This window comes from Fringilla coelebs (genome assembly GCF_963513975.1).
Source record: "Fringilla coelebs genome assembly, chromosome: 3".
Taxonomy (NCBI): Eukaryota; Metazoa; Chordata; class Aves; order Passeriformes; family Fringillidae; genus Fringilla; species Fringilla coelebs.
The window spans coordinates 62,221,120-62,343,015 of NC_140030.1; the positions used below are offsets into that span (position 1 = coordinate 62,221,120).

General features: G+C 42.3%; 4 protein-coding genes across 5 annotated transcripts; 3 read left to right on the plus strand and 1 right to left on the minus strand.

Annotated features, from left to right (window-relative positions):
* The first annotated feature begins 24,225 nt into the window (after nucleotides 1-24,225).
* TAGAP (T cell activation RhoGTPase activating protein) lies at nucleotides 24,226-32,637 on the plus strand. Its single transcript, XM_084201601.1, has 10 exons — nucleotides 24,226-24,267; nucleotides 24,694-24,778; nucleotides 24,886-24,939; nucleotides 25,505-25,571; nucleotides 27,028-27,200; nucleotides 28,229-28,390; nucleotides 28,817-28,926; nucleotides 29,613-29,808; nucleotides 30,260-30,377; nucleotides 30,567-32,637. The coding sequence occupies exons 2-10, from the start codon at nucleotides 24,752-24,754 to the stop codon at nucleotides 31,742-31,744; spliced, it is 2,085 nt and encodes a 694-aa protein (XP_084057727.1). The 5' UTR covers nucleotides 24,226-24,267; nucleotides 24,694-24,751; the 3' UTR covers nucleotides 31,745-32,637.
* An 11,058-nt stretch (nucleotides 32,638-43,695) lies between these two features.
* Nucleotides 43,696-50,795, plus strand: RSPH3 (radial spoke head 3; the record flags this gene model as incomplete). The annotated part of the gene is made up of 8 exons (XM_084202589.1): nucleotides 43,696-43,814; nucleotides 43,990-44,092; nucleotides 45,356-45,491; nucleotides 46,026-46,171; nucleotides 46,731-46,934; nucleotides 47,937-48,099; nucleotides 49,159-49,245; nucleotides 50,629-50,795. 8 exons carry the CDS (start codon nucleotides 43,696-43,698, stop codon nucleotides 50,793-50,795), a joined length of 1,125 nt encoding a protein of 374 aa, XP_084058715.1.
* Nucleotides 50,796-52,674: 1,879 nt separating this feature from the next.
* Nucleotides 52,675-96,912, plus strand: PLAGL1 (PLAG1 like zinc finger 1). Of its 2 annotated transcripts, none has more exons than XM_084202008.1 (8): nucleotides 52,675-52,797; nucleotides 70,022-70,064; nucleotides 85,037-85,192; nucleotides 86,259-86,371; nucleotides 88,643-88,792; nucleotides 92,238-92,357; nucleotides 93,861-94,357; nucleotides 94,723-96,912. In XM_084202008.1, the coding sequence occupies exons 2-8, from the start codon at nucleotides 70,046-70,048 to the stop codon at nucleotides 95,996-95,998; spliced, it is 2,331 nt and encodes a 776-aa protein (XP_084058134.1). In that variant the 5' UTR covers nucleotides 52,675-52,797; nucleotides 70,022-70,045; the 3' UTR covers nucleotides 95,999-96,912. The 2 variants fall into 2 exon arrangements, with proteins under 2 accessions (XP_084058134.1, XP_084058135.1); XM_084202009.1 differs by lacking the exon at nucleotides 52,675-52,797 and adding an exon at nucleotides 57,805-57,854.
* A 15,826-nt stretch (nucleotides 96,913-112,738) lies between these two features.
* Nucleotides 112,739-121,559, minus strand: LTV1 (LTV1 ribosome biogenesis factor). Its single transcript, XM_084203283.1, has 11 exons — nucleotides 121,468-121,559; nucleotides 120,478-120,609; nucleotides 119,807-119,995; nucleotides 118,662-118,749; nucleotides 117,630-117,750; nucleotides 116,705-116,954; nucleotides 115,898-116,025; nucleotides 115,287-115,426; nucleotides 115,028-115,080; nucleotides 114,090-114,290; nucleotides 112,739-113,479 (listed from the first exon to the last, which is right to left on the minus strand). Exons 1-11 carry the CDS (start codon nucleotides 121,468-121,470, stop codon nucleotides 113,366-113,368), a joined length of 1,419 nt encoding a protein of 472 aa, XP_084059409.1. The 5' UTR covers nucleotides 121,471-121,559; the 3' UTR covers nucleotides 112,739-113,365.
* Nucleotides 121,560-121,896: the final 337 nt, after the last annotated feature.

Below are 121,896 nucleotides of genomic sequence, written 5' to 3' on the forward strand. Positions count from 1 at the left end.
CTCATAAGGATAACAATATTGTGAGGAATGGAGAAGTTAAGAACTCAACAGAGAGATGAGGATGATTAATTTGGAGGTAGGTATAAGACAATCAAGGACTGCAGAGACCTGGAGCAAACTCAAAAGATGAGGCTTTTTTCAGGGCAAGATTTGTCTTATTATTAACCCTTAGCATAACACGGCTCTGATCCATGCAGGATCCCTCTCTTTTTATAATACAAGTAATATGTGAAAGTACTTCATATTTATTTAGAGCAATTTCTTTGAGAATGAGTTTTGTGAAAACAGACCTATTTATAAACACAGAATAATGTGTCCAGCTTCTTGTGTGTGTTGGTTCAAAACAATTCATAGAAATTGTACTGCTGAGAAACTCGGAGGCTGGCTGACATTATTATAGAGCGTGTCTGCTTTCTTTGGAAAAGTTACTTTTGTGTTGAAATAAAGTAACACTGAAAATATCACCCAAATGAAAAAGTTTCTCATTGGGAAAAATTTGTCATTGTTGTTGGTAGAGATCTTTAAACTTTTATTCTACCTATGACATAACTTAAATGTGAGCTTTAGAAACTTGGCCTGCGATTCTTCATTGTGCTTTTGATAAATTACAATTTCATGAAAGCTGCAACCCAAATATATTCAATAAACTCCAAAAACATGGGAAGCAAATATGTTTTTAAACAACATTGCCCCGACACTGGCTGATGTTGCCACAAACATCTGTGACTCCAGGGGCAGCGCCAGTGGTCTCTGAGAGATGAGTTCAATGGGGTGAATTGGGAGCGTGTCCCACCAGGGATCAGCCTGCAGCAGGATGGCCTGCAGAGCCCACGTAGCCGTGTGACCAGAGGTGTCCCAGTTGCAGTGGACCATAAAAGCATCCATGCAGCTTTAAAAAGACTGGAGGGTCTTCAGGTGTTACTGCCCTGCTCCCACTTAACACCCTTCCCTGTCTGGGGGTTATAAACAGCAGCAAAGGCTGCTGGGTGCTCTGGTTCTGCTATTTCTGTATTACAGTGCTGCATGAAGGGGCTTGAAATAAGCTGGAGACTTCCCCCTGGAGATGAACTTGGGAGCACTCACTCTGTTTCACCTGCAGATTGGTGGGAGCAGAGTGCTCATGAGGTGGCCAGTGACAAGCCAACCCAGCTGTTGGGTGGCAGCTGCTGCCCTCACAGATGCTGACCTGAACAGCTGCTCCATGCAGGGCAGAATCTGTACTTCCACCAACACATCTTGTTAAAAAAGTAAAACTTTTATTATGTGTCCAAGCCTCAGTCATAACCAGCTTAACTCTAAACAGCTAATAATTTCATTATACTTCTAAATGAAACTCTGACGCTTTCATGACCTTTCTGCACACACAGAGCTATTCCTATCTACATGCCACAAAGAATGTGCAGCAGCATGTGCAAGGTTGCCTAGGACTTAGCTGAGTCCATCAGCCCTGCAGACCTCTGGACAAACTCCATAAATGGCCAGTGGTGCTCATGGGATGCTGGTAGAATAGAGGGTTCTTCATCACAATTAAAAAAACCTGCACCTAGAGAAGACCTCAGAGGGATAGGGTCTTCAGTGCTGTGACCCTGTTAAAAACTGGGTCTAAGAGAGCCTCAAACCAAAAGACGCACTGATGGAAATCAGGAGCATCGCGTTGCGGGCTAATTAACACCCATGACAGCTAACATCCTGTCTGCTGCTGGAAAGGAAACACGCTGTGGGCGTCCCCAGGCTGACACTCATGCCTGCCCTCTTCCCCGTGCTGCTGCAGGCTGGGCAGCACAGCCAGCAGTGTGCCGGACATGCAGACCACTGGCACCATGGGCACTCCAGAGCCTCCCTCCAGGACCCTCCCATCCTCTGCTTCATGAGGCAGCCCCAGAGGTCTCCTAGGACTCACCAGGGCACCTGCTCTGCTAGCAAACATGTTGTTGTCAAGGACTTTCCCCATCACTCAAACAGGATTTTCCTTCTCAGAAATTGCTCAGGGGTTGCCAGCACAGCACAGCTCGGCCCAGGCCAGCCAGCCCTTGCCAGCAGCACCTTGACACCATCTGGAAACTGGCACAAGCTGGACAGCCCCAGCATGCAGATTGGATAAAGTATCCTTTGCTTGGCAGGGTGATAGCCTTGGATAGCAAAAATGTGGACTGCCCCATGCCAGGTCACCACAGAACCACTGCCAGTAGTGCCATGGTCAGTGTTTAACATCTCCCCAGTCATCAGGTGAGGGCACTGTGAAGAACCACCCTCTGCCCTGAGCCCAGGGTGTGGGCAGGGCCCAGCTGTGCCAGCAGTGCAGCCATGGTCTCTTTAGCTCCCTTCTCCACTTCCAGCAATGAAAAGACATTGCTAATCTGCGTAGATCCACTCCAGCACCCCAAGCTGCCCTAGGTGAGATTCCAAGCTAAAACCAAAGCAAAGCCAGACTAAATGTTTCAGGCTTAGGAAAACTTGGAATTTTCCTTTTCCACATTACTTCCAGCCCACATGATTTCCTGCATGCCCAGAGACAATTCACTTTGTTGTCCTCCTCAGCATCCTCCCAGGGAGGAATACTGAGATTAATGGGTGAATGAAAAGCAGATGAGAGCTGAGTCCTGTTGTTACCCCACTGCAAAGGCACTTGGCATGTCATTGTGCAGCCCACCTATGACAGTGGCAATGGGCACCTTTGAGATCATGAAAGACAACGGGCTGCAGGGCCATGTCAATGCTGTGAGAAGCCCCAGGGCTGAGTTGAGCCACATGACACTCATTCTTCCCTTGCTCAGGTGGGCCTGTTCCCTTTGGGAGTCTTTGGTGTTTATTGAAGCTGGGAGAACCAGACAAGTCTCATCTCATCAGGGTGATGTGTCTGAAGTTTGTTTGGAGATCAATTTTGAATTGTGCCACGATGTCACCAGCAAGAGTGGAACCAGAGGGTTTCCTCCCACTCTCTGCTTGTGGTCTCACATTTGGCAGGGTTTTAAAGTTCACTCACACAGTTATGCAATGCCTCTACTGCCAGGCAATCTTCTGCTTACCAGGCCCAGGAATACTTAGCTCCCAGGTTTAGCCACACATGAGTGCCTGTAGCCTCACATGGCTGTGAGGGACCCAGAAGGGCTCTATCCTTAAGATAGCCAAGGTCAAAATGAGTAAACATGCTCAGACAGCTCTTACTGGATGACACTTGCTACTCCCACTCTTTCTCCTTTCTGCACATCACCTCCTACAAACAGCACCTTTCCCTTCAGTCTCCACAAAATTGGTTAATAGTTAAATGTCAACCAAAGCAGCAAAACCTTTGCAGTTCTCGGCAGTCCTGAGCTCCCTGCTAGCACCCAGCTGGCACAGCAAGCAAGGGCTGGGGAGGAAGCAGCGTGTATGTGGGTGTGCTCTTGTTGCACGAGAGAAGGGGATTAGTGGAGCATCATCTGTGTTTTTCATTCCACACATCACCATGTCACCTGCCCTGCAGAGGAAGAGGGAGCTAGGCAGGCAACAGGCAGATGAAACTGCAGCAGGCTGCTGAAGGAGAACCTTCTCTTGCCTTGGAGCCATGTTTCACTGTGTCTCACTCTGATTCTGCTCTCTTTGAGGTCCCTGAAGATATGAGTGTTACCTGGTATGGGAACCAGGTGTCAATGAGATAGAAAATACATCTGCCCTTCTTAACCCTGCATGAGAGAGGGCAGACTGGAAGGCACAAGATCCTGAGTTGGTCTCAGCCCAGTTCACTTGAGGATTTGCAGCCATGGAGGGACCCACAGCTTGCAGAGGTGAATGTCCTTTTGTCCATTCAGGGCAAGTGCAGGTGTCTGTAGGCCACCCAAGCCAATGGAGGGCTCTGGTATACTGTAGACAGGACCAGATGTTTGGGTTTTATGTGGCAACACAGACCTGTTAGAGTCTCAAACCCCATTCTCTTCTCTTCTTTCATCCCAGGCAGCAGTCACTTCCTACTGTCCCCTACTGGAAAACTAAGTGGCAGGCCCCCAGCCTACAATTAGACCTATTGAAACCCAGGCACTGAAGGAACCAGGGCTGGGGTGCAGTTACAGGAGTTCCACTGCTCCACCTATATTGGTGGATTAATAACAGAAGAGACGTGGGCATGGAAATGAATTCATTCCATAAAAGTGTGGCCTGAGGAAATGCTGCTGGTTTTGGCACATGAAAAAAATAGCAGTTGCTTAGATTTCAAGCATCCAGTGAAAAGCCAAGGATTTGAGGAGCTCCCGGGGAGGATAAAGTATGACTTGGTGCTTCCCATGCAACACTCATACATCAGTGGGTGGGCTATTTAATTTTAAATCTCTCACAGCCATAAAAGCAACATTCCACTTACTTTAATGGCAAAATGGAGTCTCTCTGAGTTGCCCACCTCTGGCTAGGAGGAGGGATTTTTGCCAAACTCATTGCATCTATTTCCTAGCAAACAGTATAATTTCCTAGTAAACAGTATAAACAGAATATATATATAATCAACTATTGTATTTCTAAGTTCTTGTACTGTCTGATCCCACAGAACTCATCCAGGAGGATGCCTTAATCCTGTCCTCACTATGCACCCATTGTGTGCAAGCCCTTAAAAATGCTCTTAGTCAAAAGGACTTGTCTACTCTGTGAGTCAATCTCTACACTCTGTATCTGTATACAGGAGTTTTATCAACATTATTCTGCTAGGGTGTGAATTAGGGTTTCCTTGAGACTGCAGGTGTAAAGTTTCTGGGGATCCTGGCATCCCCAGAGTCCTGGGAAAGCTGTCTCCACCTCTCCTGCAGCCAAAGGTCCACAGCATCTCTGGACAGACCTGTCACCAGTGTCTGCATGGCCCATGGCACCTGGCCTCAGCTTTCCTAAGGAATAACATAGCTCTTTTATCCTCTGGGTGTCCATGGTCCATATCTTGCTTTAATTAAGCTGGATGATGGAAACTGGAACAGTTTTAAAGCATCTTTCAGGTATTTATTACTCAGACAACCACTTGTAAGGAAGCTTTTATTTACTCAAAGCTCGATGTGGCCTTTGGGTATATATAAAGCAATTAGGAGACGTAAGGGGATTAAATTAGAAAAGTGTTTGAAACAGTGGGGCTGAAGGATGTCTGACACATTGGTGACTGAGTTTTTTAAAGGTTTTGAAAACTTGATGAAACTGTAGAAAGATTCTGTAAAAACTGTTGAAGAGTTTGAGAAAGGCCTGCAGAACAAATCTGTAGAATATCAGCCCGGGTAACATAGTAAAAGGAAGATCAGAAAATGACTTTGGTTATGTGTAGATGTGTTATTGTAGCGGAAATAACTGCAAGATGGGGCTCTTGGAAGTAGGTGAAATTGGTATTAGGAGAAGAGGGAGCTGTGCAAACTGGGAAAAATAAAATGTGAAAATAACCATGCTGTCAATAAGCCATTGTGAAAGTTTGAATCACAGTAAATCACACATTGATGGCTGGGTAGGCTCCAAGACTAACCAGATGAAATTCCAGTGGACATGCAGCCAGACTAGATGATTTAATGAACTATTTCCTGGCCTTATGGATAAACCTATGTGTTCATGTTACCTGTTTTCCTAAGGAAAAAAGAAGAATGTGTTTCTTCTGATAGATATTTCCTCATCCTGCAGTCCTCACCTAAGCATAGTTTTCACCAACCTCTTCAAAGTGTTGTTCACACAGTTCTGTAAGACCTAGGCCAGATATCAGCCTTGGCCCTTCTTCCAGCTCAGAACATGACTCTGATGTGTCACTTCCAGAGCTTCATTGCAAAAATCAAGGTCTGGTTGCAGGATGGCAAAAGAATAAGCATCTAAAGGGACAAAACCCATTCAAGATGCATCTAGAGAAAATTCCTTACTTTCTCAGGCAAGCAGGAATATTTAACTACAGCCAGTCAGCCAGCCAGGTTTTCCACAATTTTAAGTTTTGACCCATGGTTCCCTTGGATCACAGCTTCCCAGAAACCCAGCAATGAGACACCATCTCCTCTTTGCTAATAGCAGTAACTCTACTGATTATGTCTCACAAATATCAAGTAAAATAGATTTTCTTACATCTTATATTTTCTTCTTTTATATATCTAAAAATAATCGCTGAAACCCCCCATTTAAAGTGTTTCTTGGGAAATAACAAAAAACCCCAAGACACCTTGTAGTCAGTTATAAACAGACAATGGGAAAATCCTACACTTGACTAATTGTAGCACTGTGGCTGGGCTTTGTGTTTGGGGATTTCTCAAAGTTTACCTTCTGCACGAGTGAGCTCAAAGCCAAACTGAAAGTGAAAGTCAGTCTCTGCTTGGAGCCTGGCTGAGCCAACCACCCGTGAGCTGGTTAAATCTGCAACTCCACTTCTGACCCACACCAAGCTAATCAAACATGTATTTTTGGAGCTGGCTTGAAGAAGAAACTTGAAAGGAGCTTGATTTCTCAAGAACAGCTGCTCAAAATCTTATTTTTGGCAGGCTGCTGGGAACTTTGGTCCTGAGATTGGAAGAAGTGTAAGAAGTTGTCTCACATTTTGAATAGCTGGTGTTCAGCTGAAGAAATGCTATTTTTTTTCAGTGAAAGAATTTTATGTTCAGTTAAATTTTTCATGATGCAGAAGTCATTTTTAAAACAGTTTCAATCTTCCCTCCATTTTGTGAAGAGACAAACCTCACCTATTTTTCTTCAGCAAATGTACCAATTTGGCCCTGCTGGAGGCTTACATATGGATAGGTGGCTGGGGGTAGCAGCACAGTCAAGCAGTTGCAGTTTTGTCTACAGCACCTGGCTCATCAACCTGGACCTGCTAATGGGCATGTCACTGCCCCCAGGGGATCTGCCCACATCCTAACTTCAGAGAGCCTGATTAGGACACAGCTCTCCAGGCTGTTATGCTTAGGTTTTAAAAACATTTCCCAGGGAACCAGTAGCAGGTTCTTCATTTGAAAAGCTGGGAACCTTCTCCTTGCACAGACCTCAGGTACCTGCTGTGCCAGGCAGAAACCTGGTCCCTGTGTCACCTGAGATGCTCTGATTTGGCTGAGCCCCAGGCCCTGTGCTATAATAAGCAAGGTCAATAATAATCATGCTGATGGTGAGATCAACAACAGCAGAGTCAATCAAGCGTGCCCACCCTCGGACCATAAACCCAGCCTTTCTATATATACATTACATACTGACACAGTAACTCTTTCTTAACACAACAGTCAGTTGACTGTAGAATCATAGAATCATTGAGGCTGGAAAATACCTCTAAGATCATTGAGTCCAACCCTTAGCCTGATACTGCCAAGCCCACCACAAAACCATGTCCCCAGGTGCCCCATCTACACATCTTTTAATTACCTCCAGGGATAGGGACTGCACCACCTCCCTGGGCAGCCTGTTCCAGTGCTTGACAACTTTTTGATGAACCTAGCACTTAAGCATTCATCAATGAGTTTCAAATCAGCCATCTGATGTTTCTTGATATACATGAAGGGCACAAGCTTTCACTTCAGAAGAGCAACTTGCATAAAATATGTGCTCACCTTGAGGAAATCATTGATATCCGCTGCTCTTCCCCACTGGAGTTCAGCCATGGGCAGCTTTCCTTCTTCTCCAGCTCTACTTTTCTGGTTCAATTTCTCCACTTAAACCCTGGTAATACAGTCTCTGGTTCAGATGCTATCTAATGAGCAGATCCTTTGAAACAAATGGAAATGAGAGAGCCAGAATCTCTCTTTAATTTGAAGACATTTTGAAATATAATCATTCAGGAAGGCACTGAAGGCAGAAAAGGAATTTCCCTGAACAGTCTTAATGTGAGTGGGGCTACTAGCATAACTCCAGGGAAGTCCACAGCACAAAAAATATTAAGTTCAACATTTAAATGCATCTCATCTGCTTCACATATCATAAATGTTTCTCTAACCCATTTGCTGGGTAAAGTGCTAATTTCAGTGTCCCAGCTCTTGTTTTTTTGTAAGCTTCACAGGAAAGAAGAAAATGGAGGAGAGCAGGCACCCTGAAAGGAACAATGGTCTTAGTTTTTTATCCTCTCAAAAAAAATCATCAGGAATCTAGGACATGGTAGACCATTGCTCAGAAAATGCTGCCACTGTAAACAGGTGCCAGCTGGATGCATTGCAATCTAGTGTGTAAATCAATCAGACTAGTAACTCTTAGCAAAGCTTTTGCCCAGTGGACCAGGACAGCTCCTTTGTAGTAACAGAAGGAAAAGTTTTCTGTACCCCAGCAGGCACAGAATAGGTTATGAAGTATGATATTCCTGGCACCTGCTGTTTGTTTTTTGGTCAGATATTGGGGTTTTTTTTAACTCTAACTGTTCTGCATGCATGCATCTAAACTCTGTGTGGCTCATACATGTAGTAAAAATGATGGCATCCTCCTGCCCAGATAATTGTGATGCATATTTAGAAAAGTACCACTACAAATCAGACTAATTTTCCTTTTCCTGTCAGTATTGGAGAAAGGGACCTTGATCATTCTCCAGCTCTCAAAGAATTTGTTTTGGTTCTTAGAAAGATGCTTTCCTTGGCTAAAATTGTCAGCCTAAGCTCTAAATTTTTGGGGAAGAAAATACACCAGCTTTTCTGAAAGACTTGCTGCTACAGTCTTAAACTCCAAAGACCCCTGAACACCCTTTCTCTTCTCACAGGCAAAACATCCAGCCCACGCACAGGCCAGTCAGGCCACTGCACTTCACTGACTTTTTACTTTCCTCCTACATTCTAACAAGATGGTACTTCTTTGTAAAGCCCACACTTCTTAAATTAGTCAGAGGATGAATTAATTTATCAGTCTGAAGGGTGGGAACTAGCAAAGGCTGCATCTTCTGATTCAGCCTCAATTGCAGTATTTGTCATACTAATGGACAAAGAGCATCTTCTGCTTCCCATCAATGCTATTCATGTCTGCTGAGAAGTGACTTATCAGAGAGAGATGACTGAAAAAGAACAGAAAGACATAAATGCATTCTTATTAATTTCTTCTTAAAGCCAGTTCAGATGTAGTTTTTCATTTCCATTGTTTAGAGTAATTAAAAAAGTTTCAGTTATTGTTCAGTTATCGTATTACTGTATCAGATGCACTTCCCATGAGAAATTTCCCTAGAAGGCACCCAAAGGTAGAATTCCTAAAATCAATTTGCAATGCCACTTTTGTGATGCCATGGTATAGGTCTGTGTTTTGGTTTTTTTTGGTTTTGTTTGTTTGCTTGTTTTCTTTTTGTTTTTGTTTTGGGGTTTGTTTGTTTTTTGTTTTGGGTTGTTTTGTTTTGTTTTTCTGAGAAGCATAAGAAAGAGTGGCAATCTTTCCTAGTTCTTTGGAGTTTGTTTGGTGGTGGGGGTTTTTTCCCATTTATTTTTTTTCCTGATAGGGCTTTTTACTGGCTGCTTCTCAGGTGGCTGAGGAAAGTGAATGGCAACCCAGCTGACACTCAAAGAAGAAAGACTGTGCCTTTAATGAAAATGTTTTCATCTACTTTTGTTAGCAGACAGCACAAAAAAGTATCATTTAAAGGTGCCTTTGAGGGAGAAATAGAGTAATTAAACTAAGAATTTTGAGTGTAGGCTGATTCAAGCATTTTTCATCTTGCTTTTGTTGCATGAAAAGACTAATGCAATAAAAGAACACATTAATTCACTTAGTGAATGTCCTCATTCTTTAACATGACTGTATGCTGCTTTACAGAGAACAACCAAGGTAAGGATCTTTTTGGGTAGAGAGAACAGAGTGGTGTGAAAAGTAGAGCCTCTGGCACAAAAAGGCTCTTCTCCCTTCCAGGGCCTCAAGCTCACAGTCCCACTGCCAAGACATAATGCAAAAGGGCAGCATATGTGGGACAGTTTGCATGGATTAGACAAAAATTTGTAAAGTGATTCTACTTTGGAGGGTAGAAGGTGCCCAGAAAAATGCTCTGACTCCCTACCAGCAATCTTCCTTTTGAACTTTCTGCTCTTCTGCTCATAGGGTGATGTACTGGTAAAACTGGAATTGTTACCAGTGTACTATTATTCCAACTTTTTATAGGAAAACAGTCTTTAATTAAATAAAAAACTAAATCAGCCTACTCCTATATGCTTTTCTCAAGAGTGTATATAATTAATAAACTAGAGACTTGGAAGAAAAACCTTCTTATAAAGGTATAAGATCTGCAACTATTTCTGAAACAAGTAGCATCATTTGCCATTAGAGATAGAAATCTGAATTAGGTGGTTCAGGAGAATGAGCTAGCCTGCTAATTTCCTACATTCTCATGTTTTTATATACACTAGTTTTCTCCAACAGAATGACCCAAGCTGAAAACTCAACTGTGTTCAAGTCTTCTATGAGCTGCTGAGCATTTGGGTGTGGAGGTTTGCTGTGGTCATCAGTAGGGGCTTACCACCACCACACATCTTCACAGGTCTTGGTTTCAATCACAACTACAAGCAGAAGTTCCAAAATAACCCAAGAAAGGAAGTTCCCTACGTTGTTTTTAAAATCAGGAAGTAGAAGGATGCTACTAAAGCCTCCAGAGCGAATACAAATGCTAGTCTCATTCACAGGATATACCATTCTTACTGAATGCTTCTGTAACTCAGACTTTTTGGGCTTCCCCATCCTTGAGTATATTTTAAAGACAATGTAAGGAGACTGTGTTTAGCTGTTCAGAAAACCACAGCCCTGAGGATCAGACTGCAATGAAGAAGCTTCAGATTAGGCGTTGCCTGGGGATTTGCTCTGCAGACACCTCAACACAGTCAGCACAGAGAAAGGGCAGGGTAGTCCCCTGAAATGGACACTGTATGGCTCAGAGCTATTATTGATGTGAATTATAAATGTAGTCTGCAAATCTGCCCAGGATGTCTCTATTTTTCCCCCCAAGTAGAAGTGACAGAATCATGTAAGCACACTAATGCTGCCTACCTGTCTATATGGATGTCTGCATTTGTTGGGATTGATCCAGTTAGTTTTTTGCTTAAAAGTGCACTTTTATCAGGAAGTAAAGGTAATAATACTCAGAGATACTCTGGCCAGCCTCCTCAAAATGCAAGTTTTCCTGGTCATTTTGGGATAATTTAGAATACCATCATCTCAGAGCAGTGGCCAGGATGTTGTCTATTACAGTTGCTGTGCATCCAGTGTTGTCTGATAGCTATGGAAAACCTTCCTAAGGCTGGGAGCACTGTCTGCACTTCCCAGCACAGAGTACACAGGCTGATGGCAGCTTGTGTCTTGAGAACCAGTTAGAGCTCCCTGACCTTCCTCCTTGCCCTGGGGTTGGGAGTCTGGCTTCACCATCTTCCAGGTTAGAAAATATTTGCAAAAGGTTAAGTTTTCTACTCTGAAAAGAAGATTTGTTTGTTTGATCACTTTTGCTCTGCCTCTGATGATGCCTCATACTGCAAAGCAAGGAAAAATCATGGAGACGTCTGTGAGCTGACTGGCAGGGGTCCTGGGGACCAGCCAGGATCTGGGGAGATCTGGAGAAGAATGAAGCTACCTCGGGTCATGTTTTTCTCACCTTGCCTTGCAAAACCCATATTCTCCATCTGTCTTTTGTCCTGGAAGTGGGGAGGATGGCAGAGGTGGTGCTGTTCTAACATTGCAATCAAATGAGGCTTTCATCTGACAGGACACTCAGGAACATGGCCAGACACAGAATGTGCCCCAGTGACTTGGACTGATAAATGATGTTCAGCATATTTAAAGTGCAACCTAGATAAGCGCCAGTGTTATGTCACAGAAGAGTTATTTGTATTTATGCTGATGGATACAGGTGTTAGTGTGTGTGTTTTTTGAGTTTCTGAAGGTCTACAAAGGAAGTAATCTGTGACAGGTTGAATTCCCCTAAGAGAAAAATGTGAAAAAAAAAATAGCTTGAAGTCACCCACAGGTGGTATTGACAAATAACTGTTTCCCAGGGGTCCAAGAGAATTTTTGCCTTGTTTTGGGCAGACTGAAGGCTAGTTAGTGAGGCATGATTGTGACAACCATTCTTCTCTGTGTTACCAAATAATCTGAAACCTTTTTCTGACTTTTTCAAATGTATTGTGGTTTGTAATCACAAACCTAAGTCAGTCAGCTGCTGAGAGGCTGATAGAGGCAATGATCATCTCAGCACTGGGGGAAGACCCAGTGAGGCAATGATGACCAGCATGTCCCGCAAAACAGAGAATTCTGGTCATGGGAATGATCAGCAAATTTCTCAAACAACAAAATGCACACAGTTGCTTTCAAGAGAAAAACACAAGTCAGGCTATGTCACTTAACTGGCAACAAAGTCAAGAGCTCATTAAAAAGAAGTTGAGTGTATCTGAGTTGTAGAAACCTTTCAGGTTTGCATCTGAGTTGTAGAAAACTTTCATGCTTGCACAACAAGCCACTAGGTGTTGAGGCAAGAGACCGACCAGCTGTCACAGATCTTATGATGCTGTTCGTCACGTGAAACAGGTTTGCAGAGAAGATCCGTCTGATGTGCCTCTGAGACAGTTACTCAGCAGATCAGCTGCCATGGCCCTGGTGGAAGGCTTTCTATGGCCCTCACTTTGTATCATTCTGAATGCTTAAACCTTTGCTCTCAGGAGTCCCTAGCAGCCTTAATGAGACAAATGGGCAAAACCCCCAGTCTCAGCAAGGCAAACCTGGGCAAACTCTTACCTTTCTGTATTCTCTTGTATATTGCAAGCCTAAAAGTTATTATAACTGGTTAGATTAAAGGGACTGTTTTGTCCCTGCTTCCTTGTTAGTTCATTGCATGGAAGCAGACCCCACTTGTAGTTTTATCAGCCTCCCACACACAAACCTCTCAGAACCTGCCAGTTCCTCTCTGAGGAGGAGGATGATGTGAAGAAATGTCACCAGTGATTACTTTTTGAGTGCACAGTGGGCCGGAACATCCTCTCACTGGCACCTGCTATTATGTAGCCTTCACAGGAGGTCCTTGCTGACATGTGCAGTCCCATCTGCTGATCTGCCTCTGCTCTCACTCCTTTTTTGCCTGTTTTCTGCTTGGTCAGGAGGCATAAACCCAGCAAGTGCCACCACCCATAATCAGACTATACACTAGGACAGGTTCTTGGTTTTCTCTACCCTTCTGTTATTGTTGTGTATTACATGGGAAGATCCCAACACCTTCTGAATTCCTGCAAGATTTTAATGGCATTTGTACTTTACACTTTGCATTTTAACACTGTTCATGAAAGAAAATGATACCTTCCTCATTTTTCTGGGGTCACGTGAATCCTTTTTTTAATGCAAGGTTTGTGGAGAAGGAACGGTTCCTGCCTGTGCACAAGATCATTAGCATGCCAAAATCCTGTTAAAGGCTTATACACATGCTACCATGGGGAGGATGTGCCAAAGGATATCAGTGATTCAGTGCCCACTTACAGTAAAGGATATTGCACTAAAGGAATCTCTCACTGTGGCCCCATAAGTTAGTCCAAGGCAGAGTTCATTCAGAACAGCTCCTCTAGGGACACAATGAAATCTCTTCATTCATAAGATTTTGGCTGGAACTAGATCTTTGAATCATACTCATTTTTTTTGAGACGAGTCATTGACTGAAAGCATTATTTAAAACAATTCATCTCTGAATCTCAGCTTTGTGATGTTTTTGTGCCATATTTCTGTGACAGCTCAAATCAAAACCTAGATGCTGAGCCACATCCCTTTTCTCTCTGTGTCCCAGACCTAGAATTCCAGGCAAGCACCCTGATATTAAATCCACCCTCTGTATTATCTGATGCAGTCTAGGTCATGGTTATATGTTTTTACCATCTATTTTCTATAGAGGTGATTTGGGGGCTGCATCAGGTAGACTCCCTGTACCTTTCACTGGTACTGAAAATAAAAAGGATCAAATGGGTAGCACTGCCTAAATGCAGGTTAGTTTTATCTCAGCCATGCTTAGTGCATAGTAGTCATGAAGAAAAGCAAACTGCAAGGAGTAATACCTCATGCTGCTGGATCCTGCCTGACCTCTCCCTGACATTAACCTCATCCAAAATTTGCCAAGGCAGTTGGATTCTCAGCTCCGTGGGTGATTAAAAAGGCAATAGGTCCCTAAGTAGCTTTGAGGATCTGGTCTTTGGCTCCACTTCCTCACCAGAACCCTCAGTGGTAAATTCCCAGCACAAGGATTCCCACAGCCACCAAGGCCAGCTCCAGCCTGCTCCCACTGAGATGGTGCAAAAGCTGTGGCAAAGGAGATAAAATCCCACCAGTGGGCACATGCTGTTTCCATACCCTCTTCTCTTCCAAGGAACAGGGACTAGGATGATACCCATACCATACAAAGCAGAGCACTCAGACATGTGTATCATTGTGAAACCCCCATTCTGTGGTTCCTAATGGAAATTCCCCATTTTGAGAACAGAAGTTTTACTAAAAATAATAGACTATTTCATGACAGCAGGCTTTTATAAGTGCTCTCCCATACAGCCACAATCCAAAAACAGAGGCCTGGGATTTTTTCCCATTTTCTGTGGAAACTTATCCCTGTTTAATTCTGAACACCACCTAAACAAAATGGTGGTATTTTATACCTGGGATGCCTGGAGAATCAGGCTGTAGGAATGGGGCCCTCTTTGGTTATTCCTACACGAGTAGAGAAACAGCCACACAAACCACTGTGAGAGAAGGCAGTTTTGGCGGGAAAATTCATTCTGCAAGACCTGTGGCATCTGGCACATTGAGAAAAAGAGAACAAACAAAAACTGAGTTTTGAGGAACTAAAACTTGGATCTGCTAAGCAATTGTAAAGAATAAAAAAGAGAAGGAAGAGAGGAGAACAACCAGTGTCTGGCTGCAATTTCCTTTTAATGAATTATCTCTGTATAAGAAATTAGGCAACTACTTTCAAGCTGGTGAAACTTTTTTTTTTTAGTAAGTTCAACATCATCCAGCATTTAGAAACTAAACTGGAAAACACAGGCATGTGTTTCTTATTTTCATTAAAATCACCTGATCTACACATAACAGTGGTCAAACCACATCCAAATTTCTCTAAGGTAAGCTAAGAAAAAAAACACTGGTTGACCAAAGAGAGGATATTGTTCCCATTTGTTATTGGATTCTTCCCCTGCTCTTAAAAATAAGCAATCTGTGGGGTATAAAACGGGCCTTGTTCTCTCGACCAGGTACTCTAGTGTACTGAAAATGAAAGAGCAGAATTTCAAACTCTGAAGTGATACATTAGCCCAAATGCAATGATTTTCATTGGTTCATTATAAGAGTAGAGGAAAGGGACAAACCTACTAATTATAAAGATAAAGCAGAGATTTCTGCTTTGGAACCAAAAGTATTTAGTTCATCCTCCAGCCCAGCATGTTCAGCTAAGCACTTGTCTGTGCACTGTTCAGCAACATGATGAACTGAATCAACTACTTTGGCATACCAAACGTCTCAACATTCACACAGATGGTGTCACAGTGGTGGAAAGGAGTGTTCACTGGCTTGTCATTGGGATACAGAGCAAGTAGTCAACCTCCATACATATATCCATCCAGTCACCGTCCCAGTGATTTTTTGAAGATTAAATATGAAGTTTATGGAATTTGCAGCTACCTCTTACCTTCAGCACTTCTTCTATGGTGAATATATAAGACAGGACCTTCTTAGGAGCTTGAAGATACAAATTAGTTGCAATTACTTCAGTGCCATGCAGCTCTTCCCAAGCTTGCATTGAGGGAAGCAATTCCTCATAGAACATGAAGACATCAGGTGACACCATTTCCACTATCAGCCTGATGATGAGAGCATAGCCTCTGCTATGATCATGATGGAGACCCCATGTCAGATCCCTTGCCAGAGGCCAGGCAAAGAGAGGGGAGTTCATGCTCAGAATGATTCTAGTTACACAATCTAGATAAAATGGCTGGTTCAGTCACCATATTGGATGTTTATTTCATTGGCACATGATAACATGTTGTCACATTTTCATATATTATCCTGACGATAAGCTTCATGCTTAAAATAAATGTGTATGTGACATGGCCAGAAAGTGACTGCTACATTCTGATGTGGCAAATAGAACTGAAAAGACCTTGGAGGGACAACCTCTTGTCCCAACAAATAATGCCCAGAATGCCCAGAAAAAAAAGTCTTTTTCTCATGGGTGATGCACTTCAAAACGTGCTTTCATTTGTCAAAGGTTTGCCAGGAGGGTGAAAATTAATGTCTTCTCTTTACTGTGTAGTGCATAGGAGGCAGGAGAGGCAATAGCTGCTGAACTATTTATAGGCTTCTCCTATATGTACCAGTTTTCACCAAAAGATATCAAAGCACCTTATGCAGTGCAGTGACCTTTTATTTTCAGCACATTATTAATAAGAAACTGAAGCAGCAAGAAGGCAGGCTACCTTTCAGATGTTGCATGGGAAATCAAAGGGCAAACTGAAGCATCTCCCAGAGTTCACCCACAAAATCCAACACAAAGATGCAATTACAGTCTTTGGTTAGTCTGAAAATTCCCTAATAGGGGGATTACTGTGTTATAGCTTGTTTTCATTTATGGGTTGATTACTGAGTGCTGAGTAAGCATGTTCCATTTTGTTGAAGTAATGACTTTTTCCATGCTTTTGACGTTCATTAGGACTGTTCCTTTAAGGCCAGAATAAAAATATTATCTGCATTGTTTATTCATGTCAGTCTCACAGTTATGACAGGTTTACATTGCAGCACACTCTCAACCAAAGAAAACTATGGGAATATTTGGTTCTGGAAGCAAATAGAACCAGGGAGGAGGGAGGAGGAACAACCACTGGGACATAAGAAAGGCCTTGCAAACTCCTCTTCCAGCAATCCAGCTCTTCTAAAACAGCCCAGACAGGTGTCAATTACTATAATATGTTGCATCTTCAAACATTGTTTTGCTGCATATAGCACTGGAGGTGGTAATGTAATGATTCCAAGAGGTTAAATTTGAAAGATAAACTCTGGAAATTTTTGTATAATGCAATGATAGCCACTTTGCCCTGCCACATTCTAAATGGAAGAAGAACTGCCTGACACATGTACCATCATCTTCAGTTTGGCATAACTTACAGGATAATGAGTGTTCATGTTTATTCTCTGAATACTAAGTTTAATTAAGGAAGGAAAAGATCAGTTCACAGTGTTGCACAAGCAGAACTAAGATTCTGTAGCAAATATGGTCTCTGGCTTACACAAATGTTAGAGCAGTTGCTGAACTGCTTTTTTTGCTTAGCATTTTGAGATCTTCTGTTGCCTAAAGGAAAGAGGATTCAATCTCTCTCTGAAAAGACCCTTCTTGAGGTACTTCTGGGGTATCTGATCTTTTCTTAACAAGTAACTGATCAATAGATCTGGTAAAATTCAGAGCATTTCTTCTCAACTTGTTCTGAGAGTGAAGACAGACATTTCTTTTCAGACCTGAGCAATGGTTTTGTAACTGTAGCATTTGGCCTGGTTATAGCTATATCCTCCCCTCACAGAATTTCTTGCTATTTCTCATTAAAGCAGTTTGTGACTGTACGAACACATGCAGGTACTGCTTTCAGAGAAAAAAAATCCCAAAGAAACATCCTCTGCTAAGTGGGAGAAAAGGTAAAGCTCAAACAAAGCACAAACAAACCTTTAAAAGGAAGAGAAAATGGAGAACAAATTCTTCCTTTCAAGCCTCCACCATCACTGAACAGGGAAATGGACATTGTGGCATGCAGTGTATCTTCTCTACATACTCCTTACTGTCATCCCTGTGCAGTGACTGCAGGACTGAAAGCAAATGCAGGGTCCAGAGCACGCACACACAGGCAGAATGAGTAAAAGCAGTGTAACAGCACCTGGTTTGCATGTCAGCAGCATAAATTAATGGCTGACTTTGTAGGAACGCAGGCCTGAAGGGAACAGCCTGACCTTCAAGCTGGGTCCTCTCCAGCTATGGGTCAAACAGCTGAACTCAAAAGCTTTTTGTCTTCCTCTGACCCCACTCTCCCAAGGGGAGATCCCAGCTCTTTCTTGCCCTGCAGGGTGGGAATTTCTCCCTTTTTCCTGTCCTGGAAGCGTCACTGTGCTTTTGCAAATGTGAAGGTGAGGATCGGGCTGCCCTGGCTCTGGGTGTGGCAGCCCTCAGTGCCCTCCAGTTGTGCTGGCTGGAGCTGGTGCCAGAGGCCAGCCTGGCCTGCCCTGTGGGCACCTCCACTCCCTGCACGTCCCTTCCTCCCAGAGACCTCGTGATGCTCTGCAGCAGGAGGCAGAGCCCGTGCCATGAGAAGCATTTGCTCTCAGAAATCCTCATAAGGTAGTCATGCTTTAAAATGGGATAGCAGTACAGAAGTGGAGTGTTTATTTAAAACACTAACGGGGTGGCTGTTGCTAGTAGCAACAATATGGCAATCACCGGCTAATATGGAGATGTTTGTTTCAAATTTATCATCTTGATTTTGATGGGTGGCCAAAACTTCACAGAACATTTTATTTTGCAGTGTGTGGATGTGTAAGGACACGGACAGCACATGATAACAAATAATCCTTTCGAAGCATGGGGTCAAATGTGCTCAGGGGAGTTCAGCTGTATTGTCCCTGGAAAGATTTGCTTTGCCTGACACTGCTTTTGCCCAGAGAATGGAATCTGGATGTGCGCTCATAAAAGTTCCTATTCTTGGTGAATTTAGTGGTGTTGAGGACTTGGTTACTGGCAGTTGTACTTATTACTTAGGAAGCAGGTGACAACACAGGAATGACAAACTCACAAGAGCAAAAAAATGATGAAGACTTTGGGGATGTTCCCATCAAACCCCTGGGGCTCAGAACAAGCCAGCTGGAGAGAAATGATGGGCAAAATCCAACTACTTCTGGTTGTTTCTCCTGGGCACCTATGGTAACAGCTGTGTTCATGGCACTTGCAATGCCTGGAGCCAGGGCAGTGGTAAGGTCTTGCATTGCTGAGCCTGCTTTTCTTTTCTAGTTTTTGTATCAACAGGACACACGTACAATGAAACCCCAAATTACATTTCGGCCAGGTTTTCTTGGTCTTATTCCAGACTGGCCCCTGGGCCAGTGCCAGTCTACAGATTGTATTTAATGTGAAAGTGAGATGACTTATGCCTGAAAAATCACATGCAAGTTAGAATTCAATATCAAATCCAGGTTCTTTTTTGTTTCCCTTAATTCACCTTTTGAGATCTGAGATAATTTTAATGCTGAAATTCAATGCAAAACAGAAGGTGCAGAAACAAGAGATATACAGGCCTACATTTAAAAAAAAAATCTAAAAGAAAACATTCGTGTTAACCCTGAAAAGCAAAATCAAGATTCGCACCACTCTGTATTCAGTAGGAAGAATAATCAGTCCTTGACAGCAAATGAGCTTGGCAAAAAGTCCTATCTCATTTTCTGATTTGCAAATGAAGAACATAAAGAAGCAAATTAAGTGAAAAACCTGGTGGAGTAACAAAAAAAGTAAGCATATCACTTTTCAATATTGTTTGAGTATCTTCAACCAGAAATTTTGAAAAGAACAGATTTCAGACTGAATTACACATGTTCTCTACTATTTTCATGTAAGTAAGCAAAAGTTTAGATCTGCCTCTGCTCAGTCAGAAACAACAGACAACTTCAATTGCCTGATTCCTTTGGGCTAGTCACCTTAGGGAACCAAAGGAATGAGTAATTTCCAAGTGCCACAGAGATACTGTGTGCATTCAGCTTGTGTCTGCAAGCTGAATGCAGACACAGCCAAACAGCAGCACAGACCCTTTGGAAAAATGGCCCATATGCACCTGCCCTCCACAACTGAAAAAGCATCCACTGGACCCAGTCACCTGAGGATGAGTAAAAATCTTTAGATCTGCCAACTTAGTCTTGGGGGAAGCACCCATGAAAGAATAAACAAACCTTACTGCAAAGCAAATGCAACCGAAATGGTGTCAGGGGAAGGGCATAGAATACACCCTGTGCTGTATTTATAGAGTTATTTTTGATTTGTAACTTTTTCCCATGCAATAGTAGCACAGTGTGTAGAAGGGTGGTGCAATCTAACCCACACTGCAATCTAACCTTGATATCTAATTTAGGATAGAAATCAGCTGAACACAGCTGGGAAAAACTGACACTGTGTTTCACTTTCCAAAGGCAGGTTTAGCACGAGTCCAGACTCTACCTGACTAAACCTGTAGGAGTTCAGCACTGGCTGGGTTGATGGTTCTTGTTCTGAATTGTTACAGGTAGGAAGCAGAGACTGATCTGATTCAAAGGTCTGTCTGACCTCTTTTCTGTGATCAAACCCTGAACCATGTCTATGCATCCCACAACAGAGAGTGGTAGGAAATCAGAGCTGCCTTCCGAAGGCATCTATAAATGTGGCCTGTTTCCAGGAACCCACTTGCCACCTTGTTCTTTGAGTTCATGGACAGCTTGTACAGAGCTTTCCCTTCCAAAAAACAACCAACCCAACAGCTTTCTGAGTTTGGCAAAACTGCTTTCCTTATTTTGGTAAATGTTCCTATTGTTCCCTGGGGAGACTGCAGCTGTGGCAGTGAAGACAAACCTGGAATACAATCCCTTTTCCACGTGGAGAGGCACTGATGAAGGCTCTTTCTGCTCTATATGGGCTTGAAAGGATCCCTGCTCCAGGCTCATTCCACCATACCCTTCTCACAGCTATGCTCCTGCTGGTATGATAACAGGGCAAAGGCAAGTTTCAGGATTCATTCATACACTCCCTCCTTCCTAAAAGCCATGCTGTCAAACATTTGCAAAAGTAAGAGAAATAAACAAAAGTGAGCTGTGTCTGGGGTTTTCCCATTTGTGGTTTGATAAGGGGAGAAGGAAACAGTCTCCAGTCACAGCAGATTTATTCTTTATTTCTTTTTTCACTGTAAACTCCTGACTTCTTTCTCATGCCAATTGATGTTGCTCTTTCATTGCTATGGTCTAAAGTCCCTCACAGTGTAAATGTAAGAGAAGAAAAGAGGAGAAAATGCCTAGCTTGACTGGAGCTCATACAAAGGGGAAAATCACCAAAAATCACCATTGGTCCATGTTTGCAGCAAGTGCTATATAAGCCCTCCCTCCAAACACTGGTTCGGTAGAGGGCTTGGGAGTGGACCACAAAAGCAGCCATGGTCTGGGGGGGAGAAAGGGGCTGGTTGAGACCAGGGGAAGCAGAGGCATCAAACTGATGTCCTGGCTTTTATAAGGAAAATGCTTCACATCTCAAGGGGCAAATACAGTCCTTAAGAGGGCTGGATCCACCCAGGCTTGTCTGTTCTGCAGGACCCCCCGGCTCCTTCTTTCTTTCCAGTAAATGTAAAACAGTTCAGCAGAACTGAGGGAAGCATTCTGGTGCACAGCAGGGGAAGAGCTTCTACACTTGCTAGTCCTACAAAACCCTTGCAAATCCACTGCCTCTCCCAAGCCCTGATCTTTGTGTAAACATCCAGTGTTTTTGAATGACAGTGCATGCACTTAGTTAGGGATTGATTGGGAAAAACACACTGTCTGCAAACAACTCCAGGTGTACCCCAGCCACCTGCCATCTGTTCTCCTTGCCCCAGGGCAGTGGCTCTGGTACAACAAACACATTGCTCTGATGCCTCATGGTGTAAGATGTGTACCAAACTGGGGGAGGAGTGTACCACAGCAAAAGTTTCAAGTCTGCAAAGCAGAACTGGGAGGTAGAGATGGAATCAGCCTCCTCAGGGAGAGAAGTTGTTCATACAAGGGAACTTAACTTGTAAACATCTCATATGACAGGCTTTTTCTGTTAATATTCAGGGTGGAGACTGGCTTTGGGGCCTACACCTGTGTTACCTTTTCCATGCTGATGGGGAAGCTGTGAAGCTGCTCTGGCAAGTAGGTGTGAGAGCAGCTCTTCTGACCCTGGAAGCCTGCACATAGCTCTGCGGTGTTTGGCAGGAATCAGCATGTGCTTGCTTACTGCTTTTCACAAAACCAGCCAAGATTCCCTCTGTGTTGCCATACAATTACCCTGCCAAATCATAGCATTTTAGGATCCCTGTTTATCTGTAATCAAATAGGCTGTTTTAAGGTAATTTTGGCATGATTTAAGTGTTTGTGATACATACCATAAAAGAGCTGTTAAATAAAGAACGATATCAGGAGGGTAAAAAAATCAAATTGTTTTTCATATGGGCAGGCAGGCCTATACACACACCTTCCATATACAACAGCCATTATATCCCCACAACTGTTAGTGGACAAGAACTAACTGGGTAGAAATACAGCAGTGTGTGCCAGTGGACAGTCTGGTGATGTGCTATCAATACATCATCCATTACCGTATCATCCCCTGGGAAACTCAAAGCCCAGTGCTCTGCGTACAGCCGGTGCCAGAACTGTAATCTGAGTTTCTGGCCTGGCTAAGCACCACCCATTAAACTCACATTTTCTTCAGAAGTCACACATTTTCCAGATCAACCCCATGTCTTAATCATGAAACAGACTGAGCTCAGAAATACACCTGTGCAGAGTGCTGGAAGTGAGGGGAAGGCAGAATTGAACTGCATAGGTCCCCTCTGAGATGCTCAACAGACAGGTATGTTTGGATATACATTTAACAGATGTAATGAAAAATAGATGTTTCTTGTTGAGGAATCCCACTGAAACTATCAGCAGTGGTGCTGTAGCTGCCAAGGATCTTCAAAAGAAATTCTCAGGAGAAAGTGACGTAGGATGACAATAATTCTGCAAGCACGTGCAGCAGCCCATGGAATTTAGTTGGGAAATTACAAATGTCATGGGACTGATAATTAACAAAAAATCAGCTAGAGCAGTGAGTAAAAAATCAGTGCTAAGTGCACAGGGCTGCAGACTAATCGAGTGAGATTGCTGTAAGTTTCAGCCTGAAACAAGTCACCAGACCAGTGCCACTACAGTAGCATGGAAATGATGGGCCTCAGGAGGACTTAAAAGGTGACCTACAGCAACTCCTACCACAAAAACAGAGCAAGTCTCCATTTGCTCTTCTGGACACATCTCTATTGAACCAAAAGTAAACTTTGTGCTTTGGATTTCTGCCAGAGTCAAGCAGAGATCACCTTTCTGTTCCTTTTCTGTTCTGCATGAAACAGGGTCAGTACTATGCTGGTCAGATCTGATGTGGTTACATAAAGAACACCTTTGAGGGTGAATTCAGCAGCAGATGTAGCCATTACGTGCATCTGCAAAGAGCTGTGCTAAGACAGCCCCATCCTCTGCACATGTGAAACAGAGCATCCACGAGGGAAGCAGCAGAAAGGCCACAGTTTCACAAGTGTGCTTTCCACCTAAATCCACTCCTGAAGAATTCCCAACCCTGACTCTCAGCCTTAACTTCTCCTTTCACAAGATCAGTAGACTGGCACTCAGAACAGGGTTGTAATTTGCCTCAGGCAATAAATCAATAGAAGGAATATCATATCTTTAACATCAAATCTTAATGAATTTTCATAATGGCCTGGTAGAGTGCATGCTGTATTCCTGATATGCCCAAGTTGGGGGGCAGTCACCAACAGAATGATACTGGTCAAGCAGAGGTAGATTATTCCTAGATTTTTAAAATCTCTTTGGTTGAATCAAATTTTAATATGTGCACACAAATATGTCTTATTAAGATTTATTTTAAACAAGACCTTTTAATTACATATTGTCATAAATTACTAAATTACTACATAACACCACTTTGTCTATAGATGTCCAGTACCTAGATCCTCAAGAACTACTTAGTACTGACAAAATGTGTGTCTACATCTGCTTGTAGACAGTAAACTATTGCAATTAGCTTTTAAAAAATTATAAAGAAACATTTCTCTGAATCTTGTCTATTCCACTGCCCTGTTGTTTTCATTGTTCTTAGTGTAGCTTGATCTGGCAGTGTGTTTTCAAACTGCCAAATCTAATGTCTCTGAGCAAAGGACAGACTGTACCCACTGCCCTTTAATGGTAAAGACAAGCTGCCCACACTGCAGCCCCCTTTACACATCTCACCTCATGCTGTTGATGATAGCTGGAACCTTTACCTGGCAAGTGTCTCATCTTTTCCATCCATAACAGCTACCAGAGTTTCTTTTTTTTCTTTAAGGGGGGGAAAACCCAGAAAAGCATCTCCTCTAAAAGGAAAGAGGAAGCCAGAAATTTGGTAGTGTCTCGGTCCTGCCCCATGATGCTTCTTCCTGCCTGTGAATTTCCACCTGCCCCTTCTGCATATATAAGGCAGCACACGTGGTACGCACTGTTTAGTCGCCTGCCTCTGTCCAAAGGATTAGTAGCAGTGGGGAGTGATGCTGTTTCTCCTTTCCTCTGCAGTTCACGGGAGGTGAAGGAGCTCTGGCTAGATTCACTTCTTGGGTAAGTACCGCCTTTGAAAAAATCTGTGGCATCATGGTTGAAATCAGTGGAGAGCTTCAGATGCAGCTGCACAGAGATGTACAAAAAAGTACATGGGGGAGAGGTGCACCCACTAAGCATGGCTCATGGGCAGAGCTGACGGAGCTGCTCAGCCTCGGGCGTGCAGATTAATGACCATACATAGCTGTCATCACTTGCTCACTTTTTGCATGGATTAAAAATGGAAAGCTGCTTTTATTTTGTTTGAATCAGGAGGCAGATAGGGCAGCAGGGCTGCATGCCCTTCCGGAGAAGGGCTTTATAGTTTCCTTGTGTGGGAGATCTTGCTGGTTCAGGATCATACGCGATAGATTGGCTTGCAGAGGAGAAAGCCAAGAAGGGTGCAGTTTTACAAGACTCTTTGTCCATTCCCTGTTCAACAAACAGGCAAACAAAAGGACTGAAGGAAACCAGACTGTCCAGAGCTCCTCCAATCAAACTCCTAATGAAAGTGTTAAGCAGCTGTAATACTGTGAGTATCTTAATTATTTCAGCTCTGTCAACATAGTGACTTTGAAAAGCTCTGATTTCCAAACCATAGGATTCAGTTACTCACACAGTCTTTGTTTTTTTGCCTAGTCAAAGACTCTAAATGCTGGGAACATGGAGGGTCTGATTGAGTGTCAGACAGAGGTAAGTAGCCGTTACATTTTCCTGGATCCTTCTTGGGTACTGGTGGGAGAGACCTTAGCAAAGTAGGGGTGACTCCTCCAGTAGATGCTGGTTCACTACCCTCACCCAGGGGTGGGCAGAGCTCCTCAAAGGCAGCTCTGTGCCACACTGAGCAGAGGGAGCAGGGCATTTCTGTGGGCAGTCTGTGCATTCCACTGGCTTTGGTCAGGATTCTTGCAGGCTTCAAAGCCATTAAGGCTCCCCAGAGGAGTTTTGGAGGAAATTTCCAGTGCCGGGGAGGACACAAAAAAGGAGGCTGTGTCCGGCTATGGATTAAAAATGCAGCTTGAAAGAGTTCAGGGTTGTGACCTGCTGGCACAACTGGGGTGTCTGGCTGCAGAGTTTAACCCAGACCCCTTTACCAGGCAGCGAGGCAGTGTCAGTCCTGGGCTGAGGCACCTCTTTAGCAGGTGTTGAGCTGGTCTGGTTATTCCCCAGAGCCACCCCAGATTTCTAAGGAGCTGCAGCAACTTGCTGGTGGCTCTCGCTACTGTGGCAGCTCTGTAACCTGGCATACTTTTCGCAGGCTGATGCCAAGAAATGTCCCCTGTCAGTCCCAGCAGATACTGAAGACAGACTCTGCCTCTCCAACGGTGAGTTTCAAAAACAGAGGAACTGCCTTCTTATATAACGCTTGCAAGCTGGCACTTGTGCAAAACCACCCGAAACTGCCTGCTCCCCCTCCTGGAGAACAAGCCACAGTTCCCATCCAGGAGAGGGCTTAAGCCCTGGAGTGCCACTCATTTGCAAGTTACTTCTTTCCTATATGCTCAGTGGCAGAGGTGACAGTGCTGAGTGTCAGAGGTCTTGTATTCCCATTCCCTGGTCCTCAGAGTCAGGTTTCATTGTGTTCACTGGTAGCAATGGGAAGTGAATGTGTTTCTTTCTCACTTGAGCATCGCCTTTGAGGTGTGGCACTGCAAGTGAGTACTGAGTAGTGTACCAGATGTTGCACACCACAGCAAATAAACCCTCTTGGCAGCGGCAGGAGCACTTGTTTTTTCTCACCATGCAAAACCTCAGCAGCTGTAAACAACCCAGAGCAGACCATTAACAGGGCAGGGTCAGATTTGGAGCAGACAATCATATCAGACCAGTTTTCAGGTGTATCAGAAGCTAATATTTTAAATTACACTATAATGTTAGGTGACTTTCTCAAAATTTTTAACCCTTACTTACCAAGAGCTTATGCTAAATTGCAAAGAGAGGTCCTGAGAATTTCTCATCTGGGTAAGACAATTTCATTTTGGAGTAGAAGGCATGACATTTATTGCAAATTTGCAGAAGGCAAATCCTTTAGAAATCTTTCTCACAAAAGGTTCCTTCTCTCACTGTTCGTGAAAGGGGAAAAAAGGCGCACCCCACCCCAATACAACTATCCTCTTAAAATTCCTGGCCCTCCTCTTTATGAAGCAGATGCAAAACCCATGCTAAGAGATTTCTAACTGTGAAGCTAGTGAGCGCTTACTCTGATGCTCCCATCCTCTGGAGCAGGTATCCTGTTCCACTGGATGGGGGGCAAGCACCAGCTCTAGGAGCATTGTCATTAGAGCTGGCTGCAGAGCTGGCAGAGCTGGGGCCACATGTTCCTTTCAGGCTGTGAAAGAGGTCAAAAAGTAGGAGCCCCTACTTCTACTCTTGCCCTAAGGCAGGAGCACAACCAGACCATGTAGTGAAAATTGTTGTCATTGCCAGCTGCTGAAGCAGTATATCTGCCTCAGAGTTATCAGAGAAACTACTGCTATATCAAACATCTCTATAAATGTTCTGTACCTAGTATGTCCCCACTCTCTAAGAAGAAACAGTGACTAGAATATAAAAAAAAACCCAACCCAAAACAGGAAAGGTGGTGGCCTTAGGGGTACGGCCACAGTTTTACAGTTTAGGCAGTTGTTTCCCTAGTAACCACTTAGTTGTCTTTCAGTTTCCCCCAGTTTGGTTTGTTTCAACATACATCTCTGCACTGCACACAGATGAAAGACCACATAGTGCTCTGTTTTTTAGTTTTTTTAATTTTAACTTGATCTTTTGTTTCCCTTTTACTTGCAGCAGATGGAACAAAGAAAAGAAAGAAGGTGATATCGCAGTCATTTACTCTGAGACAAAGCCTTACCAAAAGAAATTCCTCAGGACAGCTAGACTTGGGTGCCAAAATCACTCTGTTTGGCCATCCTCTGGCACTTATCTGTGGGGAAGATGACACACTGCCCCAGCCAGTCCAGGTAAGGAGGTACCATTATAGTGGAACTGTTTACAAAGGCCTGAAGTGTCAGAACAAGGGGGAAATGGCTTCAAACTGACAGAAAGCAGGGTTAGATTGGACATTGGGAAGAAATTCTTAGCTGTGAGGGTAATGAGGTCACCCAGAGAAGCTGTGGCTGCTCCATCCGTAGAAGTGTTTGAGGCTAGATTGGGACTTGGAACAACTGGGTCTAGTGAAAGGCGTCCCTGCCTATGGCAGAGGGCTGGAATGAGATGATCTTTAAAGTCCATTTCAGCCCAAACCAATCTATGATTCTGTGATACCTCTGACTTAAGTGTGAGGCAGAATACTCACTACTTCTGCTGCATCATCCAGGAGATGATTCTGGTGTTTCCCAACACACATGCCCCTGATAAGCTCAGGGCCCTTCCCAGATGTAGAAAGAGTCAGGTCTGAAGGTTTTGTTCAGTTCACCCAGCTTTCACTAGAAGTAACTTGGAGTGAAGAGAACCCAGGACCAGGAATGAAAGATCCGTTTCTTAATATAATAATCTGTGATTTTAAATAAGTAATTTAAATAAATCTTTCAGTAGCATAAACTTTCAAGGGTTTCTGTATTTCCATGAAAAACAAGTGTTCAGCTATGGACTGTCACAAAAAAATACCTAAACAATAACTTCTGAATAAAAATGGTCTTGTAACAATTCTTCCACTGAATTGGCTTTCCCGATAGACATGCATTTGTTTCTACTAAGTAATCTTTGCCTGGCTTGTGGGAGAGGGGATGTGAACTGAGATTTAAGCCATCCCTTTCTTCCTTCTAAAAAAGTAAGCAAGGATGACTCATCAGTTCAAAAAGAAGGTGGATTAAGGGAAAATCAAGACTACTTCCCATGTAATGTACTTGGAGCAAGAACTAGATACTGACTAATCAGAGTACAGTGTACCTCCAGACAATTTTTCTTCTATTTCTAAAGAAATGTTCACCTGCTAACTTCCTTCATCCACGTAACCGTTCTTCCATTCCTGTCTGATTTTTCCCTGCAGGATATCCTAGCCATATTGTATATGAAAGGACCTTCTACTGAAGGGATATTCAGAAAAACTGCCAATGAGAAAGCACGAAAGGAGTTGAAGGAGGACCTAAACAAAGGCGGGAATGTTGATCTGAAAAGCAAATCTGTGCACCTGCTGGCAGTGGTTTTGAAGGTGAGTAATTCTGAGCTACACTAATATGCACAGGCCCAATCCAGTGCTCCAAGCTGATCTAGGTGGGACTCTTGGCTAAAGCCAGAACTAAGCCAGACTGAATTCTTCAAGCTTAGGAAAGTTTGGCCTTTTCTATCTGACTGTCAGTCCTACTTGTTGGGCTGCTGATTTCCTAAGGAAACTCACTTTGTCCTCTTGCTCATCAATGTCACAGGGAGCAATAGTGAGATTTGTGAGCGAAGGAAAAGCAACTGAAAGCGGGATCCTGTTACTACACAAGTGCAAGTGCACTTGTGCATTGTACTGCTCAGTCAGTGCTGATGGTCAGGTAGCTCAAGTCAACCTGCTAGAGCCCAGGTGATAGTAATACTCTCTCTGTGCTCAGAGATAGTGTCAAAACTTCATCTAAATCTCTTGGCCTTGCAGGACTTTCTCCGAAATATTCCCTCCAAACTCCTATCAGCTGATCTCTATGAGAAATGGATGCAAGCTCTAGAGAAGCCAAGCAAGCAAGAAAAAATTGAAGAATTGAAAGAGTAAGTTTTTCAACCAGGAAATTTTGCAACCAGCGCCAATGTAATGGAACAGCTGGTAGAGGCAAATAGTGTCTTTCGAAAGAGTCACACTTAAAAGCCTGTCATTTATATCAGCTTGCTATTGCTCCATGGGGTTTGGTTTAGAGGGCTCCAGCAGCAGCACTTCCTGAAGTTACGTCAGATTGCTTTATGAAACCACCAATGCAGGAACAGGGCAGAGGCTGCAGTGCCTCAGCTAACACAGTCACGGTGCTGTGGGACAGGCACTGACACGGAGCCTCCACATCTGCTGGGGGTGAGGTTGGGCACATGGAGACCACCACTGTGTTTTACTCTTCAGGAATAGCAGGTTGGGAGTGCTTTGCTGACTGGGAGTGCTTTGAAAGCTCCACAGCACAACCATAGACATTGGGAAGCCTCCAGTGACATCTCTTGGCATCATTCTATTCATTCCAGGACATGTGTTGTTCAGTGTTGCCTTTCAGTCAAGACCTTGTAATTCAAGGTCTCATAATTAACCCCAGACTCAGCTGCAGATGGGGATTTCTGAAAGATACAGAGAGCACACACATGCCCCTTTCTGGAGGAAGTGGTATTGCTCTAAGTTTAATTGAGATTTGCTCAAATCAAGAAGCAGAGGCCACTGCACCACCAACTAACGTGACATTTTGTTTGTGTTCACGCAGGGTGGCTGACAAGCTGCCGAGACCAAACCTCATCCTGCTCAAGCTCTTGCTCTCTCTGCTCCACCGCATCAGCCAAAATGCTGAGACCAACAGGATGGACTCCAGCAACCTGGCCATCTGCATTGGCCCAAATATGCTGAGCCCAGGCACGGAGAGCGCGCTCCCGCTGGAAGTGCAGAAGGAGATGAATGACAAGGTGCGCTGAACTCACCGAGCGGCCGCTCCCTTGGGGCAACTGAGAGCCACCCACAGGGATCCATCCCACTGCCATTGCAGCAGCTGAGCAGAACAGCACCCCTGGGCCTTGGGGGTGCTGAGCAAAAGCAGCAGCTGCCCTGCAGCCCCTAAAGTCACAGCCCAGACTTTGCATGTGGAGGGCAAGGGGCACCTGTGGCCATTGTCACCCCCGGGCCCTTGGGCAGCAAGGCCAAAGCTGTGGCTGATGGTGTTTTGTCTGTATTGGGGCAGATCCATTTGTCTGCAGCATCAGGCCTTGTCCCCCATGGTGGATTCACCCTTGGACTTTAAGCCAGGATTTTGGCAGAAGCCACCCTGCTCTGTGCTGCCCTTCCTACTAAGATAGCAGGCAGGGTGAGGAAAGAATCTTCAATCTGTCTTGACTGAAATGGGCTGTTTTCTGTGTGCAGGTGACCGTGCTGGTGGAGTTCCTCATAAACAACTGCTTGGAAATATTTGAGGGGGACATTGCCTTCCCTGCCTGTGCCTTGGCTGAGGAGTCACCAGAGCACACAGACAGCTCCACAGGTATGAGAAGGGACTGGGGATGTCACCAATTGGGGTTGCTGGGTGACATTATTGAATTTGATATGTGAATATATCTGTGGAAACACACAGAGTTCAAGATTGTTGAAGCCCTCTTCTGAAGTCTCTCGGTGTTGTTCTCTTTCATCCTCAGCTGGTCAGTGAAAACTAATGTCTGCTTTCTCCCCACAGAACAACTTTGTGCAGCTCATCAGAATGACTCTGCCTATGACAGCCCAGATCCTGAAGCAGAAGGCAGCCCCTGTACCCCTGAAATGGAGCAGGCCAAAGGGAGGAGTGCTACTGTGAGCAGAAAATGTCCAACAAATATCTCTGTCCCTTCCCTGACTAATTTCAGAAATGACATCAGCACAATGGACAGGAGGTACTCAGAGTCAGACCTGTCCTTCCAGAACTGCCTTGATGACACAATAAGGAAACAAAGGCTAAACAAAAGTGAGGACAATTTTCCAGTTCAGCAGAAACTGCTATGGATGGAGGCATTGGAGGAACGTCTTGCAGGCTTACCTTCACAATTATCAACTGATTCTCTACCCAAAACATCCTCCAGTTGCTCCCTGGAGAGCTCTGATGGCTCAGTTTTCACCAGCTCCCCTGTAGTTTCGCCCTCTAGTCCCAAAAAAACCTTTTTAAATAGGCCTCAGTCCTTTTCCACCAAGGCCACCGAAGACGGCAGTACACCTAGCAGAGAGATCAAAAAACATTCCATGTCATTCTCTTTTGCAAACCGCAGGAAAACACTAATAAAAACCCAGAGCTGGGGGCCTGGAAAACCCATGTTTTTTCAGAGGGACAGTTTCACAAAGAAAGAAGATCAGTTCTCCTGTAGAATTGTCCAGGAGGGCAGCTGTAATGATGACAAACAATTGCCTGTGGAGTATCAGCAAAGGCCCCGTCTCAGGTCTGTTGATGAAGTGTTCAGAGAGGTAGACCAGAAAAACCCTAGAAGACCACCCTCTTATGAAGAGGCTGTTAAAAACTGCCTGGCTGCTAAAGCTCCCTCCCAAAATCTGACGGTTCAGACTCTGAGATTAGCGGCGTCAAACCAGGATGTTTTGCCGCCTTATCCATGCAGCCGCAGTGCGCAGGACACAGCATATATGGATCTGAGGGATCTACGCAGTGCCAGAGTTTCTGCAACAAAGGATTCTGACATGGAAACTGAAACCTTCAGCATCACTGTAGGAGTAAACTCCCGTGTGAATTTACCCGTGACCCCAGGCGTCTACCGGATGAGAGCCATGTCTGAGTCCTGTCAAAAGAACAAACTCGAATATGTGGCTCGGAGGTGCAGCCAGCCGGTTTTTGAGGTAGAGCAGATCCAGTATGCTAAGGAGTCCTACGTTTAAAAAGCCTGTCCTTCCTCTTTGTACTGTACAAAGTAAATATTGTAAAAACAGATATCTTGCTAATCATTTGTAGGATTTTACTTTCAAGAGACAAAGAATAAGCTAGCTCTACATGAACTTTTTTTCAGAAGTGTCAGTCAGCTTGACATGTCATATCCTTTCACCAAAAGAGTTGTTGCTGGTGAAGACCTGTGTATCATATGTAAAAATGTAAGTTAGTATGCTGTACATAACCTGTTGTGTGGGAAGAGTAGTTAGCAGATGATAAACAGTGTTGTATTTGTTTTCCTCAAATGACAAGGTTGGCAGGTCCAAAACCTGTCTCACCTTCTTCTTGTTTTCTGTATGGTCACAGACCCTGTACCATTTTTCATGTGTGTATGTGTGCCAGGCTGATGCAGTGCTTTGCTGATTTTTTGCATTAAATGTGGGCTGGCAGTTACCTTAATGGGGGAAGAGCTATTCTGTCATCTAGATCACTTCAGCACTCCTCCATAAATCCCCTGTACCTGCTGCAATTCCATCTTCCTGCTTGCTGGTGATAAGAATGATCTGACCACTATGCAGCATAGTGTTGTACACTGAGCTTGAGGTTAGAGCCCTATGAGGTCATTATGGGAGAGTATGAAGTTACCCTCATGTGTCCTGAGGTGCTTTTAGACTAAATAAACTGGACAGGCAAAGAAAGGAAAAGCAAGAAAGAAAGCAAGAAAGAAAAAAGAAAAAACAAACAAAAACTCCTACAAGGAAATATTCTGGATTCCAGCTTTAAATAGTTATAGTTAATTGGGAAAAAAAAAAGACAAAAAAGAAAATAGTAAGTGGTGTCCTTATAAACTTGTAAAAATGACTGGAAGTGCAATGTGCTTTTATGGGTCAGCATAACCTTAAACCAGAAGCAGGGAGATATTTTTCTCCTGTGTAACTTCACTACAATAAAACATTTTTCTGCATGAATGCTTAAGTGTCCGTTGTCTGATTTTAAAATATCCAGGCCCTACTTGTACTGTACCTACTTTTCTGCAGGTATTGCAGGTCTGCTTGAATGATGTAGCAGGAAGCTACATAGTTAGTAGCAGGAAGCAAGGTAAATGACCAGCAGTATCACTGCTATTGTTGTAAGAGGCTGCAAGCTACAAATCCCTCTCTGACAGGAAAACAACTTATACTACCATGTAACAGCAGCTAATCTGCAAAGAGGTGTTGCTGCTCCAAAAGTGAAACCCATTAAAAACAGCACGCCATCTTTTCAGGGATTATGTTTTCCAGGTGTAGCTGTTCCCAGGACACAGAGAAGAAGGAAGGTGCTGCCTGACCTGATAGAAGAAATTATAAGGACCATATTGGTAGGCTGCAACTAGAGAAAACATCACTTCTCTCAGCCACCCGAACAGTAGCACTCTGCTTCCAAGTAAGCTGAATGAGAGGGCTCTGATGCAAAAGGTGTTTACCTTTTTCTAGAATCTGCATCTCCTGGATCACAGAACAAGTGAGGCTGAGATCCTCCTGTCCAATCCTACTGCCCAAGCAGGGTCAGATAAAAGAGGTTGCCCAGGATTGTGTCCAGACAGTTTTTGAATATTTCCACAGATGGAGCCTCTGCAACATCTCTGGGCAATCTATTCCTGTGTTTGACCAGACTCACAGAGAAAAAGTGTCTCCTTGAATTCAGATGGAATTTGATTGTATTTCAATTTGTGCCTATTGCCTCTTGTTCTGTGTTAAGTGGAATTATATTTTTCTTGTGTAAAAAACAGAGGCATCTTACCCATGTGGCACAAAAAGTATGAAGAGATAGTCCATGTGCAGTGAAAAGGCTCAGAAGCCACAGAAAACACAAGCCTTGAAATGTAATCAAAACCCAATACAACTCCTTCTTTGTTAAGTGACTCGTTCTTTTTTGACTTTGAGAAGACTAAGTCTCCCAAGATAATTCCTGCACTGTAAGCACACCAGAAAACCCAGGGTGAATAAGCATGATCACTTCACCAGAGATGAGGAAAGTCTCTAGGTCTAAGATGTCCTAAGGCATTTATGACAATCCCACTCAGAAAGTTTACCTGGGCTTAAATATTCAGTATAGATAAGTCTAAATCTTACAGCTCCTGGATAAGAAGGACCATTTTGAAAAGATCACCTTCAATTGGTGGAGGAAAAAGAAGAGAGAGAAGCTCCACAAATTGTAAACAAAAAAAGGGCTAAGGTAAAGGAGTTGTATAGAGTGGCCTAGTCCTCCTCATCCTGCTCTTGCATTTCTTGAAGTCCAGGGAACACCATGATTAAAGAAAATCTGAATGCAAACAGACCCCAAAAGATACTTCCCCTCCTCACTGACAGATAACTTTTGACTTCCTTCATCCCTTCAGACTTGACTGTTTAGTCAGCATTATCTTCATGTCATGTCTTTCCACAGAAGTGATTTTTCTTCTATACAGGCAGATAAGAGACCTCAAAAGACTAGAATGACGCAGGAAGTGGAGAACTTTGCTTTAGCACTTACTTATCTGCCTTTGGTTCAGAAAACCATTTCATCATGCCATCAGTCCACCCTACCACATCCCAGGATCCAGACCAACTATCCGTGACTCCAAGAGTAAGGTTTTTAACTCCTATATCCAACAAGTGGATTATCTGATTTACAAGTGCCATGCCAAAGCTGCCTTTGACTCCTCAGCCAGGAGGATCAAACAGCTATTTACAACTGGGTCAACTGGAGATGGATTTTCATAGAAGAGTTGAATGATGACAACCAGCCTCCCACTCTTCACAAATTTCTCCATCATCAGTATTGCACCACTTGCTTCACACACAGAATTTTCCAATTAAATTTCATTAGGACACTCAAAATGTGAATTTGGGGGTAGGACTATAAGAGGGAAAAAACCAATATTAAAGCAGGAAATCCAAGCCATTGCCTTGTAAGGCAATGCTGGTATTAAGGCCGGTGATGCAGCTTGAATTCAGTTCCTTATGTTTGTATCCTGCTGTTGTCTTCAAACACACGGTGCACTCTGTTCTTCCCCATAGGAACCTGCAGTAGGTAAGGAAAAAATGTTGTCCAGCAAAGGAGAAAATTTTTTTCTGGCATTCCCCAGTACAGTTTGCCTAGCTGACATCTAGGTTCTGGACATATATCTATGTCTCATTTGCTAGGATTTGAAAGAAGAAACAGAGGACCAAAGGAGTTCTTCCTCATGGAGTACCTCTTTCCATGTTGTGCACCAGGAATTTGCAAATTTGTTCCCTGCCACTTGAATTAGGATGGCAACTTAACAGAAAAGGGATGATGGTATCAACCCTATGTCCAAACATTGGTGAAGATTGAGAGAAACATCATGCCTGCAGGTTTCACAAACATTCAGACTGCAGGAATTCAAATACTCAGGTGCAGAATGCAAATGTAGACACATACATTAATTTATCTGTATGCAAAGCTTATATTTATATAAGCTTGTGCTTTATCTTCTGCACAGTCTGCAGAAAATGAGTCTCTGGATTCTAGGGACTGAATTAAGTGCAGGTAGAACAGAGTTGTCTGAAATAATGTGTCCCTTCAAGTCATTTGGATATCTTAGGACCATAGGAATTTCCTAAGGCATCAAGAGTGGATACAATTCCTGATACTTAGGTTGTAAAATCCTTTCCCAAAGTCTTCTCTGTCTGTGATGTAAGCTTAGACTCCCACCTCACATATACATTAAACATTTAGATACCTTGAATGTAGGTCTCTATAACCTAGGGCTGACATTTTTACTGCCACCAGAGAAATAGTAACATATGGGATTTTAGGCACCATTCTAAGCCTTCAAAAGAAGCCTTCTTGAACTTAGGCTCTCATGCTTACCCCCCACCCCAGAGTTTGGTGCTTTCTGCTCTATCCCACCATAGAAAACTCTGACTCAGACCTTTATCTTTTCCATCCCTACCCCTTATCTCTGCCTTTTTTTCATTCTCCATTCCCAGCCTACATTCCTGACCTCATCCAGCTATTTCTCTTTTAATTGAACAAGCCCCAACCTTTGACTTGCTCTCAAAGTCCCAATTTCATTTCCTCTCCATCCCTTGACCCACTCTACTCAGTCAGCCAGTTTCTGTTTATCCCTTCCAATACTCCCACATTTTCCTGTCTTACCTGCACTGGTTGTTATTGCAATAAGTCCCATCAAAACTCATCTAGCCTCAGTCCCACCCACATGCTCCGCCTTGTTTTAGTCTCTGTAAATACAGAGAATCAGAATGAGAGAAGGAAATTCCCAGGAAGCTACAAGAAAAAAAAATACAGAATTCATCAAGTCTGGTGATGACCACAGCTGTAACCATGGAAAGCCTCAGGATCAATCTTCCATGGCCAGAGGTCCTTGAATTTTTGGGATTCCAGCAAGCGGTCTGCACATCTCTTGTCGTATGAAAATACGGGCTGTCAGCTATGATGGAAGGACATTTCAAACTAGGTTAAGGTGAAATAATGGGTCAAAATAAGCCATTGCCCCTCTGCTTCATTAAAGCAATGCACCAACTATAATGTAAGGGATATTTTCAGTAATCTGCTCATGTTCTCTGAGAAGAGGCATTGTCAGTAATTTTTTTCTGCCTCTGCAAGCAAGGTCTTGGGGGAGAAGCCTTCTCAGCTGTCTGACCTCTTCTCAGAGCTATTATCTGAAGGGCACTTATTTCTGGGAACTGTGAAAACTAAACAGATAACAAATTCACACCTGAGGAAGAACAACTTCTAGCTACTTAGCAATGATGCACAAGCTAATTGTTACTGCCATGGTCACTTTCTGTGATAGCTGCCTTAACATAACCCAAGAACCAGTGGTTCTGTTCCGAACACAGTCACAGAACAGAAACACTGCTCTACATAACATCTTTCTTCTGTCTCTTCTTCCCATGATTACTACCTGTGTACCCCAGGCACAAGATGCCACACTGATGTAATGTTTGCTGGTACCAACCCATGGCAAAAATATTAGTGGACAGAATTACACCGACCTTGTTGCCCTTGTTTGTATTTCATATTTACCTCTTTACAACATGGACAGCTGGCTTTTCCTTTTGTGTGTGCACATTTGGCTCCTCAGAGTTTCTGGATACACTGTATCCAGTTTGATGAAATAGGATTTGAAATATTCTTTTTTGGGCATCATGTAACTGATGGACAAGACTGCATACCCTGCATTGACAGGTAGCATCAGGGAATGTAGAGCATCCTGTTGATCACCCAGAACTCTGTTGCTTTTGAAACTGAACCACTCCGTAGGATGTGACTGTGGTCCACAATTCTGACACTTATAATAAAGCCAAGAGCTTTGGAATTTGGTTTTTTCTTTTTTTGTGAGGGATTGTATCTCGTCAGCCAACTAGATCTCTAATTTCTTCTAACACTATAGCCAAAATGGATAGTTTGGGGATTCTGCTTGGGTTATGTATACTTTAATGTTAAAAAGCTAATACTGATGTTAAAAGCTAATAATAAAATTACTGCTTCATGGCTCAGTTCCATATTGTAGGGAGTTCCATACAGAGAGTTTTTATGTATGGTTCCTCTTGTAATATTGCTATCAAATGTCTCCAATCACAGCATGAAGAAGTATCACAGCTGATAAAACCCCCATCTGCATTGTTTTTTATCTGGGAATAGGAGTTCTTATTTCTGTACTGACTGTTCTGGTTTCGGTGCTGATACATCACAGGAGACCAGGTGGTTTGCTGCAGCACCACACCAGGTTATTCCATAAACGTCAAGTGACAATTTCAGCTTCCCATCATACCCAGGCAGGTGTCTTAACCTGAGAAGAGAATATTACTTTTTATTACTGTGAGGCCACTTGGCTATCACAGGGGTGAACTCTGAACAAACAAGAACATGATGCTACTCTGGTAGCAATGTGGCAGACCACAGTTAGTGTGGCTATCGTGTATTTCCAGGAGGACAACTTCTGACTACAGGAAAAGGAAACCCACCTTTGGTAGGCTTTCTGGTTACATTTTCTCTGAATTTTGTTAGCAGTCAGTCCTTATCACATGTGTCATCAGAACAGAGTGAAAACTTCAGAGGATCTTCTGAAAGCTAAAAATTCAGAAGAGAAAGCAATTTTAAAATAAAAAAATCTGACAATGATAGAGAAAAAGATCCATGGGAAAAGGGCAACCACTGTTGGAGAAGTGATGGAATCCTCATATGGACAGCTGACTATCATATAGGTAGCTGTTTGCAAGTCTCTGTGGATGCTAGGTAAAAAGTTGCTTTATCTGTCTCTCTGTTATTCAGAAATGCTAATTATCTTGTAATATTTTTTCTATAAATACATTGCTTTTATTGTTTTAATCAGTCTTTACCATTCACTGTGATAAATACAACAATTTAAATCTCACTTCTGAGTGAAACCCATTCCAAGTTCTACATGTTCTTCTACAAAGGGAGAGGAAAACAGATTATTTTCTGTTTCTAACCTGAGGCGGCAGCACAAAAGTCTGAACAAATGGTTCACAAATTTGAAACACGGCAGACTCCGTTGAGCTCTGCTTCCTCTGCTAGGTAATATGAAAAGGTTTCTATGAAGGGTTTCACACTTTCTAAACAAAACATGCTCTTCAGCCAACAAGTCTATTTACAGAACTGATCCAACGGCTGCTCAATACTCTTCCTTCCTACAACCCACAAACCTCCCACCAACTTCCTTGACAAATGCAACAGTTCATGTTCAAGCCCTGCACCTTCAGTATCCCACAGGTTACGCTGAAAACTATAAAACTGTATTGAAAAAAAATTAGAGCCAAATCCAAGCAGTTTCCAAGTCAGGTGATCAGAGAAGTTGCTCTTACAACACAGATTAGGGATTTTTCTGTTTTTTCACATGCTTGCTGCACAGTCTTGGGCCATGCAAGTCTCTCCACCATAAAGATTTAGCAAGTGCACCTGTGCAGCTGTGTCTGTGATTCACCTGCCAGATTTCTTCAGCACAACTGGTGACCAGGTGAGAAAGCAACCACAGTAACATTTAACAACTTTGCAGGGCTGCATTCTGAGGCATACACAATGTTACACGATACAATACAGAGAGGCACACCCATCTTGTGAGCTACAGACACCAGATGACATGGCATTTGAGAAGTCTTTGGGTGTGAGAAAGAGCAGAGCAGCAACTATTTCTCCACAGGTCATCAGGAGGATGATTTTGAGATAAAGACCAAAGACTTGTAGTTACGAAGTTCAACATCTGGATCTGCTTTTTCCAAAAGGCCTCCTACCCAGTGCAGTTTTCGGACTGTGCAGTTTATCTCAAATTAAGCATGGGCCAATACTGATTGGCGTCCCAGAGATGTTTTAAAGGGCAACTTATATCAAGATGAAAAACCACCAAGACTACAGTGAAGGAGCCACAGAAGCAGATATGTCTTGTTTCTTACTCTGCAAGTTTAGTGCAGTTGTACCATTGCCCTCAATATAGGGAGGTGCAAAATAAGGAGGCAGAGCTTCCTGAGGTGAAAACATGGAGCAGGAGAGCCCTGTTCAAGGCAGGAAGAGGAAAGAAGAGGTTGGAGCAGGATACCAGCACACAGTCTATTTGAGCTTAAATAGGAAGGTCACCAACAATTGATTTTCCATTTGAGAGTCTAATGAATGATAGTTTAAAATTCAGTGTGCTCCCCTCTCTAAGGTACTTTATTACCCTTTCATAATTTTTTCTAGTCACTCTCTCTGAAAGCACGTGGTGGCAAAAGGCAAGAATGCAGCCCCAAGAGCAGGCACACTGAAAAGCAAAGCTTGTGGGGAATATGAAGGAAAGGCAACCTAGGAAAAATGGTGCTGAGAGGCAGAGGGTGAAGTTTAGGGGGAAACACTATTGTAAATTTTAGCTGGAAACCATGATTAATAAGTTCTGGTTTTTCACTAGTGTTGGAGAAATTAAGGTCTTGAGAACCGAAACTTTCCAGTCCTGCCCAACCCCACAAACTCAGAACTGGAGTCAAGAGGAAGCTGTTGCTACACAGAAAAGGAAACTTAATAATTTGGGTTGAAAATATGAATGATAGGATCTCCTTTCTTTTCTATTAATGTTTATGTATCATTATTAACAACCCTCATTAAAAAAATATTGATGTCACCAGCAGAACTCAAGTTTAGCTCCAGAATTTATTTTCCCTTCTGTGTATTTCACCTGTCAAACTCCCAGGTTGGCACATTATAATTTTTTAAAGCTGAGTATTTCCCTGTTGGGACCAGGTCTATCTATTTCTGGTGTACTGAGCCCAGCACCCCTGAACAGCAGCAAACACACCATCAGTAGGATGGCAGACACGAGTGCTACAATACAGACACAGAATGCGCTAATTCTCTCTGATCCCATCTCTGCAGCAAGTTGAAACAGGTCTCAGGGCACTTCTATTAATTGTTCTCTCACAGCATCAGGACAAATAGTACATACACACCCCACTTGGGCTCTGTGATTTTTTCATCTTTGCAGTCACACTGATGGCTCTCCATGTATGTGCTCTTTGTATTTCCATCAGATATCTCAGGGCATTAATTAGCAGTAGCATGATGATTTGTGGGATTTTCAAGGCTATTTCAAGCATCTCCATCCCTGGAGATTTTCAAAAGCTGGCAGGAGAAGGCCCTGACCAATCTGATATATCTTTGAATTTGTCCTGGCTTAGGCCAAGAGGGTTACACTCCAGAGACCTTTTCAGTCTAGATGGCTCTGTGATTTTTGATGTCTACTTGAAAGCAATGGCATTTTGGCCTCAATTAGAGTTGCTTCCAAGACTGGGAGATCCACGTCTTTAACTGCAGGCTCAAGGGGGTAAGACTCACAGATTAAAGTTCCATTCCAGGACCACGGAGAACCAAATCTAACCCAAATTTCATATAATTACACAGTTTTACACCAGGGAAGCATTCCTGTGATTTTATAAGCAGCCATGGTCCTCCTCCAGACAGAAGACAATGCTCTAGCAAGGCATTATGCCCCTCCCTGTCCTTTTTGACAATTAAGCATTATGCCTAGATCCATAAACCTCCTTCCTTTCTTAATTATGAAATGCTGCAGGAAGCTAAGGTGGTGGAAACTGGACTCAGCTAGTCTGCTCAGCATTGTATTGTGTAAGGAATTGTGGCAGAAGTTCTCACAATCTAGCAACATCCAAGCTAGGGGTCCAGGAAGACCCAGGCTCAGCACTGCAGATCCCTCATATCGTAATTCAAGGTGTCATTCACTAGTTACAGATGCATCCCAAATGCTGCGGGAAATAGTGGGTGTACATCTTCTGTTACTAACACTGACACCTTCACATTTGCTTTGCTGTGAATAAACTTGTTTCACATCCAAAAAAAGAAAGCCAAGGGCATGCCATAAGGCATGGTAGAATGCCAGGAAATTCTTATGAAAACAAACAAAAAACCAAGTATGTTCACGGCCTGTTAACAGACCCACAGCAAACCTGGAAGGAGACAAAGCCCTTGTTCTGCAGCTTTCAAGTCAGCTGAAGGCACTTCAAAAGACCTTTCTTAGCTGCCATATGGGAGATGGGCTGATTCATTCCTTGCTCGCTAGGCCCATTTCCCAAGCAGTACCTCTGGCACTGTGATTGTGCAGGTCCAAAGAATATATGAAAAAGCCATTGGTACTGTAAGATCTAGAAAGCAACAAATGGCAGGAATCTGATTACAATCAGTGTGGTTTTGGATCCTGCTCCACTCAGTCTTGTGATGACACAAAGTGTTCCAGAACTCACCAGGTATTTTTAGAAAAAAAAACCAACCAAAAACCAAACCAAACCAAACAAAAAAACCAACCCCCCCCAAACCCCCCCAAAAGCCACACCAAAAAACCAAACCAAACAAAACAAAACCAACCAAACCAATCCCAAAGAACAAAAAACAAAACAAAACGAACTCCAAACAAACCCCAAAAAAACAAACAACCAAAAAAAAACCACCAAAAAAGAGGGCAAAGGAGAAAAGGTGCCTTTTTTTATTCTGGGAATGGCTTTGTCACTTATAAGCCTGCAGAGACCTTTGCACTGAACTGGTAACTCAGGAGGTAGCAGTGTTTCACAGAGATAAAGAGGACAGTTGCTGCCATTCAACCAGTGAACATATCAGGTGAATGAGAAATTCTCCCAAAAAGTGAGACACCAGCTGGGGCCAGCGTAACAAAATGAACTTGTGATGCAACACCTTAATCTTCACAAGATTTGTGGTCAATAAGGAATAGGCAACTCCTCAGGAATCCTTGCTTCAGTGGTTACAGGCTGTTTTCTTGTTGTCTTCCTATCCAGTCCATTCCAGCCAAATTTCCAGGCTTATTCAGCAAGCATGCTTTAGGCTGACATTTTTTAGGCTATGCTGCAGCTGTTTTTCACATGAAGAGAAACACTAGATCCGTAACAATCCTGGAAAGGTCTACCCAGATTTCAAGTCCTCAGTCTAAAAGCAGTGTAGCCAACTATACAGCCAAACTTAAATTTTCAGAAAATATGAGTCAGGTCTCCAAAATCAAAGGATTGTATTGGTTCAGGTCAAATTTAAGGACCATAGTGCTCTGACTTGGCTGGACTGAGAACCCATTCATTAACTTTGCTTGCCCAGACACAAGCAAATATTGAAGTACTGCCTCGATAGGGTTTTTTATTTGTTTGTTCGTTGTTTCTTGAGGGTCTTTTCGTTTTGTTTGTTTGGTTTTTAGTTCAGGGTGGGTTTCTCAAACTTGTTTTTCAAATAGTTTCTCCTGCTGCACAGCTTTCCCCATGCTTTTGAGGCCTACTGTGAAGTACTCGGGGCTGCAATGGAGCACAGGTGTCTGCAGCATTAACATAACTGAGCTGAAGAATTATATTTAAACCAAAGGTTTCAGAAACAAAGGGCATGGGCCTTTGGTCAGAAACAAAGGGCTATTTTATATGCTAAGTCTTGCTAAAAGAATTAAGGCATATCCCTACCCACACAGGTTTAAAAAAAAAGGCTATCAGTGTATCAGTAACCCTTCAATGCTTTTTTGTTTCTCTTAATGGAATTTTTTCACAGAAACTGAAAACACATGCTCATTATTTGCCCTGGCAGGGAGCGCAGCTCACCATGGGTGCGACACCATACTGAGGACTCACCTCATCTTTTCCCTGTCATCATAGCGCACCTTTACAGCATCCAAATCTCCACCTTACGTGGAAAACACAAATTTGGGGCGCAGCTGTTCGAGCCGGTACTTCCAGGACACCGGTACTGAAGCCACCAGCACGCCGCCCGACAGGGTTCCGCGCCCCCCCGCCAACCTCTGCACGCCAGTGCCAGCGCACCTCGCATGTCCCTGGGAAGCTGAGAGTCCCTGCGGAGTTCCTCGGAGGCGGCGGGAGGACGGTGACACCTCGCGGTCCGACGCCCTCATTGCCTCGGCCGGGCGATGGGCCCGCTGTGGGTTACGGCGGCGCTTTCCCAGCGCCCGGCGGGCCGGCACGGCCCAGGCCTGGGCTCCGTGAGGGCGAGGGCCGCGCACAGCAAAAGGAAGGCCCCAGGGTGACCGGTCCGCCGCATTCCAGAACCGGAGAGCCAACAAGAGAGCTGGAGGGGGTCTTATTGCAAGGGCATATAGTGACAGGATAATGGGGAGCGCATTCAAACTGGAAGAGGGTAGATTTGGATTAGATATTAGGAAGGCATTGTTTGCTGGGACGGTGGTGAGGCACTGCAGCAGGTTGCCCAGAGAGGCTGTGAATTCCCCACTCTGAAAGTGTTCGAGGTCGGGCTGGATGGGGCTTTGAGCACCCTGGTCTGGTGGGCCGTGCCTCTACCCACGGACGATCCTTAAGGAGCCTCCCAGCCCGAGCCACTCCGCGCCGCCCCGCGCCGCCCGCGGCCGCCGGCCCGCGCACGCGCCGCGCGTTGCCCGGGAGACGGACGCCGTTAGCGCTCCCTCAGGCGCGCCCGCCCCGCGCGGAGCCGGAGCCGCAGCATGGAGCCCACCATGGGGCCCGCCCAAGCGGCCGCCGACGGGCCCTACAGCTTCTCCAGCCAGCCCCGCTCCCTGCCCCCCCGCCCCAAGTACCGAGAGCAGTCCAATGCCGCCGAGACGTGAGTGCCGGTGTCCGCCGGGCCGCGCCGCCCGCCCCGGGCCGCTGCCCCGCTGCCTTCGCGCCTTTCCCCTGAGCCCAGCTCCCTCCCCGAGGAGCGCAGCCCCCGCCGCCTTGCCTTTCTCCCGCCGGCCCGGGGGGAAGCCGCAAGCGACGCTGTCTGTGCTGTGCCGCAGGGAGAAGGTGCGCTACGGCAACATCATGGTCGACCCGAGAGTGGTGCGCGGAAACGTTCTGTCCGTCCGTCCTTCCCCACCGCAGGTATCGGGGTTCGCTAAAGTGCATCACGCTACAGTTTTGTTGGAAAGTCATAGGTAGGGCAGCAAAGCTCTTCCTCATCTATAATGAAGCTGTAATTTAACTTTCAATGTTTCACGTCGTCACAGGCTCTCCAGTTAAACCAGACTGTGACTGTTTCTAGCTCTTCTTTAAAGCACTCAGTTTCATATGAACTTCTGCAGTTCTGATTTTTTTACCCCACATTAAATACTTGCTGCCTTTATTTTCTTTCTCTGTTTCTTCAGGGTAATGGTCCTGAGCACATGTCATTACTCGATAATCTGTTATCCGATGCAAGGTGTCATCAGGGGGAATTGCAGCTCTTGGGAAGTTGAGTTGTGGGATAGACTCTGGTTTATCCTACCACAGAAGCAGAGCTAAATGATCTAGCTGTGTGCAAAAGCTGCTTGTGAGGATGCCAAAGTATTTTTTTTTTATTTTACTGCTATATCCTGATATAATAGTAAATCATAGAATCTTAGAATGGTTTGAATTGAAGCGGAGCCTGAAGATCATCTAGTTCCAACCCGCTGCCATGGGCTGGGACATCTTCCACTGGTCCAGGCTGCTCAGAGTCCCACCCAAATGTGATACTTTATTTTCAGAGACTATTTCTACATGGATAATTTGATCATATATTAATTTTAAGCAGTATTTTTAAAAGCTAGTGTTTGAAAATAGCTTTGTGTTGTTCAGTAGCCATTTCTTAGAGTGACTTTTACATAAGCTTTGTTTAGGAAGTTCAATGATTATCTGATGTTTTCTAATGTTTATCTCAATCTATAAGTAGAATACTGAATTTAAACGTTATTATGAGTTTCTTTTGTTTCATCAGCAATAATTGGTCTATAATTTTTATCTAGCAAACAATTCTTTTCATAATATAATAACTGGACTAAGTCCATTTGACCTCTCAGAATTTGAAAACATACCATTTTAATATCCTTTATGTAACAAAGTTCTGTATACAATATTCATTTTCAAATAAGAAAATAATTAATTAATACCCTTAGTATGAGATGCCATTATTATGTACCTGTAGGCAGCTAGCATAATTTATTAATTTCATGTCATACAGTCTTGAAGTCTATGAAAACTTAGGGCCAGGACCCAGGAAAGTAAATCCAAATTTTAATGCTAATAGATAGCTAGCATTAAAATCAAAGAGCAACCTTCATTTTTCTGTAGAGGCAATTGAATATCATTTTCAAGTATAAAGTGTATGCTGTTTTGTGGGTATCTTTCTTCTTCACCCCTGCTCAGAGTACCGAGCCCCTAGAGGCTAAAAGGCAGAGGAGAGCACAGAAACATGCACTGGCCAGAAGGCTTACACAAGAGCAAATTCAACCAGGAACGCCGGAGCCTGTGGAGGGCAGAGTACACGTTCACGTGCAGACAGGTAAAAGACTGCATTTTTTAATATGTTTCAAAACAAAAGCTTGTTGATTTACATTCTCTTGCTAAATTGGTGATGAAGTTGGTAGAATCACACTGTTTAAAATCACAGAATGCTGGAATCAGAGGTTTTAAACTTGTCTGATTAGTGACATTTTCCCAGAAGGTCTATTTTTCAGTTTTTCTATTTTTCATTCTTGAACACTGTCAAGACTGCTTCATTTATTCTTTCCATTTTCAGACTAATTAGAAAAACTTCATATATGCTTAAAATGGAAGGTTTTAAAACTTTTGCCTAAGGTGAGCTACTGTTTTTGGAAACACTTTCATGAAGTGCAGCTGACATTACAGAGAACACAGCATCAGATGGCCTTTGCAGCAAATTGACCTATGTTTTGAGAGGCCTTTTTTCTAACTTTATAGAAAGCATTTTATTGCACTCTTTGGATGTAATTCAGAATATAGAGTCATAAAAAACAGTTGAAAGCTAAAATGAAAAGAATCCCATGTTGAGTATTCATTGTGCTTTTGTTTCTAGAACTGTATTTGGAAGAGATTAGTGATCGGATAGTAGAGGTTGATGGAGAGTGTCAAACAGATGAATTTTTGGACAGACCTCCCACTCCACTCTTCATACCAGCCAAATCAGGAAAAGATGTGGCCACTCAAATAGAAAAAGGAGAGGTATGAAGTCAGGTCCACAAGTCTGTCAAAATATCTCTCCCATCAAAACCACATTTCTGATGCAAAATTGAAGTAGAAACAGAAGGAACTAATCCTCACAGAACATGCCAAAAAAACCCCAACAACTCACCCAAACCCAACTCACCAAGGTTTGCTTTGAGGTTAAGTGCAAAATTAAGGAAGATGTGTTGCCATGTGCACTGGTTCTGCTGCTTTCAGCTAAGCAATACACTGTATTCTTCTGTAAAACATGTCCAGCCCAATAAGGGACTGGGAATACAGAAATATGGTCTAGGCAAGTGCTCAGCTTCTCCCTGGCAGTCCCCACAGGGGCTGTGGGAGGCTGTGTGGTGTCTCAGGCCAGCCCACTCACCCCTTAACCCCCAGCAGCACTCATGATTCTCTCTGCCTTAGCTGACACTGGTCCCCCACCTGCACATCTCCAGCCTGACTTTGATACAAGGGCTTTGTTCATCCTCCTTTTCTCCTTGCCAATCCTTGTTAAGAGTAATTTTGATGAAGAAACATTTATCTCTGTTTCTCTGACTCCCATCCTCAGTTGTTTGACTTTGATATTGAAGTTAAGCCGATCCTGGAAGTGTTGGTTGGAAAAACAGTTGAGCAGGCTTTGCTGGAAGTCATGGAAGAAGAAGAGCTGTGCCAGCTGTGGTCACATCAGCGTGCCTTCGCAGAGCTGCGTAATGCAGAGTTTGCTGAATTACAGCGCTTGGAAGAGCAGGACAGGCGAATCAGAGAGGAGAAGGTAGGACTTCCTAAGGGACTTCCTGTCAGAAGGGAGAAAAACATTTCCAGTATTGAACAACAGCCTGTGATATAAGCTGGGTATGCTCAAAAGTGTACTGTCAGCTTTGACATACCTTAAAGCATTTTGATGAGATACAGCTGCACTCTGCCACTTGCTCTCATACAACAGCAACACTGTTGTGTTTGTTTGGAGCAGTCATGCTTGAGTGACTTGGTGTACTTGACCTGGTCAAAAGGTCAAAACCAACAGCATTTTCTTCTGTACCTGACACAGCTGTTTCTTAAGCCTTTTCATTATTATAAGTGCTAAACAAATAGAGTGCTTGGAAGTAAGAGAGACACCTCCTGGTCTTTCACATACAATGCATGCTTTACTCAGTGTGCACATGTACATATCAAGATTGCAAAGTATTATGCCATATTAGTAATATTTAGTAAATAGGAATAAAGAGACAGCAAGTGTTAATTACTTACTATTTATCAGCCTAGTAGAATTGTGCTTTCTAATGGTTTCCTGAACCAGTTTGAGTTTTAATCTTTTGGTACTTGCAATAGGATAGAATATTGGAAGATAAAAAGTTTGGGAAATACTTATCCAAACTTCATCGTATTTCAAGGCAAATAACCAGCTTGATCTGCAATAATAAAGCAAAACGTCATGAGATTAATGTATACTAAAGCATCAGAGAAAGGTTTCATTTGGCCAGCTGTGATGCCCTTATTTTAAAGACTTGTCAAATTCAGAAAAGGAATATTACAGAAATGTGTTTCTTTGTAATTTGAGGGATTTTAATACTCCATAGATTAAGTACAAACTTGCTTTCAAGCACTCTTTCATGTGAGCAATTTCAGTGGAAGCTAGAGGCTGCAAAACCTCTAGATAGAGATCATACTATCTTTGCTATTTATGGGACACACAGAGTGATAATTCTTCAAAATCTAGATCAAAGGAGTCACAGCTAAAGGCCTCTAAGTTTTACATACATAATTGCCTTGACAGGAGCGTCGCAGGCTGGAGCACCTGGAAAAGCTGCGGAAACAGAAAGAGACTGCAGAGAAAATTGCAGCTCGGGCATTTGCTCAGCGTTACCTGGCTGATCTCATTCCCTCAGTTTTCAACAATCTTCATGACAGTGGATTTTTTTATGACCCTATAGAAAGAGGTTTGTTTTGTTTTTTCTTTTTAAATATGTGAGCAAAGTTATGTAAAGCGCAAAACAGCCATGAAACATAGCATCTTATCCTATTATTTAGAATAATGTAATAAGGCTATTCATTTATGTTTGTGGCTGAACACAAAAAACATTATTGCTCATCTGTACAAATAGTGAAGAATAAGCAAGAGCTGACAGTGTGACAATGAGAAGAGCTACTTTGGAGCTGGACAGAAATAAATGGATGGTAGAATTGGGAAGCAGATCCAAACTGAAGTACGTGTATTTTTATAGATCAGACAAAGAAATCAGTGTGTCATTCTGAATATTTTTTAAAGATTATCAGAGCAAGTGAAAAATTAATCAATTAGAATTAGGCCCTGAAAATAATTTTGGAATTGTATATCAGTGACTTCCAAGCCCTTAGAATCAGCAGCATTTCTTATGAGCTATCTTGCTGCATCTCACTTCACCAGTCTCCACACTGGCACAGACCACAGCTTGGGAATGGTTACACTCTCCAGGGTAAATAATGAGGTCAATGCAAAAACTTAGTGTGTTTTGCAACCAGGGCAGACTTTGGAATCACAGTGTACAAAAAGTATCATTTGAGAAATACATAAGTAAGCAAGAGCTCCTTAGACAGAGCAAATGCCTTCAGCAGACCAGAAGCCAAATGTCTTTGGAAAGCAAGGCAGGAAATGTTATTCTTCTGACTTGTTCAGGATAGTTATTTGGATCTCACTAGAACATGACTGTGTATCTCATCTGTGCTAAGCCCTTCAAGGGTGCCAGACCTCTCTGAAAATAACTGCAGTTGAGAGGACTCCGCTCTGAATCTATAATGATCATGAACCTCAGTAAGAGAGGTTGGAGATTAGAAACCAAACAACATCTGAGAGATTTCATGTGACTCTTACAGAACAAGTGCCTTTTGGCAGGGGAGGTTGGGGTGGGGAGTGTCATCCCTTAATTGTTGTAGCAAATAAAAAACAGCCACCAAGTCCTGTTGGTCATCCTTTATAAAGTGACAATTTCCCTTTGTTTCTTCCTGCTAATTTCTGACAGATATTGAGACAGAATTCCTTCCATGGCTGATGTCAGAAGTGGAAGAAGAACTACAGAAGAAGGTTCTGGGAAGGACAATGCTTGACTGTAAGTTACCAAATCCTGGAATGTAATCTGGGCTGCCTAATGTTCTTGATTGTCTTTTTGCTGGTCAGAACAAATGTCGCGTTTATATGGTCACTGTGGGTTAAGGTAGGAAGTGTCATTTTAGGAAAAACTCCATGTTTTTTTGTGTTGGGAGTTTTGTTTGTTAGCATTTGTTTGCTGATTTGGTTTGGTTTTTTACTATATTAACATGTTTTAATGTTGGAAAACTACTACTACATACAACTAGGTAACTGATTTTCAGCTGAAATAATGGAAGCGTCAGTCATGCAGCACTATCTACTCTCTTATGACTTTATACTGTTTGAGGTTTGTTCATGCTGGGAGACACAACACCTATGTCAGGAACAGAATGGTTAAAGAACACAATTCTTTTTTTTGGCTATAAAACTTCTACTTCCTCTGTGCTACACTGCTGTAGTGTTCTCTGCACTTGATTGTGCCAGTGGGAACAGAAAAGCCCATCTTGTGTATTGACACATGTATACCATGAAAGTGTCTTAATTTGTTGTGTAAGCTCATGGTGCTATGGATTATTTTCCTACATTAAAAGGAGGATGTTGGTGGGCCATGGTTGACTGAGAAGTGAGGTGACCAATATCTTTCATCAAAACAAGGGCTTACCTCCTTATCAGTCAATAATCATGTCCTTGCTTTTGAAATAGATTGAAATATCAGTCTTCTTTGGCTAGTTCACGCTAAATATTTGGGCTCTTTTATTAGTTTAGAGGCTGTAGTTGAAACACCTGAAAACCTGGATTCTGTCTTGTCTTGAAGCACAAAAGTATGGTGTACGTGTGCTCAGCACCGTGGTTCTAGATCAAACCACTTTTTTACACTTGCATAACATCTTCATTCCTATAGTTTTCCTCTTGCTGGGATTTTGGGTTTGTATTACAAGTATATTTGATTCCTTTGGTTTATTTTTAGTTTAATTAGGACCCTGAATTTTACTTGTTAAGGTATAATATGATTTGGACAATTAAAGCTGGTATGTTAGGTATTTTATGTTGATACATGTGCACTCAAGGACCACTTCTTCATGTAGCTCTTCAGAAGGAAGGGAAATGTCTCTTCTTTAAGAAGAAAATATTGTATGTGACTACTGAGTAAACATCCTAAGGAGAATGTTGCTGCAGGATATAATAGTCATGAGAATATCTATCGTATTCTTGTTAAATCTGTTTAAGTTTTTAACCAGATACCATTGTCTTGCTCCAGTCCTTAGATATTTCTTCCTTATCAGAGTTATTTCAGGGTTATTTCCCTATTTAGGGATTTATAGGTCAGTAATATATACAAAAAAATTCTCAAATTATAGGGTTTTTCATCTGTGGTTGTAAATGGTGGCTATCTCTGTTTCAGCTTTGATTCGTATGGTGGTTGAAAAACGCTTAGATGAATTTAGCCATCCACCTCCAAAGGCACATGCTGAAGAGCCCGAGGCAACAGATGCAGCTCCCACGATGTCTGGTGAGGAGGATGCTGAGGAAGAAGAGACTGACCAGCCTGTTGCTGAGGAAGAGCCTTGAAATTCCACTTCTTGTCAGTTAGAAGAATAAGGTCAAGAAGGAACAGTAGATTTGGAAACTGAGTAACAAACAGGCAAGTCATCAAGTAGATGGAGACCACTGGCTTAGAAATAAGGAATTAATTCCTATCTATTTACAGGTATTGTGCCCTAGCCATGCTGAAGGAGGAACCTAAGCAACAGTAGAGCATTAAAACATGTTTTCTGTATGCTGGAGTTGCTGATTTCAGGCTGCTAGAATCAAGAGAGAAGTTACTAGTGCAATGAATGTCACGGAAATTCTGTCTCCTTTTACACAAATCCATCAAAACTTGGGAGATTTACAGTTGAAAAGTAATGCTGTCCCACACTCTGTGTGACACTAGAAGGTCATGAGAAGGATGTTGAGAGCATCATAATAATCTTTGCAAGTGCTTTGATAATGTTCTTGGAACAATATTTCCTTACTTTCCTTATTTTGAAGGGTAGTTACTACAGCAATTAAATAAATTGCTTTTGACTCATGTTAGTCTTTCATTTCCTCACAAACTTGAATGGACATCTCAGCAGGTAATAGAGCCAAAGCAGCTGTTCCTCAGCTGTCAAATTCAAAGAGTTACCTGCCCCTGGAAGTTTCTGCCTGTGCAAAATCCTCCTCAGCACCCTCTCTTAGAGCCCCTCCTGGAGGCGAGGGACTCAATCTACATGCTAAGTCCAGTCTCGGTTTTCTTTGTAATCGTCCTTTCCTGCCGGTTCACTGGAAACAGTACCAGACATGACCGACAAAATGTGCCTTCACTGCCATGTGTAGTTAGTTGTCTGTTCACAGGCCAGTTCCTCAGGTGGGGTAGTCCCCCTCACAAAAGTACATCTGTGCTGCATTGCAGCAACACCGTGTCGTTGCTGGGTCAGTGTTCCCAGCAGCAGCTGGCCCCGGCAGGCACGTAGGGCCGCAGGGTGGACAGCTCCGCACCCACGGGGGCACGGGGGGTGCACGGGGCTCTGCAGCTCCTGGGTGCGTGAGTGCAGGAGGGAGCGGAGGGAGGCCAGAGGGAGCGGGCGCTGCAGGCGCTAGAGGGCATGACAGCCCACGGCAATCCGGCTGGAGAAACGCCGGGAAGGACACTGCTGGTGTCACCTTTTCACATTGCACAACCTGCACTAGTAACGCCTGTCTGAACTTCCCTCCTCTGAACCCCAGTGGTGTCGAACTTTTGCAAAATTTACTCATTTATAGCATCCAATACTTGAATCACCCAGTGCAGTCCACACTGGCTCATAGAACGACAGAGTAGCTTGAGTTGGAAGGGGCCTTATAAATCATCTGGTGCAATCCCACGCCTGCCCTGAGCAGGGACATTTTAAGTAGGTCAGGTTGCTCAAAGTTCCATCCAGCTTGGTTGTAACGGAGGAGGTGGAATCATCTCTTCAGGGCTGACCGGTGACAGTACAAGAAAAGACACTGGTTGCTTCAGGAGAAGTGCGCACACTGCTTTCCCCTTCGGCCTGCTGGTGTGCGAGTCTGACACTGGACCGCAAGTAAAGGAAGCAAAACCAGGACGTGTGTGCAGGACATTCTAAATGTTGCGAGTTGCCTTCCTGGGAAGCTGTTAACCACCAGCAGTGCAGGTCAGGAAGTTCTGTGGATCCTCACAAGCACGGGCAACTCACAAGTCGCGGCACCCGCACTCCCCTGAGAACAAGCTTCCCGCTAGCGCCGCCGCACATCGAGCGCCCGGGCCCCAGCGGCGGCGGAGCCGCATCCCCGGGCCGTCCCCGCGCTCCGCCCGGGGCTCACCCCCCTGCCCCGTCCCGGCGCTCCGCAGGGGCGGAGCGGGGAGGGGAGGCGGCGCGGCCGCCCCTCGTCCCGGCCCTCCCCCGGCCCGCCCGCCGCCGCCCCGCCGCCAGGCGTCTCCCCGGGGCCGGGCACCGCCGCGGGGACGGGAGGAGCCGCCACTGCCGCCGCTGCGCTCCCCGGCCCGGCGCTGGGGGAGCGGGCGGCGCCCGCGGAGCTGGGCCATGAGGTGAGCGGGACCGGCGTGCGGGGCCGGGCCGGGGGCGCTCCGCCGTCCCGCAGCGGTGCCGGGGCGCTCGGGGGAGCGGGGGGCCCGCTCCGGGCCGGGAGCTGGGGGGCGGGCGCCGAGCACCGGGGCTGTCGGACCGGGCCCGCCGCCGCAGGAAAACTGTGCCACAGTGTGTCCGCCTTCAGGAGGAGAGTTTCGTCTTTACTTAATTATTTTCCGCTTGTCCCCCTCGACTTTCCTCACGCCCCGGCCGCCGTGCAAGCTCTCCCGCTTGTCCGCCCGCAGCGCCGCGCACCGGAGCCCCTGGATGGGCGTCCCCTCCCGCCCCTCTTGCCTCTGGGCACAGAAAGGCCGCAGGACCGCGAATTGGGAGGAGGAGGGGACATCTCCTCATCTCCCCTTCGTGCCTCTCTCCAGCCCCGCAGCCCTCACGGGGCTTTCAGGGCAGAGCGTGCGGCAGCGGGCGGTGCGGGGACCTGCGTGCGGCGGTGGCACCCCTCGACGAGAGACACAGGTCGTGGTCCGGGAGGTTTGTTCCCGCGTGGAAAAACAACTGCGGCTCCAAGGGTGCGCCCGCCGCTCGCACACGGGTCTCGACGCCTGCATCAAGCCCCGCGCCGACAGAAGCCGCCGGAGCGCGGTTTACACAGTTTTCCATCTCTCTTCAGGAGGCTGACAGCTTGCCGAGGTCAAGCCTTGAGCTGTCATTGACTCGTAGGGGACACGCTACTTTTAAAAAAAAAAATTTAATTTTTTTCCTGCGTGGAAGAGGGATTTACTACATTTACTTCTTTAAATACTTAACTTGGTTAAAATTTAACTTTCAGTTGTATTTTATTTCTCTATTAGAAGTTTGTGTCCCTTTGTCAAATTACAGTTCATTTTGGAGAAAGGTGAATATTGGACAGCCAAACTTTTCTCTGAGGGCTGTTTCTTCCTGTCGGACTTTAACACAACAAATATGTTCCATCTTGCAATGCATGGCCAGGAAGGCAAACTGCTTTTGTAGAAGGTGTTTAAAGTAGTTGATGAAGAGCAAAAGTAGTAGCTGCCTTTAAAATGTGAATTAAACCACAATCTTCCCACCTCAGCTGATATTTTTAATTTATAAAGGATTATATAGGACAGAATCCAAGTCATGTTTTTGTGTACATGATATATCTACATGCATGTTTGTGGCCACTTTGTCTAACATGATGAGGATCTTCATGAATAAATAGAACTGACACATACATCTTCTTTCCAGGAATCAGTAGGAGAGGATGTGCCTGGCATTATTACCAGGAGATTAGCAATCCAGTTTTGACACAATGGGGAAGAGGTTTCCAATCTGAGCACTCAGATTGGATTGCATTGCAGTCGTAAAATTAACGTCAGCAGGTACAACCTGATTCTTGGTTGTCCCAAAGCTTAGCAGAAAATCTGGCTGTTTAAGTCTGAGGTACCTAATTACATGCAGCAGCACAAGGTGTCAAGCAGTCCTGTCCCTTCTTGGCACTTTGCAAGAGTGTCCCTTTTTTATTGTTAGGTCTTCAGTATGCCATTGACCCTGCAACATCTCTGCTGTGCTCTGACCTTTCATCGGGGAGAAATAAAGATGCTGTCATTGGGAATTTCCCTTCGCTGGTCCTTCCTGTCCCTGTTGTTGGTTTGGAGAAGCAGCTGAAGGAGCACTGCTCTGCCTCTGTGCATGGGGATTGGTCACAAGGCACAGCACAAAATGGGGCTGTGCAGGGCAGGTGGCTCTGGGCGGACCGCGGGGACGTGTGCTAAACAGAAGTACAGGTACAGTCACAGGTGACAAACTGTGTTTTTATTCCTCGATATTGTGTGTGTTTGCTGCCCTGGTGCCGCTGTATCTGCAGTATGGTTTTCACCATTAGTGTGTTACTTGCCCTGAATTGTAAGTCAAAGCAGTCAAAATCTCATTTGCAAACCTAATGGGAGCTGAAACAGATCCTGGAGTACTATAACTGTGTAATGGGCTGACTGCCACCGCTTTTTGAATTGCTCAGTGCTCTGACATGTAAATAGGACCTGGTTGTTCTGATCATGCAGATGCTGAAAATTGGTAACAGGATTATTTGTGTAAGAAGCAGAAGATGGGAAGAGTGGGAATAAAAGAGAGACATAAGATTAGAAGGACTGTGCCAGTTGCTCTGGGCCTGTGTATCAGAGAGAGAATAGTGGGAGGTTTGGAGAGTTTGGTACTAAAAAATCACATTAATACAAGAAAGTAATGATTTATTTCTTAAAGGGAGCCATTAAATCATGTAGTTTATTCTCTAAGTTTAACCAGGGCAGGTCACAAATTCATGCTCTCTAACTAAAGGCAATAACTTCTATTTCCTCTAATTTCTATAATTTTCTCTGCATCAAGAACCTCGTGTTGTGAAGTTCTGTGAGCACTTGCATGTCTTCTCTCAGTGCCTGCCCTTCTGCCAGGACTCGGTGGAAAGGAAGCATCATAAGATAATTCCCCTCCCCTTATTGAGACACATTTAATCTACAGTGTATTGCCAGGGCTGGGATCTGATCTGCTGTCCCTCCGTCAAATACTAATTTCTTGAGTGATGATTAAACCCCAAAAAACATTGACCCCCACCCTAGCCATAAGTGAATACACACACTGTACTTGAGGCAGTCATTGTAAGTTTGATGTATTTGAGCACTTGACTTTACACCTAACTTTATGAATCTAACTTGTCTTCTTCAGTAAGAGCAACCTGGCTCACAAGATGTTTTCAAAACTAGAGTATTGCCAGCTAGTTCCCTACTGGCCCCTCTGAGCTTTTATTTTAAGATGTTCCTGCTTTCAAAGATAAGCATGAGTCCAACAAGACTGCTCCAAACACCAAGGGAATTGCAGTCACACACTTCTACTTCAGCCTGTGCCACCGTGCAGGCGGCTGCATCATTTAATTGTCACTAAACTCAGAAGAATCTCTTTGTTCCTTTCTTATGTTGTGTGGAAAGAAGTAGGAAATCTCTTTGAATGATGCCAAGGATACTGCTATTTTGTGATAACTAGCAGGAAATAACAAGAGTTAGGACAGAAAGAAGGTCAGTTGAATTGAATTCTGTATGGGAAAATCTTGAAAGTTGATAATAAAATTTAATTGCACTCATATCCTGGGGATAGTCAAATAAATATTTTGCTTCTAATTTTTTTTTTTTTTTGCTGACTTATCTCTATGCTCCAATGCATTCTTCTGTCTATAGGCTATTTGCAATTTGCTGTGAAAGAGTGTTTTGGTTTCCAAATGTCTCTGACATGACAATCCAGAAGCAAGAGCTATTTCCAATGGGCTTTAGTGTCTCTATGTTTCTCACGTTTCCTCTTTTTTTTTTTTTTTGCTTTTTCTGCTTGTACTGGTTGATCTTTTGTAAAATGGCATGAGTTTCAGTGCTAAATAAGGATCAAGGATGCCTTTGTAAACTATTTCTGTCTTGGAGGCAGAGTAGATCTGCTTTTATGTTTCTGTGTCTTGCACCTAGAGCTCTATTTTAGAAGCTGTTCACAAACAACTTGGGATAGAAAAATATAAGCTTAGGAAAGCACTTAGGAAAATACTAGAGTAGCAGTATTTAACCTGTGCTAACATGCACAACACCAAGGAAATGTAGTGCATTGGGCAATATTAAACTTTGCTCTTCCACTCGCTCTCTTGTTTCCAGGTTTCTGTTGCTATTAATGGTGTTGAGGGACTCTTGAGGAGAATTAAGGATGTCTTCTGTATGAGTGACACATGCCTTTCAGAGAGAACTACAACAGCAAGAGTCCCATGTGATTTTTTTTTTTGATCATAAACTGTCGTTGCAATTTTGTTGGTGTACTTTAGCTGGAATGTTATTTCAATCACTGCAGCTGTAAAATGTGATGGACGTTCTTTGGTTTGTCCTGTCCTGCAGAAATAGTAACTTTAGATTCAGTATGGCTTTTTTAAAGATTACAATAAAAGTGCTGTAAAATTGAGCAACAAACAAGTTATTTATATAGCATTAGAATTCTATTTCACCAGTGCCTTGATAGGTTGATGCCCAAAGAAGACACCAAGTGTCTAATCATTATATTGTCCTGCAATAATAAGAGGTGGAAGGACTGGTGAAGCACATATTAAAGACATAATCAAAGTAGTTCAATGCTTATTTTGTCCCCGAAGAGGTAGATATTACTTCTTTTCTAGGTGGAATTGTCTCTAGAGTCATTGTCACAGATATGGCATGCAGAGAACCAAGGGGAGTTTGAAAGGAAGGGCAGTAGAGATGCTGAACAAAGATCTGCAAAGAGGTAGTAAGCAACAGGCAGAGGGAAGGCAGTAAAATGCTGTAAAGTATTAGCTAAGAAAAAGAAGTTACTAAAAACATAACTGATGCTTGATTGGCATAACACAAGATAAGCTGGTAGATAAAAGTACAAAACCCCCAGAGATATGTTTTGTAATCACAAGTTCTATTTCAATTCAATTTTCATTTAGTCATAGCAACCAGTTTAACTTACTGTGCAGAGAGGCAACCTTTGTAATGCTCCAGAAATATTCCATACAGTTCTAGGATGCTTTGTGACTTCTGTTTTTTTAATTTTTTATGTGCTGAGAGACACAAAAAGATATTAAGCCCTTTTAAAGTGATTAAGACAAACTAAGAAGATGTAACAGAATCTTTTTCTGCTTCAACTGCACTTAGGTATCTCAGCAATCACCAATATTAATTAGGCAAGTGACTTAATATCTCTCACAGTAAGAAAGAGCAGCAGATTATTTGCCTGCTGAAACACTAATTTTTTGTATTCTCAGGGCTCACCCAAGAAAAGACCAGAGCTGCTGGACAGAATGAGTCCAAATGCGCTATGACAAAACCACTCCTCCCTCTTTCAGCGGAAGAGAAATTTGAAAACTAGCTCATGAGGTATCCTGAGTAGATGCATCATTTGCTTCCTGTAAACCTGGCAGCCAGATAGCCCTTCCTCATCCCAGTGGTGACAGGCACTGGAAAGAGATCACTCAGTGTTGGTGCTCAGTGGTGGATGCCAATGAAAATAAGAAAAAATGTATCAGGTGAGGATTTCCACAGTTAGGCTGTTAGACCCCAAATGAAGGTGAATTAAATTTCTCTTGTCCAGGGAAGGGCAACAAAGTTGGTGAAGGGTCTGGAGCACAAGTCTTATGAGGAGCAGCTGAGGGAGCTGGGGTTGTTTAGACTGGAGAAAAGGAGGCTCAAGGGAGACTCTACAGCTGCCTGAAAGAAGACTATGGCCCGGTGGGGTTGGTCTCTTCTCCCAAGCAACCAGCAACAAAGAGGACATTGTCTCCAGCTGGCCCATGGGAGTTTTAGGTTGGACATTTCGAAGGAATTCTTCAGAGAAAAGGTGATTAGACATTGGCATGGGCTGCCAGCAGAGGTGTTAGTCACTGTGTCTGGAGGTGTTTAATGAAAAGCTGGATGTGGCACTTAGTGCCATGGTCTAGTGGACATGGTGGTGTTTGGTCACATTGCACTGGTGGTGTTTGGTCACATTGCACTCAATGATCAGAGCTCTTTTCTCACCTAGTTGATTCTGTGATTCTGTAACTAATAATTTCAGCAAAATGTAGCACAGCCTGGAGCACCGATTCATCACAAGCCAGTGAAACTGATACAAGTCTGCAAAATGTTTTGGTTTCAGTTAACTTGGGTATTCAGGCAAAAATAAGTTCACTGGAAATATTTTGACTTGTTCATGACTCACTTGTTTTTACAAATCTCACACTCCTTTCCTCACAAAGCAAGTAAATATACAGGCTAAGCAAACACATTTACTAAAAAATCTGTGACACCAAAATTCTGTACTTCTGAAAGGTATTCTCAGCTTGCCCTTATTTGAAACCATTTGAGGGGGTCAGAGAGGTGTTCCTGTGGTGACACTCACTATGTCCTGGCTTGGAAATGTGTTGCTTTGGATTTCTAGTTTTGCTTAGAACAAAGGATTGGCGAGGCATTTTGCGTCTCCTGGGGGTTGCAGATGGATCGTAATGATATTCTTGTCACTGGTTGTGCCCGGCAAGGCTTCTGGACCTTGTTACTTCTCACATAGCAGCTGCCAGGGACAAGAATAATTTTCACATTTGGAAATCATCTTTACTTGACTTGTGCGCATTTACATGCTGTTCTTCTCTCTGAAATACTCTTAGTGTAATTGATGGAAGGAACTGTTTCCCTTTTTAATCTTTGAATTTGCTATACCAATTTTTCATTGAGTCTGTGGAGGGCTCTGGCTAATAAAAATGCATCCTAATTTTTAAGCATTTGTTAAATGAAAAGAAGAAAGGCTACCCTGGCCAAAACAGAGAGACTGACAACATAGAAAACAAAACAAAGATAAATGGTAGATTAAATGGCTTTCCAGCCTTTGTCTCACTCTAAAAGAAAAGATAAGGCTTGAAATGATTTTTTTCCTTTAAGTTGTTCTTATTGTTTCAATGATTTGTCAGTGTTCATGCCTGAATCTCAGAACACTTCAAGTCTTTGCAGGTTTCAGGACCTGTGCGGCTAAATATTTACAGATTTGTAGACCTCTAACAAAAATAAAATACTGATTTACAGAGTGTATACTATGATGTTAGAGGTCATTGAAGTGACCTGATTGAGAAGGGGTTGTGGTCTCAGTCCTTTCAAAAATAAAATTACCAGATTTTTGCTAAATTTTTCATACTACTTTTATCAACATCAAAAATCTCAGCATTATAAAATAATTTTCAAATAAGACATTTCAAAAATGAGTATGGACTTCTTGAACTAATAGAAAACAAAGAATATAAATAAGATTGTTTCAGGTGTTTTTTACCCAAATCAAAAAAAGCAGTTCATTAAATAGTTGAGACAATGTAGAATGAGTGTCTTTTTTTGATCTGTAAAAATATCCGCAGGATATATTACTTTGAAAATTTTTACTTGTCAAATTCACTAATTTTTTAACTAAGTCTCTGAATTGTCTTTGTGGTCAGTGATTTGCACTAATAACTTTATAAATTTATTAAGTAATTATCTAATTTAGAAAAACCCATTGTCAGGTTATAATTTTTAATATCAAATTCTAGTTTGATAGCAAAAATGGTTGCACATCTTCTGAGGTGTTATAATTGCCATCATACTTTTAATAATATATTTGGGTCCCTGAATCTGAAATTGCAGTAAATTTGCATTTGAATATCGTGTTTTGACAAGGATATTCTTCAAAGTTGAATCCACAAAGTTTACCAAACAAATTGTGGAGAGTGTGACTTGTGCCTAAGTTTGTCCCAGCAGAGCACTGACTCTTGAATCATATGGGTTCTCACAATGTGAATATGGTTAGCAAGTCATTAGCAACCATTTATTAGAAATCTGTTAGTTTTTTACTAAGATGTAGTAGATGTTGGAGATTAGAATGTCATGGTGCAACAAGGAAAATGCACTTTGGTAGCTGTTGAGGGAAAAACATCCAAGTATTTGATAGTGGGCATTTTTAGATAACCGCAAGTTCTTCCACTTGCAGACCTCACATGCTGTATAAACATCATGTGAATATGTTCATGTAGGTTTTTGTAAATTACTAACCCAGCCTTCTGGTAACTTGGGGTGCAAATGCCAAACATCTGAGTTGTTTCAGGTTCCTTTTCATTAACTCACAGGACCATGCTAAATGGATGTTTCAAAAGGCAGAGTTGGAGGTGAGGGAATGAAGACAAGTGACCTCTTCATAAATTTTAATAAAAGATTGGAGATCGCTTAACTTGTTTTTTCTAAATTATTGTAACTTTTCTTTGTCAAGATCACTTTTAAATGAAGAAATGGTGTTCTTTGCCTCTTTTGCTAGAGCACATGGAGAAGTTAATCAGGTTCCAAGGCTGTCTCTGAAAAATTGGCATACAGACAAGTGACTGCAATAAAAATGCCAAACTGCTGAAATACAAGGTGTATTTTATATCAGCCTGCACTTGGCATTCATTAATCTGTGGTACACCGTATTCCAAGCTCTTTATTTGGTATGACAGGGGATTTAACAGGGACTTGTTTTTAAGTTGTTTTTGTCATTCTGTGGAGGTAGTGGCTCTTCGTTTACCTTCAGTCTCCACATCATTGACCTTGTTATCCTGTTTTCATAATTCCTTTCACATTCTCTTTCACTGAAAAAAAGAACCTTGTGTAGAGAAGAGACAGTCTCCTTTAATTTATTCAAGTTTCAGTTTTTCTGGACAAAACAGTAGAACAACATTGCCCTGCAGGATGAAATTTTAAACGAGCATGAACACTGTGCATGTAATGCCACATTTTTTTGGCTTCTTGTTTGAGTAATGTGCAAGAAGTGGCACAGAATCCCAAACAGGTTTGTATACCATGCAATTCCAGTCCAGACCTCAGAAAGGCAGGAGTCCGGTTATAACTCTGTGTGAGCAGTTGTCAGTATGGGAGAACAAAAGGTTCAATTAATCTTTAGCTGACAGTGGGGAGCAACGTTTTATCTCTTTTTTTATCTGAGAAAGAGGTTACTGGGCTGAATATGAATCGTCTGCATCTATATCTGCTTTTATTCAACAATAATCTGTGAGGCACAATTTGTAGATTTTTGGAGTGATAACCAAAGGAAAAATTAAGGAAACAGCCAAGTAATATTGAGGAACATTATTAAAGCATGCATGCACCATTTGGAGGATTTGGTTACTATTAGAGTTGTGCACCACAGGCATTCTAGGCGCTACTATGAAAATATAACCCCTTACACAAACATACCTTTTAAGAAAAGGCAATAAGAAATCACTCCTCAAGTTACAGTTTAGTTCCAATAGAATCAGTCCCTGACAACTGATGTGATGGCTAATTTCAGTAAATTAGTTCTAATAATTATCCCTTGCCTCTGTACCAAATGAAGTGGTAGCTTGCATTTCCCATGCAGTATCTCGCTCCAGCCAGTCCACGTGTGAGAACAGGAGGGAAAGGATGTGGGTGGTATTGCTGCCGAGTTTGCCACTGACAGGTCCAGCTGCTGTCCAAAGGAAATCTGAGCTTGCAGGTTGAAGGAAACAAATGGAGCAAATGACAGGCAGCTGTTACCCAGTGTAAGTCTTGTAGCATTAATTGAAACAAATCGGCTCCTGCTGTCTTTTCCTCCAGTATTAAGTTCTTAGTGAAAACTTTGCCTGTGCTCCAGAGTTATAAGGATGTACTCATGTTATCATTGCCTACTTCTGGCAGCTCGAGCGAATCTCTGCAGTGTGGGGCCTTTGGGAGTGGAGAGGAAAAAGAAAACATTTCTACCAGCCAAGAAGCTGTTAACAAACAGCGAGGCATATTGTGGAAGAGCATTAATTATGCTTTGCTACATAATTTAGGTATAGAGACATCCGGCTTTTATGAAGCAACTAAAGAGACAAAGCTGCTAAACTGCTTGGAATCACTGTGAAGATCACTTTGCATCTAAAATAACCCAAAAATACCAATATTCTTGACCCAAAATCCTTTTCCAGGTAAAACTTCCTCACTTTTACAAGTTTCTGAACAAAGAAGTCATTTCAGAGCATTGAAATTTAAAACTGCTGAAAGTGTATGAGAGTGAGCAAAACTGAGAAGTGAAATTTGACCAAATAATTTGAATGTGAGTGTTTTTATAATATAGCAGCAACATTGCATCACCTGCTTGCAATAGTGCTTAGGTTGCATATGTTGTAGATAATGTGTAAGATTGTGAGCATTTTGAGGGTGGGAGGTTTTAGATTACCATAATCTAAGCAAGATGTGTGAGGTAAGGTGTTGGCTTCTAGATGACAAATCTGTTTTTATGATTTCCTGAAATTTACTGACATTGCCAAAGTACTGACTAAAAGCGTATCCCCCGCTCTGGTCATGGGAGTGACTCTTGCACCGTGTGGGAACTTGTCTGTTTGTCTGTCTCTGCTGTGGGTTTTGCTCACCACATTTGGAAAGTTTTCAGCTGCTAGTGTGTGTTATTTGTATCAAACTTATGAAAGAAGTGAGTGTTAAACCCCAGGTTTTTGTCAAACCTTTTTTGAAGCCACAGACTTGTCGACTCTTTGGGGACAGCTGCTTGAGGATGATTGCAGGAAAGTACAGGAAATCTCCCTGCTGACCAGTCTGTCCAGCAGAGGAGTGGCAGTGCCCTTGCTGAAATAAGTGTTGGGATGCAGGCTCGAAGTGATGAAAAAGAGTCTAGTCAAGGTATCGAGGGAGAACAGGAAAAAGTGCTTTTTCACGTGACCTTGTACAAGTGGGTTTGGTGTTTATTTTATGCTGGGGTTCAGTCCTGAGTTTCAGCCAGTAGACCAGAGTCCTCTCCAAAGGGCTCATTGAAATGGAAATGGTTTTGCCCTGCTGCTGTGGAATGCAAATTATTTTAGGAATGTTCCTGGGTCTTGAGGCTTTGTAAAGCTCACACTTACAAGATTTATTTTTTTTAGCTCATTTTATCCAATTCTCATAGGAAAATAAGGATCCAGAAAGATGATTGGTGCCTTGATCCTGACCCAGCAAAATATGAAGTGTAGGTTTGTCTTCATGTGTACAAATAGTTCCCTTCAAGTCAATGGTGGGAAAACATAGGAAATGCAGAATTGCTTACTGGATCACAGTCAAAATTCTGAGTGCTTTGCAGAGCCAAAAAACAAGAGCAGCCCTCAGTAAGGCAGGCTGGCATGAGATGCTGTTTGGTATCTTTTCCTAGGAGTTTGTCTCCCTTTTGTTACTATCTCTTTTTAAAATATATATATAAAATAGCTTTTCTTGTTATCAGGGCACTGGGGATGGGCAAAGACTTGTGTTTGCTGCCTTGTCTGCCACAGATCTTCTGCTGACCGAAATAGACCAGTGTCAAGTGATACAGGCTTGGAAAATATGGTGAGAGACAGTGCCATATTTCAGAACAGGAAGAATTTGCTTTGAAACGTGGAGTGGGATTTGTTCACCTTTGTGTTTTTGGTATCAGGGCACAGGATATAAGATGTGTTTACTTTTCATGAAAATTGGGGATTTTTTTTGCTTTAAATTGAAAACAGACTTGGATAGATTAGGTGCCTGTGTGTGGACCATATTTGCTGATGCTACATGTTGAAGTGATCATAAGCAGGTTAGAGTATTGATTGGTTGGTGGAGGGAATGGTTAGGCAGGACTTTTTTATGTGTGCTCGGTGTAGCTTTGCAGAAATATTTGCCAAGGGATCCAAAAATTTTCAACGGGATGACTCTGAAGTCACTGGGAACTGACAGGGCTCTTAGTTGCTTGCATACTATTGCATATAATCTGTGGAGATGTGTATATAGCTATAAAGTTTCCATCAGCAGCAGGTCCAGTTTATGTATAGTGTGTCTGTAAACAAAATTTCAAATGTTATCATGAAGATATACAAAATATCCTTAGTAAATACATTAGAAAAAACATCCTTGAGCACATGACTTTTGTCCATTCACAGTCTACTTTATGATTTTGTACAGTTCTTTTACCTCTGCATAGTCCTTTGTAAAAGAGAAAGACATTACATTTATAATATTGGGTTTTCCTTAGTTTTTACATTCACAAATAAGACTTACTTAGTGCAATATTAGTGAGCCAAATTTCTAGATTATGGACACAAGCTTTCATGTGTTGTACTTCACAAGCTTTTTTGCTTAATCAAGGGAAAAGATGCAGAATCCTGTACATAAAGAAAAAGATGATGGCAAATCCATTTTTCTCATTTGTAATTATGAAATAATACCATGACTTGGAAAAAAACCCACAAGTAATTGTAAAAGTACAAATTATACTATTTTATATTATCAATAAAATGATTTATAATTTCATCTATTTTGCTAGCGAGGGACTTTCCATATGAGAGACTAAAAATGCACAAATGTCACTGTTGATCAGTTAGATCAAACAGATCATATGTTTGAGGGGTTGTACTTAGCATGCACTAAATCCTGGTATGGAGGTACATGTGGGACTAACAAACTTTAGAAAATCTGCATGGGTTTCTTTAAATGAAGATTTATTTTGGCTGTGCATATTAATTTTTCCCTGTTAGTACTCTGGTAATCTTAAGCAATTTCTACATCATTATTATTGTCTTTCTTGTTCACGAATTTGGGAGAAGAGAAACTATGTCAGCAGTTAGCCCAGCACTAGCAGTAGCCAAAAGAACACAAGCAGGGACATCCGTGGAATGCTAATGCTGTGTGATAGATTCTTTGTCTCCTGAAGGTGTTTCTTCTGAGGGATTGCAACCTGAGTCATCAGGTGTGCTGAAAGTTAAACCCCAGCAACTGATTTCTGTGGTGGTGGAAAGAGAGTCCTTCCTGATTTAATCTCAGTGTAAGTAGGTTAAGTGTGGTTTTCCTGTCACATCTTTGCTTGTGCATTTTAGACATCTGCAACTCTATTACTTACCGCAGATGTCTTGAAAAAATACATTTTTTTGTGTTTTACCTTTACTTAGTTAAAATATGATAAGATGTTCTTGGATAACAATGTCACTTACACGAGGCTGTTGTGAACCTATAAATGAGTTGTGCTGGGTATTGTTCTGAGTGTCCAAGGGATAGCAGTCTCCCTTTTCAGCTGCATGAGTAAGGTGGACAGATGACTTCACATAGTGAGATTAGTCTTTTGATGACTGGTTAATTAATGTGCCTCTTTGGTGGGCAGCATGAAACTGAGGTGCATTTGGGGGCTGCATAACATCAGATCACTACAAAGAGCGTGCCTGTGTTGACAGTTGTCTTTGTTTTTGGACATTGTTTTCATGTGGAAAGCAATGTAAGGAATTCTGTAATAACCTCTGAGGACTTGGTGGGGGGCAGAAGCTGACTGGTTCAGAACAGCCATGTTTCAACTCACAGTGGGTTCATAATTCAGAAGCTCTGATCCAGGTCTTTGTCTCTGCATGGCATAAGTGTCTTTTGCAGACAGCCTGTTCTCTTGTTATCTACAAATGGCATCGTGTTGCAAGCGTGAGGGTATCACCCACAGTGTGAAAGCTTTTCCTGTTGCTGCTACTTATGTCTCTTCCCATATCTGGGCCTGCTTTTCCCTTGGCTTTCTGTGGTATGATGCCAGGGAAGATAGATGTACATCTTTTGAAAGAGGTCAGTGGAAGAGCTCTGTCACATGAGCCCACGTGAGAATCCTTGGGTGTTACATGCAGGGCAGCTGTCTTGAACAACAAGTTGTACTCTTACCCTGCAGGCGTTGCAAAGGTCCCTCACACAGTAAGTTTCCCAGCTTCCCTTGGCATGGAGTTTGTTGTCTCTGGTAAAGATGAGCTTCAAGGCCAGGGAAACAAGTGCTTTTTAGTGAAACCTTGTCATTCTCCCAGAACTCTGCAGTGACCTGCAGCAGCTGTCGAAGCTGGAGTCTTTGCTGCCCGTCTTGCTGCCTCCCAGTGTGAACCACTGGTAAGCAAAGTTATGAAGGCCATTGCTGGCAGCCTTCATGGATGTCTTGTGCATCATGAACAGCCCTGTAGGTCCTGTGCAAGCTAGTTTTCCTTGCTGTGCATTTCCTTGTGGAAGTCACCTTTCCTCTGGTGTAGCGGTGATTTTGATCCTCATTGTAGGTCCTCCTCATGAACCATACCTGGAAACTGCTGCCTGTTTTCATTACTTCCATGTCTTCTGCACCAGAACAGAGCAGGTAGCAGTCATTGCCTTTCCCATTGTGGATTCTGGACATCTCAGGGCAGTCCCACCACCGTCGTATGTATCTGTTCTGAGTCATACATGCCCACAGTGTGCCCACTATAATCACTTATAAAACATAAAATGTGTAGTCTCTGAATTTTGGCAATGGTGGAGCAACTGAAAATAACCCAATTCCTAAAATCCTGGCTCCTACACAAAATACACTGTGTCCTTCTAGGCAGTGCAGAACCCATCCCCACTTCCTCTAATGGGTGCAAACTACTTTCCACCTCTACAAAGCATTGAACTTTTCATCATTCAAAGTGCCTGTAATCACTGCTTTGCTATCTTTTGACTGTTAACCATCTATTGTACTTAACACATTAAGTATGCTTCAACCTAAATGAATAAGTTCTTTTCCTGATACCTGAAGCTTGTAAAAACCTCATTAGGCTTTGCCTCACATTTCCTAGGCTGCAATTTTCATATATGGGAAACATCCCTCACTCAGCTTCTCTTCCTCTTCTGCCCATTCATTAATGAGAAAGGAGGATGCTTAAGAGCAGCTGCGAACAACTTCTTTTGATGGTGTGGGCAGCACAGCAAATTTGGCCAATATACCTACAACCCTTTGTCTAAAGGTCGATGTGGTTCATGGCCAGGCACCTGAGTTTACATGGACAAGTGACTGATGCAGCCAGAAACCACCAGGCACCGTGCCTGCTTGGCACAGCATCTGTGGCTGCCACAGCTCTGCGTGTGCTGGAACCCCCTTGGTCAGAAGGCAGCACACTGCACAAGGGGTGCCCCATACCCTTGAAGAAGGAGAGGGATTTACAGTATGGTTTTGTGTAGCTAGGATGACAGGCAGTTCTGGGTCCCTGTTGAGGATAACTGCAGGTAAGAGCTGGCATAGCTTATGAAAGAGCTTGTAGTTCTGCTTAAACTCCCCTGCCCCTGCAAATGCAGGTCAAGTTTTGTTGTACTTATCCTCACCCTGTCAGAGAGAAAGTCTGAACCAGCTGTTGGAAGAGGAGCAGTTCCTCGTGGTGGTGTGCCTGCTGTTCTTCTGTCCCGAGAGTGGGTGGTGTTGCAGCGACTGGGATGCCCTCCCAGAGGCACTCCCTCTTGGTCTGTAGTTTCTGTGCCCTTCCCAAGGGCTAGACTTGTGCACCTGGGGTTGCTGTTGTTAACACTGCTTCATCATAGAATTGTACGGGGGGAAAAATTTCTCAGGCATCAGTGGCCTGTGGAGAAAGACACTTTGGTGATTTACCTCCAAAATGACATCATAGAACAACTCAACCAAAACTCAGTTGGGTGTTCATGGACCACAGTGTCACTGTAACAAGGCTGGATGGAGGATATGTGGGGGCCAGAGAGGGCATAGGCTGAGGCTGCACTTCTCATGACAGGACAGTGCTGCACACAAGATGTATGACAATGAAGGTATACTAATGACTCAAACCATATGGGAGGGAAGAGCTTGTGTTTTGGTGGTCAATCCTGCAGATTGAATGCCAACACAATTAAATCATGTTATCATGAATCTAGTTATTCAGTGAGGGAAATGAAATCTCTATTAGTTGATGGCACTGCTTTGACAGTGATAACATGTAGCCTGCTGTTTCTGGGGACGACAAAAGCTGGTGCCTGTACAGTCACATATGGATGCCATTAAAGTCCACTGTTCCCTCTGCCAGGGCTATATTTTTAGAAATTAACACCACAGAGAAGAGTCTTGCTCTCAGCCAGAATGGCATCAAACTGCAGAGTAGATTTTTTTCAGAAATAAAGCGTTTTCTGGATGATGGAAATCAGACTAGGACACTTGTTGCGTAGGAAGTCTGCTGTCAGCACGCCTGTTATATCTGGAAAGAGGACTCACTGATGTCCCTCTAGAATGTGGGCCCCTTTACTTCTGCTTTCTCTCAGCACAACTCAGTTCTTAAAACCAGCCTAAATTAATTCAGAAGTATCTTACTATTACTGTATTTTTAAAAATGAAGATTTTTTTTTTGACCCGTTTCAGTCAGCAACAAGATACAGTTGTCTTCATCAGAGTCACGTTTTCAGAGAATCATAGAACAATCTAGGTTGGAAAAGACCCTTCAGATCATCGGCCCAACAATTAAACCAGCACTGCCATGTCTCTAAGCACCATATCTACATGTTTTTAAAACATCCACAGGAATGGGAACACTTCCCATGGCAGCCTGTTCCAGTGCTTGACAACTCTTTTGATGAAGAGTTTCGTAATATCCAGCCTAAACCTCTCCTGGCACATCTTGAGGCCATTTCCTCTTGTCCTATCCCTTGTTACTTGGGAGAAGAGCCTCATCCTACCTGGCTACAACCTCCTTTCAGGTGTTGTATAGAGTTATAAGGTCCCCCATAGCTTCCTTTTCTCCAAGCTAAAGAAAGCCAGTTCCCTCAGCCGCTCCACACAAGCTTTGTGCTCCAGACTCTTCACCAGTTCTGTTGCCCTGAACTCACTCCAGCCCCTCAGTCCTCCCTGCAGTGCGGGGCCCAGAGCTGGACACAGCCCTCGAGGTGCAGCCTCCCCATGCTGAGGACAGGAGGCCATCCCTGCCCTGCTCCTGCTGGCCGCACCATTGCTGATCCAGGCCAGGGAGCCATCGGCCTTCTCGGCCACCTGGGCACAGCTGGCTCATGTTCAGCTCCTCACCAGCACCTCCAGGTCCTTTTCTGCCAGGCCCCTTTGCAGCTGCCCTTCCCCAGCCTGTAGCCCTGCCTGGGGCTGTTGTGACCCGAGGGCAGGACCTGGCCCTTGGCATTACTGAACATCTTTCATTCACCCTGATTCACACACACACACACACACACCCCCCTTTAAACACTGCCTTAAACACTGCCTGATTTATACAGGGCATAAAATGGCATACACTGATGTGATTTATATTGCTATTTGTGTGTCCCCTTACTAATACATGCATTATTATTTCTGTAGCTCCAGGTAGCCTTATTCGGTCACTGGGATACCTGTGTGCTGGGGATTGCTCAGACAGCTACAGAAAACTCAGATTCTACTCCTCTGTGCTTATAGTAAAATACAGGTCAAAAACCAGCAGATGAATGGGAAGGGAAAAAGATGAATGAGTTCAGCAGAAAAACCAAAAGTCTCCAGAAGTCCTTCAAGAGAGCAAATAACATGTCTTGCCCTATATTTGGTTAATATTCTTTTTAACTCTGCAAGGGTTGGGACTGTTAGAAATATCAGGCTTAAACACAGAATAGCATGCAATGGGGTAAAATACATGATGCTTGAAAATTCTGTTGTAATCGATGCCTGGAAAATACGTAATAATAAAAGTTAATGAAGATGTGGAATACAGTGAACTGCTCTTAATTAAAATGCATTACATTTATATTGTCAGTTTACATTGTCTGTGAAAGGAAGTGGAATCAGTTTTTCTTTTCCTCTAAAAACAGAAGTTTTTCCTTTTTAGATTTCTGTAGATATGTTCCTTATTTCCTAAAGAACTAAAAGACTATGCATATGATTATTAGCATGAGATATAAACATGAATAGCCCTAGTTCAGAAAACTGATAATTTTTTTCATTTATTTTGTGTAGGTTTCCTTTGCCTGATCTGTAAACATGTCCACAGACCTGCTCTGTAAGTACATTTCCATCATCCCACAGTGATTTTTTTGTACCATATGTTTTTATCAGATTCCCAGATGTACTCATGATTGATGTCTTTTATCTGAAGTATAAAGTCTGCTTTTACATTTACATTTTACATTTGCGTTTCTTCTGGGACATCTGTGAAACAATATTACCATTATAATCAATGGGATTATTCTTGGAGTAAAGCATGACTTAATGTGGGTAAAATTGTAAAAATCTGGCCCAAGTATAAGAACAGACTGGTTCATTGAGATTTAAAATTACAATTCTCTCTAAAATGTTTTATCTATCTTTGGCACAAATACCATCCCAGATTACTACAGAGTGATGTGCTTGGGGTTTTTTAATCATTTTGTGAGTTTAACTCCTGTGCTTCCAAGGCATCATTATCCCAGTCACATCCAGATCTCCTGCCTTATCATTATTATTTGTCCTTCTTAACAGACAAGTGCTATATCCTTATGTTTTGCTGTTGTAACTACCATGGGAGGTTGTTGCTCACGTTTCCCAGATACTTGCACTCTCTCACTCCAGCTTATCTGAAGCATTAAGCACATTTTTTTCTGCTTGTTGATCTGATCTACATGCTCTCTTTTGGAATCCCTCCAGTGCCTCAGCTGCTTTTCTTTATAATTGCCTCCAAGGGCTGCCCAGCTGCACGCTGTGCAATATAAGGGAGGGAAATTTCAGACACACATTTTATCATTTTTCAGTACTTCCTTAGAGGAACAAGGAAAACAGGATTGGGGGTTTTTTTATTGATAACTGCAATCAGCTAATAAATATAAAACCATCAGTGGCTTAATGGAAGATTGCAATTATAAGTGGAGATCGAGTTATTTGTCAAAATGCATTTTTAAAATTTCTTCTGCGAAATGGCAATTTCAGGGCATGCTTAAATACAGAGAGAACTCTAAACCAAGGATTGCAATATGCCCGATTGCATTGTATTCAACAGGCAAAACTATTATCAGGAGTGAAATATTAAGGAAAGCAGAGGGCAGGGTGACTGCACAGGGGTCGTGGTCAAGACTCCTCAGCTGTACTCAGATGTTTGTCTCTTTTAGCATTTTTATCCACTGGCAGTTTCATTTCTCTTTTTTTTAGCTCAGCAACAGTGCCTTTCTTGTGTTCCCCCTAATGATCAGGGAGCTAGAGAAGTTGTCACCTGAGTAGATTCTGAAAGAGTTGGGTGTGTTCTGCTTGAAGAAGAGGAGGCTCAAGGGGATCAAGTCATGGTCTTTCAGTACAGAAATGGTGGTTATGGAAAAGGAGCTGGAAGCAGCCTTTCCCCAGGCATGCACTGTGACAGGACAAGAGGCCACAAGTTGCTTCAGGGGAGGTGCTTGTGGATGCAAGGGGCATTTTCAGTGGGGGATCAATCAAACATTGGAACAGGCTGCCAGGGAAGGGGATACCCACATGGGAAGTATTCAAGGTACAGCTTGACAAGGCCCTGGGTAATGGTATTAAAGGGCCTGCATTCAGCAGGAGTCTCAGCTAGTTGATCATTACAGGTCTCCTGCAACTTCAGTAATTCTGCAGTTGTGTATTTCCTTGTGTTCTCAGCTGTCTTCTGTGCAGCGAGCCGTCATCCCTACCAGCTGTCCCTGGTCTTCTCAGTATTGTACTGCTTGTGCTATGCCAGATCCTGTGATACTCACTCATGTTAGTGGGATGGACATTTGTCTTCTCACTTGGAGACGTGTCAGCGGCCCAGAGGCAGTGCCAGTGCTGAGGGAATTCTCCAGGTCCCAGCTGGTGGGTGTTTGTGACAGCTGGGTAGTGCCTTGGTAAAACATCAGTGCGCAGGAGAATGCTAAAGAATGACATGGCAAATTTGTACAGGTGTGAATTGACTTCAGAGCTTTATGTTTGTCTGTATGTAAATTAATATTTCAGGGCCAGCCTGTGAGCTCAGTACTAGCATATACAAACAAGCAACAAACACTAGGGTGTGTGTGACGGATAATATCTACCAGAATGTGTTCCAGTTAAGGAATTTGGATATAACCAAACTGTTTGGGGAGGAAAAGAGAAGGATATGAAAAGCATTTAGACTTGTGGAGCTGGTGCCAGGTGGTCTCAGCACCAGATCTCTGGCTCTTACTGTTTAGCAGTAGATGTGTAGCCTAACCACCTTAAGCTTGACCATGACATTGTCTTTTGCTACCGCTTGGTTCAACACAAGGTCAAATTTTAGCATTTAAAATCTTGTTCCAGGTTACAGTAATGAAGACAAGATGTATAATGAAAAAAAAAAGTAAAAATTCTAACCAAACTTGAACAAACTCCCTTAAAGTCCTTAGAAAAAAAACCCACTGCAGTCTAGGGCAAATTGCACAAAGAAAATATCATTGTTGCACAATACAAGGGCTGCTGCAGCTAGACCTCAAACTCCAGCAGCTGAGTCTTCAAGCTTGTGGAAATAAATCAGAAAAGCCAACATTCCAGAGAAGTTTCAGCACAATGAATTTGAGGTAGCAAACATTTCTCTGGTTTAGATGGAGAAGCTAAGGAAAAAAAAGACGTTTATGAAAAGTCTGTCAGCTACTGAGGTTCGGCTGGTCGGGGAAGCGGCAGACTTCCCCTGGAGCTTGTTTTTCTTTTTATCCTTGGATGAACTGGTGTGCAGTATATTATGCTGCCTGAATGCAGGGGTTTGTCACGGTTAGCACTGGGGGCTGTCCCAGGAATGCAGGAAGGCGATGGGTGTGAATGGAGCGTGCAGTGGTCGGAGGGGACAGAGCCCGCTCTTCGCTCTTCGGGAAACCTGTTGCTGCTCCTCTCAGCACAGCCGGCCAAAGCCAGGCAGGAAAGGAGGTGGGTCTTTGATCTCTTTGTTGTAGCTGCTCCCTGGGAATTTGCTGAAATCAATGCCCTGTTTTCCTGAAGAAATGAATGGCTATGCCTAACTAGCTTTGTGAAGCGCTGGGGAATTCACTGCTTCTGTTTATTGACAGCTGAAAAGGAGCACATGGTCCTGAATGGGTCCTCCTGGGGAAACAAAACAGAGCAGAGTTAGACTTAGTTGAATACAGGGGCATTTGGAAAAGTCTGCCGAAGGAGGATGACATGGTTCCTTACACCCTGTACTAGCATAGCCTGACTTTTTACTAAAATTGCCATTTACAATAAGGTAAGGTTTGTTTTGATTTCCCATATGTAGTGCGATTATGAAATGTTTGCAGTTCTGTTCTCGAGTGCAAAACCAATGTTTGAGTTGTATTCTGTCATGGGAAATACCTAAGTAACTCTTGTGCTGTTTCTAGCCTCTGTGTGAATTAATTTGGTCTTTATCTAATTAATGATTAATGAATATGAAAAGTATTAGAAAATCAGTATTCAGGTCTTCCAGTCAGGTCCTGAGCATCAATCATTCATGAAAGCTATGATATGTGATTTTTTTATACCTTTGAAAATCAGCTGGGTTGCATCAGATGATTTCTTAACTGGTACAGACTGCTGTGTCAATACTCACACACAAGGCAGTGACTAACAAGAGGACCTGTCTGGCAGAAAATCTGGGAATCTCAAAATCCTTTGAAATGTGAGGATATATTTCCAAACCTCTGTTTCCATGTGTGGACTCCAGGCGAGAGGCAGACTGACCACTACACGTGCTGCTGGCTTTAGGTGTATGTGGTTTTTTGGTAAAGACAGAAAAGAACAGCGAGAGAAGGATGATAATAAAGAAGCAGTATTTTCATTGTGCGAGTCCAGAACAGTTTATTAGACCAAAGGCATTTGGTGTGTAATTCATATGTAAATTTTCTACTGAAAACAGGAGAACAAATTGCCAGAGTTTCTATATTAGTTTCAGTGGTGACTGAAGGAAAAGATTTCTGGGCTCATGCAGTTACAACTTCCAGGTGTGACCCACTTATGATAGCAGGAAAAACCTTAAGTAATGTCATTTCTTCCTTTGTTATTATAAGTGTAAGAACAAGCTCAGAGCAGAGTAATTGCCACCACACAGCCTTGTTCTTACACGGCTGTAGGAATGGCTGGGATTTTGTTGCAAACCCCATTAAAAGTGTCTGTGCATGGGTGCAGTAGTTTGAAAACTCTCAAGTAGTCCCCTCATTTTGAGAGAAATGCTTGGGAAGTTTCATGTTTTGTTGGAATAGTTTGTGTTCCTCAGTCTGCATTTTTTTCTTTGAGTGATTTTGAGCTGGTAATCTTAACTAGTTTTGTTGCATTTTGTGCTTTTCCTAGCAGATAACTTATCTGTTTTTCTTGGAAGAATTTGGGCTCCATATGCAAACATGCTTTCTTTAGATTACTTTAGATTCTTTAGATTGTGATCCTTAAAATGAAAATACATTGCTTAACTGTAGAGCATCAACATGTTTGCTTGTAGTTTCTGCTGTTACGTTTCCAAGATTTTCAGAGAGAAAAAGCAAAAAAAAAAGCAAATGCATTTGTAATTTTGACTACTATGTGGAAACACTGAACTCAGGCAGGCACATATCAAAGTTGTCGGCTCTGTTGTCATTATTGTTATCCGAATGTGTCAAGACTGTTTTTGACCTCACTTAAGTGTATTTATGCATGATAGGCATTGGAAGCCATTAAAATGTAAAGCTAAAGCTAATATAAAGTTAACATTTAAGTTGGACAGGAGATACATTTGTGGGTCCTTTTAGTGCTGTAATCTAGATGTGTTATGAAAACGTTGACCAGTGAGGGTTCCTGGGTACTTGTGGAGGTGCAAACAGAAAAGAATCAGAGTTGCGGAAAGCTCAGTTGATCGGGGCTTGTTCAGTTCGTGTAATGGGGAAGCAAGTGGATGATTCATGTGTGACACGGAAGGTGGCACTTGTTCCCTGTTCCTCGGGCGATAAGACAAGGCAGAGTGTGTTATGTTTAACTTACTGGACTGGAAGGTGCTTAGGCAGGTGTGAGTGGGGAGATGGGTAGGGATGTTCTGGCAGGACAGTTGTCCCTTTGCCTCTTCTAACATCTTTATAAAACATGAAATTGTTTTGGCCTGTTGGCAGTGTTGAAGTGGACAAGTATAAAATATTTGATTTCTAACCAAGAGAGTAAAATATACCAAATACAAGGTAAGATATGTAATCGTACACAGCCTTAAGTAAATATGTATGTTAAATAACCAGAGTTATGTAAATACGTATCTGAGGAATGGTGCATTTCTCCCAAGGTGATGCCTTTAACATCTGTTCATCTTGTTCTTTGAGATAGGAAAGTAAACAGGAACAAATTCTTTGCAACTTTGCATTGCAAGATTGCTTCTTAGATTCATGCAAGAATTTATTTTTGTGTGTGCGTGTGACTTTTGCAAATAATTTTTTTAAAACTACAGATTAATCAGAAATCTATAAAAAGTGTTTGAGTTTTATTTGATCTCAAACTGAGATGACTGTCAGCAGAAAAAATAGAGCTGTATGGAGATACTTTATAATCTGAGTTGAGAGTTTAATCTATAGAAAAAATCTGCAAATTTTTAAACACACAAATTTTTGCAACTCTCATGCAATTCTCTTATAATAATCTATGATCATCTACTTTGTATTTCTGTGTCTTACAGGGCTGTCCTTATGCCTCAGGAGAATAGTTATTTGAAGGAAAATGTACTACACTGCTGTCTAATTTGTTGCTGCCAATCTTATCAGCCTTTTTAAATCGGTCTGTTAAAGAAGTGCAGGTAGAGATAATTTCTTTATTGCAATATCATTCAAGACATTAGCAATTATCATATGGTTCCCCAAAAAAATGGTTTTTGTAAGAAAAAAAAAAATGTTGGATCTTAGGAAAAAGAAAATGAGTGAATGGAAACACAGACATGATACTTGCACATGTGAGTATTTTTCACAGAAATAAGTTTTTGTGTCTGTTCAGCAGCAGAGCTTCTCAATGTCTATGTGGTTTGTTTTAAAGAAATTACTTCATGCCTTAAAAGAGGAGAATAATTTAACAGGGTCATAAAGGCTAAGGATGAGAGTCTCCTACCCATTTTGTTCCCAGAGATGCTGGGAATCAAGCATGCTTTTCCAGTTGGAAATGAAGCAAGGAATAACAGAAGCTTTCTGTTACAAAGGGGATGCATAGTAAGAACTAAAGCTGTTCTGCTAAGCTGTTAATGACCCTTCATTTACAAAAGCCAATACTTTTAAAAGACAACTCCTTCATTTTGACATTTTAGATATATACTATAGGGTTCATTGATAAGAAAAAAAAAATCTTTTTTTTTTCTCTTGGGTGAGTGAGAATATCAGCAGGAAGTTTGGATGGCTCACTGAGGAAGTTAACTCATTTTCCAGTTTTATTAATAGCTTCTACTGAATGTAATATGGGCTGGAGTGTTCTTTCAGGACTCCAAGGTCTCAGCCCTGACCAGTCCTAAGTGTCTATGTATTCACTTCTCCACATGGACTTCCTTCTGTCATAATGGGGCTACTTGCACATCAGTGGAGGCCCATGCACAGACTAATACCTGCAGAAGTGGGTCCAGGGGTGCAAACACTGCACTTTGATTCCCAGTAGCTGTTTTTGCTTCATATTGTTATATGTGCCTCTAAAGATACCAGCTTCTGCAGCCACAGGATGAATGTGGTATCTCTTTACTCTGCATGCCATGCTTCCTCTTTGCATTCTACAGTAAACTCATGTTACCTGCTCCAGAGTGTGTCTACCTGCCTGATTCATTCTTCCAGTAAGCAGCTGGAAATATAACCCAGCTGCTAATGTCTTTGCTGCTAAAGTTCATGTTGAAAGTCACCAGTGGAAACTAAAGAATTTATTTGGGCTGGTTTCCTTAGGAGAGGTAGCTTTTTTCACCATGTTTTCCACCAGTCTCTTCAACACAACATCTGGATTTGCTGGCCACTAACAACCAAGTTCAATGAAGGAGCGAGAGACCCAATCTAGGGTTCCCTTTTAAGGGAATGTTGCAAGGCTTGGAAATATCTCAACTAATCGATACTAAGCTTTAGTCATTAAAATTGCTGCACTTCCTTTATCAGAATTGAAAGCGTGGTGTTGACCTGCCATCAATAAAACTGCTGACAGTATTAATGCACTTAATGTGGCGTGTGTGTGGCTGTGTGCATGTGTATTTATACATATGTGCATTTAGGAAGATGTATTATATGGGTTTTTTTCTGCTATTACAAAGATGGAAGATTCTGGTGTTGGTGTTGAACTTAGCATTCACATTTTCCACTAAAACAAATCAACTGGCCTGCCAAAAAATCTCTCCAAAAGGAAAGTGCTTGAGATACATAAAATGCTTCTGCTGTGGTAGGTAGAATTTGTGGTGTGAGAGATGCAGTTTAGGGGTCCAGCATGCAGTCCAGGAGCCACAGGGTGTCTATGAGCAGTTTGAATATGACTCTCCTGGTGACTGTCTCTGTCTCTGTGACAGGGGGATTTTTGTCTTGCCATCTACAGTGTAGAAACAGCGCAGTTTGGACAGTGCTAATGAAGACCTAAAACAGGCAGAAGGTGTCACAGACAAGGAGCCACAGCCTTGCACCAGGTTGGACAGCTGCTGGCTGCTGGGGAAGATGGGCAGAGTGCAGCAGAAATGCTTCCCTCTCAGAGGGCTTTTTGCTGGGCATTTCATAGGGCCATGCTATGCTGAATCAAATTCTTTCTCATAAAAAGTAGTAGTTGTTTTTGTGAATTTGCTGTTAACCTCCTTCCCTGTTTCTGGATCTCATTTTATATGACTTCATGCCAAGAGAGTGGAGGGAGAGGGAGAGAAGGAAAAAAAACCCTGGAAAATCCAACTGCATTTTTCAATATGATTGTTTGAAATGTGCTCAGCTTTCAGCAGAAAGAGAAGTCTCTTTGTTTGCGCTGATTAGAAGCTATTACATGTAAACTACGGGAGGTGACTTCACTTCAACTGTGCTCATTTATGTATATGGGTTCTGATAACAACCAAACACAATGTGGTGTACTGGAAATGTGACATGTAAGTTTTGTTCCGAGAATAACCAGAAAATGATTATTTTTAAAATTAGCTTTCAACCAATCAATGAATTTTTTGACCTCAGGTCATTTTGAGATGAATGAACATACCAAGAGCTTTGATAAATGAGTTGATCAGACTGCAGTGAAGTTTGCACCTGCATACTTTCCCTCTTGTTTGATTTGTTGGGGCTTTTTTCTCCTTTAGTTTTGCAGGAAAGATGTGTAAGTTCCTGCCTTTTCAGGTGTTCAGACAGTGAAGGTAACCTTTTTCTGTGGAGTTTGTAAGATGCAGCAGAGCACAGGTGTGCTTTTGCTGCACAGCCTTCATGGGAACATGCTGGAACTGCTGAATTCCACAGCCCAGCTGTGCTCCTTGAGGTTTCTCTAACTGTTTTGCTCCTCAGATTTGCTAGACAGAACAAGCACGGTAGAAAGCCTCATTGGGATTGGTGGGAGACTGACTTTTTACAGAAAGCTGTTTAAATTCCTCTGAGCTATGCCTGTTGTAGTGCTTCATAGCCACCAGGTGAAAAACTTACTGTTCCCAGATGAGCTTGATTATTGTCATGATTACTCCGTATTAGGAACGAGTAATGGATCATAGTGTTTGTTATCTTGTATGTGTTTGTATAACAAATAGTTCTGCAGCTTGGAAGAATTTACAAATTGGAACTTGTGCCAGGAAAACGGACATATGCTTTGTGTGAGGTTTCTTTACAGTCACATAAGTGCTGAGCCACCCTTCTAGACGCATTCTTCCATGGGAACAGCTGGTCAGGATCATACTGCTGTGAGGAAGGAGCAGGTGCCTTGACAGATGATCTCCCACTGCTGAAAACCTAAAGGTGTAACTCTGCTTCCAAATCTTCATTCTTTTTGGGAGCAGAGACGAGCACAGGGAGGATGGAGGTGAGGTGAAGGAAGGTGTCACAGCAAATCAGTGGCTGGGTCAGGGTGCTTGAGGGCCAGGTTCACCTGCAGTGCTGGGTTTTAGGGAATCAACTTGACCTGCCGGTCTGACTGAATGTATGGGGTGGGGTGGCAGTGAGGCATGTTTGCTGTTCTCTTTCTCTGTTTCTGTCTCCAAATATAGTAACTCATTTTCAAAGTTTTACATTTTAGTAGAGTGAGGTCATGTTCCCATGAACATGTTTAATGTTTAGAATGATTTCTGGGATGTTTGCAAACCACCTACTGTTCTCCTTCCCAGGGAGGGGGCCCCAAGAACAGTAGGCATTTACGTGCAGGTTGCCACTAATGCCTGAGCAGGACCAGGACTCCTCCTCATGTCTCAGGAGCTCCCATCCTCTCACCAGAAAGCCTTGGCATGGCAGCACAAGGCCTTGGTAAGGGGCCAATACAGCCTCAGCAGCATGTCCACAGTTTCTGCTCTGGTGCCACCAGCTAGAGGCTGCAAGGCTTCAGGGCTTCTGTGTGTCAAAGACAGGGGAACTCTGCTTGAAATCTAAAGTTTCCCTCTCAAGCACGCAGGAGTAAATCAGGAGTAAATATACCTTCTTTTTTTTTCCCTTCCTTGTCAGGGTGGTGTTATTTTGGGTGCTGGGTTATGGAGAACACGGCACCTGCTTCCCAAATAGTACAGTGTCATGCACAGAAGTGCAAGTTTTCAGTCTTTATCCAGATGAATGATTGTGATTGCAAAGTTAGCCTGTAGTGGGCTTTCTTGATTTATGTATTTTTTTCTTTTTTTCCATGCAGAGCCGAGCACTTGTATGTTTCTGTTAATACAAGGTTTTGGTGTATGACATAGAAAAGACATGAAAAGGAGACGTTGGGGAAAGGTTCGATACTGGACTAGGGATCCATTTTTCCAGTTAACAAGTAAAGATCACTCTGTAGACAATTTGGCATAATAAAATATCAGAAGTTAATGGGTAATTATGACAAGTTCTATTTTACTTCAATATAAATAGAACCCATTATTAATTGGTCAAAAGCTTTGTTTTGCACATCAAACTTAGGCTATAAGGCTTCTTTCATAAATGTTTTTTTGAGAGAAAATGTGTGTCAGTGGCCCACAATAAGGGGAAAATAACTTGTGATTAACTGTTTGCTAATTGAGTTTGAATTTTTTTGCCAAATAAATTGGAGAACAAGGATTTCAAGCTTTTCCAGCACAGAGTGCTGCAGAACAAACCTCAGGCTGGAAACCCTCATGCACCTTTGGCTAAGAGAACCAAGACTGGCATGTGCAATGTACTTCAGAAAATATCCAGGAGGTGTTTTTGCAGCGTTCCTCTCTGTGAAGGCTGAACAAGGCTAACGGAGTGCTACAGTTTTACTCTGGAATAAATTACTGTTGTTTGCTATGCAAATCTTATGATTGTAATTAGGCTAGGATTTCAACTGCTATGTACACTGATCTTTGTTCCCTCTGCGCATGGGAGCTAATTCTAATGCTGCAAAACAGCACAGCAAATGCCAAGGTCTGCTCAGCCTCTGATCATTTCTCACAGGGTGCATTTGCTCCAAGTGGACAATTGAAAAGAAATGATTTACCTCTGCCTTCACAGGGGACCTAATTGCACCGCAGGCATCTTGTGGGCCACTGAAATGTTCAGGTACTGTAAAGTCTCACTTGAAAGCAGGGGTGGGAGAAATCGCAGGGAGGAGGTCCTGATAGGCATCTAGTTTTTAGCAGACTGGTTTTGAGAAGCCATGTTCTGCTGCTGCCTGGTGAAGGATCCGGTGGCATGGGCGAGCTATCAGGACAGTGATTGCAGTTCCTAGCGTGGCTATGTATAGCTCCCGTTATCTGTGCAGCAGGGCTCTGTGCAACCGCAGCCCGTGGCTCCTCGCCCACACTAATGAGCTCTCCCCGAGGCCGGGCTTGTGCCTCTGGGGGTGGCACAGTGCTCCAGCCGTGCTGCTGTTTTGGAAACCAGTTTGTTGACTGTGCTCAAGTCCAGCTTGCCCAAGCTGCCGTGCCAGCTTGGCTACCGTTGGCTGCGGGAGCTTGTCCCGGCGCAGCGTGGTGGCCCCAGAGCTGTCTGGAGGACAAGGCAGGCTGGCAGCTGAGGCTGTCGGGCTGTATAGGCTGCAGCAAAGGAGAAGTGTCACCTAGACCTGGACTGGGGCGAAGCACCAGCATGGTGAGGACAGTACAGGTGAGCCACACTCAGCCCATTCTCCTCCCTGGGAGCGCAGCTACCAGTCAGCTCATGTGCTGAGAGTGCATCCTGCGGGCAGGGTCTCAGTTTTCCCCAAAGAGCAGGGGAAAGCCCGGGGTTGGCTGCTGCCAACCATGCCTTCCAGCATGTGGGAGAAGTGGGAGCAGAGGCATTCAGGTGCAGGGGTATCGGCTGGGGGTGTCAGGGAGATGTACCCACCCTTCTCTTAGCCCCTCCAGCGGCTGGCAGGGGTGAGCACCTTGTCCTTGCAACTGAGGTGGTGGCTGCACATCTGCAACCTGGTCAGAGCCTGCACCTGCTCCAGGGCTGGGCTCTTCTCTACGCCTGCCTCCCCTCTGCTGCAGCAAAATAAAAACAGCTGCAAGATCTATTAGCTTGTGCAGTTTTATATACAGATAGATAAAAAGGCATTATTTGGAATTTTTTCAGAATCATTGTGAGGACAGAGGAAGAATGAAGAAGTACCCTCTAGGGGACAATATAGCACTGTTTTTCTAAGGATGTAGTAAATGACACAGTCTGGTTTTTAACAGCTTGTAACTCCTGTAAATCTTGTTTATTTCTTTTTGTTGCCTACTCATCTAAATCACCACAAAGCAGCGGAATAGTGGCAGTTTTACTTTTTCTTGCATGTTTGCACATGACCTCAAATCCATTAATTTTGTTTGTGTAAATACAATTTAAGGGAGCAAGGAACCTGAAAAAGCAGTGAGGTATTAAGGTGCCTAGCAAAAAGCAGAAGAAATCTTCTTTGCAGAAAGTGATTTTTCTGGCCAAGTGTTTTTCATTTCTTGTGCCAGTACAACAAAGTGTATGTTGTTTCTGTAGCTGGATACACCCTGTTTCAGAACAGGTTAGAGTGTGTTCTGAAGCTATTGTTAAAAAAATATATTTTACTTAATTAGCCAAGTTAAAAAGTGGCATAAAATCTATGTGAGCTTTACAAACTCTGTGCTGTGGCTCTATGTACATTCCTTTGCTAATAGCATCTGTAATTTAGCATTGAAACACAAAGGATCATTACTTGACCTGTAATTGTCTCTGAGAAAGAATGTGAACTTGACAGTTTTGCACTGTTAGTTTTGGGGAGAGAAATCCATTTCCTTCAGTAGCTCCTAAAGTTATTCTATTTGCAGTGTTCCAATCCTGTTTTTCTGGTACACCTGGCAATTTTTAGAATGCAATAAATTTGCAGTCAGGGTACTAACATGTTGGTGTGGGGTCAGAAATACTGTGTAGTGAATGTAATTCCAGTATGCCTGTTATTAAATAACTTAAGTAATTCTAGTTATCTTCATGACCCGTATACATAGAAAACTTTAGAACAAGTGTAGGACAGCTCTGAATATTTCACAGAATGACTGAACATTCTGAGTTGGAGGGGACCCACAAGTGTGATAAGTCAAACTCTTAAGTGTACAGGGACTGAGCCCACAGCCTTGGGGTTTGCACCATGCTCTAACCAACCCAGCTAATCTCATATTTCAAGGTGCTGGGCAGCTGTGCCAGGTCAGAATCCCAGGCCATGCTAACAAGGTGTTTAATAGCACTTCCAGCTCTGCAGGTAGTTTTGTGCAGGGCTGGCTGATGTTTTTGTGCTGCTGCTGAGGTGTGCTGCCTGTGGGGCTGCTCAGCTTGGAGACCCTTCCTCAACACAGTTAGATGCAAAGCAGTTCCTGATTTTAGAGGAGAGCCTCTCTACACTCCACGTGTGAATCATTTCAGACCTTATGTCCTGGATCTGCAGGACCAAGGAGGGTTAGCTAATGGAGCAGTACTGCAGAACTTGGAAGCTGATTCAAGGGATGCCCTTTTCCCCCTGCTTTCCCTTTCCAGCCTTCCTGGGAGCTGCCCACCCTGGAGCCTGGGAGGTGGGCACTGCCTCGGGGCAGCGGGAAGGTTTGCTCAGGAGCTTGCTAGTGATGAATCACAGAGGTATGGCATGGATTGATAAGGTCGTGTACTTATGATTAGACACATCCTTCCTCTAACAGCGGTTCTTTGTCTCCATTTTGCTTTTGGTAATGTGTTTCGGCCGTTTGCATACAATGACTCTCCAAGCAGGAGCTGTTTGACTTGAGACAAAGTCACTATTATTCCCAGCAAGATCAGGAAGCCCTCATAATTTTGTTGCCTCGGAAGGGTGAATTTATTTAAAAGCCAATTAAGTTAAATCACCAAGGAAATATTTTTATTTTCTTGCAGCCTTGCAGCTGCAAAGGACTTTTGGGTACATAAACAAATATAACAAGAAAAATATACCTGGCAGCTGTATTGTTGGGCTTTTTGTGCATTTTAAGTGATGGCTGTAGGGAGCATGTTCTTTATCTGTAGCACTAGCAAAAATAAGTAATGTTTTTCAGCTATTCATGGTGCAGGTGTGCAGCCTGGAAGCCATGGAAGAAGAAAACTTCCATGGTCCACAAATTATTGAAAAATACTATTGTAGTGCCTGCAGCCTGACCAACACACAAGTCTATCTCCTCAGCTGGTGTTGATGGAGAGCCCAAACAGCTAGGTAGGAGTACTTTAGGCTTATCTGGGGAAATTTTGGACTAGACTCTCAAGCTGCATGATTTAGTTGAGTGCCTGCTTGTGTTTACAAACAGAAACCTTTTTGGTGTACCCTGAATATGACATTTCTGGTGCTACTGTCCTTTTTCAAAGACTGTCTCTGATGTCTCCCCAGGCAGTGTCTCCTGAGCCCTTTATGCCCCTTGGTTATGAGCCCTGTCTGTGATGAAGCCTCACCTCTCCTGCCCCAGTCTCTGCTACAGTGCTCCCTTGGGCTCTCCTGGCTGTTCTGGCTCCCCTCCTCTGCTCTGTATTGTCACTTACTGAATAGACTTGCTCAGCAGAGTTTTCAGAAGGAAAACAAAACGAGGTAGTCATGGATGACCAATATCAGCTTTTCTTTTTAGCTCAGTCGTAAAGCATTGTTGGCTCACTGGTTTGGTTTCTACTGTCTATAAAAAGGTTTTGTGCAAGAAGTCCCCTTTTTCCCATCGCCCTGTGTGACACCAGTGCTGAGATGACCTTCTGCTGGAAAGTCTCATGGCTCAGTTTTGTCGCTGCTCTGTGTGAGTTTCCCTGGCAACCAGTTTGAGCTGCACTGAACCAAAAATATCTCACTGTGCCGGGGGAAAGTCGGTTTGCAGACATGTATTTCTCTTTAATGAGTTCTCTGGATGGTCCGTGTGCTCAGCCTGCAGATGTCACTACTGGGAACCAACAGCTGGGAGATGGGGTGTGCCCCTTTTCCTTAATTCCACAGGCAGAGCAGCCTATGAGGAGGCTGCCCCTGCATGATTGTCAACCGAGCTGTGGCTGTAGGACCCATCATACTCATTTCTCATGGTACCCAGACGGTCTCGTCTTCTACTGGGAATGGTCTGTGCAGCAAACACAAAGTCTTTCTTGGATTCCTTGGATCTCTGCAAATTTCAGAATTTCTTAGTCACAGAATGGGTAACCTAGGTTATTGCTAACAACTTTGTCCACATTTCTGTAGAAATATATGCATTTTTACAGCTGGGCATGCAGTGAAGTCCAGTCTTGTTCCCATCCTTGTCTCTAAAGGTATCATTTGTGACACCTCTGAATGAGAATATGTGTAGATCTTTGGAGGTCAAGACACACCAGTTTGCTCAGGAGAGAATGCACAAACTGGAGGTGTTATTTTAAACCTTCCTTGTTTAGTTTTGACTTGCAGATAATCTTTTCACTACCTAATGTAGAAGACCGATGTGAAGAAAAGCATTCGTAATTCCAGATGTGTTCTCAAGATGACAAAATTAGAAGAGACAAAATTGGAAAGCAGTTGGTCATTTTTAGTAACAGGTTCCCTTTTCTGGATTTGTAGGGTGTGAGGATTGCGGTAAAAGCCTTATAGGAGAATGCAAGCTCCACGGACCACTCATCAGGGCTAAAGATAGGGTCATTCCCAGCCGAGCCCGCCTCACCCTACCTCACTACCTCACTTTGCGAGTGTTGGAGCTGAGAGCTGGAAACCAGCAGAGTAAGTATTTTAGCTCTTTTTCCCACATTTGGAAAAAAGGGGACAAAGACACTGGCCTGTTTTCATGAGTAATTCAAGGCATGATCATTGGGCATTTGCGTTATGAAGACTGTTTTCAGCTGAGCACAGCTAAAGCTCACAGTCAGCTACTGTTTTTTGTGACTGGTTTCTGGTAACAGACACATCAACGGATGGCAGGACATTAGCCAGAGCTGGTGTGACATTTAGCTGTGAACAACCAGTTAATTCTGTTCAGTCAGTCCAAGTTTAATGAATGTTGAATTTGTATCTAATAATAACAGCCATGCACTACTACTTTTTTTTCTCTTTTCCCCAAGCATGCAAAACAGGAAAGAGTATTCAATGAAAGGTCAGAAACAAAATGGTAAATGGCAGCCCTTATCCACCCCCTACAAACTCCTGAGATCACAGTGGGGTAATTTACCTTTTGCAGCATTTTCAGTTCATATTACAGAAAGACTGATGTTTCCTTGTGAAAACAAAGCAATTTGAATGCCCAAACATGAACAAAGGAATTATGTTCTTAGTGTGCAAATTTTCCATAGCTACCTGTGTAAAATTAGTCCTGCCTAGATTGCTTTTCAGACAGAGAATGACAAGATGCCTACACTGTCACTCTACTGATCTAGCAGTGGAATAACCTGAATGATTAAGAAGGCTAATACTCTGTTTTTATAGATTCTTTCCACTCTTATTGTGAGAGAACAACCTCCCAAATTATGCCAAAAGGCAGAGGACTAAGATAACATGAGTTTGTAGATTGAAGAGTATCAACACATTTGTGTTGCATGCTCAGTTTAACATCCTGTCATGGATTTTTGGTACTTTTTTCTTCAATGTAGTTCCCATTAAAAAAAAATCAGTACTTATTTACATCCTTTTTGGAGTCTTCACCTTAGAATTATTTAGTGGGCTTATTTGTCTAGAAAAAGAATCCATGTGTTCTGCACTATTTTGTTTATCTCCATTTTCACAACTGTAAGCATACAAGAAATAGTTTGTGATGTCTGTACTAATATTACATTGCTCTTTGTTTCCTTCACAGTCCTTGGTGTATTTGCAAAGAAAGTAATACAGAAGAGAACACAATTTGGCCCTTATGTTGGTCAACTGTCTACAAAACTGACCTGCTATGACGAGAGCAGACTAGTCCTGCAGGTAAAAACCCACTGTCTTTCTGTGGAGTGTCTGTGTGTCTTTAGCAGCTCATACTTATTGAGGTATTTTAATCAGTCAATTTGCCCTCTGATGGAGTTCATTATTTGTCCCTTCAATGTGTAAGTATGAGTGTAAATCACATTATTAGGTAGTACAGCTTAACCTGAAGTACCCAAATGTTCCTGTATACTGTGTTTTCTAAAAGTTTGGTGTCCTGCTTTCCAGTTTTACCATTTCTAGAGTGTTAAGCCTATCAGTCTGATAGCTCTTGATAAGCTTTTCAGGGAGCATGGCTACTGAACTTTCTTCCCAGGTAACACAAAAGGATTTGTGCTTTGCACCATACTGCTGGGAGGTTTGAGTTTGTGCACCGAGTTAGTGAGAGTGACATAAACATGCACTAAGGCACCGGCTTAGTAGGGAGAAACAGATAGGGAAACACTTCTTAATTATTTTTAAGTATTATTGTTATTAATTAATAATAATTGTTAATTTATATATAGACTTTGACACACAGTGCACTACCTCAGTTCATTTAATCGGATTGTTATTTAGGGCTGGTACCTTCGGTTGCTGCTCACATAGGTACTGACTGTTGCACCTGGACCATGACACTATTATTTGTACTTTATCCAGCAAAAATCGTGGCCTCTCAGGACTAGCCCAGCTTAGACAAATCTACATGGACATCCTTTCCCATAGGAATTCCTTGGGAGTTGCAGTTGATTGCAATCCTCTGGGCCCCAGTCTTTGCATTTTGCTGTCAGGGTCGTGGCTGAGCACAGCTCTGTGTCATACAGTGAGTCCATGGTCAAGCCACAGCCTCTGTCAGGACTTCCCAACAGGTCATGGTTCTTCCAGAGTTTGCATTTCCTATCAGACCCTCTCACCCCCAAATACAGAGACACCAGCAGCAGCTGTCCTGTGATACACTCTGTGTCTTCATTTGAGCTTTCTCCAGAAGCCTGGGACTAGAAAACACTGTGTTGTGAGGAAGTACTTCTGAACTTTAGTTTGAGAGCTTCAAAGTAGTAATAGCTTCAGTAGTTGCTGTAAACTTGATTTGCACATGAAAATAATGGGAATCATCTGCCAGGAAAATAACACTGTCCATCTATGGGATTTTCATAGCATGTGAACACCAGAAAAGGTTTGTTCTTCTCTATTACTAAATATCTTCAGTCTTTTGATTAGGCACTATTAAAAATGCAGAAAATGTACTTCTCTAACAATGGATGGATGAGCTAAGCACTCAGTTCCTTCCTCTTCACCAAGCCATTGTAAACCACACCCTATCCTCTATCAGTCAGCACCATTTGCTTAAAAGTATACAGTGATAAGCACAGCTCTGGCTGATGAATGGACTGTTTCTTCAGAAGAGGAGATTAGAGTCCCAGATTTCCTACATGACAGCAGTAGCTGCCTTGACTTCTCCCTAGCATGAGTATGTGACCAAACTTGTCCAACAGGCAGGTGCTTTCATCGGAAACATGATGAAGTTAGATAAAATAGTTACCAGAAGCAATGAAAATGCAACTTTTTTTTTTTGCAGTTACTTGCTCAGTTATGTGGTTAGTAGAACAAATACACACTGTGCTGACATTAGTTGTGCAGCTTTATCTGTCCATGTGTGAGACACTGTTGCAGAAAAGCATCTGTCTTGTTTGAGGTTGGAGGTTTTTGCCTCATAGGGGCATTCTCTTGGAGGGGATTCTAGGAAGAATGAAGTAAAGGAAAAAGAAAAATATCTGTCTGGCACAATTGTTCATTTGTATTTACTTTTGCATTGTTAAGAGGAAAAAGAGAAGACTGTTAAAATGCCATTATGTTGTATGTTACCTCTCTGGACTTATTAACACAAGCCATACAATTGTTCCATGCAAAATGTTGTAGCACTGAAGCTTGAGATTATCGAGTGCTCAGGAAGTAGATTAAGGCATAAAGTTTATCTTTCTGCCTGCCTGCACTTAGTTCTTAATATTATCTTTATATGACATAAAAAATGATGAACTATAAATGGAAAATACATACAAAGGCCAACAGTTACTTTAGTAGTGGAGTGCTCAGCAGGTATTCATTCTTCACTTTCTTTTGCACTCAGTGTTCATTAAGAGTGATCTGTTTCAAAACAACCGTGATTTCAAGGGACATATGGCCAAGACAAGATAGATAACTGATGGCTGTGATTGCAAATTAAAGAAAACTGATGTGCCTCTCTACAGGACTTGGTTTTATCATATTCGTCCTCCTGTTCTCCCCACTTTGTTTCAGGTGTTGAAAGATGGAGGGAAGTACTTTCTGGACACTCCCAATGAGGACTGTGGAAACTGGATGATGTTTGTCCGGCTAGCCCGGAACCAAGAAGAACAGACCCTTGTGGCTTATCAGCACTGTGGAGAAGTCTACTTCACAACAGTTAAGGTAGTTAAACCTCCATTGCTCCACCTGTCATCCAAAAGGAAATTTATAGACAAGGGTTCTGAAAGAATAACTCTTTTACAATGACAGATTGATTATATTCTGCTCGCTGGATCATTACTTACATACCACCTTTAATGTCATTTAATCTGTAGTAAAGCAAGCAGTGTATGGGGTTTGTCAGGAAAAGGTGTTGTGTACTTGCTGTTGTGGGTAGTGAAGAAACTGAGACAAGGAAAGATAAAAAGCATTCATGCTGATAGTGTTTAACTGAATGCTCTTTAATGCCAGGTGGGTGTAAGTGGTGGGATTATTTGGCATTATTACATTCAATAGTACTTCATTCTGGAATTAACAAATTCCTTTCTTTTATTACATTTCTGGACACATATTGTTTTCTGAGCACATTGCCCTGTGCTCAGGAACAAGGTGTTGAGTGAATCTTCATGTACAATTTTCCTTTCTCATTAAGTCTGAAGACTTAAGTGCAAAACTTAGAATACTGCAATGTTGCCATGAAATGATCAGTTTATGTAAGAGATGCTGAACTGCATCTTTGTCTGAAGAGAGAGAACAAGGTACTCTGTGTTTATAAAAGAAATTAGAACATAGAGTCTGGGGTTTTATTGTTTTGGCCATTTTCTTAGGCAGAGTTGGTTTGAATCAGAAATAACTCTTTTGCACACTTGGGAAACAGAAATCAATCTGTTGAACATAATGCTTGTATATCATTGTGAGTAACTTTAAAATTTAAAAGAAAAGGAATATTAGTGAAAAGTAGTAGTTACTGTGAATTAAAATCCAGTATTTCAGTTTCATATCCAAGATAGGCACATGTTTCTGTGGCATAGTAGTATTTACATTTTTTCCTCCATTTTTGTTTCTCCACCTGCACAGTGAGAAAAATATTTACTATATAGTGGTGATGAGAGAATAACATTTCAAACCCTCAATGTCTTTTACAACAGTATGGAGTATAGTTGATTTGGGGATTCATATCAACATAATTATTGAGAAAAAAAAAAAAGAAAAATGTGAAATAGTATATGGTACTCTGAGACATATTTAGGCTGTGTTTGAGATTCTCATGCAGTCCATATAATTTGAGATTTCAACTTGATTTGAAATGCATGATATGCTTGTAAAATTGACAGGATTACTAATACTGTATTTGGGAAGCATGAACTTTTCCAAGAAGTAGTTGTTATAAACTGGTTACTTAAAATTTCCAGTATTTAAATTTAAATTCTATTGAAACAGCTCTCTGCTGACTTCAGCAGAACTCTGCACATTGGCATTAATAGAGAGCTGCATCCTACACACTGACACAAAGAGTGTCCTAGGGTGATGCATGTGTCTTGGAACCTTTGCTGTGCTGTGGGTCATTGGGCATTACTTGGGTTTTATTTCTCCCAAGTCCCAGTATCATTCAGGGTGCTGTGGCATCCTGCAGATTCTGTCCTGGTCAATGGATGCCTTGTGCTACACTGAGGCACACCCTGCTGGTCATGCTCTGAGGCTGGCCTAGGGCTGATTCTGAAGATACTCTCTCAAGACATTTTTAGTAAAGTGTATTAAGATAGGAGTAGGATTGGCTCCTTTTCCCACCATTTGTACAAAGAAATGAGATTTCAGTGACATGAAACTACCGCTACTAAAGCAGATGTGGAAGTGGCATCCTGACACCACCATTAGTTTACTTTCTGACCTAATCACTGAAATCCTTAGAAATAAGTGCTTTAAAAGGTATAGAACTCTGAGGAAATAAAAATCCTCCATGGTTGCTGTTGGTCTGATCCCAGGAGAGTTTCATGTGTGCACTGCAGTTCTCTTGCTGTCATTGGTGGCACAGAGTAAGATAACTTGTAGTGGATTTGGATACCGATGTTTAATGTTTCTTACCAATATTTAAGTTTTACTGAGATTAGAGCTTTTGAATTACTTGACTGTTTCACACACTGATGCAGTTGCTCTCCCTTCAAAGTCACATTGACCAGCTCTCAGCTTCCCATAAAGGGGATGGCTGCTGGTCTAGGAATGCTGGGTAGGAAGTAGAGACAGCATCATGCTGTGCAGTTTTTTGTGGGTATCAGTCTCAGCTGTCACAGGCCAAGCTCCCAGACACTTTTGTCTCACAATGCATGATGAGCTTCCTACTTAATGGCTCTGCCTCATGTTCTTAATTGATTGGAGAATTCTGGACAGACCATTTCTGTTTAGGCCAGGTGTTATCAAAATGTACACCCAACCCACAGGGGTTGTAGTTAGCAGGCAGGCTTGTGTCTGGGAGTACAAAATTCAGTTTTCAGCATTAAACCCCTCACAATTAACCCCTCACCTGTCTGCATTCATAATCTACATTGTCTTTTCCCTACCATGCTTATCCCACACCAGTATTACAAAATAAGTGGATTTTATGATGTCACATTTCCTGGAATAAGACTCAGCTGCGCTCTTTCTGGGCTAGTTTGCTTTTTTTTTTTTTTTTTTTGGTGGCACAAGTTTATCTTAGTTAAAATAAAACTACAAGTACAGTGTAGTTTGGCTCTACCCCTGTTGCAGCAATGTTGGTTTTTATTGTAGCTGAAGAAAATTGTGTGCAGGGTCAGGGAGTCAACTAAACTTTGGGGTCATGATTTATATTTCTCCTTTGCATTTAAAAAACCAATAGATCTTTAGCCAGTGAGTGTAATCACAACATCACGCCTCTCCTTTTCTCTTTGCTATATAATTGACTGAAAGTATTTGTCAGAAGAGGTCATAGTCCAGTCCAAGGAGAGATTTGGGCAAGCATGACTGGATGGGAGACTGCAGATTATGGGCTCCCTTAATCCTGTGGGGGAAGGCTTCAGTGGAAGGAGGGCAGAGTTACAGTAAAGCACGCTCATAGCAAGCCTGACACATTAGAGCCAGCCTGGGGAAGGTGCCAATTTGCCTTGCAGTCCACATATTGATCAGCTCTGCACCCATGCTCAGTGTGACATATCCAGGAAGCATCCAAGATCTTGTGCATTCACAAGGCATTTTTCCTTTTCCTGTACCCTGGAGTTAAGTGTTGTGTCCAGTGGGCTTCCAGACATCAAGGAATGGGCATGAGATATTGCTTGGAAAGACTGATGGATGTCTGAACATCACAGACAAATACATCTCACTGAGCAAAGGTTATGAGCATTGAGGCATCCCTCCTGCTACAGAGCACCCCTGCCCCAAATCTCAGTGCATACACAATTCCACTTTTAGAAACAGAAAGTGTCAATCAAGAAAGCAGGCAGCAGTGCTCAAAAAGTGCTTGAATCTTGAAACTAAGTTGCCAATAATTTAAACAGAGACAAAAATGCAGTTTGGATAAGGACGAAACACTGCACACCCCTGCCCCTCCTATTTTTCTTATTGTTTGGTTTAGGAAAATTGACACAAGTAAACATGTGCTGGTTTTTTCCATTCACAGCCAATTGAACCCCACACAGAATTGAAAGTATGGTATGCTGCCGATTATGCCAAATTTATGGAAGCTTCTGCAGTCTTCATTAAAGAAGAATCAGATGTCTCTCCTTTGCCCCCAGTAGCAGTAAGTACCCTATTCTGCATTGAAGCCATCAGTAGACATAGTAAATTATGGTTTCTTTATGTATTTTCTCTGTTTATATGACTCTAGTAATATAAGTGTAGGCCACAGAGTACTTTTAGCAATTTTAGCCAAGCAGCTACCCAGAGAAAGGCTGTTCTTCCTGTTTTGTGTTTGTAATCCAGTGGAGCCATCAGATATAGTCAGAAGTGGCACCACTTGATGTATTGGAGAGACTTAAGCTGGGCACTAATTTTGGGATAACCAGGCTGTCAAGCCTCAGACTTTTTTCACCATTTTCCCTTCCTTTGCTCTGACTGATTGGCCGGAGTACCCACTAATTATTTCAGTCTTTCCTGTTCAGTAACCCTTCTCTGCTAATTCAAATACCTTCCTCTCTGTATTGTAGCAGAAATCCTTAAACTGATAGGAGAAGTTTGTTAAGTGTTGAAAACATGGCTGTGAAAATCAATACTTAATCTAGAAAGAATGTGAAACAAATGAACCAGGAATACAAATGAACCAGGAATTCATGTTCCAAGAAGGCTTGTGAGGTGAGGCCTTCAGGATATTCCCCAGAAGGAAGGTGAGGGAGAGTCACAGCATCAGGCATGAGTCTTAGCAGAGAGGAGAGCTCAGTTTGGAAATTAAGGTGGATTGGATACAGCCTCACCATGCTCTCCAGAGCAAACTAGCTCAAGAGCAAGGGAAAAGAAGGACAGTTTATGAAAAACTTACATAAAAGGTAGATGAAGTTGAGGAGGTACATGGTCATGCATTAATTGGAAGTATACTTCATCAGTGATGGCAGTTTTTTGGTAATTGTTTTTCATCTGAATTTTTATAATATCAGTATTTAAAGTGAATTCAACTGAATCTAGTAGAGCTCTTATTTCCATGGAAGTAATACTTCCAAATAATACACTGTCTTAAAAAAAAAAGGCTTTAAGTCAGGATAGGCTTGAGATCCCTAAACCTAAGTGTTTCTTATCCAGTTAATGGAAGTCTAATGCCAAATGTCAAGCTAAGTGAGGAAGTCTCTCCTGGAGTCATTGATCATTGCTGTGTGGTAAAGCATGGAGTCAGCCCAAGACACAAAGAAATCTGTATTTTTGTACAGAAACCCATCCCATTTTTGTGTGGCTGGAATAGCAGATAAGCTATGTCAGTCCAAGGATAAAAGTACAACTTACAACTGTTTATGAGTAATTTCATAAATGCAACAAAAGTAGAGACTTTGAAATTCAGTAAGCACAGATAAATAAAGGTGAAGGACTCAGGACAAAGACATATAAACCAGTACTTAGCCAGGCTTACCCTACCTTTGACTTTTTACTTCTAGACACAACCTATTGCCAGCTGAACAACTAGGTGGTAGCACATGGAAGTAAATATCACCAGAGACAATGATGGGTCTTAGAAAAGCACAGGAGAAGATGAGTGAGAAGAATATGACCCTTCCTTAGAATGTTTAGTAAGAAAGACCTGTCTCTGTTCTCATTGCAGAAAGAGCCTGTAGACTCTTGGATATGCTCCAGCTGTGGAAGCACTTTTGCAACTTTTGCTCTGCTGGAATCTCACCAGTGCATCCATAAAGACCGAGTCCTTCCTACGAGGTTCAGACCACCAAATAAATTGGGACCTGTAAAAGCAAAAAACAAACTCAAAGGGAAACTGAGAGGAGCATCATTAGGCAAAAGCATTACTCAATGCTTTGGGACCATTTCCTGTTCCTCTGCTGCAAAGTTCAGCTGTGCCAGCTCAGGAAGCACTTGTGGTGCTCTTGTAAGGTTTTTACCTAAATGGAGAAATGGTCGGTCTTCACTGCTGAAGGGAAAAGAAGTGAAGCAGCCAGATAGTTATCCCTGCCGGCTCTGCGGGAAGATATTTGATTCCATTGACAAGCTCACGGTCCACACGTATGCGCACAAAGGGGAGCGTCCCTACAAGTGTTCACAGCACGGATGCACAAAAGCCTTCATTTCCAAATATAAACTGCTCAGGTACAGCTCTGAAGGCATTCCTTTTCTACTGAGGGTGTGGGGGGGAAAAAAGATATCTTTTTCCTTTGGGGTGTTCTAGTGACAGTTTTTATTATTACTATTTTTGATGGAATTGGAGAAAACTAGTCTCCCTTAATTATGGTGGCTACTGAAAAAGATGATGTTGAGCAGTTTTAAGCTTATGATTAACACCTCCCTCCTCCCCCTCAAAATGTAGGCTTTTACTAATAACCTGAGAAGTGGTGAGAATGCCTTCCTTCAAGAATTCCGGTGTTTTCAAGTTTTGAGGCTGCTGGAGTAAATGTACTAGAATAAATGTGAGCACAAATAACTTTGTGTGTGTGTTGGTTTTTTTTTTCTCTTAGGCACTCAGCCACTCATTCTCCACAGAAATCTCACCAGTGTGGCTACTGTGAAAAGACCTTTCACAGGAAAGACCATCTAAAGAATCACCTTCAGACTCATGACCCCAACAAGATGGCCTTCAAGTGTGAAGAGTGTGGCAAGAAGTACAACACCAAGCTAGGCTATAAGAGGCACTTGGCTCTTCATGCTGCCACCAGCGGGGACCTCACCTGCAGGGTGTGCGCCCAAGAGTTTGGTGGTACTGAGGTTCTGCTGGAACACCTCAAGAGCCATGCAGGGAAGCCAGCTGGCAACATGAAGGAAAAGAAACACAAGTGTGACCACTGTGAGCGTCACTTCTATACCCGCAAAGACGTGCGACGCCACATGGTGGTTCACACGGGCTGCAAAGACTTCCTGTGCCAGTTCTGTGCCCAGAGGTTTGGGCGGAAGGACCACTTGACGCGCCATACTAGGAAGACTCATCCGCAAGAGCTGCTGAAGAGCAGGTTGCAGAATGGGGACTCAGTGGGTCTCCTTGACCAGCTCTTCTCATATAGACTGAAGGAAGATGCCAGCATGCTGTCCCCTCTTCCTGAAAGGGTCCCTGTGCCGAATGGGATTGTGAATAGTTCAGAAACAGAGGAATACAACTGTTCACATCTTCATTCCCAGTCAAGCTTACAAACTGCTCTTCCTCTTGAGTCTTCTCCTCACTTGCAAAGGATGGGCTGTGCAGACAGCCTCCCGGCTGTCCCTCCCACACCATGTTCAGCAGCTGTCCCTATCAACCTGAACCTTCATCAGCCTAACAAATATGACCTTAGTTCTACCTCATTTGCTGCAGGATCCCTCAAGAATCTACCGATAAAAGTGGATGTTAAAGGTTACAATGTGCATCTTCTCGAGGACCTGCCATTACCAGAACCTCAGTCTCTCCACAAAATCAGTATGGAAGAAGCTTCCTCAGGGCCTGTAGGGGATACTAACAAGTACCCAGTGCACAAAGAGACAGAGGCAGCAGCTGAAACTGCGAGCCTGCCTTTCATGGATCTCACTCATGTGATGGGCTTCTGGCAGCTCCCGCCAGGTGACAACCAGAACACTACTGGGGACATCACAATGGCATTTGGCTCAGAGGAACCATCACACAGGCTGAATGGCCTTGGCCAACAGCAAGGTCTTCAGCTAGCAGCTGGTGGGATGGCCATAAACCAGCTGCATCATCTTCCTCGCTCCTTTCCACCCACTACAAATTCTGTAACATTGCCTCACTTTCACCATGCCTTCAAGTAACCATCATCCTGTGTGGGTTTTTTCCTTTTTTTTGTTTTTTTAAGACTGTGCTTCTTACTTAAATCTGTTAGGACCGGGGTGTTTTTGTTTTGTCTTGAAGAAAAACTGCCCCAGATGTTTTCAAAGCATGTTATGAACATGGTAGTTAAATTCAGGATGTTAATAAACAAGAAGCTCTATTTTTCATACTGTTAGTTTTTTAGCATATGACAACAGTAGAACTAACATATTTCCCTCAGTTCCCTCTATATTTTTGTTTCTTTTCATGCAAACAACTGAATAACTATCTTCAGTGACAGCAAAGTATCATAACAGGCACAATAAAACTAAGGCTGCTGCAATAGGAGAAATATGGTTAGGGTGAATGGGAAGAGGGGAGAAATCACAAAGAAATCAATTTAATGAGCCATAAATCACGGCAAATTTCTACACATCGCAAATGTAACACACGATTTATCAGCATCAGATAGATTTCTGTTAAGCACTTAATTAATGAACTTTATTAATCCTTAATTTAAATCAGAATCATTCAAAGAGTAAATCTTACATCCTTGTTTCAGTTTCTTCAATGAAGTTCACCACTATTATGATTATGTTAAAACTAGATTTTATTTTCTGGCAGGCAGTTCAGCTGTGTGCCTTTTTCCTAGGGCTGGAAATAACTACCACTTCTGAGTGACTGTGTAAGAACTGCAGTCTTGGATACATGCAGTTCTCAGAATGGGAAGTGAATTGTCTCAAGTTAGAACGAAACATTAATTTTCATTTAGTGCTGGATCTGTCAAGACATCAGACACTTCTCTCTCTCTCTTTCTCTCTTTCTAGTAAAACATTTGAGCATTTGCTTAAATTTGAGCTTATGGTATCTCATTGGGTCAACAGCTTGATTTATTCAACACTTAATAAAAAATAATGCATCCTACCTAAGGGGCCTTTATTCACCTTTTGTTGATAAAAATGGCCATTGTTTAGTCTGGGAAATGATTAATAACTGCAACCATGTGAAAATACGGGCTTTCACAGAAATCCAGCCCTGGCCCAGGGGAGCCTGCACCCAAGTGGGACCCTGTGGATCCAGGGGCAGGTCCATGCACAGAGGGGCTGTGGTGCTGAGCTGGCCCTGGGCCCTGTTCTAAACCAGGTTCTGTACCTGCCTTAGGAGTGTCAGCTGGAATTAGCTGGTGTGATAATGGCTGAAGCCATTCTACTCATGGGGGCTCTGCTCAGAAACATCGGGACTGCTGCAGTTGGATTTCAGCCTTTGTTTCTTGCAGACTGGAACCATGGGGACTTCTGGTTGTTTCCTGGGGTAAATTGTCCATGAACAGCTCCTGTGGACAGTGGGTTGGCGTGACAGTCCTGTGCATGCATGGTGTGACAGTACCTGATGCATGAACAAGCAGAAATTGTAAGATCACATTGTTCAGTAGATGACATTATTAAACAAAGAAACAAACTCTTCACAATTTAGTTTGTTGCCTAACACATAGTTACAAAAAAAAAAAATCATGGTTTTAGTGGATGGCTAAGTGTTACTAATGTTTAGTAACATTTCTAATTACAGTTACTGATGGCTTCTGTTTCATCTAAACAGACACGGAATTTCTGAATCGGAATAAATCCTCAAACCCCAAGAACTACTCTTCCATTAAATCCAAAGAGAGTTCATAGTAGCCCATGGCCATTACTAATATTACATGGAGCAAGCATGTTCTCCTCTCCCTCGTTAATCACAGGAATATTTCCGGAGAGCTTCAAATAACAAATAATTCTTAAATTATTGCTGTTTTGCTGTTACTGGGCTACAGATCATTGTAGTTGTACAATGTCATTGAATATTCTTACAAGTTGATTGGTACTTGGATTAAGGATTGTCTTATTGCAGCTCATGAAAGAGTATGTTCTGCAGATGCAGTGCTGAGGGGTATTTTTTGTTTTGAAAGTTTTTGGTATAAGACAAACCAAAAGGAATTTTAAGGTCATTCCTATAATGACAACAGCAGGAGGCAAACAGGTGCTGCACAGTCATGTCCAGTGAGTAGTTATTTAAATTATGAGTTCCAGAATAGGGAAAAGGTTGCAAACAGTGTTACATGCACATTCTACAGGTAGGCTTGTATTTCCATCTGGACTTGGAAAGGTTTGTGTGTGTATATTCACTTAACTGTATTTTTTCCCTTGTTTGTGCAAATTGAATTCACTTGGCTTCAAGCAAGCTTATGTACTTGTAAAAAACCCCCAAAAACTAAATTACAGCAAAAAATTCTTTGCTATGAAAAAAATTTGTAGCACTGCCTGATCATACACATTTTGTCATTTTGGTTTGTGCTTTTATAAGAGGTGTCAGTAATTACCTAAATACTTGTCCTTGAATTTAAATGTGATGTTAAGAAGCAAACATTGTGCAGACACTGAGCACCTTCTTTCAGCTCACCTTTCAGCCCTTGAGCACGGTACCTGAGCTCTGGGATGCCAAGAGAGATGCTGCTGCCTGATCTCAGCCTCTTCCAAAATATGGAAAGATGGTAAACATTTCTTACCAATGCATATATAACTAAAGACTGTCTCATTCAAGTAAAAAGAAAATAACCATTTTGATACATTTTAAAATACTTTAAAAGCACACAGCGATGGTGTCTGCAAGTAAAGCACAGAAGCAAACCCTTAAATGTGTAATTTGCTTAAACCCATCAGCCTATTCAATTTTCTTTTCCATATTCTTGACATCATAAATGTAGCAGAAGCTGATGATGTCCCATGACAAAGAAAGGCAAGCTATTTCAAAGTTATGTTGTCAAAAAAAAAGGTTTTGTTTTAAAATTCTTGCAACTCAAGAAATGTGAGATACCCCCGAGTCAGCTAATACTGTAAGCAGGACTGGACTTTCTGAATGTGTTTGTTAGGCAGACCTCTGTGAGCATTTCTCAGAGGCCATCAGTAGCTGAGGCTCAAGCTGCAGGACCTGTCTCTGGTGGCACTGCCTTTGGCTCAGGCTCAGTGACAGCACCAGTGTGGGGAGACGCAGCCCCACATCCCCTGTGGGTATGGTGGAGGAGGGCAGCAGCCCAAGCACTGACCAGTCCTCCCTCTCTGGCACAGCCCATTCCTCCTCCGAAGGTGAGAAGTGGATGTAAGGGCAGAGAGCTGCCATGGCCATGGCACTGCAGGTAAGAGGTCTGGGAGATCCTAGGGTGTTTTACCTCACATTCAAATAGAGATCAAAATACTCTTTTATCTGAACTCTGCTTGAAAACCTGTAGAAGCAGAGCAGTATGTGGTGAATAAACAACAGAATTACTATAATCAAATCATACTGTAAAAGAACAAAAGTTAGTAAACATTTGGTCTCATAAAAAAAATATTCTTTTTATGAAAGAAGAAAAAAAGACCTGAACCTGCTGAAATAATGTCAAGAAGCTAAAATTATACTACATGGAATAAAAGCCTGCATCCTCTATGTAATCATAAGTAGATCCATTGCTAAGTTCCCATCCTCTATCAGAAACCAAGTTCATTTCTTTTTCCTTCAGTTTTATTTGCCAACTTTTCCTGTTGGAACTTTCCATTTTCTTAGTCAATGGGTTGGTGTTAGTTTCCGAAAACTTTTCATAGCCAGTCTGAACTGGGGTGGTACATTCCATATATTAATGATTTGTTCATTTCTAGTGGAATGTTTAAAATGCTTTTCCTCAGTACACCATTCCTACACTTATATGTCTTTTTGTAAGATACCGGAAACTATGCTGTGAAATCTGACATTTCTATACACAGAAAATAATGGGGACACACACACAACAGCAAATACAGTAAAACTTGCTCTAAATTTGAAGATTCATTTATTTGGTTGTTAAAGAAAGCAACCGTGGTAACATTGCACAGTATAGTTTGGAATGGGTTTGGGGTTTTTTCCCTCTTCTTCCTGGACTGAAAGAAAGCCCTGCTTTATATACTGGGGCTACTGTCATGCCTGCTTTTTCTAGCTCTAGGAGTTACAGTTGCTTCAGTGTCATCTTTTCTGTATCCATCTAATCATTATTAGCTAGAGTCTAGTAGTTTAATTAAAAACTGTTTAAAATATGGTATTTATTACTGCCATGTCCAGCTACTTTTCATCTTCATTTACTTCATGAGCATTTAATAGGTAAGAAAATCCCTTATGAATTTTAATTGAAAGCCTTGCTGAGAATTATTGGGCTAAAAAGCCCCTACTTGTTACATCACGGAAAGTTTATAGAGGGTGATCCAAGGCTGACAGTGGATCAAGTGACCAAAAAAAATAAGAAGGGATATACCTCTACCACATTTCTGTTTTGTTGGTGAATTTTTAAAAGCAATTGAAGTGTTTAATGCAAGAATGAGATTTGGTTTTAGTCTGAACTCAAAGTGTTTTGAAGAGATGCACAGCACACATGGCCATTTGTCATGTATCAATCACTATCATTTATTGTTTACTGGAAGATTCTATTAAATATTCACATGAAGTTCCACAATGTCCACTTGTCTTGTTAAATATATCAAAGCATTAGGGCAAAGAAAAAGAAAATCACATGGTACTGCATCTTCCTACATTTTGTAAAAACCATTGATGAACTGCTGGTAATGTCCACCCCTCTAGGCAATCATTTAATTAAATCTTGGCAGCGGATGCAAATAATCTCACAACTTTAAACAGGATAGCATAATAAGATTTGTAGCCTAGAGAGAAAAAGCCCCAACTAAACCTGAGCCAATGAGTTGCAGTTTGATTATTTTATTGGTAGCTGTAGCGTTTCAGGGGGAAGTGGTGCTGAAAAATTGCGTTGCTTACAATCTTCCATAATGTGTCAGCAGAAAGCCTTAACGCATCCTTGCCGACCCGTCACTCTTATTTTCTGTTCTCCACTTGTGGTCTGGAAGCAGCAACAAGCCATACACTTGCTATTTCTTATTATAGAAAGAGCTTTTATATTTTACTCTCTTTTCTCCAAGAAGATTAAACCTGTATTCGTGGGAAGGTGATGGAGCACCTCATCCTGGAAACCATTTCCAGGCACTTTAGGGATGAGACCATTTATTTGCACCACTCAAAGCCAGTTTCTCACACTTCCTGTCTCAGCTAAAAAAGGCTCGTGGGTAGCTCTGAAACTGATTTGTCACCTGCCCAAAGTGTTCTGTAAAGCACTTGGCGAAGCTCGAGTTTTACAGGAAATGCAGCAGCAGTTGCCAACAGCCAGCCCCTGCAAGCTCACCTAGAGCAGTCTTTTTCACAGTTCCACTGTTCTCTATTTCAGATGTGAGTGTGGATGTCTGTCCCAGGGACCCACTGGGGGCAGTGGCTGTCCCAGGCCTCTGCAACTACAACCCCAGTGATACCTGGACTAGCCACTATCCCTAGGGAAAGGAGGTGTCGAGCCCCATTTTTCAGAATTCAGTGGCTAAACCTTGAGAATGATGATGGTGTCAATAGATCCCTGTTTTGGGCTGCAAGACCCTGTGTGATAGCCAGAGGAGTTACTATGCTGCTAACATGGTCCCAGGTGACACAGGGGGCACCACAGGGTACTGAGAGCAGTTTTCCTGTAGCTGGCAAAGTCAAGGATGCGGGTAGAGCTGATAATGGCACTGCGGGCTGGACACTGCCCTGCCCATTGCGGGCTTCCCCACAGCCGAGGGATCCAGCCACTGACCAGCAGCAGCCAAGGACAGTAAAACTGCACACAGAGGAGCCTGCAGCAACTCTGACTGTGAGTCTCTGCAACTGACTGCTTTGTGCACATTCCTTTCATGCCATGTTCCAAGGACTCTCACAAGCTTCTCTCCCAGGCTCAAAATATCTTGCCAGCTACAGGGAATCATTCTTGGCCATATTTCCTGCTAAGGACTCTTGCTCTGCAGTTGTATACATTTCAGAGGGGTGCAAGATGCTGACCATCTGAGCCATCCTCTTGAGCAACAGCACCACAACCACCTTAAACAAGGGCTGGAAGGGCTTCTTGCTGCTCTGACATGGCTTGGCATGTCCAGAGACGGGAACCCCAGTGACTGCATGGGCTGAGGAGCAGGAGCACCAAACATCATGGTCTGGGAAAGAGAACATCAAGGAGAAGGAAGAACCTCCACAGTGTCATCCTGACATAGTTGTTACTGAAATGAATGCTTGCATCTTCCACACTTGGATGATGGAAGCACAAGATCTGCTGGAGAGGTTTGCACTGCTGAGCAGCTAATCCTCTCGAGATGTATGGTACAGCAGAGCACAGTCACTGCCTACTTGGAATGGGGCTGATCCAAATCAAAGAACATTCAACACCAAAATTAGTACTCTCAGCAGCCTACACTGGGGCCCTGAGGAGCTCTGCAACAGGTTTCAGTGAAACTCATTACTTCAATTAATACAAAGGAGCTCATACTGCAAACACTGCAACAGGATATTCTATATAACCAAAGCAAACAAGTTCTTTTTACATAATAATATTGAAATAAAAATTAATGATAATTTCTTACCCAGACTTTCCTGAGGATCTTTTCCCAGCAGATACACATGTAGATTTTCGTGTTTTCTTCGATGTTTCTGAAGAGGTCTCTGCAGATCATTATTTTTGAAATTTACTTGACATAAAACATGATAATCTATATAAATTCTCAAACCTCAAAAATGCAGGGATCAAAGATACTGATACAAGGAGCAGTGTGTATTATAACTCACAGGTTATACTACAAATAACCTTTAAAATAACTTTTTTAAAAATCTTCTAAACATTGACTGATAACAGGTCATGATTACCAGTAGCAATGTTTCTAGAAAACATAGTATGTGGTATCCTGCTTAGAGGGAACTATTTTAGGGAAGTGGTTATGTTAATTTTAAAGCTGAATCATCAAGGGCATTTGGAAAAAAAAACACACAAAGCTTTGTACCTCATCTAAATGGACTTAAGGTAAAAAGGATGGAATAAATCTCAGAGTTGAAGAGCAAAGGTTTTGGAGTTCTTTATGGGCAAAAAGAACCTCAAAGCCAGACTCTGTATTTTAGGTCTGACTATATAGACACTTCTGTTTGACGACCTCTAACTCCTGAGATCCCTCTTGAGGACCCAAATGAAAATCTCTCTGCATACAGTCCACACAAGGGATCAAGACAATGACCAGGAAAGCCATTCACTACCAACAACATCCCCTTGGAAATTTTTGTCCTTTCTTAGTTATAGCAAGTGTTGTGCTGAAATAAGTTCAGGATTTCATCTCAAGACTTGCAAAAAAAAGCCCAGCAAAAAAAGTCAAACTTTATAATTCTACATTATTCTATCAGAAAACAGGATTCCAAAGCCTAGGATCTACTTTAAAAAATGCCTCCCCCACCTCAAATACCCCAGGGCTTGTTATAAGAAACACATAATATGACTAAATGAACTTTTTGCCTGGCTTATGTTTCACTCCTAGTAGTCTCTCCAGAAGTGCTAACACAGCAGGTGTTAATGTTGGAGATTTTCTCCCAGTCAATGGTTGCTTGTCCTAGTAAAACAAGATGCACAATCATCACTCAACTCTAGCACCGAGCTTATAGACCCTAGTGAAATCTCTCCAAATTGCTGTGGAAGCAGTGCTAGGAAGGAGCAGGCCAAAGGTCCACCCTCTCACATTTGCAAGCCATTTTCCTGCTCTGAATAGGTGAAAGAGTAATAAGATTTTTCAACATATTTTTAAAAAGTAAACAAAATCCCCATAAGGAACTGTTTATATTCTCCTTTCTTTATATTGTCTTTTCTATAACAAAACAGGATCTCAATTCAAGACACTGATGGTTAGCTCTACTTTTCTGATTCCCCCAAGGGGCTCTGCCTTTGGTCTTGTGTCTAGTGACCAGGGAATAGCAAGCCTTCCAACAGCAGGGAGCCCTAAATAACAGGAAGAGCTTTCTCAAAGCACTGCAAAAGCTGCCAGGTTTCTGATTCTCTACAGCTGTTACCCAGGAATATAACTGCAGAAGAGTCTGAAGAAGTTGTTGTCCCAAGTTTTTTGTACTGTCATATTCTGTCACTTTTTTAATCAGAAAAAGAGCTCCAGTTATGGGCAAGTCCCAGATGATATTCAGCATGTGTTTTGTTATAGGAGTTTATCAGCTTCCCCGGAATCTCAATTCTTATATTAATATAGGTCTTTACTGGCCCACAAATGACAATTTAGCAAATCTACTTCCAGGACAAGACAAGTGTGACTGTGTTTGCTTACCAAAGCCTGTCTGGTGGAGTTTGCAGCATGACCGACGGCTTGCTTTCCTCTAAACTCCATGTCCCTGTGTCGTGGAGCCTCAGCAAACCTTGGAGAGCATAATGGAATACAGTCTGACAGAAAGAAAGGAGCAGCTTGTGTCACAGCTGATACACTACAGGAGAAGAATTCCCCTGCTTTTCTGGAGCACTCAAGTTGCACTTCAACACCTGGCCCCACCAGCAGGTGCCCATGGTGAATTCCCATCAGCTTCCAAAGCACAAACTTAGCAGAACTACAAAACCTTCCTCCAGAAAAACTTGGGACACTTAAAATGCATGCTTATGCTATTAACCCTGCAAACAGTAGTTGTTTTCAGGAATAAATCCTGGGGATTCATAAAAGCAGATTTTACTATCTTTGTCTAAGTCCTACCCCTTCCCAACCCCACAATTAACTAGTCTGAGCAGAGCTCCTCAAGAAGTGTGTGAATATCCAGACCTCTGGAGAGTGTCTGAGCCCAGTGTTAAGTGCTGGAGAAAGTGGGAAAGGTGCCTGCATTGCACTGTGAACAGGTGGATGACCTGCTCAGCCTGTGGCAGAGCTTAAAGAGGAGGTGGGGAGGCTGAGAAGTATCAGAGAGTGCAAAAGAGATGTAGACTCATAGAATTGCACCCTTCCATCCCAGAGAGAAATGCAGTGGATGGAAGATCAGCAGGAGTCTGAGGAGCTCTGCCTCTCTTGCCATCAAGCTGAAGAAGGAGATTTAAAAGCAGGGAAATGGAAAAAGATCCCTGCTCAGGGAGGCAGAAGAATTCCCTGTTGGCTTCCCTTGCCTTCCCAGGGGCCCTTACAGGACAGGTGTGAAGCCTTGGATGCCGAGGGTCAGGGAGATGACAGTGGAGAAGCAGCTCTGTCTGGGGGTGTACCAGATCAGTGCAGTCAGCCAGAGGGACAACAACTCCAGGTAACAAAAGAAGGGTGGATGCTGTGGGTGCCTTGCTTCTGAGGGGAACTGAGTGTCCTGTAAGTGAACCAGACTCATACCTTGGAAGTCTGCTCCTTGCTGTGGAGCCTGGCTAAGGGATATTACCAGGAGACTCTCTGGAATAATTCAGCACACAGATTACTACACACCAGTGACTGTCCAGGTGGGCAGTGACAAGGACATTTGGTCAGAGGTTGGAATCTATGACCTCAGGGTTTTTTTCCAACCTAATTGATTCTGTGGTTTAGCAAAACACTGCTGAAGCAGTTGTGCCCTGTCAGCTGAGGCACATCCAGGTTTCTGGGTGTGAAGCAGCATTGTGAAGAACACGAAGGGGTGCTTTCTAAAATCTCTTTTGACAGTATTGCTGTCCTGATTCTGCTAAAAGCTCTTCAGCAACTGTTATGGCTAGTACAATCCAATTCATTGCAATGAACAATCAGCGTTCAGGATCACTGCAGTCACATTCACATTCAGCCACCACACTGCCCTTGATGTTCTCAGACCCTTCCTCCATGTCCAGCACCTTTTCCAAAAGCAGCCCAAGTGTCCTTACCTTAATATAAAGATACAGCATGTTTATAAATTATTTCTCTCAGTAACAGTACTGAAAATATGGCCCAAGCAGCCACCAAAAGCCTGCTCCAGACCAGTAGCATGGGCAAAATGATTCTAAGCACACAGGAGAGGAGGATGAGACAGGGCAGATACCTGGCTTCGGACACCTGGAACTTCAGGGGAGAATGGGGAATTTTGGGCTCTGTTTGGAGGAGACAAAATCAAAATCTTTCTTTCCTTCCCACAATACATGTACTTTCTCACCAGTCCTGTAGTACAGGATATACAGTCCTGTAGTATAGGATATACACCCCCACCTCTCAGCAATTTGTCCTTCCTAAAAAGCAATTCTCCAATTCCTTTCTCCACAACTACTGCTGCTCTTGCACAGCTTGGTTTCCTCCAAGAGGGAGAAGGAAAGGGAGGGTCTGCTCTTAGAGTTAGTAAAGTAAGACCAGGAATAAGAGTCATTAAAGTACTCAGCAGTGGAAATTCAGAGAGGAGCTTGACCCCAATCAAGGAAGGAAGATATGTCCTGCTGCTTATATTGCATTGCTGTCAGCTAGGAGAGGAGAGGCTGGAATCATGGCAGCTGCTTTGGCTATCAGTCATGAATTCCTGCTCAGGAAGGGAGCCCAAAGAGCCCCCTTCTCCCTTCTGCCCTCTGCCTTCCTAAGGCAGGCAGGATGCTTCTGACACCCTTTTCAAGATTGCTCCCACATAAGTCACACTATCATGAGATATTGTCTGTGTGTGCATCTTTTTGGAGCTGTAGTTTTTAACACAGGGAGCTCTGTGCAGAGGCTGAACTTGGTGTATTAAGTAGTAAACCAGACCTGTCCTTTTCTAAATGCTTTTCCCTGTCTGCAAAGCTGGCTGAAGAAGGGGACAGTGGAAAAGGCACCCTGCGGGAGCGGGGAAGCCTGTGTACACTACTTGTTTTGAATGGAGAGAGGATGTATTTCACCCTCTGTTATAGGACAGTACAGCTATCCTGACTCTCCTCCTGAGTGTTAATAACAGACCCCAGATTTACTGACTTTAAGTTTAAGACATATGGTTAGTTTTCTCTTCCTCTGCCTCTTCCATTGCCTCTGCCTTGCATTCCTACTCAATTCAAGTCAAAAAACAGAGCTGAAAATCAGAGTCTATGGAGGGAATTAATGTTCACATTCTATTGTGCCAGGGTTGTAAAACTGAATCCCATCTGTGGTTAATAAGATGTCACTGCCTTATCAAAGATCAATACAAGAACCACAATAAGAAAGCAGACCATAAATCTGGATTGGTGCTTGGCGGGGGAGAAGGTGGAAAAAGGTGGCCATCCTTCACAGCTTTTGTGACCTGTTTGGCTGATTGAATAGTCTTAAGAAAATACTCATAAGACTGCTTCCAGTTAGATTTCTTCCCTGGCTGTTTCTGTAATGGAAACAGGAGAAGGCACAAACTACACTTCCCTCTTCCCTCTTGCAAGGGACAGAAATATCTTAGAGCAAGGGTTCTTTTTTTTTTTTTTTTTTTTTTTTTTGAGGGAAAAAGAAAACATTAGAAACAAAAATAAATTTGCATTTTTTGAAAGGCATAGGGAAGCTGGTTCAGCCCTTCACTGTCTATTGACAGCACCAGAAGAAGGATAAAAAAACCAATGCACTCCAACAAAATACCATGCTCATGACAGACCTAAGAGCACCTAGGAAGAATCAGAAAAGACATTATTAGAAAAGACATCTTCCCTTCTCCCTTTCACATTCTTTTAACTTTAAACCTTTGTGCACTTCTCTTTCTTTCCACAACAAGGATATTTTACAACAGCAGTCGACCAAATCAGTAGTGAATTGGCATCTCTGGATAAAATAATATCTGTGCATGTCCATGTGTACACACCTCCTCCTTAGCAAAATGACTTGTTCCAGTAAGAGCTTAAGCATCTTTTTCCTCCATCTCTGGTAAATAAGTTTAGCTCAAACACACTCTTAAATCCTTCAGTAAAATGGCAGTGAATCTCTGCAACTTCATCTGTGAAAGGGAAGCTCTCAGGTTCAGCCTTGGGCATTCATGGATCACTGAATCACACTCTTTCATATTTAGGTGAAGAGAAATCTATTAGAGATTCACATTGTCTTTAAAAAATATATTTGAACATTTACTTGAAGAGCAGAGACAATTATGTGCTCAGGGCAGGCATGATATCTACTGATTTGGCTCTTCATATTGCCAACACCAGCAGCACAGGGAGGGGGAAGAAAGAATTTGGCACCCAGTCAAGCACATATGTGACACTCATCCACAACATCCAGGCTTTGTCCTTGGAGGAAACAATAGTGTTACTGGATGAAGGACTTCATATGGAGATAACACACACACTCTTCAGTTTTAACTATACCCTTTGCAGGGACTGCTTCTTCTTCACAGTGGTGATTTCGCTTGCCTACAGTCTCTATGTCAAAATGCTGAAGGGCTGGCACTTCCTGTTGAAGGCTTCCTTGGAACACTGGATCAGCTGGGATGCAAAGAAAAACTGTTGCTTATGGGTTGAAGCAATGCTTTTTTAATGATGCTCTCTTACCCAGGCTTTAAAATTACTTATATCCAGGAGCAGAGAGCTGCAGCTGTATCTGTTTTGGGTTCAGTTTAACTCCTGAAGGGCTTCATCAAAACTTTCAAAAGCTGTCCAAGTACAGCTGCGATTCAACACAAGTAAGAAATAGAAGCCATTTCCAGTTTATTCTGCTCAGGAACAGACTGGAGAGCAGTCCAAATGATGACATGCAGACAATAACAGACTGGGTCTGTGAACAGGAGCTGTCCCATTGGACTCCCCCCCCACACACACGTGGTTTTCTTTCTTAATTAAGATGGAGAACAGTCTGATCCTGTTCAAGGAGCCAATATTTTCATTATTAGTTCTCTGAGTTTAGATGTATTCCAGAGTGGGGTCTCCCCTGACCAACAGCAGTGCTGCCCATCCTACCAACATCACTGACAGAGCCACAGCCCCAGGCTGAATGGGAGCAGCTGCTTACCAGCACCTGTAACCTGACAACACAGAAGGAAAACTAGGGATAGCACCTGCAGCTGCAAGCACTGGAAATTTTAGGTAGATACAATATCCAGTGCCAAATTTGTTTAATGGCCATGCCTCACAACAAATGAGGTTGTAAGGTTCAGAAATGTCTCAGATTTTAGCATCACTCTCACTCTTCTGCAACAGGATGGGCAATGCCCTTTGTGAGGAACACCATGGAAGCAAGAACCAAACTAAAGCCTCTTTCCTGCACTGTGAATTGCATGAGCCTATCCACAGCTGGTAAATTAAAGACCCTGTTCCTATCTTATTTTGCTTACTCCCCCTTTCTAGTTCTCCGTTATTCTCTTGATCTTCTTAATAATTTCTCTATGCTGTCTCCTCTCTTTCCATAGGAATTAAGCAGGTGCTTAAGCAAGGCACTTCAGTTACAGCTCAGCTGGACTAAAGCACAAGTCATTCTACAAAAACACACACTTCCCAATCCTCATTTCCCTTTGAACCTTCTACGACTCAGGTCCTTATCTTCTGTTTCTAGACATTTTTGACAGCAAACTTGAGAGGAATATTCCTCTGCAGTACTGGAGGTGCAGCAGACACATGTGCCTTGCTCACTGAGGAGCAAACCAGTCCTGCATCACCAGGGCACGGAGAGCCACCTTAGGAGGTGGATCTCACACCAGTCATGGTGACACAAAACTCCTCACCTCTCTTACAACACACAGCTCTCTCTTTTCAAACTATTTTGCTAGATAAAACCATTATGCTCTACATGAATCTTGAGATACCAAACATGGGACTACCAATGCAAAGTAATTGCGCCTTTGTCTTGGTTCTTGCAGTCACTCCGATTTCAGCGTATTTTTTGTTTTGTTTTGTTTGGGTTTTTTCCTTGCCATATCAGGTTTTAGCCCTATTGTAGGGCTGGTCTGATCTACCACAGAGACACAGGATCAGTAACCCAATCTGAAGAGCCGAGGGGTATGTGCAGAGCCCCACCCCTTGCAGAAAACCCCTGTATTTGGGTTGTCCCAGGCAAACTGTGCAGTCACGCATTCAGTTTGTAATCCAGGGATTGGGGAGGTCAAGGGGAATCTTTTCATTCACTTCAGCAGGCTTTGGAACAGAGCCTGCTGTCCACATTATGCTGTCAAAGGGACCGCTTATCAGATGGTTTATTAGTCTACTTTTTCCAAGAAGACTGAAATAACAAATTCAGCCTAAAACCCTAGAACAAAAAAGAAAGCTGCAAGTTAGTAATTTATGCCTTAGTAAGAGAATATACATTGTTTTAAATTCAGTGTATAGAAAACATGGTTTTGGACAAGCAGGTAAATTAAGACAGTGCAAGACTGAAGATGAACCAGTGTGTCTGTGCACAACAAATTCTCACATCAAGTTCACTAAGGAAAGCAGTTACTAGATAATTGGCTGTTTAAACTTGTTCAACCCACTTCTCTACCAGCAGTCACCTCCTCCTTCCTCAGTGCTCATTACCCATTTCAGCTAAATGCATTGAAATTCCCATTAGAAAGAAGGAGTTCTTACCACAAACTATGCAAAGTGTTTTCCATGGGTTGTAGGAGCCAGACCTTGACTTCAGGCAGCTGTGCAAAATGCAAAGCGTGCAAGAGCCTCAGTTACACAGCACAGGATGTCATGACTGCAGCAGTCGGCACTTGGACAGGGCTCTTGCTGGAACAGTACTTCATTGTCAGAAAGGGACATCTCCATAGGGTTACAGAATATCCTGAACTGGAAAGGACCCAAGAACTATCAAATCCAACCCTCCCGTTGCATACCAGGGTTCCCTTTTGCAGAACTCCCTCCTCATTTATCCAGTTCCAACAAAGCACAAGCTCTCCTTTGCTATGACAGACAGCATTCTGTTTTCCACATGACTGCTGAGGTATGTGCTTTCACAATGACATCACAGTTGGCTGAGGAGATGGTGAAACAATACTTAAGTTCATCACTGCCTAAATTCAGGGCAGGGGATCTGCACCCACCCAGATTTATGGTTTGGGTGCCAGCTAGTGGATACCCAGTAATGGCTTAGGTAGAAAGTGTCATGAAAAGTGTGGCATGATCTTCATTATTAAGGTGGAATGCTTCCATGATACATTAAACAGCATTCCAAGATGATCTTACTTTGTAGATGTTAAATTTGTTGAGATTTGCATTTAAATCACCTTTCATTTTTGGAAAAAGTAGGTGTTAAAGTTGCATGGAAAGCAGTTTCAGGCCCTTCTAACTCCAAAGAAAATCACACTCATTTCAGAGCAGGGACATGACTTCTATTAAACATCAACAGCCTTTAGAAAAACTTCAGGAAAAAGAGAGTCTTTCATTTGACTTGCAACCTACAGAGGCGTTTCATAAAATTAACTTCTGTAAGGACTTCTCATGTAAGTGTTCTTTACCTCCTCTTGCTAAAACAAAAGAAATCCTTGTCTTGCTAAGCAGATGAATGACTTCTTTTGTTTTTTTACCTTTTCCTTGTGGTTTTACCACACTCCAAGGCACTGTTAAGGTTACTGTAGTGTTTCACTGATTACAAGTGAAGAGGAACAACGCAATTCTGAAATCTTTTTGACTCCTTTCCTATTGCCTCTGTTAAAATGTCCTTCCTCTTTTGTTTCCAAGCAACAGCTGTCCTTAATCCAGACTACACACTTCATTTCAAGTGCCTTCCTCTGCCTCCCCCACTTCTTTATTCTGTTCTCATCCCCTCTAGATGTTTGTTTGTTTTCCCTTTTGTTTTTGTTTTTATTTTAAAAGACTTCAGGCATAAGCACAGTACCACCGAATCAGTGATGAGAAACCTAGCAAAGAACGTGTGCACTGGCTTTAGTAAGATTGTCCTTTTTGGTAAATCACAAAATCATATTCCACCCCAAAGCACTGAACAGCATCTGTTACTTACGTGTTCCATTGAACTTATTTCCCGGTATCTGACTCACCTCAACAGACTTGTTTCTCAGATTTCTTTTTCTGCTCTGTTGTCAGGAGTCATGAGTACTGGGTGGTCAGTGTTCCAGTTACCACAGAGTCAGTGATTACACAATTAGCAATTAAGACACAGGCAGATCCTCCTGAAGCTTGTCAAACACATGAAAACTAGTACAGGCATCAGCTAAAGGAAAATGCTGAAACTTTTTCTAATTGTACAGATTATTTCTATTGGTTCTGCTAACAGACAGTTCTAGAAAATGAAGGCTTAATCTAGATGTGTATACTGTACATGATACTTTAGCTTTCTGAGCAGTGATCAGGACTTGCAGATTCAGATGCCTCTTTATTCCCTTATCCAAAATCGTGATACTTTACCAATCAAAATATATTATAAAAGCTTTCCTCCAATAAAAACAAGTATTCTGAATTTTCTGTACATTAAAAGACTTTATCAGTCCCTGTTAGCTTGTCTCCATCTAGTATTCACAAAACTATGGAAGGAATATTGAAGATACTTCGAATTCACCAGTAGTCAGGCCACTGCACTGATGTATTAGTTACCATGTCCCTTCCAGTAAAAAGGTTAACTTTTCACATAAAGGCAGAAGATTGTCTGGAACATACAGACACAAACCTAAGGGGTTTTTATGAGTACAGAAGGATTCAGGGCTGACTACAAATCCTATTCACTTCACCCACATTATGAACCAGTCACTATCAAAATAATTCATGTTCACAGTATAAACATTTAAGTTCACACCAAACCTACAGAGTTTGGCCCTCAGCTCATCTTTCGGAAGTTGTTATAACAATAGTAGTGGGTATTAAGTTTGTATTCCAATTAAACCAAGTTGAACACAAGACCTGAGGAAGGGTATTCCAGAAACACCAAGATGGTGACTATCTGCAACACACACTTGTTATCCAAGTGCCTGCTGTCTGTTTGCCATCCTACTCAGACTGAGTACTTCCAGCAAAGCCAATTCCAATGGCAACATTAGGGTCACCGACTACTGTAACTCCAACAGTGCTTGTGACAGATTTTATTTGCCAGGACATGTAAAACTCGGGTTAGGTAACAGCTGCAGAACAGCTTTTCAGACAACTTTGTTTACAAAAGGTTCCCATCATAGTACCAAAACAATAAATAATCCACCCAAAAAAAAAACCTAAGGAGGAGTGGGTATAAACTCCTTGACTTACAAAACTGTATCATAGCAAGGAACTATGTTCAACCATCGGTATAAGAGAGAAAAGACACAAATGAAAATACTGCTTTGTAAACTGAAATAATTTAATAGAAGAATCTAATCAGATCAAATCTGTAGGATTCTGCTGATTTGTTGAAAACATTCAACAAATATATATAACTTTGCCCAGTGATAACTTGTAAAAATATTCATAATTTTAATACATTTCTACTGTACTGAAACTTTGCAGCCATTGCCATGTTACTCATGACAGAATAGATATCACCAATACATTATTTTATATAGAGTTTCACTTCAGAAAGAATGACAAGTTACTGGGTTTTGTTACAGCGATATTTGAATAACCCCATTTGAGCAGGACTGGCAAAGGTGTGAGTTAGCAGTTCCCTTCTCAACACAAACGAAAAATTTGGGATATTTCCACAGTAAGTTTCTCAGTTTCATCAGGACAGCTTCAGACCTTGCACATTTTGTTTCAGATTGAGCAACTCTTTCTCTTGTCTTGTTTTCTCCTGTTTGAAGGCCAGCTTGTTGGCTTTCTTCTCCATTCTGCGTTCCTGTAAACAGAAATAACGAGAAATTTACAAAATAGGAATTAACATGCAAAATCAAACTATTCCAATTAACTCTTCCAGATCATGAAAACAAGAGCAATCTGGACAACAGTATTACTTATGGCACGAATTATTGGTAGTCAAATTAATACATGTACGACAGGGGTAAAAATCTTTAGTTAGCCAAAGCTTCTAATATGCTGGCAATTTCTGTTCCTAAATAAGACAGCTACGATTTCACTGTAGCAAATTAGGATTTTCCACATTTCTTTCAGACATGATGTTTCAGATCAGACAAAGTGAGAAGTAACTACTTCCTTTGCTACTCTAGATTGTAAGGAAATCTGATGTTCCTTCAGCAGTGGTACCTGCAGTAGCGGCCACAGAAACAGACCCAAAATTTTGATACTGGAAATCAGTAAGAGAAAAAATGTTGTTAACTTTCTTTCCAGTAGATTTTTTTTTTTTTAAAGAAGCAATAATTAGTCCTTTGAGATCAGCAAGATCTTCCCATTACCTTTACACATGACAAGTGAGTTTTAAAGAAAGTTTCTAAGACAGAATTCAGGTAACATAAAATGCTTGGCAAGGTTTTATTTGCAGTCAGGCGTACCTTTCGCTCCTCTTTGATTGCCTGTTTTCTGGCTTTGCGATCCTCCTTGCTCTCAGCCTTGGAACGAGGCTGTGTCGATGCTTTTGGCAGGTCACTGCCATTTATCATTTGCATGCGTTCCACCTGCTTAGCAGTGAGACCTTTCTGAGGCAAGATGTGTAAGGGAATTCCAGTCTTTTGAGAAATTTTTATCGGTTTGGGCTAAAATAGAGAGCGCATAGGAATTAGTGCCCCTAGCTTTCTCTCCAAGAAGTGCACATGGCACTGCCTTATCGGTGTAAAAATTTCAAATCCAGATTTAACAGTAATAAATGTTAAGTCTCCTCATACTATTTAACTCACCCACAAAAACACACATTAATCCCAAAGTAAGAAATGAAAACATCTGTGACAAAATCTGGCCTTCCAGAACAACATTTCCCCTTCTATTTAAATATTACTAAAAAAATAAAGAACTCAAGTAGTCACTTAATATTCCTTTATAAACTTGCAAGAAAAAGGTTTCATTTCAAATTTGGGGATATAAAAATATTGATATTATATTAGATATTATATTAGAGCTGTGCACTAATGATGGGGAACCTATGGAAGACCAAAGAACTAGAATAAATTGTTCCAGACCATACAAAAATAAACCTGAGCAAGTATGTGGTGGTGAGACACAGATTACACAAATCTCACAGGGTCTCACAGATAACAACAAAGGAAATTCCTTGCTCTATTTCTGCCTAGCTAGTATAGAAACTTTTAATTGACTCAGTTTTCCTTCTAATAAGAAAAAATATATCCAAACTCTTTAGTGAAGAAATAATACCAGAGCCCTCCCTAATCCTCATTTCTGCTCCCTGTCTTTTCAAACAGATACCCATTGAGAAAACAAACACATTTATTTCAAGTTTTCCCAGTGTTATTCATCAGAGTAAGTTTAATAATTTTACCTTTGATGGCTCCTTAATAAGAGTTGGGTGATTATATAAGTTTGAATAGGTACCTAAGTCACAAAGAAAAAAGAAAGTAGTCAAGAAAGGCCTGCAAATAGCAATTATGAATTGTACTGCTGCTTAGGTTTTGGGAATTTCTCCTGTTGTGCTCAGAGAACAAACCATTTTACCTGAAGCACTGCCAGGGAAGTTCTGAAATCACCTATCATTTACCTTGAAATCCTAAGAACAAATAAGCAAACTCCAAAATACTTACTCAAAATGGATTCACAATCCCACTTTTCTTTTGGCTCCTCAATAACTACAGTTACTATTTCTTCTTTTTCCTCTTCACTTTCTTCATTTACAAGAGAGTCCAAATCTTCATCAGGTTCAAGAGCGTCCAATTTCACACAACTTTTTCAAAGTTCAGAGAACAAAAAAATATGTTTTATCTCTTATTGAAAATGTATAATTATGTAAACCCAGACTCCCCTAAGTCAAGCCCGAGACCCAATAAAGCTACTTCCAATGAAATTTGTAGCAAAAATGAAGTTTCTTTAAGTAAGTCTCCTCAAAATAAGCTAAAAACATTAGGACAAAGACACAAAAGAAGTATTTCTGCTTTTCAAGAGGATGAATGCCTATAATAGATACTGCTTACATTAAGTTCAACACAATTATACAAAAGGAGCATAACCTACTCAAACCAACAAAGTTCCTCCACTTAATTTTATCATACAAATGGATAATACTCTCATGCAGCTGCTTTTACTGTGGGATGCAATCTTTTGAGTACATGAACTTGAAACAACACACCCAAAACTTCCATATAAACAGAGGATTACAAAACTACTTATGTGAAGCAGCACTTCTGGGAATACATACTTCTTTGCTTTCTCTTTGTAGTAATCATCCAGGACTTCCTGCAGCCGAGCATTGTCTGTGTTAATGTAACCTTCTAACTCCACGTTATCTAAGGCTCCAATCTCATCTTCATCAAACTGTTCATAAAACTAAAATAAAGAAGTGGATATCTGTAATTAGACCACATTTATCATGCAACTTCTTGACAGCTTAAAGAAGAGCCACACATTTCTTTTTATTTGCTTCTTTTTCCTCTCCCCTTGCATTTGCTGAACAACTGCCAAACACATCTGTAGTAGGATTTCCTCCTTACTGTCAGTATTCTTTCCACATAAGACTCACAAAGTTATCTTATAATAATATAAAAACCAGCTTTTAAAAAACGTTTTTTATTCTGATTATTATTTCAATCTATGAACTAAGAAGCCTGTCACTGCTCAGAACAAAAGTTACACCCGATTTCCACGCTCTGTTCATGAATGCATACTTTACCAGGGACCTGTAAATGGCTGGTTGTGTTGAACTGAGCCTCTCAGACAAAAAGTGTATCACTAATTATGAATGCTCATACAGTCATTGGAGTTATTTTGTTTACCTCCATCAGTGCTAGGCCTTGCAATAGCAATTAATACTACAGCCTAGGTAACACAAGCCTCTAAATGTACCCAGTATTAAATGCAGAATACATGCAGAGAGCAGTAGCTTGATGCCCTGACTGTTAAAAGAAGTAAAATCTGCACGGGTATACAGGAGACTGCCTGATGAAATGAATCAATAGACAAAGAAGCATTTAACACCCTTCACAGTTACACTCTTGAGCAGCCTCACCTTCTCAAATCTGTCATCCAACAGGGTTAACTGCTCATTCCGTCTTATCACTGAAGATGTCATAGAATATTCCGTGAAACGACTCCTGGTTTCTTCTTGCATAAAAAGGAATTCTTTTTTCTGTCCATTAACCTCACCATCTGACAAAGGACCATCTGAATCATAGTCTTTATCAGTACTGCAGCTATCCTTCTCATCACTATCATCTTCCATATCTTCCCATTCATCTTCATCCTCAGCATCTGGTCCCCTGAACAGAAGCACAAAATAGTTTTAGAATGATACATGAACCTTTACAAAGCTCTGACCTATGCTGGGTTATCTGAAACAATTTGGCAAAAACAGATTTAAATCTTGAGTGAGACACTTGTCTGAGACCTGAAAGCATTGCTAGCTGGATCATGCATCTGTGCACTAAGACTGAAGTTGTTTTTATATTCAGCTGTACATGTCAAAGCAGAAAAATATCAGCTGCATTCTTGCCCATTAAAACAAGCAAAAATTCTTACTGTTCATGAAATTATGAGAATGATACCAAAATCTAAGCAGATAAAATGCAGTGGGGTATCACACAAAGCATTTGTAAAGGGTTCAGAAACACCCATTAGCCTTCATCAATACTATTACTGATATATTTTACATGTAATAGATGACAATGCTTCAAACAATTCAAGAACACTATTATTCCAAACACAGCATATAATCCAGAAGCTCAAAGTAACAAATGAAACCCACTTCTTGGATAACGTAATAAATTTCTTTTTGCAAGCTGCCATCCAAGTAACACAAGGTAAGACTTTTTTCAACACACCAAAGTATTCAATTTGAAATCTGAAACCATTGTGGCTTCCTACACTACCGCATGTAATGGCAAATAGAATCTCTCCTATTTACATAACAAATATTTCAACAAAGCTCCATTTACCGCTTCTGTGGTTTATTTGCTTGCAGAACAAAATCATCTTCCAGGATATTTTCTGGATTGTCAAAGTCAAAATCATCATCAAGAGCTGCAACAATATCTGGGTCAAAATCTAGCCGTGGTCCTAGAAAGTTGGAAAAACGAAACGTAAATATTTACACTTCTCTGAAATTACAAAGCTATTTTCCTGCATAAAAAACAATCCAGCTGGACTGTTAATTTGCAGTAAGGAAAGCTTAAACCAAAGAATCACAAAATCCCTCAAGAATACTTGTAGATCTGATAGAAGCCAGGGCATGCCACCAATCTCTTGTTAATTTTTATCTCTCAGAAAAAAACATTTCCCAGAGGTCCTCCATAAATGCATTTTAATATGGAATATTGTAAAAGAAAAAAAATCCAGGTTAAAACACCACATGATCAGCTACCAGCATTAGCAACAATCCTAAAATTCCCTACATTACAAAAGGTTAAAAAGTGTTTCTCTTTAAGTGTTTCTCAATTAACAGAATTGTCTTTAGCATCCTCCTGTCAGGACAGAGAGAACTGCTACAATTCCTTACTGTTATGAAATATGGAGATAGCTGTGGAGTCAATGTCCAGTGCAAATGTGGATACATAACAAAAACCTACTCACAGCCTGTAACACTGAAATAACACTAATGAAGTGTTATTTCAGTAAACACTACTTAGCATTTGAAGAGAAACTGAGTGAGAATGCAGTTCCAGACACAAATTCAAAGAGACAGAATAATAAATTAATAGTATTATCTACAGTTTTCCCCTGTTACTAGTTTGTATTTGCTATGCAAAAGTAAGAGATCATGGATTCACCCCCTCCAAGCAAAGCTAAAGAGCTCTCATTAGTCAATCACAGAAGTAAGTCTCAAATTGAAACATGGGTCTCTCACAGATCATTCCTTATGTCTGCTACTGAGCTTGCTCTAAGCCAAAAAAATATGACATCACAATAGAAGCCCTAATTACCATCTGCCTCCTAGATGGCAACTCACATCACAGACAGGTGAAAAATACCTGAAACAGGAGCAGCTTTATTTAACAAGCCCACATCCTCTTCAAACTCTGTGGCAAATACTGAGGAAGGCAACTTAATAGATGGAGCCTTAGAAAAAGAAACAGAAAAACAGGATCACAATGTATTTGTTCTCAGCTTCTCATTTGAGCTCAGATTAACAAAATCATGCAGACATTCTTGTGACCAAAAGAAGCTCTGTTACTGCTACTTAAATGTTACAACAAGCAGTAAGTTATCTGCAGCAAATTTTCAGTTATACAACAATAACTATGTAAAGTGCTGGCAGCATCAATTCTCATATTGTCAATATTCTCCAGGTACTGAAACAGTATTTTTTGCATCTCTAAAGCTTTTTAGAGAATGATTGTACAGCAGGCACATGGAAATTAAAAAATTTTTTGTTTGTTTGTTTTGGAGAACACTAGCATACATTTGAATTCACCCCTTTACTGAAAGGCTTGTTAAAAGCTTCACAACATGCACACCTATCCTAACTTTAACCCTTATGTAGTATCACCAAGCTGTACCTGAAAGGTACCTGTGACTAAGACTATTGGTTTTGACTAAATGACAGTATTTGGTTAGATCAAACACCCTCAGCTACAAGTGACTGGCAATGGCATATTTCACTGCTTCAAAGCATTTACTGCTTTTCCATTCCAATGTGATCCAGCACTGTGAACTTCTACAAGCTATGCCTGCAATTGAAAAGTTTGGTATTATTCTGTCTGGCTTCTATTACATTCCCCTTTAAAAGCACGGTGTGCTGATAATACAACCTGGCATATTCATAACTCCCACAGCATTCAAAAGTTCTAAAAAACCTTAAAAACAAATGCCCAGCCCAGAAAAACACACGACTTGTTCAAATAAACACCTTTGCAAGCCATATCTGTAGAAAAAAGTTCGTTGTGGATACCTGAAGTGTTTTAACACTATGCTAGCAAAATAATGTTCATCAGTAAACACCAGCGTGCCAGCTTCTGGGTTTATTTGTAGGAAAGTCAAGTTGGTTGTGGGTCAAAAGGATCCTTACACATAAATATAAATATACATATATATACACACACACACACAATTAATGTGGCTAGAGAATGTTAACATTCCCAAGAACAGCATTACCATCAGCAAAAATACTACTTACTGAAATTCTCTGAATTTCATCCTCTATGTGGCCCTCACTTGTGATGACAATTCTGCTTTGCTGTCCACGCACAGATGGGACAAGCTCAGAGGGACCAGAGGCCTCTTTGAGGTGCTGCAAATAGTCATAGTCATCATCAAAGAAGACACCATACTTGCGCTGCTCTTCCCTTCTTTGTTCCTCATGCCCCTAGGAAGAGAGGGGGAGAAGAAAATAATCAAAAGGAATACATTTAGTTACTCAAGTCCATTTAAAACTTACTAGCAAAAAGAAAAGCAACACGTCCACTGAGAGTGTCCAACTGTTGAAGTCCTCTCTCCACTTCTTACTCTAATCCACAGCCAATTAGAATGTTGTAATCAGCTAGTTCCATGTCTGGGTGCTGTCTGAGCAGGACCTTTCCAACAGTGCCTGTTTTATCACAGTGAGTCAGGCAAGTTTCTTTGTTGCTTTTTTAATAAATTTACACCTCTAGTGCCAGTGAAGCATCCTTCAACCATCAGGCAGTAACTCACAACTATGAAATTCCCTACAACATCCCTTTTTTAATAAGCTGAACTAAAAACTACCTTCTCTCAGGCTATTTTTGAAGTGTATAATTGCACACCAACTTTTTTTCTTCATGGTGTTTCTTATCTGAATGAACCTCAGTATTAAAAGTGAGTATTTACTTTCTGTGTGGGCAGCAGAACTCTCTGGGGTGCAGAATCATCAGCAGCAAGAGGATCCCTCTGACTTCGGTGCACTAAGTGAAATGTTACTGCTTTCTTCTTCTCTATGAAGGGCTTTTTCTTCTTGTGAGGCTGCAAAAGGAAATTTGGTTAACCGTTAACAAAAAAATTAAGTATTAAATGCACCTTAAGAGAACCTGTACTGTGCTGCTATATTCGTTTTAAGGCAATGCCTTATAAACAAATGCTTGCAGAAAAAGCATAAAGAGACCGGTGGGAGCTTAACTCACCTGCCCAGACGTACAACAGACATTCCGTAGGTTCTAACAGCAAACGCAGCTTATTCAGCTGCAAAATGGCCATACATGGAACAGTACATACCTGATAACAGCACACACAATACATGGAACAGTACATACCTGATAACAGCACACACAATACATGGAACAGTACATACCTGATAACAGCACACACAATACATGGAACAGTACATACCTGATAACAGCACACACAATACATGGAACAGTACATACCTGATAACAGACACACAATACATGGAACAGTACATACCTGATAACACCACACACAGTTTAACATACAGCCCTAGAAAGGAATTCTGCAACACACTTCATCCAAGAAACACGGGAAACCGATAAGGAAATTCATCAAGACATACCTTGCTTCATGAGAGTTCTTTAGACGGCTGCTCCTAGAGCAGCAATTCAACATCAGCCATGAGGGCCATCGGCAGCGCCACTACCCAGGCACAGCTCTAACATCGACACACACGCGCGCTCTGGATCAACAAACCCACCACGCATTCTCAACGGCCTGAAAGCCTTTACCACATCTGACCGGGAAACACACTTCCAGCAAGGTTTCCGGCTTTACTTACCTAACAAACCGGGTTACAGCCGATACCTGGGGGCGACCCTATTGCTCTAACCTTGTTCCCCAGGCAATTGCGAGTAGAGAACACGGCACACTCACCATGGCGCTGCCCCCCGGCCGCTCCCGCTGTCCCGAACCCCACTCGCTCCCACGCCGGGCAGGCCTCAGGGCCCCCGGGCTGTGCCCTCCATCTTGGGATACACCAGTGACCAACGGGGGGAACGAGATAAGCCGCCAGTCCGACCAGGTTTGTAAGTTTTTGTTTCCCAGTTAAAAAAAACAAAACAAAACAAAAAAACCGAGGCTTTTCTCAGACTGAAATAATATTTTGATAAATAGAGGCTTAGTGGACCCAAGCAGGACGCTAGTCGGAGACACATTTTCCCCCTTCCCTCCTCAAAATAGTGAGAATGGTTCGGGCCGCCAGTGCCCCCAATGGCAGAGCGCGGCGCAGGCGGCCACGGGGCACCGCGCGTGCGCAGTAGCCGGGCCGGGCCGGGCCGAGCCGGGCGGGGCGGGCTGAGGGGA

Bases quoted from the DNA above. Each gene is read 5' to 3' on its own strand.
- LTV1 (XM_084203283.1), bottom strand. The intron at 119,996-120,477 runs GTAAATACTCAC...CTCTCTTCCTAG, and splicing joins TTCTGCTGCCCACACAGAAA to GGGCATGAGGAACAAAGAAG. The intron at 114,291-115,027 runs GTAAAATTATTA...TCTCTATTTTAG, and splicing joins TTATTAAGGAGCCATCAAAG to CCCAAACCGATAAAAATTTC.
- TAGAP (XM_084201601.1), top strand. From the start codon at position 24,752: ATGAAAGTGTTAAGCAGCTGTAATACT. The intron at 28,391-28,816 runs GTGAGTAATTCT...TTGGCCTTGCAG, and splicing joins TGCTGGCAGTGGTTTTGAAG to GACTTTCTCCGAAATATTCC. The intron at 30,378-30,566 runs GTATGAGAAGGG...TTCTCCCCACAG, and splicing joins GCACACAGACAGCTCCACAG to AACAACTTTGTGCAGCTCAT.
- PLAGL1 (XM_084202008.1), top strand. The intron at 85,193-86,258 runs GTAAGTATTTTA...TTTCCTTCACAG, and splicing joins GAGAGCTGGAAACCAGCAGA to TCCTTGGTGTATTTGCAAAG. The intron at 92,358-93,860 runs GTAAGTACCCTA...TTCTCATTGCAG, and splicing joins CTCCTTTGCCCCCAGTAGCA to AAAGAGCCTGTAGACTCTTG.